This window comes from Convolutriloba macropyga, chromosome 12 (assembly GCF_964194025.1).
Source record: "Convolutriloba macropyga chromosome 12, txConMacr16.3, whole genome shotgun sequence".
Lineage (NCBI taxonomy): Eukaryota > Metazoa > Xenacoelomorpha > Acoela > Convolutidae > Convolutriloba > Convolutriloba macropyga.
In genome coordinates, this window is record NC_134479.1 from 29,460,165 (window position 1) to 29,604,343 (window position 144,179).

The following is a 144,179-nucleotide window of genomic DNA, read 5'->3' on the forward strand; positions in this document are numbered from 1 at the left end:
ATAGATAGATTAGATAGATTAGATAGATAGATAGATAGATAGATAGATAGATAGATAGATAGATAGATAGATAGATAGATAGATAGATTAGATAGATTAGATAGATAGATAGATAGATAGATAGATAGATAGATAGATAGATAGGTAGATAGATAGATAGATTAGATAGATAGATAGATAGATAGATAGATAGATAGATAGATAGATAGATAGATAGATAGATAGATAGATAGATAGATAGATAGATAGATAGATAGATAGATAGATAGATAGATAGATAGATAGATAGATAGATAGATAGATAGATAGATAGATAGATAGATAGATAGATAGATAGATAGATAGATAGATAGATAGATAGATAGATAGATAGATAGATAGATAGATAGATAGATAGATAGATAGATAGATAGATAGATAGATAGATAGATAGATAGATAGATAGATAGATAGATAGATAGATAGATAGATAGATAGATAGATAGATAGATAGATAGATAGATAGATAGATAGATAGCTGGATAGATAGATATATAGATAGATAGATAGATAGCTATGTTTGTCTTTTCTATCTGCCAATTATATTTGCTTTTTCAATCTAAAAACTTATCATAATGAAAAGTCCTCTGAATTTTCAAAATATTTTGCCCCATTTTTTGTTTTTCCCCAGATCCGATGTCTGATAATTGGCGATTCAAACCTCAGAGATGCCCAACCACATCTTGAACGGGATCCCCTATTAGCAGCATATTGGTAAAACATATGCTATTTTAATTTCATCAGCGTAACTACTTTAATTTCATCAATGTAACTATTAACTTTTTTTGCAGTCCGGTCTATGACGGCAAAGGAGGGCGCCGCTGTCATGATCTGATGAGTCTTGTAGCACAAACGAGAGGCTACACACATGCTTTTGTTATTGTTGGGGATAACGATGTCAAAAACTTGAATGTTAATCTAATTTGCCAGAAGTTTAAAGAGTTTAGTCGGAGTGTGTGGCCAACTGAAGTAAAGTTTGCCGGCCATATGAGACGGAAAGATCTGCCCGTCCATCTAGTTGCTTACAATAATATGTTTTTGCGTAACAAGTTGGGCCCCCAATTAAAAAGTAGTAGGCTTATAAGACGAGAAGACTTTGACGACAATTGTAAGTTCCATTTCGATAAATTTGGAGAGGGCTATCGGCATATGGGTGCACTTATACTGTCGGTGCTACGTGAATTCTGCGAACAATCTGTGAATTCTGCAATTCCAGCTTAATATTATGAGGCTTAATATTTCCGGCTTAATACGTGAATTCTGCGAATAATCTGTGAATTCTGCGTTTCCAGCTTAATATTATGAGGCTTAATATTTCCGGCTTAATACGTGAATTCTGCGAATAATCTGTGAATTCTGCGTTTCCGGCTTAATATTATGAGGCGTCGTCCTCATCCTGCTCTGAATTGAATATTCAAATCATTTCATGATTCAAATTATTCTTTTGTTCTCATGTGGTTTAATATTAACTTGTCCCCTTTTACAAGTTTTAGATTTCGCTGCTTCTCTCCTTTTTATGCTTCAGATCAATGAGATTTCAGTAGTTCTTTATTCTTCCGGCCATTGTGTGCAATCTGACGTTCAAGAAATTTCCTGACACGTTGTGCTCTTTGGGGGGGTCTGGTGTGTTGTTGGTTGGAGGTCGGAGGTGCTGCTGCTGATGAAGGTGGACGTGGGCCGACCTCGTCTGGCCTGGAATGTCAGCTGGACACACCTGGAACGCTGCTGTCGTGTTCGTCAGCGTGTGCACGTGTAGCGGAGGTCGATATCACGAGGTCAAACAGCAATTATTCCCAATGTTGGCAGAGTGAACAGAGCAGAGTGAACAGAACGTTTCCCAATGTTGGCAGAGTGAACAGAACGGTGGCCGCCGTATTGGCCGACAGGGCGTTTAGCCGAGATAGATCAGAGTGAACAGAACAGATCAGAGTGAACCTATAAACTGAACAGAACACCTATAAACAGAACAGAACACTATAAACAGACATTTATTTATTATTTCATTGATTAATTGTTCTTTTCCTTTATTAAATGTTTTATTTATATTTATTTCATTTTAATTCAAAGTAATGCATGTGTTTTGAGTTTTTCAATAGTTTACATCGGGCATGAAATGCCTGATTTAGGAATTCAGATAAGGGATCTTAATTGTTTGGACAATTTAAGATGAGAGACAACAATTGATCGAGAAATGGCGGGTAATTAGCCTGCTCAGATAGAGATAAGAGAAATGGCGGGTAATTAGCCTGCTCAGATAGAGAAATGGCGGGTAATTAGCCTGCTCAGATAGAGTGAATACGGATAATTAGCAATGCTCAGCTTGAGGACATTCGGTTAGTGAAGCTTCACAGAGAACGCTAATAATAACAAAATAATGCGTAGGATAAATCACTATAATTTTCTCTGCAGAACATGCTGTAAATTGCAAAGTGGGGCATGTTCAGAAAGCTGGCCTGGCTAAAATCCAGGCTGTAAAAATTAATGTTCCAGCTCTGATTTTAACTGACTAACAGATCCGGGAGGTAAATTTTACCTAATTACAAACCAGTGAAGAAAAGTTTTTAGAATAGTGTCTCTTCAATCCACATTTGATGTTATACCTGCGAACTTTTGCAAAATGTTATATTGTAAAGTGATTGCGGTTTCCTACGACCCAAGTGTTGCCATTGGACAAGTTATCTGCTCGATAATGTCTTTGATGGGTTACACGTTTAATAATGGGATCAGGAAAACAATGAGAACGTTTTTTTTTCTCGTTGATTTCGCATTAGGTGCACACTTCACTTCTTTTCGAATATTGCCTTGGACTTTTTTTTTAAAGAAGTCGACGGTAGGTTCGCTAACTTAATTCCAATCTTATCAAGACAAAACAGCAAGTAGGTGCTCGGACGGTAGAACTGATTTTGAAATTAATTGGAGCGAATTAAGATACATCAAAACGGCGATGGTTGAATAGAGCCGAATTCATCATTTAAATCGTTCCAATGTGTCCACCAGAATTGAGCAAAAAAAATTGAAAATTTGAAAATTTTGTTTTTTGTAAATGAAAATGTAGTCATAACGCACAGGGTTGGGGAGGCGGATCGAACCAATGAAAACATCTAGTATTGCCAGCAAGAAACTCATTTTTTAAAAATCATAGATTTGTTTCAGATATATTAACTACGAAATCATTTGTTGAATTCTGCTCTTGGAATTCCTTCATTGATAATCAATAATGGAGAGCTATTTGACAACATTTTCGTTTGTGATCAGATCTATTCCAGGTCAATGGGCAGCGTGAAATAAGATCCAGATGCCGTAATCTGATTAAATAAAAACATGTCACAGCACCAGGTGTGACAGCATTGCCAGTTACTACAATAAGAGCGATGCTATTTGTTACTACAGTTACTACAGCGATTCTGATGGGATGCTATTCGGACGGACTATCAAAATGATGCCATTCTGATATGGAACTTGTGATATGGTAATAAAGGTGTAACAACTAATCAAACTTTTATGCGTTTTGTGTTCATTGAATACATTTGGCATGAATCTTAACTCAGCATTTTTTGCAATTTTGTGGTAATTCCATTGTTGGAAAATTCAGTGTTTTTTGGATGAAACACAAGACGTGTGAAGAGTCGAAACCGTCTTTTTTAAATGTACTTGAGTGCATCGAGTAGTAAGTTTGCGTATCAATTGCAGTGAAAAAAAAACATTGTGTCAAAAACCACCTTTGACTATTCAATGCTGCTCATTTCGTCATCCTGATTAAAAGAGCAGATTTTTCCTCGGAATTTTTTTTTGGGTCTCCTATATAATGCCATTAACAGAACACTTGGGAGACAAAAATAGAAGGTAATTATCCGGGTCTCAACCAACTTTTCGAAAACTTTTATTATGAATATGAGTTCTTAGTAGTATTTTTCATTTTTTCTCATTGGAATACTAGAAACTCTTTAAGTGGTTGGCTTTTTTATCTTTTGTCATAACTAATATACTATGTACTGTTAACACTATGTGTACTGTTAACACAATTGAAGACACTAACGTTAGAGTCATTCAAGCAAGTGAATTTTCATTCACTTTTCTGATTAATTCTCGTGAACTTAAGTCAAATTCGGCCTGCAATGGCTTCAATTTGCTTTTCGTTAGAGATAATGGTTGCTAACCTTGAATCCAGAACCATACAAATGAGATTCAAATGAGATGAGATTCACGGCAGCAGTTTGTAGTTTGCCTGCATAGACTTCATTCATACACATACAACTTATTAGTCTTGTTTACGAATTGAGGTGTTTGCATATATATATATATATATATATATATATATATATATATATATAAATATATATAAATTGAGATATAAATATATATATATATATATATATATTTATATACATATAGGTTTATATATATATATATATATATATACATTTATATATATATATATATATATATATATATATATATATATATATATATAAGCATATATATATATATATATATATATATATATATATACTTTTTGTTGTGTCATTGAGCCTGTGTGTGTATATGTGTTGTGTAAAATTTTTCATATATCTTCACTAATTTTTTTTTTTAGGTTTCACTTCAATCTTTGCTCATTGGAATACTAGAAACTCTTTTAGTGGTGGGCTTCTTTATCTTTTGTCATAATTATTATACAATGTATTGTTAACACTGAAGACACTAATGTTATTGTCATTCAATCATATGAATTTATTGCTTTTGGTAAGTTTCAATCACTTTTGTGATTAAATCTTTTGAAATGAGTCAAATACGGCCTGCAAGAGCTCAAAAAATCTGATTATTTTGTTTTTTGTCTGAGATAATGGTTGCTAACCTTGAATTCAAAACCAACCCAATGAGATTCAAATGAGATAAGATTCACGGCAGCAATTCTTTGTAGTTTTCCTGCTAACAGTTTGTGCTTTATTAGTCGAGTTTGGTGTTGGCATATATATATATATATATATATATATATATATATATATATATATATATGTATATATATATATATATATATATATATATATATATAAACACACACACACACACACACATGTATATATATATATATATATATATATATATATAATATATATTATATATATACATATATATATATATATATATATATATATATAAATATACATTGTGTAAAATTTTTCATTAAAGAGAAAAAAATGGGACTGCATATAGTTAGTTGAACCTTCAATCCTTGAACGTGTAGCAAAAATAAGGTAACAGACTTTTCAAAAGTGTAGAAGATATTCTGTGACGTTGTCAAAAAGAATGAATCAGTTCTTACCAAGTTCTTAATGAATCAAAATATCAGAAAAATTATTAAATCCCATAAGACAACATGAGTTTGTCCAAGTTTTTGATCTTGTGTGATCTTTGATGAGGTTTTTTAATCTTACAATCTCCGATTAGACAAATTGCCTCCAGCCTGTTACAACAAAAAATTTTTGTTTTCTTTTTAAGTATTGCACAAATTTTTGTTAGTTCTTCTTTCATAATGTCTGATTTCAAAATTTGTTACTCGTTCTTCGACAAATTTTTATCTTCTGCTGTGATTTTACATTTTTCTGTTACAGTTACGTTGTCTAAAATGTCAACTTCAAATTTGGAGATTTGGAGAACAATTTTTACACATAGTAGAAAGTGATAGTAAATTGTCAAACTAACAAAACAGAAAATCGAAAAAAAATAAATCGACGAATGATCAAAACGTTGATTAACAACTGCCGTTCTGCTCAGCACAACTGATCCAAATTTACCTGAACTGTTTTGAAAAAGAACGGAAATAGTAATAAAAAAGAATTGATCAAAAACGAAATTGAGATTTTTTCATGCATATTTTTGATTGGTAATATAAAAATTTTTCATTATATTCGCGCTGTTGTGAAGCATTTTGCTCACTTTTTCAAAGGTGAGTAATTGTTCGATTGTTTACACCTGCTTACAAAACTGATCAGCATTTTTAATTGTTCCTATAATTGCCAATTAATAAATAATTAAACAGCAAATTAACCACTATGGCTCTGTGTTTAAGCACCATTCATGATAATAAGGTTCATTATGAAAGCACCTTTTCAAAAACAAAAATATCTCAGCACGCAACTTTTGACAGCTAATAATAGAAACGTTTAAAATTAGTTTTATATGATCAAAATTAAGTTGGAGCATTGATTATTCTATACAAAAGCTATCATTGTAGTTACCATACTAATTGTCGAGAAGTATTGCATGATAGTTCATTTAAAACTCTTGTTAAAAGCTCAACTTGTTAGTAATTTGGTTTTATTACAAAAATACTTGACTGATATTGTAAAACTCAAACATTGGGCGGTTGAGTTATTATATCTATATTTTGAAAACATGTATACACATGTACATATAGACAATGAATAAATGCCTCGGTGAGTTTGTTTTTGATTAGGCGCTGGTTTTAACCACGTGAAAAGTTTTACACGCTGGGAAAATTATTTCCATTTGAAGATTAACTTTTGTGTTTACCAGTTATAACTTATGGTGCCGTGGATACACTCTTGTTATTACTGGACAAAACATTGTGATCAAACGGAGAGGGGACTTAAATTGCTGGTGCTAAAAATATTAGGGTTAGTAAATTTATTTTTATAATTCCCAATTGCAGACAGGTTTTTGGAGGCGTGGGTTTCTATATGAAGGTAAAGTGCTGGTCAGCCGCGTTGGGCAACCAAGTTGAACGCCTAAGCTTAGATTTCCAGGTTTTATAGAAATTTTGCTGTATACATCGGTTGCTGCACTTCATAAGGAAAGTGTTGCTCACAAGAACGTGCAAGAAAAGCTATGTGTTGCAGGATTCTTGCATCACGTGCAAGAAATCCAAACTTTTTCCGCGTTTATGAACAGACTATCAAAAACACGCACATCTGTTTTTATGACACGCACGGTAGCTTTTTACAATCTCCCCCATTTGGTACGTAGATAAGACTCTCATATATTTACTTAAAAAACACATAATTGGCCTGCAGCTCGAATAAACTGTAATTACTATAGCGGGATAGCGGAGAACTGTAAACGACCGTGCCTCAAGCGCTGTGGGATGTAATCTGGAAATCACAGGAAAGCGCGAATTTGGAATTCTTTTCGAGTTTACATCTCTATTCGACTACTTTCCATAGCAACTTGTTATGCGCATGCATGGAATTAATATTAATAAACTCTCGTTGCTCTTAATTGTTGCATAATTTTTGAATTTTTTTTTTAGAATAAATAAGTTTTTTTCGCCCCATGAACACTACAAAGATCTGAAACCGTACCAAAACTCTGCTGCGGTATTAGTTTTTCCACCACTCTTCTTTCGCCGGTGGCGGTCAATTAAGCCGAAAAATTTTGGGATACCCGTATTTCAAGTTATTCTTGGAGGGCCGGCGGGCGCGTTTCGGGCGCCTCGCGGCTTCGCCGCGATAACCAGCCCGCTGTTTCGGGATTACATCCCACAGCAGATAAGAGGCATGGCCATGGGCAGTGGTCTGCTGAGGCCCGTACCCACCAGATGTCTAAAAACTGACTTATTTTTGTTTGTTTGGTGCTTTGGAATACATTATGTACTCTAATACAATGTGCAGTGTTGATTGTAACGGTTAACAATGTATTATTTCAGATAGATTACATAACTATTGTATAATTTTCGGCTCGCTTTTATGTTGGCATACTTTTACTTCGGCCTAATTTGCGTTCACTTTTCTCGCCACTGTTGCTACATGCAGAATGGTGAGATAAGAGTTGTGAGAAAAGAAAATCTGAACACTAACAGTATAGTGTAAGTTTTGCAATTGTTGTAAAAGCATGATTGAAGAGTTTATTGAAAACATTACCACATGGTTGCTATCGTCCTCTCGCAGTTTTTGAACAACACGGCTTTGCCTCGGAGTTTGACAATCTCTCTATGGCAATGGCCATCTTGTGCTAATATTCATTACCACACGTTTGTAATCATCATTGAGAAGTAATCAAAATTTAAGGCAAAACCGAGTAGCTCAATAATAGTCCGATAGGAAGATATCAACATCCCTATGGTAAAATTTTAAATTAAAACTCTTTTTTCGCCAATCTTTATGTACCATAATGCTGAGAAAAGCATGTCAAAAACTATGGTCTTAAACCAGAGCTGAGTTTTGCCACTTTTCTAGAGTTTTGCCGTATTCATTGGGCTATAGCAAGTCGTTTCATCAGAAATCATGCAGTTGTTCGTAAGTTGCAACAACAGTTTAATGAAGTCAATTTTATTCTCATATCTGTCAATTACTTGTTCGCCTGAGGTTTTTTGATTAATCTTTTTTTTGCTAAAAGGGGATTGTGGCAAAGATCACAATCCTCTTGTCAAAATTTGTCCAAAGGTGACATCAAGAGTGACTCTTTCCTAGATTAGTCTGATCAACACAAGATAACGTCTGCTAATGAAAGAAGTTTTGTTCTGGTCTTAAACGAGCTAAATGCGTCCTGGTTCCGCATGTAACAAAACTTCTCTTAATACTATAATAATAGTAAATCAAGCAAGATTGGGGCAAATTTCCATTTATCAAAAAATATCAGCGTCTTTATTTTACTTTCTAAACCATTACTATTGCGTCTACTATGGAATCTGATCGTCTGTATTTGTTTATTACAACATTAATATACAAAAACTAAGGAATGGCTTCATATCTTATCAGGCTATATGATAAATTATCAATGACTTTGTTAACACAGACTAATGAAAACAACGCATTTGCTCAACAAAACTGTTAACTCTGAAAAAAAAGAAGTTCCTAAGGTTGTCAGTACAAATTCAAGAACATTATGGATATACCTGAAGCTCATTGTCAGTCTACCTATTTGTGTGAGAGAGAGAAGGATCGTTCCAAAACAGTTTTTGCACATATTAAGTTGGTCTGGAAGAAAAAGTAATACGACTTTATCACTGCAAAATTGGCAGCAATCAAAAATTGCGTGAACTAAAAATGCAAACATGGAATAGTTAGTCATCGACTTGGATTTTTTGGTCTTATCTTATAACATAATGAGTAACAAGTCCAAAAGGATTTTTTTCTCATCGTGTTTTTGGAATTTCCCTTTTTCTGGTTGAATCACGTTTCAATAGGGCTAGGACATCAAGCGTTAGAGCTACTAAACATTTTTGAGAAAAAAACTGATTGGCCTGGTCGTTTTCGTCGCAAAACCAGAGATTGGTTCCTTTGTGACATGATTTTATTTCACAAGTACCACGCTCTTAGATTAATGTGATGCTAGCTGGCTAGGGCCTTAAATGACCTATAGTTGAAGTTTTTGGGTACCAAATTGTTCAAATGAACTATTATGTAATTTTGAATAAAGTCTAAAGACCTTTGACTGCGTCACTTAAAACGGTGAGAAATGGTATTCTCATAAAAGTACCAATCAAAATTAAGCGGCCGTATCCTAAGAATAACGGTCGAAAACGCTCAAAAATCTCAAAAGCATACATTAAACGGTTCTGGCGGGTCTTTTCAGTAATTAGGACAAAGTTATTGCTCATTTTACTTTTTTCAAAAATACCGAAACTTATAACGACTGTAGTATCGAAGCGCATTAAAACATGAACCACCACGAATGCCTTAAAATTGATATTAACCATTTGAACAGTATTCACAGGGCTCTTTCTGATAACTAACGCATAACTTTTGACACAAATCAAATAACCAAACAAACTTATGAGATCAAGAGCGCCAATTTAACGGGGCTCAGTTTACCCAAGTCAGGTTCTAGACAACCCTTTTATGATATTAACGATTTGATAACTGATCAGACCCGATAGTTTCATCAAAGTTGGTCCTCAAAATAGACACCGTAATCACTTTCAAACGTGATCTGTATTGAATAGGGCTTCGTTTACGTTTACATCAACTTTTATCAATCGATATTCGCAGAATTGTCAACGGAGAATTGAGGAACCAATCAAGGTAATTGTATTAACCTAACGACTTAATAATTAATTTCTTATAACACAATTGTAAGGTTTTCTTATGTAGATGTCACGTCCTTGAAAGCTACCAAACAAGGTTGTTAACTGAAAAAAATCAGACCAGAAATTATTATTGGTCATAATTTTTCAGATGCAAGTTTTAAAATTAATGCTACAATACCAAAAAATGAGTAAAACACACGTTTGTTTGTTCGGTCAAAATCATCAAGTGGCAGAATCCGATGCACTGGAAAAACTGATGATATTAATTTTAACATTATAGCTGGTATTATACGTTCATTTGTTTCTTCTTCCCATTCAAAATTATTATGTAACGGCTGCTCTCCTATCAAAGTCAAGGAAAACTTTACACCGCCCAGTTCGTTTCAGCGGTTTCAAATCTGTCCGGATATTGTGTTTTTGCAGTTAACTTTTGTGAACTGTATTATCCGCTATACTGTAGATTACCGTTGCATTACTTGTTGCAAAATTACTCTTGATAACTAATTGCTCAGCTTTGTTGTATAACAAACTTGTTTCTCTCAGAATAACAAAATAATTCACATTGAAACAATCAATTTTTTGTTGATTTTTTGTTAATAACTCAACTTATAATTCGAATATAGGAATTTCCGTTCGTACAAATTGTAGCCCTATAGCTTGGCTATAACTATGCAAAGTGTCAACCTGCTGCAGTAAGCAGTTGTAAAACAGGATATCTTACCAGTTGCAAATCTGATAATAATATTTTTCAAAAATCAGAATTAGCAAGTCTCTCTATTGGTTTCAATAACACCAATGTTGAACTAGAGTAGGCTTCGTTAAGCCAGTAAGAGAAACTGACTTTATGGTTTGCACAAAGTTTCTCTTACTTAGGAACTTCGTTCCTCAGAAAGAAAGTTTTGAGAATATCAAAGTTAATTCTCGTTTCACAAGTCAAAGTAAAGTTAAAACTGTACAATCACTAATATGATCTACAGAAACAAGACACGATAACAAATAATTTACCGCTCAAGAAAGTGTGCTTCAATACGCACTGTATGTCAGTTTAATATGACCAAAATTAACAAATTTCAACTGATTTTTGGTAGTTTTTCAAGCTCCTTTTATGCTGCTAGTCTCGTGGATTTACATGTCAAATTCAACTGTTGATTGGTTGTAGATAATGATGTCGACAGAATGTGAACACTTTTCCATAACGTCACTTTTTCAGTGTTAATTTGATGTCATGGGAAATCTGTTAACCATGTAGAAGTTTTGTCGAATATTCTGTATCAATAACAGGTCGATTCGCAATCCAATCGCAAAGAATCTGATGCAATACTGTTAAGTCGTAGTATTGTTTTGCTGGTGGTTGAGGTAGTTCGAGTTTGAGTTATAGTTTGACTTCATGAATGACGATTGTGTACTAATAAAAGTTGCTAAATATAAATGTTGAACAAAGTGAACAAATCCGTTTGGCTTCGATAGAATGTAACATTAAATTTCGCTTGTCACGCTTTTCTAGCTTTAAGGCTTGAAATGGCCTTGAAGCGCTATTCACTTTGATTTCTGAGTTGTTAAGCTCAGCCGCAATATCGCCGGCCCTGTTTTCCATCGCGAAAACATCTTTTCCGGGTAGTACTGGGGCGAGCTTCACTACTGGTCTCTTGTACACTCCGTCGTTCGTTCGAACTATAGCTGATCGAATCACACCGTCAGTCCCATCGATGGTCTCCGTAACTCGACCTAGATTGTAATATCCACCCTTATCACTATCTTCGATCAACCAAACGAGATCGCTTTCTTTAAGGGTTTCGTTCGCTGTAGATCGCCATTTTTGCCGATTATTCAGAGTTGGCAGATACTCTTTACGAAATCTGTCCCATATGAGATTTGCATAGGCTTGAGTTTGTCAAAATAGCTTTCGATGATCAACAAATTTTTCTGCGCATGGTAGATAGGGTAAGCCAACGTTCCTGTTGCCAAGCAAGAAGTGATTGGGAGTCAATGCTTCTAAGTCATTAACATCTGAATTGACTGGAGTCAAAGGTCTCGCATTCAAAGTCTGCTCAACGATGCACATCGTTGTTGAAAGAACGTCCTCGGTGACTGATCTGTTCCCCAACACTGCATACATTGCTTTCTTGCAACTTCTCACCAACCTTTCCCATACTCCTCCGAAGTGAGGTGCTGCGGGTGGATTGGACTTCCATCTGATTCCTCGTTGAATTAGATGTTCTTGGATCCCTTCTTTGTTCCATGCCGCAACGTACTCTGCAAACTCTATTTCAGCTCCAACAAAGTTTGTTCTGTTGTCACTGATGATTGTACTTGGTTTGCCTCTTCGAGCAATAAGTCTCATTATTGCATTGAGACAACTGTCTGTGTCCAACTTGGGTACAACTTCTATATGCACCGCCCTCATAGTTAGACATGTGAAGAGAAAACACCATCGCTTTTCACTTCTTCGCCCAATCTTCACAATGAAAGGGCCAAAGTAGTCAACTCCAACATTTGTAAAGGATGCTGAAGCATCTAACTGCTCTTCGGGTAGATCTGCCATGACTGGTGCTATCGTTTGCGCTCTGCCTTTTCTGCCGGTAACGCACTTGTTCTTGATTGATCTTAAGGCGTTCCGTATGCCTAGGATCGAAATCTTCTGCTGAACAATGTTTCTTACATGATCAGTGCCCTCGTGTTGATTGTCCTTGTGCTGGTTTCGCAAGAATAATTCAACCGCACGATGTTTCCAATGTAACAGTATTGAATGCTTTGCATTGAAATCCAACTGACTTTTGCCTATTCTGCCTTTGGCTCGAATAAGTCCTTCTTCATCTAGGAAGGGAGAGAATTGTAGAACTTTGCTGACTTTTGGAATTTCCTTTTCAGCTTTGAGAGATTTCATCTCTTCACAAAACTGTTCTTGTTGTAGTAGCTTGAAGATTGTTGCTTTTGCTTTTGCTCTTTTTTCGATGCTTACTATGAGTGTTGCTGGTCTGTGTTTGTTCAATGCTCGCTGTACGTATGCCACTGTATTTACTAGTCTGTTGAAGTTACTGAATCGTTCCCACTTGATAACAGCTTTCTTCTCTTCAGCCTGTATCATGAATACTGATGAGGGTATATTCTCTTCATCTGATGCAAAGATTAGGTTCACCTGCTCTGGCCACTCGCTTTCGGGTCGTTTTAACCAGGCCGGCCCAGTAAGCCACTCATTCCTCTTGAGTTCCACAATGTTGATTGCTCTGGTGCCAATGTCCGCTGGGTTGTTGATACCGCTGACATGTTTCCACTGTGAAACATCAGTTGTATCTAGTATCTCAGCTACTCGATTGGCCACAAACACTTGTTGTTTGCGATGGGAACTGTGTATCCACTGCAATACCGTAGTTGAGTCTGACCAAAAACTGCAACTATTTATCCTCATTTCATGTTCCTTGACTATCTGTTCTTTCAACCTCACTGCCATGACTGCTGCTTGCAACTCCAATCGTGGTATTGAAAGATGCCTCATCGGTGCCACTCTGCATTTTCCAATGACAAATGCTAAGTCAGCTGAGTATTCTTCTGGTTGTGAACGTAGATAGGCCACTGCACACATCGTGTCTTCAGATGCGTCAGCAAACACATGAAGTTCGGTTTTATCCCTCTCTCTGTTGAAGTATCTTCTATCGATGCTGGTTTCAGCCACTATTGGAAGTTGTTCTTTCCATCTCAGGAATTCTTCTTCTTCACTAGGCTCCACTTCGTTGTCCCAAAGTTGTCCATTCTTAGTCCAGATGCCTTTCGGAAGTCGTCTCATATGAACACTGAACGGAGCAAACAATCCGATCGGGTCGAATACTGAAGATACCAGTGACAGAATCTTCCTCTGGGTTATAGGTGCTTCAACTTCCTTGTTTGTACCTCTGCATACTTGAAGACTGGCATCAGTAACGGTCCATTGTAGTCCTAGCACTGAGGGTCCCTCCGTATTGGGTTCCACTTCGACTTGCTTTTTGTTGCTGATTGACTTCAAGTCTTCTGGGATTGCTTTGGTAACTTCATCGTTGTTGCTTATCCACTTCTTCATTTCAAATCCATGTCGTGAGAGAAGAGGTTGTAGTTGATTGAAGACTTCAATTGCTTCTTCCGGGTTTTTTACTGATTTGATGAAATCGTCCATGTAGAAGTTGTTTTGTATTGCCCTTGCTGCAATCGGATACTCTTTTTCGTTGTCCAGTCCCACTCGCTTGGGAGCATAGTTTGCACAAGTTGGAGAACTCTTAGCTCCAAGTACGTGACGCTGATATTCGTATATCTGAACAGGTTTGTTAGTTCTTGGACGCCATAAAAACCTCAAGCAACTTCTATCCTGTTCGGGAACTTGCACTTGTAGAAACATCGATTCGATGTCGACTGTTAGGGCTATTGGTCCTTCACGGAATCTGAATATTGTTCCAATCAAGCCGTGTAGCAGATCAGGTCCAGCTAGTAGCTTATCATTTAGGCATATGTCTTTGTACTTTGATGCGGCATTGCAAACACGTCTTACTTTGCCAGGCTTGTTCGGGTTTAGCACTGGATGGTGGGGCAAATACCAGTCTTTCCCGAAGGTGCCTTTCACTTCGAACTCGTCCAATATCTTTACGAATCCCTTTTCTACATCTGTATCTACTGACTGTCGATACAAACTCTTCAAGTTTGGGTCCCTTTGGAATCTTCGCTCCAGTGAGTAAAGCTGACCCAGGGCTGAGCTGTAGTTGTTCGGTAGGTTTGGCTCTGGTTCACTCCACAGCATTCCTACTTCGTACAGCTCGCCTGTGAACTTCGTCGTGCTCTCTAGCATCTTCTGTGCCTGCAGTTCCTTCTTTGACTGACTGACGACGTTGATTTTGGAAGCATAGGTTTCTATGTCCCAACAGGTTTGGATATTCTCAGCCACTTTCACATCTTCTGTGAAGGCGAAATGACAAACATTTTGTCTTCTTTGGCCCGTCATGAGTCCACTGGCTACCCATCCTAGCTCTGTTGGAACGGCGAAAGGTTCACTTCGTGTTCCTATCTTGTAGTCCAATGGTCGTTGTAGCTCATAAGCATCTTGACCAAGGATGATGCCAACTTCCATCAAGCTGAAGCTTTTGTTGGGTAAAACACTCAAGTGGTTGAAGCTTTGCTTCAGCTTATTGTAGTTGTAGTTTGTGTTTCCCGAGGCGATTGACGGATGTGCGAACGTTTCGATTGAATGCACCTTTGAATGTACTGCCTTTATTTTTAGAGGAACCTTTTCTGTCTTCTGATCCTTCGTTCCGTGTATGCCAGCTATGTTGAGCGTCACATCGGTGCCTTGGGATCGTAACCTCTCTTGCACACTTTGATCGATGAATGAAACCGTTGATCCACTATCGAGGAAAGCATATGTGTTCAGCCTGTTGCCACCGCTCTGTATTGAGACGGGAACTATCTGAAGAAAGCTAGTAACTTCGTTACTCTGGTTTATTGTTGCTGCGCTTACGTTGACTGCGTGATTGCCCACGTCCATTTGGTTTTCTGAGTGCAGCAATGGGTTGTGCTTCTTGATGCATCCATTGATGCCGCATGCATTGACTTTACAATCTTTGATTGCATGCCCTTTGCCTAGACATCCGTAACATAAGCGTTGCTTCCTCACTGCTGCGTACCGATCATTCACACTCATGTTTCTGAATAGTGGACAGTTCCATATTTTATGAGTGCCATCAGCTGGTGGACAGTGATCACTTTGCGTTTGCTTCGTTTCTTTCACGTTGGAACTTGCACTGAAGTTCGACGTTTTCGAGAACCATTTGTCTCTATTTGTGCTTCTTCGGTCTTCTTCTCTTCGCTCTCCCTTGAAAGCTGAAAACCCTTCGTGCACAAATGCTATCCTAGATAGCCACTTTTCAAACATAATCAGATCAGGCCAATCTTCATCTTTATCATCAACATAGAACCACCACTTCTCTTTGAGAACTTGGGGTAGTTTATCTACTGCCATATAGAGTGTCGAGCTTGATTGCAGATCACCAATCTGCTTGTACTCTTTGAGCACATTCACAAAGTTCGAAACAAAAACTGAGAAACTGATCAGACCTGTTGAGTCGTGAGGTTTCACCTGACTTGCTTTGCGGAGACTCTCCAGTTGTGCATCAATGATCACATGAGGCCTTCCAAATTTCTTCTCCAGAATGCTCCATGCAGCACCATAGAACTGTCCAGAATAGCCCATTCCAGAGATTGCTGACCTTGCCTTGCCTGTCAGTAGAGTCTTCAGATGGCTCATCTTCTCTGAGTCTGGTATTGGTCGTTGATCCACTGTAGCAATGAACATACTAGACCACTCCGGCCATTCGAGAGGGTTCCCGTCGAAGTTGTTCAACTTCAGCTTTGGTAGGCTACTACTATTTGAATATCCAGTGTTGTATCGTAATAGACCAGCTCTGGGGGAAACGTCTCGGTCTTCAACACTTGAGGATCGGTCTCGTGAACTGCGATATCGTGAGAAGTGACTTTGCCTGTTCAGTTCAGGGGTTACTTCGAAGCGAGCTGTTGATCGATCTGGTGTTAGAAGATTGTCGATTCTGCTGGCCCAGTCAGAGACATCTCTTTTCTTGGGGGTCAAGTTGAAAGGCGATTTGTCTCGAGCACCAGTTGATTGGGAACGAGCATCATTGTTCTCTAATGCGGTTCTCTTCACTTTGCGCTCTAGCTCACGCTCTTCCTCCAGCAGTTGATGCTTGGTTTCCAGTTCCTTCATTTGCATTTCCAGCTCTAGCTTCCTCCGCTTGAACCGTGCTTGTTCCAGTCGCATCTTAGTTTTGAATTCGATATCGAATTTCTTCATCCTTTCCTCTCGCCTTTGCTTTGCTGAAGATGTTTCCGAAACATTCTCCGTGTCTTGGCCACTTGCTGTTGCTCCATTTTGCACTGTTTGAGCAACTGGGCTGTCCGTTGGGTAGTTGTTGTGGCTCTCGCTGTCATTCACAGCTTGGGTTGCGTTGTTTTGCTCTGCATTCATTTCTGGTTGCGTGCCTTTGCTTATATATGAAAGCCAATGATAGTCCAAACTTGCTTTGCACTTCCTTGCTTCTTTCAGATGTTCTTCAACGAAATTTGCTTGATAGGGCACAAGCTTGTTTCGACGCTGCAGTTGCTTGGGTATTTCTTCCTCTAGGTGGTGGACAGTCTGTTGATAGAGGACCTTTAATTTGTTGGGTCGATCTGAATCTTCAATTATTTTGTAGCCAAGTGTTGACTTCCTTTAGTGTTGACTTCTTCCACTAAGTCTCGGAATCTCTTGTCGTACCTGTGAGCTGTTGATTGAAGCTCCTCTCTGCTGGTTGTGCTCGAATTGTCTGGTTGCTGTTTGCTTTGCTTGTTCCGTTTAAAAGAGGTCAATTCTTCAACGTGTTTTGTGAATTGCACTCTTCTGTTCGCCTCACTAGCCTGTTGCTGTTGATTTGTTTGATTCTCTTTTGGGGTTGCCTTCGGCGATCTCTTCATTAGGTTGGACAGCAGTTTGCCTTCCACTGTCCGGGCCGGCGGACCAAATGTAACGGCTGCTCTCCTATCAAAGTCAAGGAAAACTTTACACCACCCAGTTCGTTTCAGCGGTTTCAAATCTGTCCGGATATTGTGTTTTTGCAGTTAACTTTTGTGAACTGTATTATCCGCTATACTGTAGATTATCGTTTCATTACTTGTTGCACAATTACTCTTGATAACTAATTGCTCAGCTTTGCTGTATAACAAACTTAGTTCTCTCAGAATAACAAAATAATTCAAATTGAAACAATCAATTTTTTGTTGAGTTTTTGTTAATAACTCAACTTATAATTCGAATATAGGAATTTCCGTTCGTACAAATTGTAGCCCTATAGCTTGGCTATAACTATGCAAAGTGTCAACCTGCTGCAGTAAGCAGTTGTAAAACAGGATATCTTACCAGTTGCAAATCTGATAATAATATTTTTCAAAAATCAGAATTAGCAAGTCTCTCTATTGGTTTCAATAACACCAATGTTGAACTAGAGTAGGCTTCGTTAAGCCAGTAAGAGAAACTGACTTTATGGTTTGCACAAAGTTTCTCTTACTTAGGAACTTCGTTCCTCAGAAAGAAAGTTTTGAGAATAACAAAGTTAATTCTCGTTTCACAAGTCAAAGTAAAGTTAAAACTGTACAATCACTAATATGATCTACAGAAACAAGACACGATAACAAGTAATTTACCGCTCAAGAAAGTGTGCTTCAATACGCACTGTATGTCAGTTTAATATGACCAAAATTAACAAATTTCAACAACTGATTTTTGGTAGTTTTTCAAGCTCCTTTTATGCTGCTAGTCACGTGGATTTACATGTCAAATACAACTGTTGATTGGTTGTAGATAATGATGTCGACAGAATGTGAACACTTTTCCATAACGTCACTTTTTCAGTGTAAATTTGATGTCATGGGAAATCTGTTAACCATGTAGAAGTTTTGTCGAATTTTCTGTATCAATAACAGGTTGATTCGCAATCCAATCGCAAAGAATCTGATGCAATACTGTTAAGTCGTAGTATTGTTTTGCTGGTGGTTGAGGTAGTTCGAGTTTGAGTTATAGTTTGACTTCATGAATGACGATTGTGTACTAATAATAGTTGCTAAATATAAATGTTGAACAAAGTGAACAAATCCGTTTGGCTTCGATAGAATGTAACATTAAATTTCGCTTGTCACGCTATTCTAGCTTTAAGGCTTGAAATGGCCTTGAAGCGCTATTCACTTTGATTTCTGAGTTGTTAAGCTCAGCCGCAATATATTACCTTCAAAAAAAAGAAATTTCGCAAAAATTAGCGGAGAAATCTTTGAGTTGCTGCATGACAAATATTTTTAAAATCAATTTTACACACTACCTTTAAATTTTTTCTTTAGTTTCCACTATTTTTTCTTATTTTTGATTTTTGAAGCAACAAAATTTGATTAGTTTTTTGTTCTTAATAAAATGAACAAAGATCCAGCAAGAGGTCCAAAATATATCCAAAATATTCTTCAATAACAGTTTTTCAGATAAGTCAAAATCAGACCTTGATGATTCTGCTGATTAATACAAAAAAAATTTTATTTCTATTACTGTTCTGTTTTTCCTATCTCTTTTTTCTTTATCGCAGTTGCAGCGATACGTTGTAATAAATGCAGCCTAAGGTAAAGGTGTTCGTTGAAATTTATTCCCATAAACCCTGATTTTGGCCGATTCGAGAAATTATGAGTAAATGCCAACTTTTTGTTGTTTTAATTTTGTGAGCTATGCAATGACTTAAAGTGAATCATTGATCTCTACTTGACTTTGTTTGCGTAAAAAATAATAGAAATTTTTTTTGTGTATTGAAATTAACAAGAGGTTCTGGTTCACTTTAATTCTTGGCTGAAGTGTTAATACATGCCACACAATCATTTTGTCTCTTTTGATTTTGCAAACACGTCACCAGGAAATCAAATCTTTTAAATATCTATAATGAAAGTGCTTCCATTTTTATGGTCCGCAGCACCCAACGCCCAAAAAGAATCCCAACTGAATTGGATGATAGGCTCCTCATGGAGCTTGGCTTCCAAGTTTGGTTGAAGATTGTGTCCAAAATTTTCTCTCGCGTAGCATAATGCGACATACTTTGACCTTGAGGGCTTAAGATCAGTTGGATTTCTTTTATCATGATGCGATAACGTTTTCTGGAAAGCGCACGCAATCTATAATCCTAATGGCCCAAAGTATTTCAGTCGTTGTTTGTAGCACGTCTACAGCTTGTTTTAATGTGGCCATTGGAAGCTTTTTTTCTCGGTTATTGTCCTATTAAATGCTGATTTGATGTCAGAAAATGAAGCGCGTTGTCAAAATATGTCTTTAAAAAGGGTTTAGAGCTTCCTTTACAGATTTTTTTCAGCTTCCAAAGTTTTTTGCTGATTTTGCTATTTCATAAGACAATTATAATTTTTTTCTGCTTGCTGAAGGAGCTGTCAAAAGATCAAGCAGGAGGTCCAAAATGTTTCCAAAAGAGTTTTTTAAATAATTGTTAATATTTTTAATAGCTGCAAAACGATAGCTGGCGCTGTTAATAGCCTTCTATTGTTTTTTTAAACAATTCAAGGAATTTGAATTTTTTGGAGCGCTGTCTTTTTTAAAGAGCTGTTCACACAATTTCATGATTTTTTAAGTCAAATTTTTTTGCTCTAACTATAAAGTAGAGTGAGAAAATAGTGTTTGAATAAACTTTCGCTTTCTTTTTGTTTTTTTCACATCCGGCATTTTGACATTGATACTGACTGTTTTTTAAATACTTATTTGAATTTTCTCTAAATGGTTTTCCAAATCCATTAAAAGTCAGCTCTAGGTCTAGTTTCTTTTGTTTAGTTAAAAAATTTCTCTGAATTCTTTCAGGACTTGTCTTCTTATGTTTTTTTTCTATTTCGTCGACAAAATTTTTGTTACAAACATTTAACGTAACAATCACTGCAAATCTGCCTTTTCTTCAATTGTTAGTGCAAGTTCAATTGAATTGCGGGCTTGACGTCATTTTTCGCTCATATTGGATAGAGTTTTTTTACAATTGAAAGAGTTTGAATTGTATTGGGGCTTTGTCTTTTTTTGAATTCGGATTGGAGTAGTGATTGGGGCTACGCTGAAACAGATATTGGAGTGAAAAAGCAAGTGGTTTTCCGGCGTAAAAATTTTTTGCAAATATGCGGCATTTTGACTTTGAGTTCTTCTCGATTTTTGGACCTGTTTTGATTCTAATTTGTTTTTCATAATCCTTTCATAGTCCGTTCTATTTCTAGTTTTTTATTTATTCAATAAAAATTGTTTGAAATGTATGTCCGGACTTTTCATGCTATGCTTTGTTCATTTGCGTGATTAAATTTTTGGTCACACGTGACTTACCTCTCTCTCAAAAGTGACTTCCTCACTCTCAATATACTTTTCTATAATTCAAAGAGATGAGTGTCAAGCAAGCATGTGTGTCACTCTAATAAGCAGCAATAAGTTATGCAGATTCTTTATCACAAATACTAACATAACTGCATCAAAGGAAAAGAAACACTTTTGGTCTGTTTTTTTTTATCTTTTTGAGACTGCAGATCAACAAAGCTATCGCGGCTTTTTTCTGACAATCTCGTCAGCTATGATTTACATCAATCTGTTTTTGTTTCGATTGTAACCATTGTACTATGTGTTGTCGAACTAAAGTTGCAAAAAACCTGTTTTCATAGTTTTGATTGCACGAAAAGTTGTTCCTTGTTTTGGATCGAGTTGTCGAAGGATTAAAAGCAATTATTTGATAACATTCTTTTTCAGTTTCTGCGTTCTGAAGTTCCAAGATAAGCGGGATGGCAGGTCTGGTTAGAGCTTGATGTGCAAACGCACACGGATATCCTACTCGTTTGTTTTTTATTGCTTTGCATTTGCTAAGCAACTGACGTCTATTTTTCTCTGACCTTGAATGTCATATCAAGTTGATTTATGATCATAATGCGACAATTTTTTTCTTGCAAGCTGACATTTTATAAACCTAATGGCCAAAAAATCGTTCAAACGGCGTTTGTATTACGTCTAGAGCGCATATTATGAGAGTTGTAAGCCTTTTTGATCAAAAGGCGCCTTTTGAAATGCTGATTTGAGATCAAAAAGAGACGCATCTTCAAAGATACTTTATACAGACTCCAATTTCACATTATCTGTATCACTTGGCCGACGCGTCAGTAAATTGATTGCCGGTTTAGAAAACTGTTGAAAAGTGCGGTTTCAATAAAGTGAAAGTTCAGCTAAATTTGTTTCCAAGCTAGCTAGCTGATGTTACTAATCTTTTCAATTTTTGTTCTTTTCTAATGCGACTTTTGGAAAATACGGGTTAAATCCAAGGGTTAAAGTCGACTTTGAGGAAACTTTGTAGCAAAAAAAAAACGAATAATTTTTTTTCTCTCACGGTTAAACGAGAGTTATTTTCGGCCCAGCTGAATTTTCTAATGGCTGTATCTTTTCTCAAAAAAGACTCACTCTTTCACTCTTTTTCTCAGAAAATAAGAAAGTCCCCCAGTGTTTTTCATGACCCCCCCCCCCCCCCCCAGATAAAAAATACTTGTTGCTATATAGCCTTTATTTGTTTGTATGTACGTTACATCCAAAAAAAAACATTAAATAGGCTAAGTAGCATTTAGGTTAAAAGGTGCACTCAACTTGAACTTCAAAGGAAGTGCCTGTGTGACCATTTTATGCTTTTTGCTCAACGTGTTTTTGATCAAGCGCTCTATTTGTAGTTTCAATTTGAGACCACCGATTTCCATTTTATGCATATTTATATTCACCTGCAGCATATAACTGGTCAAAAAGTTACGTTAGGTTATGACTACCGTCTTGTTTATATTATAGTCAATTAACTGATAGGCCATTTACCTTTATTATACGCTGTTATCAAACTTCAGTATTTTCTTATGCAATTTATCGACCAAATGCACCCCGAAAAGCTTTATTTACATCAGATGAGACGCCGGCGTGCTCTGATGAAGCTTGATATTATCTCAAAATTTTTGTTACCATAATGAAAATTTTTTCATATTCAACCATTTTCATACCATTTTACTTTTAAAAACCCTCAAGGCATGAGTCTGCTCATGGGTAATTATTGCTGCGAGCATTAGCAAAATTGTTAACTGATGGTGATTCATATTAGCAAGGGTTTTATGGGACCCTGATAACACTTTTCAGACCCCAGACTTGCTGCCATACACTGTCGCTGAGTCGCGCCTTAATTACCACTTTATGTGCGAACCTGTGTTTTGAGCTATCACGAGGCCATTAGGCTATCGCATCAAAATGTTTTTCTATGGTATGAAATTTGAAATTGTTGCTCCTTTGGTGCAAAAAACAAATGGAGCAAAGGATTCAATTTTTTCACTATAGACGACAAGTTTATTGTAATGGCTAACCTGCATCACTAACGCCATTGTCTTCAGTATTATTTTTGACTGATCAGACAAAAATAAAAAAAAATGTTGATAGGTGTCTTCTACAAATTGAAGCTGCGATTCGCTGCTGAGGTTGTCGTGTAGGCGAATAGGGTTTGGAATCAACATCTTGTTTCGCTATTTTGATATCAAATTTATTTTGAAATTAAATCTTATACATATGTTCCAAGCTAAATAAAAGACATAGCAGGACAAGTCCTTACGTACAATTCAAAGAATTTTCATTGACTAAACAGAAAACTAGACCTAGAAAGGACTATTAATGGATTGGAAAAACCATTTAGAAAAAAATCCAACCCAAAAAATCGAAAAAACAGAAAAAATCAAAGTGAAATTGCCGCATGTCAACAAAAAACCACTAGCGAGAAAGCGAATTTTTGTTCAAACACTGTTTTCTCACTCTATTTTAAATTTAGAGCGAAAAAATTTCACGCCGCAAAACCACTCGCTTTTTCGCTCCACTTCCTGTTTCGGCGTGACCAAAATCACTACTCCAATTTGACTTCAAAAATCGTGAAAATGTGTGAACAGATCTTTAAAAAAAGACAGTGCCCCAATACAATTCAAATTCTTTGAATTGTAATAAAAATGCTGCAGTTGCTGTAAACATCGCGAGAGATAATGCAGCATCTACTACAAAACTAAATTCATGAAATTGCCTAATTTTAAAAATAATTGAACTGTTTTTTTATACTTGATGATAAATTGTAAATTCTTTTGAGGTTACTCTCCCGCATTAACACTTGAAGCGTACATTTGTTATCAAACATTTCACTCTGCTAGAAAACAATATATTGTCTTTAGAATTCATCTCAAAACTTTCCTTAAGACGAAAAATTAAAAGCAGTAACAAAAACAATTATAAGAATACATAAAAGTTTATATATAAAAATTTCTACCGAGCCATTCCCTGCTCTGAAATTAGTGTTTCTCTAAAACAAAGCAATGTTCAAACACAAAAAACAGTAATGGGATGCTTTTTTAAATAAAAAATGGTCTTCACTTAGAAGTTTTTTTGTCGTCAAACGCTGCAAATTGAAGCGCCAACGGTTTCATACCTTAAAACAACTATAGCCGTCGGAGTCTATCGAGAAATGAGTTATTTTGTCCTCTTATATGAAAGGTATTGGACGAAATTTCAAAATATTTTTGAGAACACTGCAAAATTAAATTGCAATTCTTTTTTATTATTATTGATCTCCGCAATCATGCTTAAAATACTACTAATAAAAATAACTTGATAAATTTATTTATTTTCATGACTCAGTGATCTTCTATGAGATCTTTTTCAAAAATCCTTAAAAAATGATAATGTTTTTGCTCTTATATTTGCCTTATTTTCCCCCTTTTAGTAGTTAAAAATCGTAAGACTGTCCTCATCAATCTAGTGATTCCTGTGAAAGGGATTCGTCCATATTTTAATTTTCAGAACTCGACTGCGGAAAAAATACTTTTATCTTGGCAAAAGCCGTAGTACCTATTACTGAACCTCAGCTAGTTATTCTAGTTCTAATAGAGTTGTAAATAACGGAAATTTACATCCAGAAGTAAACATTAGAGCCTGCACATGATTGACTAATCGCCCTAAACCTCACATTCTTCACTAAGATTAAGAGAATGATTACATTCTTTCGATTAAGAGAATGATATTTTCAAAACGGCCCGCAAAATCTGAATTGTTTGTAAACGTTTTTTCTCATTTTTGTGTTATTATAGAAAAATCTCTATAATAAATGTTTGTTGACGTTCTTTATCTCATTTTCGTGTTATCATAGAAAAATTTGAGGTTGACAATTTTAAAAATTTCACTTTTTTGCTTGCTGGTTGAAAGTTTAAACTTAATTACAAAAACAGATCCTTTTACAATATGGAATGCGTTTCTTTTATATCATATTGTAAGTAGTTAGAAAATTATTGTACATAGTTAGAAACAAAAAATCGATAAATAACACATTTAAAGAAAAAAATTGAGAGAAAAATAGTCTAAAATCTCTTGTACAGTTTATTAAAAACTTTTTTTTCAGCAGAATGTTTCTGACCAACAAAAAATTTATATGAATTGTTTTGTAGTTATGATTGTATGCTTTCAGTTATGTTATCGGGTTTTTTCATAAAAAGAGAAAGCTATATTCTAACTGAACTGCTGTCAAGTTCCTGGTACCGACAATTTTCTTTTTCATTTTACTTTAATCATGCTACTGTTGAATTGATAGCAAAACATTGACTTTTGAGGCGAATGAAATGTTAATGCGAAATATTCAAACTGCTTTGTTTTTTTGCCTCAAGTCGCATTTAAGGCGCTAGTCTAATTTAAGTGAGTAATAATTCAATTCATTGAAGCTGATCTAATTTCTTTAACTCCTTATTAATTGACCTTTGTTTTTATAAATTAATCTTGACCTTATAAATAAGGTATTTTGATGTTAAATTGATTCAATATATCCACTGCTACATCGAAGATTTAGGGATGTTTTAATAAGAACTTTGCGCTTTTTTGTAACTTTGCTCGCAAAGAGCAAACCTTTTTTTATTCTGTACATAGGCTGTACATAGGATTGAAAAATCAAGCCTTTTCTGTTGACTGGATTCAAATTTTGAAGGCACAGAAACTTTTTTAAATTGAAAATTATTTAGTATGAAAACTACTTGGAATATAGTTTTATAGTTTTTAGTAGAAAAGTGAATTTCTGTGTCTTCGGAAATGAAGACAGTTTAACAGAAATGTTCATTTGTTATCCTAAGCACAGGCTGACCGGCTGACGGGTTGGAACAATATATCCAAATTAATATTTTGGATCCTTGTTAGCTTAAAATTGCTAACGATCCGTAACTTTCGTCAAAACTCGACTTAATATCTATTGATTTATTTTTGCTTTAATCAGCCTTTCTTTTCAACTTCAATTTTCACAATTTTAATTGCTTCAATAAATAATATTATATCATTATTTCTGTCACACTGAAGTTCAAATTCTCTATTAAGAGTTCCGTCAATTAACGCTTTAAAGCTTTCAGAGACATGCACGAATTGTTATTTATGACTATAATGAATTTAGTTATAATAAATGTGTGAGCATGTTTCAATTGTTAGCCCGGATCTGAGTGTCATAATAATTCAGTACTGAATCATGAAAATTCCATTCTGATTTTTTCTATTTCAAGAATTCTTGACAGGGAATTTTATAGCCTGATAATTGTAAATTTCAGAAACCGTTTCTGATTTTATTCTTCTCAGACTGAAAAATAGACTGGGTTTGGTCTGCGCAGAATGAAATTTTGATGAGTCATGCACTGAATTTTTTCTGGACAGCCTAAAATTCAGACTGATTTTTTTCTGCACATTAAGACGTTCAGATGATGTAAAATTAGGTCCTAAAAAATCTGGCATTGCATAGATCTGGCATTTTAAAACTTGAACGTACATTTTCAAGGAACGATCTTAAAACGTCACCTGCAATTCCAGGGCTTAAGTCTGCGCTATATTTTCTATTTATACACTAATATTAGAAACATTTAAAAACCAACAACGACACAATTTAGGTCTAAACTGTTTGATTTGGATTTGGCTTACAGTGGGCTAATTTAGTTGATAATCGGGCAATAATTTCTTCATCTGAAGACTGGCCACTTGATTGGTCATCCAATTTGGCAGTGGTGGAAAATATGCAGCTTTGTAAATCCCTGCTTACAACAACCCCCGCCCCACCCCCCCCCCCCCCCCCGTTTCAACAAGAGTCAAGAGTTTAAGGTTTCCGGTACGATTTTACTTGTTATTTTGCCTGATCGTGCGACACGTTTGCCAAAATTTTCGATTTTCGAAAATTTCATTTTTACTATGATTTTACTCTGATCAGAAAAAATGATAAACTAAGACTGTCCAGTGACTATTCATGAAAAAAATGTTTCTGGGTTTTGTCTGCACATAATGCGAGGTAAATTTACCCTTAGGTCACTCTGATTCAGGACTGATTTAACGCTTTACCATTGGATTGTAATGAATCTGTACTGAAAGGCTCTGACACTCGGGTCCGGGAGGTGTATTTACTTTTGTTACTGCGTCATCACTGGAAAATTACATCACTGGAACATGAGCGGATATTCATTTTTATTCAAATGTTGGGGTTATTGTTCATCATACAACCCGGGCAAATTTTCAGCATGTAATAAAAAGCATGCTTAATTTTTCCTACTTGAATGTGGGGGGTATTTGTAAGTTGGAAATTGACCCATTTTTACGAGCGGTTGTAATTGATAATGAAATAAGTTATCCGATAACAATACTAGCGAATCTGTAGTTAATTACAGGTCAACGAACGCAATCAATCACCGCAATTTTTACGATTGAGGAGGGAACTTTTCTCTATAGTTTCATGCTTGTTATTTTTCTGATGTTGAATGGCGCCGAACAACCTTCACTTTCATTACATATAATTTATAATGCGCAACAAATTTAGTGGAGTTGAAACTTGGAAAAGAGATAACTAAAAAAATGAATTGCCTGAATAAAAAGTTCTCCATTCTTCTATTGCAGGTTCAAAAAATTAACTGCGTACCTGAGTAACGGGAAAAATGGGTTCATAAAATGAACAGTTTCATCTAAATTTACTTTAGAAAGAAAAATCAAAATGAGCACAGCCTACCTTTTTTTAATATCTTAAATAACCGTGTTTTTAGTGGTTCATTTTTTGGCTTCGAAGTTTTTTCGGTATCCATTTTGTGAAGTTTTTGAAATATCACAACACTAATTTGACAACTAAAAAAGAATCTCGCAATTTAGCAGTTTCAGCAGATTTTTGCGACTAGAAATTCTGCGAGAATCTTTTCCATCAAAAATTATCTTACAAATCGCGCTTTTGATTTTAAATAATGGAAACACGTTTAGCCGAGCGTGAAGAAACCAAATTAATTTTAAGAAATCTAAAAATCGGCAACTCGAACTGATGTTTTTCATCCAATTTGTGTTTCATACAATTAGGTAGCCAATGTACCAAAGTAAATAATTGTGGGGCTTTGAGTATCACACACCTTCTCTAGTGCTGTGCTTTTATTAATCAAAACATTAGAATACACTTAAAATTGTTGTGAATGGAACTCTAAAGTTCTTGTGTTTATTCTACACTATTTATACTCTATGTTTCTCTATTTTGGAGTTAACCCATTTTACTAGCACATTCTAAGTTATACCCACAGAAGTTAATTTGAAAAGGTTCATTTTTTCATTTACTCAATTGAAGTCTGGGTGGATCTTAAACCATAAAATTGCTCTTCTTCCCGTAGAAGCAGGGTGAAAAAAGTTCTAGAGTATTCCGCGTGACTAAAATCCGTTTATGTTTGGTCAAAATTTATTTCAAGAAAATATTTATGTCTTTCATGTAGTTTTTGCTAACTTGCTCTTGCTTCATTCAAATCAGGTACAGTATTAACAATTTTACTTACTCTGCAAACTGTTTTAAAAAATGACATATTATAAATTGCAGCTAAATTCTTTTGTGTTTTTTTTTAGTTTTTTCTGATTCCATTGTTTACTTTTTTAGGAAAAACAAAATTGCATGTTGCTACTTTTACTTTGCACTGATATTTTGGCTAGCTCTTTTTAGGTATACATAATTATTCCATACCGGGTTTCTTTGATTTATCACCTAAACTCAAAGCAGCTTGAATCCGAAATACAAACGCTGAAACTAAAAAAAAGGAAAAAAATTAGAATTTTTTTCCAGTTCTTTCACTTTACATCGTCTACATTAATTACCTCTATCTATTTTTGTCTTTAAACCGCTATGGTCAAGAATGGATTAATATCTTGTGGCAATTGGGCAGGATGCCTATAAGTAGAAGCATCTTCTGGCGGATAATTGACTGCCAAATTGCTGGAAGATAACCAATTTTCTGACAGAGTCATATAAGATAACTATTTTCTGGAAGGTTTCTTGAAAGTAACACTTTTCCTACCAATTTCCTCGAAGACAACTATTTTAGTGGCAATTTTCTACAAGATATCCGTTTTTCTGATAGTTTCCTGTAACATTTTTTTTTCTGTCAGTTTCTTAGAGGATAAGCATTTTTCTTGAAGTTTTCTAGAGATAACATATTTTGCCAGATTGCTAGAAAATGAGTTTTACTGCTAAACATTTTTCTGCCAAATTCCTGCAACAAATTTTCTGCCGGATTCCTGGAAGGTTCTTTCTCTGCGAGATTTTTTCTTGATAATTTTGTCGCCAAAAAACTAAGAGGATAACAGTTTTTCTGCCAGATTTAATGCATTTTTTTTCTTGTCAGCTTCTTTTATTATGATACTTTTCTGCTTGATTCCCACATTTTTTTCTGTCAGAATTCACGATACAATTTACTACCAATTTTTTCGAAGAAAAATATTTTTCCGCCAGATGCCTAAAATATACATATACGTTTTGTCAGATTTCTAGAGGGTAAACATTTTTCAGCGAGATTCCTAGATTATAAATTTTTCCCGCCAGATTCTTTGATAATAACCATTTTTTCCGGGCTTTTAGAAGATAGCTATTTATCTGGCAGATTCCTAAAAGATAACCATTTTTCAGTCAGATTCGATAATAAAATCATTTAAGAGTCAGATTCCTGTACTGTAAGTTGAAATTTGGTTTTTCCTATTGTTTTGACTTGTTTACTGCAAGAAAACGTCTTTTCAAGAATATAACAACAAAAGAAACCCTCGAAGAAAATTTTTGTTTTCGTCTCTTCTTGAACTGACAGACTCACGCAAGAATTTGGTTTTCTAAATCTATCACTCCAAGCATCAGTAAAAAATATTAGAAAAATACAGAAAAATTAAATTAATCTTTTAATCACTACAGAGGAGTTTCACCTCACCTCTTTAAATTCACACGAGTAATGTCTTTTATTTATAAGAAATGACGGAAAACTCCTACTTTTGTTAGAAAACCGGTTTTTATGCTAGATCATACATTTTTTAACCATGAACAACCTACAACGCCAGATGTAAAAAATTTTCATGCGTTAATTTTAGTACCATCCCAACGCCTTGAAACTGGTTTTTTTTTCGCCGGAACTCGAAGCAGCCAGAGATTTTGAGCCCAACGTCTTTAAGACTTAAAGTAATATAAATTTGAGGTTTTTGTTTGTTTTTACTGCAATTTGCGTGTTCACTCAAAGTTTTCCCTAAAACAAAGAATTGTGTAGATTTCTGGTTATTTAATAAAGAGATACAGTGACCATGTTTCAATCCGAAATAGAAACGGAGAAACTAATAACAGAGAAACAATTCTCTGAAATTTTTTTCAGTTATTTCAATTTTGATCCCCTTCATTAATTGCTTCTATCTATTATTGTCTTTAAAGAGTCATAGTCAAGAATGGGTTATTATCCTGTGGCAACTTGGCATGATGCTTTCAAGTAGAGGCATTTTCTGGCAGATTTTTGGCTGCTAAATTGCTGGAAGATAACCAATTTCCTTCCAGATTTACAGAAGATAACTTTTTTCTGCAAGGTTCCTAGCAAGTAACAGTTTTCCTACCAATATCCTCGACGACAACTATTTTAGTGGCCATTTTCCACAGAATATCCATTTTTCTGATATTTCCCTAGAACATATATTTTTAGCTGTCAGATTCTTAGAGGATAACTTATTTTTCAAGTTTTCTTGAAGATAACAAATTGTCCCAGGTTCCTAGAAAATGACCTTTTTCTGATAAACATTTTTCTGCCAAATTCCTGCAATAATTTTTCTGCCAGATTCCTGGAAGGTTCCTTCTCTGCGAGATTTTTTGTAGATAATTCTTTCCGCCCAAGATTTAGAGGATAACAATTTTTCTTCCAGATTCAATACACATTTTTTTGTCAGCTCTATTAAAATAACCCTTTTTCTGCTTGATTTCCACTAATTAATTCTATTCTGTCATATTTCACAATATAACTCTTTTTTACCAATTTCTTCGAAGACAAATATTTTTCTGCCAGATTCCTTCAATATAACAACTAGAGGGGAACCATTTGTCAGATTTCTAGAGGGGAACCATTTTTCAGCGAGATTCCGTGATTATAAATTTTTTCCCGCCACTTGCTTTGATGGTATTTATTTTTTCTTCCAGTTTCCTAGAAGAAAACTATTTTCTGCCAGATTCCTAAAAGATAACCATTTTTCAGCCATATTTGAAAATAAAACCATTTTGAAGTCAGATTCCTGTAAGATAAAATTTTGTTTTTCTTATTGTTTTGATTTGTTTGCTGCATGAAAACTTCTTCTCAAATGTATATCAGCAAAGGAAATCTTTGAAGAAAATTTTTGTTTTAGTGTTCTCTTGAACTGACAGTCTCACGTAAAAATTTGTTTTTCTATATCTATCATGCCAAGCAACAGTCCAAATTACTAGAAAAATACATGCGCCGCTTTGCATTGCTTCGTTTTACTCTTGCTTCAACAATTTTTCATCTCAATTTGACTCTTTTTTTTTTACTTCAGAACAATCAATATTGATGCCTCGAACAGCTATTTGAATAATTTAATGTTCAACATACTTTCTACTGTGATATCTTTGATCTTTTCCGAAAATACAGAGGGTTTGGTCAATGAATGTTTTCTTTAAGTTTCCACCAGGCCCTCAATTCGAGTGTTCAATTGTCAACAATTGAAATCGTAATAATAGGTTAATTTTATAACTCACATTACGCAACAAAATGTTAGACAATCGGTTATAAATTATTCATTCAATCACTACAAAGAACTTTCACGTCTATAAATTCAAATGACTAATATCATTTACGTTTAAAAAATGACGGAAAATTGCGACTTCTGTTAAAAAACCGGTTTTTATGTTAGATCATGCATTTATTAAACATGAACAACCTACTACACCAGATGTATAAAAATCTTCATGCGTTAATTTTAGTACCATCTTAACGCAAATAAAATTCAAGTACGCTCGCTTTGAACAACAAATGCTTAATAATGTTATATTTTGTTACATTTGATGCAAAAAAACTGTAAGTGTATTGGTTCTAAAAATCAGACTAAATTTATTTTTGCTTTAACTGAGAATTTATCGAGATGAATCTCGCTGTTTCAATAAACAATTCATACGTCTTTCAATTATATTCACAGTTTTTGTTCATATTTTGTTTTTGTTTTCAGCGAATAAAAGAATTGAATAGAGTTGAAGAAAGTGGATAAAATAAACAAACAAATAGATGGAGTATATCTCCCGTATTTTATCTTATCAGCTTGGGAAAAAATGGGAAAGCAGTCAAGGAAGCTGTAGCTGTGTTATTTTGTCTGTTTTTCCACGTAGATAGATGCACAGCAAATAAAAAAAAATACAAACATAAAATACACAAACGCAAAATCATAGGACATAATTTTGACGTTGAAAAAAGATGGCAAATAAATAAGGAAAAATGAAGTAAAATGATATTTCTGAGTTTATGTTAGAAAATTTTATACCTTAAAATAGTTAAAGTTACTTAATATTTGACTTGTTTTCCTTGTCATTTCAACTCCAATTATCCATTTTTCCTCAATTTTTCCCAAATTTCCCGGATTGAATTTCCCTCGTGTCGAATTTCCCCTCCCTCTTTTGGCTGATTGATGGAATTATTGTTTTGTTCACGTTGTTTACGACAAACAATTCCGTTGTTTACAATTTACGGGTAATTGATTTATTTGAAATAATTAACACGTCGACGAGTTACAATAAAAGTAAGTTTTTTTGCTTTACATTTTAAAAAGAAATTGGAGCTTTTCTCCCTCTATCTTCTTGTAAATAGTTTCTTTTCTTGTTTAATTTTTTTTCCGAAGTAAGTTTTGCTTTGAAGTGGCTATAATTAACCAAATTTAACAACGCACAGTTCAACAAACTCATATCAAATTAAAAAACAACTTGTTCTTTGTTATTTCATCTAAGAGATAATGGCTCTACATAAAATAATTGCGTAAATATCAATATTTTTTTCTCTTTGTGACATAGACTGCATTTTGTTCACATATAAAATTCAATCAATTGTAAGACTTGAGATTTTAATTATTTATTCAACATCAGAAAAACAATATATGTAGAGTTTGCTTTAATTCTTTTTTCAAGTTAGTATGCACCGCCTGATACTTTTCATGGAGAATGTAATCACCCACGATGTTTTATTCGAGATGAAATCAACATTGCTCCTATATATCATTGAGAACAAATGAAATAAATTTTTAGTTACAATTTCAATTGAGCTGTTTTGATGTCTTCTTATAATTGGGATGAAATCGTTTTCTTCCGATTCCAATTTTAGATTTCTCCTTAGTCTAATACTTTACTGCAGTTGATAAATTTGTCGGGGAAAATTTTAGAAACTATATCCAAGATTACAGACGTCTCCTAGATACCATATTTAAGATGCTTTTTGGGATGCTCCATTTTTACATTCAATTTTTGACGCCTTCAATTTTTTTGCTTCTAAGATAGGACGTAGTATAAGATAGGACCTAGGATTGGGCTCATTCGGGTTTTTTAGTACTTTTTTACTTAGTTCTAATTATTTTTTTCGTCCAAAAAAGTTAGTTTTGCAAGAAAAAGTTAATCTAGCAAGATCGTGCATGATATTTTAAAATTAACTTTTGTTTTCAACGAAGGACCACAAAACACAAAACTGAAAATTTTATTGTAAAATTTTGGAATATATAGCAAAGGCTTTTGTGGCATTCTGAAAACCGTAGCAAGAAAATACAAGAAGTTTTGCTTAACGTGAATGGTACCGCATATAGTCCCTGACATGGTATGAAAATGAGTCAACCACAAGAATCTCCGTTTCCAAAGGACCTTACGTTTTCTGAGGTTTTGGTATCATTTTTTTTTCATTTCATTTTTTAAAACACCCTAAATGCCTTATTGCATTATGATGCAATTTTTCTCAAATTGAAATCAATAGATTTTAATTTGTTTATTTGAATTTGTTTATTTGCAAACTACGTCAATTTCGGCCTCACTTTTTTGGAACTTTAACTCTGAATATGGATCTTAAAAACTTATTTTTTGAGGTATTGTGTGTCTCGTTAGTTTCAATTTCTTGTTTTAACTTTTTAAGTTCAAACTATGTCACTCCAATTATGAACACATCCCTCACTGTAATCATGTTTCAAAACGGGTATGGCAACAAAAAATGCGTACAACATGATGCCTGCTTTAGAAAGTGTTTGCGCAGTGTAATGTTTTCCAGCTTCTAACATGCAAACTTTTGAAGCAACGGTTACAAATGCAGACATTTTTTGGGATAAATTAGAAAAAAGTGAAAATTTGGAACGGGAATGCCTCGGACGTTTTTTGAAACTTTTAATAAAACTATAACACCCGCCTACTAGACAATTGATAAGCCAAGGTTGTAATGACACCACAATATCGGACAACCTATTTGACATCACAATGTTATTTTCTTTGCTGTTTTGGAAAATTTAAAGAAGTCTTCAATTGTTCAATTGAAGGTAGCTTTTTGGTACTGTCGTGTATACCTCACACGAATTCAAGTGGTCGTCCTGTAATCTTTTGTCGATTTGCTGACTAATTTGAGATGCGTCTTTTTCCAGTAAGTATCCTGCTTTTCCATCTTGTGATGTTTTCACCCAAAACAGTTTTTTTTTGTTGAGTGTTTTTTTGAAGGCTCATGTTTAGTTTCTATTGGTCAATCTCTCGGACAACAATTGGCATTTCAGTTTCATTTTTATTTCAAAGTTCGAGTTGTACGAAAAATTTTTTGCCCTGAATTGCTTTTATATAGAGGCTTTGGCTTCCTCGGAGTTGAACTGAAACACTTGATTTCAAAACAATTTGTTTGTTAAAACTTGGATGCTTCAAATCAACTTATTTTATGATCATTTAGTCTTTCATCATTTATTGATGCAATTGTTGAGAAAGAGAAAAATGCAGCAGGCTCTACAACTTAAATCTACAGGAATAGGGATATCTTTAGCAAATTCACTGGTTGTGGTTTAGCCACCTATCAGAAAAGTGGTGGGAGAAAAAATATAAACAATAGTCATCTTCACAAATTTTGTTTGAAACCAGCAAGTTTGGAGACTTTTGGAAAAATTTTCGGCTGAAAGATACATCCGGATCATTGTATGATAGAAATGAAACAAAATGGTAGTTTTGAAGTACCCGAAACATTTCTCTGAATAATGAAAGGGAGCACTCACAATTCGGCTGCAAACAACCATCTCAAAACCTATGGTTGGAAAATCAACAAACTTTTCAAGGAAATTTATTTCAAAAAAGAAGATATTGAAAATTTAGGCTTTCACCGTACTCATACGGAGAAAAACACAAACAACTGACTATTCTAAAGATCTGGTTCTAAAGATCTGTTAAATACTTTTTGGCAGGTGGGGCCAGCTGACAACAGTAACAATTATTTTGATGTTGTGTGTCCGCTAAATGGAATGTTTTTTAAATCAAATCTGTGATTAAATTTATTTTTGATAATTATTAAAGTTGAAGTCTTTAAACAATAATGGCATTTTTTGATCGGGCAATAGAGAAGTGAATGAAAAACGTGAAAACGATTTTTCAACAAGAATTATCAATCATGATTTCCAGAAATTTTTTAAGCTTCCTGTCAAAGCTGTTGCAGTGCTCTTTAACTCCTATTATCTCAAATTATAAAAACCAGGAGAGCACATTATTATCCTTTTTGAATAAAAAACTCTCAAGTAGCAATTGTATTGGGGTCAAGATAATTCCACGAGATCCATAAACAACGCCAATATTTTTTTTTCGAATTTCATCCACACAATCAACAAACACTGTTAATTTCAAGTAATACAACAGAATTTTGCTTACAGAAGCACTACAGCTCTGATACATGACTCTTCTTGGGGCTCTAAAAGTTTTCCATAATTTTTTAACACATTTAAAAGATTCCTCATGTTTTTTTTTCAATTTGAAACAAAAGTTTTTGTAAGAGAGTAGTTTTAAAGAAATACATTTGTGTCTTAGATATTACGGAAATCATGTGTTATGGTCTCTTTGTTGCAATGGCCTTTGATAATTGATCATCTGTGTGCGTGGAAAGGAATGCTGAACTTCAGTTTTCAAAATTTTGTTTTTCCCATTTGTTTTCAGAATTCAAGCATGCCACTTACACGTTTTGAGAAAAACGATTATGAACATTTGCTCTAAAAAACACTTGGAACGCTGACACAAAGCCATTGAACAGCAGTGTATTTCTCGGCATTATTTGCAAACGAAATTCAAATCTACGTTTTCTCAAATTTTTTTGCTTTCTTAAAATGAAACTTTACAATCATATTTTTACTAACGACTTTAACAAATCATTTTAAATTGTAAATTAAGCTCAGCCAAGATTTTTTAAATCAAATTTTTAATGGCTCTTTCTGCTTTCAGCCAGCTATGTTCATTATTATCAGAAAAGAGAATCTAATTGCAGGCATCCATCACACAACCGTTTTGAGGTATATATTTTTCAATTCTTTTCGGTAATTTTTTTTCGAAAACGCTCATTTTGATATCTTATGCGTTCTGTTATAATTGGCTCGATGATGCAAATTAGAAATTATTTTCAGTTTTGAACTAATTTTTTAATTTTTTAGTTTAAATTCAAGTAGAAGAAAAGTTTGCAAAAAACTTGCTTTTGAGACCAACAAAAAAATTTAAACTATGGAAGGTGTTTCTTCTTTCCTTTCATTTCCGGTTTGTAGTTTGTTCAGTCTTGAACGTTCGTCATTTTAAAATGTCTGTTCTTAAAGGAACTTTTTTATTCGCCTAAAAGCGAACTCAATGAACGACTTCAATGCATTTTTTATTTATTTGTTGATTTGTTTATTTGCAAAAAGTACACAGCTTTGCTGTGCTGCAACTGCTGAAAGGGAAATTTTCCTTTTTCTGTGCGAAGCAATTCCTTTTTTTCAAGTAGCTTGTTTGTATACACACAAACTTTTTGAAATACTCATTAAGGCTAAATAATAAATTGAGCCCACAAAATGGAGAGCAATTTTGTCAGAAAAGCCTCTTTCTCAGAGAAATTTAACGCTTTAATGACTTTCTCTGCCTAACGTAATTAGCCGTACCCTTTGGGAAATAAACTCTCTTTTTCTCCTCTTCAAAATTGGACAAATTTCAATCCATTTTTCAAACTAATTTGCTGTAAAAAATAAAACGCATTGAATTTCGTTTTCTCTCCTTTTTAATCTTTTTTTTCGCTTATAAGGAAGATCAGCTGAAAAATTTTCACTTTGAAAAAAATGTCACCGTATTATAACAGTTAGTTTGAATGTTGCATAATTGCATTTTTGTATTCTCACTCTTTTATTTGCAATCAAATTATTACCCATTATTTCAACACCATTCCTTGGAAACGCTCTTCGTAACCACTCCCCCCCCCCCAAGGCTGATTTGATTGGGTTGCGTGTGTTGGTGATTGGTACATACGTTGTTTATTACTATACTGAAGTACACAAAATATTGGAAATTATATTTCTGAACGGTGTTGCAAATTTTTGACAGGCATTTTTGCTGTTTTCATTACCACTGTTTTTCGTGTTGAAAACTAAAATATAGTCTATTGTAGCCCGCTACCTTTTTCAATATTTTCAGCTACATTTTGAGCTTTTTTTCAACTGGTGGTCTATTGTTGATACATAAGAATGAGCTCACATAGATGAAAATTAGCCAACTGTCATTTAGCAGAAAAAAAATATAATTGAGCATGAAAAATCTGTCAAAATTTATCTTTGTTTATTAATTATCAAATATAAAATTGAATTAAGCAGATAATTTTTATTTTTGTATTGCTTTTGCAAATTTCTTATATTTCGTAGATTTTATCGTATATTCAAAGTTAGCTTTAGAAAATTTAATTTTCGGCTTTGAGGTTTGTTCGGTTAGATGAACGGGGCATCAGGTGTAAAGCAGTGTCTTATATTTCCTCTCAAAATTACAAAATTCCAACAGTGGAAAATACGTGGAAATTATTTGATGGTAAAATTAGCATCTGATTTGAGAGTGGAAAAGTGAAGAAAGAAAAGTGGGAAAAATTGGGAAAAATAGTGAAGGAATTGAACAAAAGTGGGAAAAACGTGACAACATTTCCCAAAAATCTACAAAATCTACCTTTTCACTTGTTTCTGTAATCAGTCACGTATTAAGGCGCTGAGATCTATTCTGTTATGTTGTGCTTACTTATATCTCAAGTAAAAATTGTATTTTTTCCCATTTTTTCAATCTTTCCACTTTTTACCAGTCTGCCGGGCGCGCTATTGTTCTAGTCTATTAGCCCCGAGTCATAATATACAATATGGGATGCCACAAAGTGTATAGTGCTTGGTACACGTACAAATTTGAGCACGGTAAGTGAATGGTTCGTTAAGCTTTACTGTAATTTGGCTCGACAATTTCGTATGTTGTTAAATTCCAAAGTTGACAGTTTTTCATTGATTCTTACTTCACGTTTTGACACTTTGCGAACTGAAACGCAGTTGATCTTCCTCAGCAGACATTGTAAATTTGATTAACTTGGGATTAAAATTCCCTTTTTCAATTTTTCCGTCTCTTGAAAAATAATTCACATCTTGAAAAATGTAATTGTTGGCCTGCTATTTGGGTCTTTTTAAATTGTGTGCTTTCATTTTGAGTACCTGAAATATTGCACAATTTCAAAGATCAAAATATTGTAAAGCGGTGAAAAATAGCGGGTGATTTAATCCAGCATAACGCTTACCCTACCAGTGTCTTGAATGAAAAGAACCCGTTCTTTTTTTTTCATTTTTTTCACATTATTCTAAGGAGGAAAACATGTTCACCGCCTTCAGGCTATTCTGGCATTGTACGCGTACATTTAGGTTCCGTCGTTTTGTCTGCCGATCGCAATTAATTTTTAACAATTTCTTTCCTTTTTATGGAGCCTTTTGTTACCTTCGCTTTTCCTCAAATGTCAAAACAAAGACACCATACTCACTGGGAATTTTATTTTTGTGAAAACGTTACAAGCCTAATTGCTAAACCACGTTCTGTTCTCGTTCAAATCAAATAGAATGGCTTTAAATAGTTAAGTTGTTCAACTATTTTCCTTAATTTTTTCGTCCTGGAGTTTTTCTGAATATTTTTACCGTTTTTATGGAGAGCAGTTTTTCCGAAAAACAGAGTTTCGCGAAAGCCTTATTGGCGGCATAATGGCGTTTTATGTTATCAAGAAATATTCCAAAATTGATGATTTTCAAGGCTAAGAAAAACAATTTTTTGTGAACATGTCCTATGGTAGTTTAAAAATGTGGATTAAGAATTGTGACGGTTTTTGGAGCAAAAATTTTTTTCTCGATAAGATTGCAAAAACATGCCTAGACTTTTAATTTTCTTCCTATTTGTTCAAAGAACTTAAGATTTGTACAATTAGAAATCGAACCAAACACTAGCGGAAAAACCAAACGGCGGTTCAACAAGATCCACTATTTTTCCGCAATCCAGTCAAAGCTTTACCGGTCAGTTCTCTTCAAATATCACAAAATCTAACGAAATGGATAAAATTTTACGTTTTCTCATTTAAAAAGTTTTTAATTTGAGAAATTTTTAATATTTTACGTTTGTTTTCTTTTTCAATATCATAAGTAAGTAAAAGTCAACTAATTTAGTGAAGAACGTGAGAACAAAATTCACGGTTTAAACTTTTTTTACTCGCAGTTTTAAGATTCCTGAGCGAGACTGAGAGAAGGCAAAGCCGTGATGCGTGCTTATTTTTATTGCCACTTGATTCCAATCAACAGGCCTCCTTATAATTTGGAGTTATTTAGGAAAGTTGTTAGCAGGATTACGAACACTGTAGTGCAACAACAGATGAGGCGGGACGAGTTCTGGCAAGTTAGAGATTGAAGCTCTTTAAGCTCAAAAGATATTAGAGAGAATAAGATAAGTTAATTTTAGGAGATTCAAAAGAGAAGACGAAAAAGTGAAGATTTAAACAAAAATCAGTCGTATATATAGTCTGAAATTTAAATATAACCTTTACAGTGTACATTTGTTAGAACGTTAATGTATCAAAATTCAGGCGATTTTTGGGCGTCTGAGTGGGCGTCATTTCCTTATTACATGCAAAACTTTAGTTCACTTGAGATTGTTCACAAAGTTATATTTGCAATTCAATATTAGTAGATAAATATCAATATTTGACAACTATACAGATCTAAATTGATTTACAGTCATTTTCTAAAAACTTAGCTGCAATTGTCGTTATATATCTGGTAAGTTTGTTGTCTTTCAGTGTTAATTAACATAAGTTAAGTTTCTAAGCTCTATGATAATTTGTAAGTTCTTTTCTGTGCTCCAATACCACCACTCAGATTGTTGCCGCTAGGTGAGAATCCGGACTCGCCCAATAGTTGTTCTCGATGTTGTTCTACTTTCTGCTGTGACAAAGATGTTGTCAGAAGATCAGCTGCCATTTCATATGTTGGCGCGTAGATCAATTTGATTGAGTTGTCATCAACTCGTTCGCGAATGAAATGATATTTCGTGTCGATGTGCTTTGATCGTTTGTGAAGCACCGGGTTAGTTGCAAGCTTTATGCAACACTGGTTGTCCTCTCCTATGGTTGTGGGCTCACGCTGTTCGTACCGCAGTTCTTTAAGAAGACCACGCAAGAAGTTGGCTTCTTGAACTGCGGCAGCTAAACCCTGGTATACTGCCTCATAGGATGAGAGTGACACTGTCGGTTGCTTCTTGACTTGCCAACTGACAGATCCCCCACTGTTTCCCAGCTTGAAATATTATCCTGTGGTCGATCGTCTATCATTTACGTCTCCACTCCAGTCTGCATCTGTTTCGCCAACTAGAGTGCTGTTGCTGATTGATGGGAAAAACAGTTTAAGAGATTTGGTATGTTGTGGGTATCTCAACACGCGCTTTCCAGCATTGAAATGCTCAACAGTTGGTTCATTCATGAAGCGTGATAAGACATTTGTGATCCCCATGATAGCCTGTCCAGTTTCCTTAGCTAGGTAAATTAGTGAACCTACTAGACATCTAAACTCATGTGAATCTACTCTTAATGAATCTTCTTGAGCTGTTTCAAGTTTTAGGTTATTTTCGGCTTGTGTTTTGCTTGGTTTGCAGTTTTGCATATTGAACTGTTCTAAAATGTTTTGAGTGTACTTTTCTTGATCTAAAGTTATTCCTTCTTCTGTTTGTAGAATTCGCATTCCAAGAAACCATTCAAGATCTCTTCTGTCGTCCATTTTAAACTTTGATTCTAGTAAACTTTTCAATTTGTTGATCTCTGTTTGACTATTTCCTGCTATGACCAAGTCATCAACCCAAGTTAGAACAAATAGTTTTTCATCTTCTTTGTTTTTCAGAATAAAACAGTAATTGTGTTTACTTCTCTCACAGCTTTGCTGAATTAGAAAAGTTGAAAGCTCTTGATACCAATTTTTGGCTGCTGGCTTCAGTCCAAATATTGATTTTTTAAGCTCTAAACTAACTTGTTGCCATTGCTGTCTAATTTTCAAAACCTTTTGGTTGCTCTAGATAGACTTGTTTGTCTATTTTAGGATGCAAATAAGCTGCTTTTACATCCATTTGTTTTAAATAGAAGTTTTCGATAGCTGATAAAGCTAGTAGAATTTAAAAGGTTTTAGGTTTGCCTGTGGGAACAAAAGTATCCGAATATTCAATTCCCTCAATTTGTTTGAAATTTTTTGCTACAAACCGAGCTTTAAACTTATCGATATTTCCGTTTGAGTCAAGTTTCGTTTTGTGCACCCATCGGGCAGGAATAATCTTTTGTCTTTTTTCTTCTGGAACTAAATCCCAAGTTTCTGTTTCAATTAAACTTTTTATCCCTGTTTTCATTGCTTCAAGCCATTTTTCTTTTTGTTCCGAAATAATAGCGTTTTCAAAGTTTTCAGGCTCGATGAAATTTTTTGTTTTTGTCAGCATAAAAATTGTTTTTGTCTTTGAACAGAATAAAAATAGCTTTGACCAAAGCGTTCCGCAGCTGCTCTGGACCTATCACTTCGCTTAAGTTCTCTATCTTGTGTTGCTTCCTTCCTCAATCTTGTCATTTCATCATACTCTGACCAAAGTTGGAAAATTTTTTGGTCTCCTGAAGGTATTGCTATTTGACCTAGTGTACCTATCATTTAAAGTCTTGAGGTTGGTTTTGTTTTTTTCTGTTGTGAGTTTTTGAAAGGTACTGGAATTTTTGAAGGCTTTCTTTCTATGTTCTCCACTGCGACCTTTGGATTAAACTTTACCTTATTTTTGGATTTTGGTTTGACACTAGGAGTTGGTCTCTGTTGTTTGATTTCTCGTTCAACTTCAGTTTCTGAATTGTTTTCACTTTCCTCAACTCTCTCTGTTTCAGATGACTCAACCTCTGAACTTAAATCACTTAAGTTGTTTGTATCCTGAAGTTCTTCTCCTACTTCGTTTATGTCTAGATATAGAAAGCTGTCTTCTATATCTTCGGTTTCCTTATTAAAACCTGGTAGATTGTTTTCATTGAACCTAACGTTTCTAGAAGTGAAAATTAGCCTAGTTTTTATGTGATGCAACAAATAAGCTGTTGTTTTATCATTGTAACCAATGAATAGGCATTTAGTTCTTCTGGATAGAACTTTTATTTTTTACTGGCATCACGATTTTTTGAATAGGCTACACAACCAAATAGTTTCAAATGGTCGCTTCTCGATTTTCTGCCGAAAAATTTTTCAAAGGCTGATTTTGTGTTTTTGTCTTTGACTACTAAATTTCTAGCATAACATGCTGTATCTACAGCTCGAACCCAAAAGCTTTTTGGCAATTTTGAATCTATAAGAAGGCATCTTGCAGCCTCCACTACGGTTCTATGAAAACGTTCTGCAACACCATTTTGCTTGGGTGTTCCAGGAACTGTGTATTCACGAGATATTTCTTTGCTTATGTAAAAATTTTTAAAGGCTTTGTTTTTGCATTCTGTCTCATTATCAGTTCGCAAAATTTTTGGTTGGCGATATTGTGCGTCATACTCCTTGAAAGTTTGCAAAGTCTTGCGTTTTCTATTTCACAAATTTTACTACTGCGTAGCCACTGAATTCATTTATGAAATTAATTGCATATCTGTTGCCACCTATACTTGATGGACTCATGGTCCAATAACGTCAGAGTAAACTCTTTCTAGTTTTTGAGTTGCTTTGTTATCGCTCACTTTTGGAACAGGCTTTTTTGAAATTTTTCCAAAAGCACAAGTTTCACAAAACTCTGAAGCTTGGGAAACCTTATTGTATTTGCTACATCTTTAAAGTTCAAATGCCCAAGTCTTTTGTGCCAAATATTTGCTTGACATGTGACCCCACTTAAGTATGAAAAGTGGTGCTTGTTTTCTTTTCTGTATGGTAAGAAGAGCAATTTGCCTGTTCTTATCAGTCTGAAGCTTTCCTTGCTTCTGAGTTTTAGCACTGACTTAGCTTTTGTGTGACATAATTGGTGTTGCTTTTGAACTCAACTTAAAACTAACTGAAAATAAATTTGTTTTGTACTCTGGCACATGCAGAACTATTTCAAAAGTCAACTTATGTAGCACACATATAGTGTCTCGTGCCTCCACATCTACATCTCCTATTCCTTCAACTTTTGTTTTCCCTCTGATTGTTAACTGTCGTTTCAAGTTTTTGATAATTTTTAAACCAAGTTTTTTCTATCAACATGTAATCAGTGCTCCTTGAATCTACTACTGAATCAGTTTTTGAAACTTCAAATGAGCTTTCAGTGCTTAAACTTGATGCTAAGCCTTTATGAGGACTTTTTGTTGATGTTTACATGCACTTGCGAGGTGGCCTTTAGCCCTGCATACACTGCATAAAGCGTTGTCCTTTTTGTAACAACTAGCTGCTAAATGACCAGGTTTGTAACATACAAAACACAATCTAGTGCTTCTGGAACTACTAGGCTGAGAAAAAGTCTTCCTAGGATGTGATTTGAATGAAGAGTGTATACCAATTTGATGAGAAGCGTTCTTTGCTGACATGGCGACGTGCTGATCCTCCTCCACATCATCTCTCTGTCTGCGGCTCTCTTCGAAGTTGGTGAGACGCTTCGTCAGTTCCATAAAAAAAATCTCTGCAAGGTTGAAGTTCTCCTGCACCACAAAATGCTCGTACCGTTGTGGAAGACCGTTCAATACCATTGCATTAAACAGCGTCTCAGAAATCTTCTCACCAGCATGATTAAAGTGGTTCACAAGTTCTTGCGCTCTGATGAAGTACTGGTGGATGGCTTCGTCCTCTCGAAGTTGTAGTTTGGCCAACTGTCTCATCAGACTTATGACTGTGTTTGTTTCGTCGCTTCTGAAGCGTTTCTGGAGAAGTTGCCACGCTTTCTGAACATCTCCGATACCCATGCTGTTCACGCAGTCATGCCGAAGGAGCATGAGGCCGCTGGCGTCTATTGTCATCATCAGGTAGCACCAGATCTGATTTTGCGGCTCTCATCTTCTTGTACAGCTGTAGCTCTAGCTTGAGTCTGTGCCTCGTGTTCTCGCGTTTGCGCATCCTTGACATGTTCCCTCAGTGGGTTGGCCTGTCAGGTAGCTCATCTGTGTCTCTGAGCGTTTCGAGGAGGCCCTTGTTTTGTGCAAAAGCAGAGAAACGAGTGCTCCATGTTGGGTAGTCCTCTGCCAACACACTAAACGTCATCCACTTCAAACTATTGTTTGATGGATCCAATATGACGTTTTGAACTTCGACTTTTATATCACAAAATCTAATTTAGCATTTAATTATGAGGGAAATCTCCAACTTTTATCTTAAAACTCTCTTCAATCTAGAAGAGCAAAAACTGCCAACACTGACACTACAATCTCAACCAAAACTCTATTAGCGTATCAACGGTCTGGTGGCTGGGCCCATAACCTGTTAGCAGGATCACGAACACTGTAGCGCAACAACCCCGATGAGGCGGGACGAGTTTTGGCAAGTTAGAGGTTGAAACTGTTTAAGCTCAAAAGATGTTAGAGAGAATAAGATAAATTAATTTTAGGAGATTCAAATTAGAAGAAGAAAAAGTGGAGATTTTAACAAAAATCAGTCGTATACATAGTCTGAAAAATAAATATAACATTTACAGTGTACATTTCTTAAAAGGTTAATGTATCAAAATCATGCGACTTTTGGGGCGTATGAGTGGGCGTCATTTCATTATTACATACAAAAATTTAGTTCATTTGAGATTGTTCACAAAGTTGCATTTCCCATTCAATATTAGTAGATAAATATCAATATTTGACAAACATACAGATCTAAACTGATTCACATTCATTTTCTAAAATCTTAGCTGCAGTTGTTGTTATAAATGTTGTAAGTTTGTTTTCTTTCTGAGTTTATTAAAAATAAGTTAAGTTTCGAAGCTCTAAGATATTTTCTAAGTTCTTCTCTGTGAACAGCATCAGAAATATCTAACTTTTTATACAAACTATGAAGAACAATTTTTGTGTTTTGTTTCAGTTTAAACAAAATTTTTTTGATAGTTATTACTGATCCCAAGACAATATTAGGCAGCTTTTTATCTTGAAAATTTTAATACTCGATGTGAAAAGAAGTAATGCCCAGAAATTTTTAACACTAAGAGCCTTATTACACCTAGAAATAGATGTTTTGTTGAATGAAAATTAATTCAAAACGAAATAGTGCGCAAATCTTTCACGAAAAATTCATCAAGTAGGCATTCATTTCGGATTATTTTGGTAGATATCTATTTTTTATCGTGATCCCTGTAAAGTGTTTTTTGCTTTTGGCCATGTTTTTTGTTAGTGTTTACCGATAAAAGACTATAAAAGTTCGTCTTTTTTCATCAATAACTAAAAAGAGTATTTTGTTGAAGGACTGTAGATCATCTCTTTTTTATTCCCTTAACAAAATAACTTAGCATCGTACCGAAAACAATTAGATCATTCGGTACTATTTTTGGATAGATATCAGTTTCCAGGTTTCTACTTAGAGCTACAAGCTAATAATTTAAACTGAGTTTTGAATTTTGACATGTGGGATCTAAGATTTTAAATACTTGTTGGGTGCAAATTGAATTTTGGATAATCTGGTAAATAATTTTCGGAACCACCACATCTAAAGATTGAATTGCTACGTTTGCTCACAAACCAATGCTTTGATCTGTCGAAATTCTTTTGTTAAAGATAAATTTAAAGATGAAGTGAGGTGTCGCAAGCCAGCAATTAAAAAAGTCTAGCGTCTAACTGATTCGGAATCGGAAGAATTGTCAGCCAGAATTGCAACACAAATATGATTAAGTCTGTGACAACATGAAGCAATTTTGTTTACAACCAGGTAGATGCTTTATATCAGTTTATTATTTATAAATAAACACAGATCACTTCAGGCGCTGCTTATGATCAAACAGATTTTCTCATTATCGTATTATTTGCATCCATATTTAACCTATCTGACCCGAGGTATAACTAGTTATAACTTATACCGACAATCATAACTGGGTGATCTAGAACAGGTTAGTCAACTTTTGAGCTATTTGTTTCGTTCTCATAATTCTGTCGATTTCTATCGTTGTATCGCCTAATATTAAAGGGATTAGACTTGGTTAAAACTGCACGGGAAAAGTACTCAATTTAGAAGATTAATATTTAGATAAAGTCAAGCAAAAGTCACCAGCAAATCCAAGATCAATATTTGTACATTATAGTTTCCACTCCAGTTTAATTGCTTGCGTAGGTGGTTTTATGCCTGCTAGATTGGCAAGCTTTCGTCGTTAAATTTTATCAAAACCTTAACTCGAACCGGACGTATTTGCGGGTCGTCATAGCTTCATTAACCAAAGCTTCAAATGGCTATTAAGTTTCAACAGTATCAAATTTATTCCGGTTATCGATATTTATATTTTCTTTGATTCTGGAAGTTTTGAGACATAACGGCTAGGGGAAACCCGGTTCAATGAGAACTAGTTAAATTCAAATATTTGATAGTGTTTCAAATAGTATAATTTAGTTTTCTACACCTAAATTTGTTGGAGAAACTATGTTAGTGACTTGCCAATTTACATAAAAGGGGTGTAAAAAGTGTACTCCCGTAAAGATACATTATTAAAAGCTTATTGGGAACACTCTACTCTAGTTCAAAAATGCAATTACAACTTTTTCAATTCTTGTCACAATTATTCATTTTCCAACATCGACCCGCAAACTGGTTAGTGTAATCTAAAACATATTTTTCAAAAAAGTTGAATATCATGAGTAATGTTATAGTGATAAATAAATTTGTTAAAACTTTGACGCGGAACAAATTTTTTCATCCGCACTGAACTGTGAATTGTTCCCATCACACGGTGTTATATCGTAACACTATTTTGACAATTGCTTTGATGCGGTCATGTTTCAATCAACCGAAACACTCAAACTCAAAGTTCTACTTGAAGTTTGAAAGAACCTGCAATTAACAAAAGCGATTATGAATTAAAATTTAATACATAACTTGTTTAGTAAAAAAAATCAGGGGCAAAGTTTACGCATTCAGCATTGAACATCAATAAATCTAAAAGTTGTATGGATTAACGTTGAAAAATCAACAAACGAATTAAAAAAATGAGACCACTTATAAGAGAATTGCAATTGAGTTTAACTGATTACAGGTTACATGTCAAAAAATTGAAGTACCTCTCAAATTTTATAAACTAGAATTGCGTTTTCATTTACACCATACCCTTGTACCAATAAGTTGTCTTGACTTAAAGTCAGTTAGGTCAGCACGTAAAATGGTAATTGAATTCACACACAAAAAATTTTGTCTGCCAATAAATTTTAATAAAGTGAATTGATTAACAAACGATTTTACTGTCAGAGTCAGAAAATTATATTGCAATGAAATCAACTATTGAAGCTGTTTAAGATATGAATGATCTATGATCTACGATAAGGATTAACTTACAAACACATATTGGTACGGAAACTCAAACATATATTGGTACAGAATCCATTTCTCATGTCGCTCATGTAGCCGGTCAATATTTTTTTTTACCGTGGAGAGTCTTGAGTGCTACCATTATAGAGCGGGTCAAGCGTACCATATATTTATTCGAAGGCATTGGAATTGCATCCTTTTCGAGGAGCCATTGAAGTTTAATCTTTGGGAACAATGGCTGATTTTCGCTAATTGTGGTCAATTTTCCCATACTCTTTGTTCACACTTTCCTTTTTTGCTGAATTCCATTAATATGAGCTCGTTGACGTTATTTCCGCCAATTTATCAAAATAAGACACAGGGTCACATAATTTTAGTCTGACTAACTATGCAAAATTATGGCTGATTTTTGGATAATTTTGCTTTTTGATAAAAACTAGCACCATTTCAGTAATTATTTCTTTAAAAAACATTTATTCTCACAGGCACCAACCTCATAATTATTCGAAAAATTTTGTAGACTGCAGCAATTTAACGTACTTTTGTTCAATTTAAGCGTCATTTTTGGTCTATTTTGAATGTTTTGTGTACAATTATAATCCTAAATGAAAAAAATGACGTGTTTTCAATAACGGTGGAATGGTGGTGACCCCACTATTGATCTCAATGTAATTTTCTACAATACGAAGAAACATAATTCTTTTGGAGCTCTTTTTTAATAGATCTGGTCACACTTTTTTGATGTCAGTAAGAAAGCGCACTTGAGTTGTTTTTCAGTCAAACTAAATTAGTAAAGGATGATCAAGCAGTCGGATGAAGAGTTTCAAACCGTGAACTTTGTTGTAACTTGTTTAGAAGAAAAACCAGAAAATGTTGTTTAAGGAACCTCTCGGCTTTTGAGAAAATTTAATTTTGGTGAGGCAATTTGACGTCTGTTTTTACTGATTCAATATCTCCACAAATGCCATAAAAAGCAATAAGTGCGTTCTAATGTAATTGCATGTTTCGAAACAATCTATGGGTAACCGATAAATTATATGACTTTAATGCTAATTGTCATCAAAATAAATTAAAATTTTTAAACTATTTTTCTCATTTTTGTCCCACTTTTAGTTTTTTTACATGTTTTAAACTACAGGCAAGTCTCATCTGTTTGCTGGAAAAGCTTTGGTTAATCTATTTTAATTTTTTAGTTGATATCTAAAGTTATATTATGACTTTGAAATTATTTGCAATAAAAGTTATGTAACTTGTTATTATTCTTTGTTTTTGAATGAATTCCAACTGAGCTTCGTTACTAATAGTTACAAATCAATCTGTTTCAATGTGAAAAGTATGCAATTCCATTCGCATTCGCGCTTTTTTAGTAACTTCAATGCCAATATTTTTTAAAAACGTTTTGAGTTCTGACAAATGTCCTTTTTTGTCGTTTTTGTTGCTTTGTTTCGCAATGTTTTTTCGCAAAATTGTTGTATGAGTTGTATAGAAAAATAAGGTAAAAAAGGGAATGAGAGTCGTGAGAACATTATATGCGAACGCAATTACGGATCATAAGTAACATATAAACTTTGAATAAGCATGTAAACAATGCAAACGATAAGATTGACAAACCTTATCTTGAACCTCTACTTGCTCAGTGTATACTTGGCTATACGAAAACTCAAGGCTCAAAAAAGAACAATAGATTGGGTTACAAGAGATGCTCAAGTTTAGGTTTTCAAGACTAGCTAGTGTACTTGTTAGCACACTAGGCTTTTAAGTAAGAGATGCTGGTTTGGGTTCAGTACTGGTCCATTTTCACTGCAGTTGCGCCCGCTTAGACACCGTAAGACGTCGAGTTAGCAGGATGAAAAAAGGTACAAAGAAGAGGATACCAATATAGAATAGGTCTTCAACAATATTTTGGCAAGACTGTAAGGAAGTATTGAACTTTTGTAAAAGCTAGTAAAATTCCAAATAAACCAAACAGTTATTAGGGGCCTAGTACTTCTATCGGTTCTGATGGCTCTTTTCTACCTAAAAATTTAGTTGTTTTTCCGAGAGATGCATATTTTTTTATGTTAGCATGATTTTCGTATGACTGATACGAAATCATGCGTATAATATGACCTCGTTCAATTACAGAAAAAAAATTAAATGTATTTGAACAATAATCATATTAGATTTAGTGACTTGGGGCATAAAAATATTAGAAGCAAATGTAAAAAAAAATTGTTATCCTTGAATGACCGTAAGATTTCATATACATCATACATGACAATACTTCAAAACTACAAATTATATATGACTTAGTTGACTGAAAATTAAACTTTGATTGACTATTTTGATTGCAATTAGTTTGCGACTTCCCAGGTTGAGATGCCAGATGGAAGCGACTTCTGATCAGACCCAAATCCAACGCACATGGTGTGTTTGATGTGTCTCCAGAACAAAATTACAGGGTCTGGGATTTCGTTCGAACGCACAATAGTGTGATCAGAGGTCACTTCGATCTGGAGCTGGTATGATCAGAGGTCACTTCCGGGTGGATATGGTCTGATCAGAGGTCATTTCCGTCTTGGTTGGTCTGATCAGAGGCGGATTCAAGCGCACATTGGTGTGGTCAAAGAAGATTTCGAGCGCAAATGGGTCTGATCAGAGATGATTTTCAGAGCGCTTTATTTCTTTCGCTTTTTGTATTTTTTTAACAGAAAGATGTTGGCTCTGCAAAGAGGCATTAAAAAAGCAGCATTCTTATCACAGACACATCTAGATTTTGATGGCTCTGATCAGAAACAGAGGGATCCAGCTGATAGCAAAAGCCGGTCCCCTTAAGAGGAAATTTTGATTAATATTAGACTACGGTGTCTCTTATGAAAAGTTGCCTAAGTTCATTGATTCAGAAAAATGCACTAAATGTATACTACATAATTTTTATTCCCAACAGTTGGGTTTTACTTTCATTAGCAATACTTTTAGAATTGGCTTTTCCTTAGATGAAATTATTACTGCAAACATCAATTTTTATGAAATGAATATATTATAGCCAAATTGAAGATCCGTTCATAGTGACAACCATACTTTGATCAGACTATTTTGAGCGCAATTGAGTCTAATCAAAGGCGATTTCGAGCGCACAATAGTCTGATCAGGAGTGACTCTCGAGCGCGTAATAGTCTGATCAGAAGTAATTTTGGGCGCACAATCGTCTGGACACTGGTCTGGGTTTGGGACAATGGTCTAATTTCGGTCTGATCAGAGGTAATTTCCGTCTGGCAAGTTCTGATCAGAGACAGCTTCGAGCGCATTCCGAGCACACACGGTGTTTCGAACGCACTTCAGTCTGATCAGTGTCCGGGGTGGTCTGATCAGAGATTACTTCCGGATGGCACTTCAACCTTGGTTTCTACCATGCTACAGTAAAATTCAATTTCATTTTTGATTAAAAAAACCAGTGAAAACTTTGAAAAGAAAGGAAACGTTTCCATCTGAATCAAGTATTCAACAGAAACTATCCAAAAGCTACCTAACATATACGCTTCTTTGAAAGAGTAATTACCTCTGAAATATTTCCGATTAACTCCAATCGCTAAAATCACGTCTTCTTTGCTCTGAATTTTTAACTTACGAGTGGAAAAACTGCATTCATTTTTCTTTCTTTTTCCTTGTTTTAATGGTCAACCAGGTTGGCGGTCATTTTCATTTCACCTGAACGCCTTTCAGCCTTTCTTTTCACCCGTGAAGCGTTTTGATTAACTTTACCAAGTCGGTTAAAAATTATTGATAGTAGGAGTGGTTATAACTGTCTGCAAGGCGAACAGGTACATGATCAAATTTCACCCTTTTAAGGGTACAAATTCCATGTATTTAACAGCCCAATAAACTTAAACCGGGTCGCTTAAGCTTCAATCCTGCTATATATAAAGTACATACTTAATTATGTCTTTATTCCACCCACGGCAAAAATACAACCTTGAATTGAGAATTGGCATGAAATAATACTCTTCGGATAACTTATTATAACTGTTCCTTGTTATAACTTATTCGAGGAAATTGTTTCCAACTCACAAATGTGGATAACACTTCAATCAAACTTGTCCAGTCGGAAATTGGGCTTGGGAACTTTTCCTGCTTTAACTCCCAGAGTTGTTTAAAACCCTTTTTTGTTTACACAATGTGGCAAACTAATTGCTATCCATAGTCCATCAAAATTTCATTCTTGCTCGCACATTTACGTCAAACATTTCGTTCAAATTTGGGTTAGATAACCACGAAGCCGAATAAGCGCCATGTCGAAAACGAAAAATCGCTGTTATTAAAACAAACCCTGAAACATTTCCACTACTCTTATCTTGTGAGTAAGTTTACATGCAACTTATTCGAATTAACTCAGCAATAAACGTGATTGTTTAATTCTAAGAACTGTAGCAAAAATAAATTTCTGGTTTTTCGGCTGGGTGTGTAGTCGATTAATTAAAGCTTTCTTTGAATTTTTAAATCAAACATGGCTGTTCAAACAACTCTCATCACATTAAGCTTACTTTGCATTATCTCCGTTCTCTGATTGGTCAGTTGCTCTTTTAGAATAACAAACTTTGAACTATTTCCATATTGCGTTGGGTAACACGTTGGATGTTATTTGTTAAATGTATAATAGATTCAGCGGTCGTTAGGATGATACTGGGACCCTATTTCTGAACCCATGGGAAAATATGGAACATTATATAAAAAATTATAAACAAATACTTTATAATTGTTACACATGGTTTTCGGAAATCAAATAAGAATTTACTGTAACTTTAATTATCAACGTGTACTCCATTAAAACAGCACCCGCCTGTCGGACAATTTGACCTATTTTTTGCCCAAATTTATTTCGAACAATCGGTTCGAGTTGTTCAGAAACACACAAATCCATGAAAGTTTTTATTGAACGGTTAGCTGAAGAAAAAAGATCTAAACAAACAATAATTTCTCTGGTAGTTGGAAATTTGTAATAAATTACTGTCTCGCCTTTTGTGTAAAGGGGAAAGCTAGAGCCCACAACATTATTCACTTCAGAGTTAAGCATTGTTGAGTTTCTTAGAAGTCTACTTGACTTCAAACCATAAACCATTATAAGCAACTAAATTAATCGGGTTCACACGAGAGCAAACATTTCACAAACTAACAATTTAGTACTTTAATTCAACGTTTCTAGAATTTGCGTAGACATTTCAAACAAATTTTCCGCATTAAGTAATTTGCGTAAAATTTGTTTGTAACCATGTTTAACTCCAAAACCGGGTTTTAAAATCAAGTTTTGGTGTTATTTTATGGGAGCTGGTTTTGTTGAAATAAGGTTTGCTGTGATTTGTTTGCTTAGGAATTATTTTCTCCGCTTTTTAATGGCTCGGTGGCTATTAAATGTAACTTCTACAATAGCTAAATTTTCTTGTAAATATAAAACGGTATTATTTAAGTCTGAAACGTAATTCCATTATGCATAATGTAATGCTTCGCTGAATGCTTAACATTAATTTTACAACTAAAATCGACATGAAAAAAATCTAGCGCAAACATTTGGTGCTATTGTCTCTTGAAATTTCCAACAATAATAATGATGATAAAAACCAATTTTAAAGCGTTTTATGCATCAATAAATCGAACTAGCAATGCTAATAAGCGCTTATTTATTTTATTGCTACAAATTTTCCTTTTGTGTTTTAGCTTCCGATATACATTTGTGTAGACGTTTTCGATTGGCAAATTCAATTTCATGGCGTCTTATTATGATTGCAAAAAACAAGTGGATGGATTTTTATCGCCCCTCCCTCCCCCTTTACGACTCTAAATGGGCTATTTTATCAAAACCCGGGAAATCAAACCCCTCAATAAACTGGTTTTAATTCATTTTGTACTTAGTTTGTCTTCGATTCGCCATTTATTGAAGCCCTGTTGACTAAATTAACTTCCTTCAAATTAAAATTCCTTAGTTCAAAGACTAGTTCCTTTGCGGTTTAAATCCGGTATTACAAATTTACGTTTTAGTTTAAAAATTATTTCATGGTGTAATTTGGTTCATGAAAATTTTGCAATTTATTTTCATAAAATGTTCGTAATTATCAATTTATTACAAATTTTTGTAATAACTAGCTTAGTTAGTACCTCAACGTGCAATCTAGTTAACGACCAACCTATAACTCAATATTCAAATTCGAAAACAGGCAATCAACAGTTCTTTCACCTGGACAGTGGCGATCATTATCGGCCAAATGAAATTCCGGGCTTGGATCAAATTGTTTACTGGAAAGAATTTATTTATCTCACTGCCAAAGATAACATCTTCAAAATTTACAGAAATTCTTCAAATTATTACAAATTTATCTACTCCATATCGTTACCACAGTCTGGGAACTGTTCTGTTTCCCGATCTCAGCCGGAAGTTTGCCAGCGTAGAGTACAGTTTCTGTTACCCTACGAAAAGAATTCTTTACTGGGTTGCTATTCTTACAACTTGCAGCCGCATTTTTTCAAGCTTGATGGCACAGATTTTACGTCCTTGGAGCCCTCAGATGTTCTTGTGAATGCACTGCGCATTTTCTGCTCGGTGGACCCGAAGGTTGACAGTTTAACTTTTGGTGGTGGTCCGCAAAGTGACACATTTTTTCTTGCAAAAGGTCAGTTAGTTGATTCAATATCTCATTAATTACCCAGCTTGTGTACTTCTTTGCCTTATAATTCCGGCCAACTAATGATTTTTACTTGTTCTAAGATAAAGTTTTACAAAGTTGGTCTAATCCTTTGGACTTTTTAGGTTTGGTTTTTATGCAGACTTTTTGATTTATTTTAAAATTGTTTTTCCGAACAAAGTTTGTCGCAATTATTTAGGTCTCATTGAGCTTTTAATATTTTTTTGCTTTATTCTTTTTTGTATGACCTGTTTGACTTTTAATTGCTGCCAAACGAAGTTTATGGCCAATTTAGTAGCCTTTTCATTCTTTTGCAATGCAATTTTTTGTCCGGCAATTTTTCGCCAGAGTGTTTTTCATCAGACCGCTTTTCAATGTCTTTTTCACGCTTGACTTCTTTATTTTTGCGTACCTTGACCCTAGTGCCATAGTATATCAGTATTGAAACATTATATTCCATTCTCGATTGCTCTCGTTCAGAGTTTATGGCAGCTTAACCTAAATGGCTCCAATTTACTACTAAATTTGTAACGGAAGATACGCTGAAACTGATTTCATTTTAATTGCTCAGGAACAAAGTTTGAAGCAATTTATGTAGTAGTGTGTATCTTTTTGTTTGACAGTTTTGAGTGACTTTTACGACGACTGTCTTTTTTGTTTGGCTTTTCAGTTTTTGAGAAGTCGTGTTCAATTGGCGCGCAATTTACTACAAAAGGTCGGATGAATTGTGCTCAGAAATTGGTTTCATTTTTCAAATGTTAATAGTGGTCGACAATAACCTCTAATGACGTACTTAGAACAACATTCATTTAAGCTAATTGACTCAGAGGCATTTTTTAATTCTTTTAATACATCCCTAAGGCTGTTGGGAGAAGTATTTTGCCAGAGTTAATTATTTATGAATAGTGTTTATAAAGTGAATTATCGATTTTTTCGGATCTGAATTAACGATTTTTTCGCTTTTTGATAGCTGCTCAAAATTTGTACCAATTAGTGTTTTAGTTGACGATTGAGCAAATTTTATAAAAGTACTATTAGTTTGTTTTCTCTGGCGATTTTGGTCGGAATGAACCCTTTTTTTACAAAGCTTGAGTAAGTTTCAGTTCTGGACAGATGTTATGTTTTCCCTAAAACTTCTCAGTTTGCCCAAACCCGGAAAACTTGGTACGGCCGTAGTACGGCACCGTATAAGTCTTGAATGAAAACCGTACTAAGATCTTGTAGAGTTGACTACAGTCTGTAGTGCGGCCGTAATAAGTTTTCTAAGTTACCGTAATAAGGCCCTATCAAGATCAATAAGGTGCCGTACCAAGTTTATTTAGGCATCGTTGGTAATATATATTAGCCAGGCAGCTGTCGCAAAACTCTCTAGTCAAGTTAACAACCGACTACTTGGGAGTTTTCCAGTTTACTTTTTGTGGTTTTCTTTTCATTCCGGGCTAGGGATCAGCAGTGGCGGAGTTACTTAAATAACTATAGGAGTACTGATATACTACGGTAAAAAAAACCGAACCCACACAGTTCTCCGAAGCAAGCAGAAAAAACGGTTCTAAAAACTCCTGAGTCTTAGCAAGGACATGTACTAGAATGTCTCGACTCTAATTACACAAAAATCTCAATTTTTGTACATAAAAAGTCGTAGGAACAGTTGTTCTTGGAATAACCTAAAAAAGCATTGGGAAACTCTTTAATACAATCAATTTCTATAAGAAATTTTATTTGAAACTTTCATTAAATAACCTTACCACGCATTTTGGCAATCAATTTTTACTTTCCTGCTGATTTGAATTTCAATATGAACTACCGACTTAATAAGTTGCTGACCAATAAAGTTGGAACACATTAAACCACATTTTAGAAACATATTTTTTGACTATGCTATATATTTTTGACTAAAGTAAAAAAACTCTGATCTGAAAGTGCGTACGATAATTATTTGTGACTTTCTTGTCAATCAGTTCTGCTACAGAAAGTCAACACGATGTCCATTGATATTAAAAATATGCAATCTTAAGCGATCACTGTATAATGATGGATTTTTGGATTGACGCAATAGATTTTCGATACCAATAACAATAAAATTGACAGTTAAAAAGTCTCAAAAGTCTTGACTCTTAACAAAGACATAGTTTTTTTGACTTTCTATTAGGTTATTGAGCTTTTCTTGGGAGAAGATACTGCAAATTAAAAAAATTGGAAAACTTGATAGGTTATTATGCGAAGGCGTACTAAAAATTGTAATTTTTTCTGAGTTTTGAATCTCTTGGCCAGCGATGAAAAGCATTCAAAAGCAGTTTAAATTCGCTAATGTTTTGATTTAACATCATTTTTAGCACCTTAAAATTGAGAAACCAGGCATTAGAGTTATTTTGTGCGGTGCCGTGCAAAACTTGATACGGCCGTATATCATGCGGTACTAAGTTTCGTAATTTTTCTACGGCTGCGTATAAGTCCCTGTAAGTTTTCGAAGTTTTGTCTAAGGTGGGCAACCTGGGTTATCTGTTTTCGATAGAATTTCCTGTCAGTTCTGTAAGCGAATAATTATGATCGCGTTGTGTTTTGATTTGCAGGTTATAAGATTTTCGTTACGTTCAAGAAACGTTTTGCCTGAGAAATTTTTTTTCTACCTCGATCATGTGATTATTGCAATTAATGTCTATCTTAAATACATGTATTGCAACAAAATAACATCTCATCAATAATCGTGCTAAAATAACAAACACACCTCAAAATTTCGATCTTTAACTAGGTTTGCTGTTCTTATTATTTAATGGCTGCTACAATAGCTTTTCTTTTAGAATATTTTGCTCTCATCATTTTTCTGTCTAGGATACTTAAAAGAAAGGTTCTCTTAAACTTGGTTAGTTTTGAGAATTTTTCTGACCACGTTTTTTGTTTGTCATCGTGCTCATTGTTCCTTTCAAACTTCAATTTAAAAATAGACAGATGTGCAAGTTTGCTCCCGGCATTTTGTCAACATTGATTTTATCTTTAGATAAATATTTGATAATGCAAGCAAGTAGATTTTGAAGTTTTTCCTGTTACACTCAGAATTTTGCAGCTGTTTGCAGTTGCATTAATTCTGCGTCTGTTTTTTGACAATTCTAAATCCCTAGTTTCACTCGAAATTGCTTTCGTCATATATCATTTGATTTCTGAATATCATTGAAGATTTCTTTATTTCCTTAGGAAATGTTCAAAAGACGTTAACATAACTTTCTTAATTTTTCACCCCAGTAACACGTTAGTGCCAAGCTCATAAGGCGCATAGCCTGGTTCAAAATGCTATCGTAAATATTAAGATTGAACTCTTAGAAACTGCTCGCATTCTCAGAAAAGGGCTTTTGAGGGTTGATTATAGTTGATTTTATCTTCTCAACCGTTCTCAATTTTGTTATTTTGCTCCTGGTTATTTTGTCTGTTCCTCAAAGGCGAGCAGAGACGAGAAAGAATCTAGCAAAGACTTTTAGGGAATGCGTTTTAGATTCGGGAATAAATCAAAGCCGAATTTGTTTCTACCAAATTTCTATATCAGTTAAGCATGTGAAATTATGTCTAATCTGAAGTGAACTGATGGCCGACAATTTTCGACAACATAATTTTGAAGATCAGTTTTGGTTTCTGCATTGCTGCAGAGAATCAATTTAGGACATGTACTTTCAAAAGTTTATGAGTGAAGAAGAATTAGAGGTATATTGCAGAATTTTACTTGCATTCTTAAGGCTTTTAAAATGTTAAACAGTTTAGATTTGCGATCAATCTCAAAAATGTTTTGTTATTTCCTTCCGTTTTAAGACGTTCTGAAGCGTTTGTCATTGAACTCTTGTTTACTCTAAAAGCTACATTCAAAGTTTGAAGTAAAAATATTTTTTGTCTAAAAATGTCTTTAATTCTTTGGCAGTGCAAATTTAAGCAAAGCTTTAAAAAAATGAACAGACGTAACCGCACACTGCTATAGTACAAACAGATTTCGAATCCACTTTGTAAATGTCTTCATTTTCTTTTTGACCATACATTGGTCCATTTGGTTACACCAGCGGTGCATGGTTTGACAGCGCACTGTGATGCTGCGGTAGAATCCAACTTTCAATTTTTAACATTCAGTTCAAGTAAATTCTAAAAGTTCCACACTGAAAAAACTAGCTGGTGCAGCGATTGATTTAGCGGCGTCATGTGTTATGAAATTCAGCTTCAGAGCAGTCTAGGATTATAAAAAACTGTGAACAATAAATTGATGAACAGTCTAAAATGTTTTACGCTCTGTCAAGTTTATGTCGTAATTTAGACGATCAGTGACATTTTCTGATATATGCATTTATTTCAGGAACGAGGGCTGGATTTGAGCTGGAGATGATGAGAATCGAACCTCCTTCCGCATTGGATAAAATCAGAAACGCTGACGAGTCAGAAACGACGCAATCAGACATGTTCTCTCTCGACCCTGGAGTCAAAACACATTTGAAAACCCAAAATTTATTAGACATTACTCGAATTGGGAAAGGCTACCCGGTTACCCAGTTCAATTTTGGGCAAATGACTTTTGTTACGTTCAGAGAGCGGGCGGTCGAGTTCAAGGGGGTTGAAGATTTCAAAAACACGTTGTTCAGCAGAATTGCAAAAGTTTGTGACGTTGACCAAGGAGGGCGAAAGTTGTCATCATTCGACCCCGTTAGTTACTGGACGAGTTTTGCCAAAACCCGGCTTATTTGTTCGGTTCCAGGAACTCCAGAATTCCATTTTAACGAAATTCAGGACACTGCATTCTTCGAATCCGGTAACGGGTTTATGTTCGGGATATTCGACACACCGTACACCGAAATGAGAACATCTGCAATTTGCATGTACGGCATTGAAAGTAAGTTGTGCAATTTTTTAGCAATTCTTTTCCGGCTTGTAATTTGTTGACATTTTTTGCAATGCTGTGTGTTTTTTCATCACCGCCATGTTGTTTTTTATCCGTAATTCTAGTCTAGAATCGCGTTGTGATCAACATTGTATCAGCCAAGGGATCTTTTCCGCTAGCGCCCCCTCCCAGTCCTATATAGCTGAAATTTAGGCACCCCCCAAAAATTATTGTTTTGCTCCCATCTGAAAATGTTATTTATTTTCATACTATCGTTCCTGCTATAATACATCAACAACCATTTTTGTAACAATTTTCAAGAAATTAATAGTGGTAGAGCCCTTTACAGAGCTCGTAATTACTAAAAATGCAATAAGAACAACTATTTGGTTGATGCTTACATTATATGAAGTGATTTATTACTTTACACTTATTATTTTCAAACTTCCCCTCTAGTAGTATTTTCTAATTGCCTATTCACGCGTATGCATACGCAATAGCTCAAATGAATAAATAATGTTTAAACATATACAAATGGGGGCCTAATTTACTGTTGGCGCTAGCGGAAAAGATCCCAGGCACGCTATAAAAATTGTTTTCGTATTATCTTCCGAACGGATCATAATTTTTTTTACCTTTAAAGCGTTCTCGGCAATTTTTAAGGTTTTCTTGTCTACTCGTCTAGTTTGCAAACAAAACCTATCACTATTCAGGCTGGAACGTTTAAATATATATTTATTTTTCGAATTGTGGCGTTTTCTTGCTTTAAGTGACTTGAAAACTACAGACAATTTTGGTAGTTTTGCATACCCGTTTTCATTATTTATTGTTGCTCTTTATTTTCCGTTTATCGTTGTTCATTATTTTTGGCACTAAATGCTCGTACTTTAACATTTTTGAATTTTTCTCGCCAAAACTTATGGGGTTACATTAAACCTAGAAGGATGGTAATTAATTTGAAGAAGTAGGCAAAGAAGTTCTATGATAAACCTTTTTCGTTTTTTTTTGTTTTTGCGGTTGAGATAATAAGAGAATTTGTCCATGTTTCTGAAAGAGTATAATATGTTATTAGCTCAGTTGCATCGCCTGCTTTTTTGAGTTTTTTAAGAAATCTTTTTTAAAAGTTTTATTTAAATTTTTTGTAGGCGTGCAATAGCTGAAAAATTGAGTCAGTTTTTTTTCATGCATAAATAAAAAACCGTTCTGCATGTTACACAACTGTTCAACTTTATAAAACTGTAAAAAAATTTCTCAGCATTCATTTTTTTTTCATTTATCTGCAAGGTTAGCCTTTTGTGCATGCTTTTAGATCTTTCCGTGATCTAAGCCATCACTGAAGTTAAAGTGTGTCAAAGTACGATAATTAGTTTGAAAAATTTCATACAATAGGGTCATTGTTTTCAGACATTATTTTTCAGACATTTTTAGTTAAATTTGCTGTCCGACGAGTGATTTTAAAGCCTAGATAGCTTCATTTTTATGAAAGTTCTTATTTAATTATTTAATTGTGAGGACCTGCAGTATATGAAAAATGGAGCAAGTTATCACATTTTTTTCACTGATTTTTTTTAAATCATCAATTGCTTTTCTTCTCCTTTTTTTTTATTTCGAAACGAATTTCGGGCGTTCAAACTGTTCATCTGTTGATCTGTTGAGGGAGAACAATATTATGGGCGAGGTTGCACATGCTTCTATCGCATTCTGTCAGTTCTTAGTGTCTGCTAATGTCCTAGTTGGAATCTAATTCTCATTTAAGACTAAGTTTGTATTAAAGTGATTTCAAAACTGCCAGGGTTTTTCGTCCGATCAATCCTCTTCTTTTTTTAAAATTGCTCTTGAAAAAGTGTAGAGTAATTATGCTATACGCATGTGTCTTTTTATGCTAATTTTTTGTGTGGCTTTTTTGCGTGTTTGTTCTGGAACATTCTTTTGCTGTCTAGAGTCTTTTTCACGATTGACTTCTTTATTTTTCCGTGATCTGAATTGCTTCCAAAATTTAGCCTAATATAAAGTCGATTGTAATTGTGATAGAATAGACGGTAGCTCTGAGTTGTAAAGTTTCAAACTCTCGACTGAGAGATCGCTACTTTTTTGTACCCATAGTTATCTAGGCTTCACACTCCCCCTCAATTGAATTACCCATTGGCCCGCCTGTTGTTCGAGAGCAGTCTGTCCGACGTTAGTGGGTTTATGTTTTAATACCTCAATCGAATTGGTTGGTAAAGTTTTTTATATCAAATCTCGATTCGCAATGATCAAAATGTTGGTCTCGCGCCCTTTTCCCGCGACACAAGAAGTGGGACAAAAATGTCATCTGAATGCAATTTTTGTAATGATTTTTTGAATAATTAGCGGCAGAAATTAGTTGTCTACAATATTCGCCTATATCAAAAGAGCAGAGAAACTGGTTTGCATTTAGTTTATTGTTTTTTATTCATTTAAATCGGAAAGTTTCCTCGTCTCTTTTTTGAAGTTTCTCACAGAAAACTTTGTATTTAAACAATTGCAGTAAAGAATTCAAGGATTTATACGAAAATTTGGGCGTTTTGATTTCTTTCATATGAGGAAAAGCTTTCACAAGAATGAAGATTTTTTAAGGTCACCAAGAACATTTTAAGTCGTCCGTCCTCTGTCCATTCATATTTTTGTTAAACTAACTTTTCTACTCTAGCTCTTCTCATTATTACATTGCTGTTATATCAATTATATAGCGCAGCTATTTCCCGGCAATCTGCCGTCTCCACCTTATAGTTTATAATACTTGGAGTTCTCCAGTTAAGTCTTCAGTTAATAACTGTATGTTCAAATTATGCCCCAAGTGAAATAGGGTCTTTAAGTTGGATAAACCTTGGCGACTATACAGCGCCCCGTGATTCAAATAATGCGACCTAAATTCCATAACGGTTGAAAAGTTTTAACTGGGAATTTTGTGACAGGTGTTCTGGACTCATTTGGTGGCGACCATTACAATGCGGAGTTATTCAAAGCCCCGTTCCAGAAACATCCAGACATAATTAAGGACTACAGGCCCAACCAGTAAGTAGCAGGCCCAGCCAGAGCCGTATATTTAAATTAAATGTCCCTGTTCGTCAAGACGACCCAAAATTTAACCGAAATGTGACATATTTCCCTTAATATATCCTTGCTTTTCATACCTCAAAAATAGTTTATATAATTCGTAATGGGCTAAGAGTTAGAAGCTAGCAATACTAAATTGAGCACTGCACCCAATCAATGGGGAATTTTCATCGTGGAAGATTTGATCAGACGAACGTTCGCTTCATGAGTTATTTATCTAAGAAGATCTTATAAGATAATTATAAGCAATAAGCCTCCTTGTTTTGAAAAAGGTTAATCTCCTACAATCTTATAGGATAAACGAATATCTGGGAAAAACGTATAAATGGAATGACTCTAGCATAGGCAGTTTGGCCTCAAATTTGATTTATAGCCAAAACTTAATTCATATTTTAATAATCAACATTTTGGATCATCAAAATTAATGGTACAAATCACATCGTTACGGGAAAATGAAAGGTAATTAGAACAGATATAATAGAACAACCATGCTTTCGGTCAGTCAAAATTATGTAGTGCCTCATGCTCAGCTGAACTCTTTTTTATGCAACCGCTTTGACCGTATAACTAAGATCGTATAAGTTAAAAGTTAAACAAATATTTAGTAATTTTAATTGTTTTGATCAAGTTGTGTCGCTATCCGTAAGTATTTTTTGACCTAATCAATTTTCGGATAAGATGTCATCGACTAGAGTTTACCGAGTGCTCTCCTCAGTTTTGATCATTCAAATTGTTTCGGGACTTCGAAATAGTATTTTGATTTTCCATCCTTGTTAAGAAGAATAGTGGCACGCAATTCATCTAACGAAGACATGCGAAATCCTCTCGAACGGAGTTTGAAGTAATTATTGTAATCGTGTATCTTTTTACGCAAAATTTTTTGCTTGACCGTTTTTGCGCTTTTGTTCTGGAACATTCTTTGGAGTGACCTTTCACGCTTGACTACTTGAATTTTACGTTTTCTAAATAGCTCTTATCCAGAAATTAAGTCTGTTGCTAAAACAAAACATATTGTGAGACAGGAAAGTATAGGGCCGTGATAGTCAAATGGTTGTTGCTTATGTCTATGACTCAGGCAATTTTGGGTGTGAAGCCCTCCCTAGTCGGATTTTTTGCATCCATGAAAATTTATGAAAACTAGCGTCCCCTATGAATTAAATTGCCGCACCTGCCATGTAGAGCACTTTTTCCGATGTTTGTTGTATTATGTTTTAAAACTCTTTTGAAAATAAAAATAGACACTAATAAGCTCGTAGTTTTCACTTTTCATACGTAGATACTCGTTTTTTTATATATTAACTAATTGTTGCGATATTTTTGATGTGAGGGATACATTAAAAGTTGATTGTAATTGCATGTTAAATTCTATTAAAATGTTGAGGTGCTCCGGTGCTTAGTTCTACAAGAGGCAGAGCGTTGCATATACAAAACAATGAATTTTTGCATGAATTCGCGGTTTGTTTTGTAGGAATCACAATTGTCGTTCAGACAGAAATTAATTGATCAAACTTAATTATTTTTCTAAATAAAAGTTTCATTTTTTTTTGTTTTTACTTCTCAGTCTCTAAAGTTCAGCAAGATACAATAGATTGTCAATTTGTTGCCCGAAAGTTTTTTATGACAGCTCATAAAATTTATTTTTGCTCGATGGTCAAGTCATATGATTTTTTTTATTGAAGCACGTTGACATCGTGTTTCTATTGTGTTAAAGAATTTAGTCATTTGATAATAAGATGAATTGTCACAATATTCTTGGTGCACGATGAATTGATAGCCTAATGTGAAAATTCTGATTTCTTTTTAATCTGGTAGAAATAGTTTTTATTGATGTTTTAAAACAGTCGTGCAAAATTGTAACTGTGAAATTGAAAAATAAAAATGCTATTGATAGAAATCGCCGATCAAACTCAATCAAATTCAATCAAGATATACATTTATGAAAAGTTTTAGTGTCAACTTGTAATTTTTTACTCAAATTCTGATTTTACCGTTTTTTGCTGTTTTTGATTAGCAAGGTTATCAATCAATATAATGCTTGCGCTAGACAGTTTTCATTTATATTTTTGCAAGAATTTATTAAAAAATATTTTAAAAAATGATTTTTTTGAAAGATTTTAACCATATTCATTTTTCAAATGCATTTGGGTCACTTTGAGCTTAGGCGTAAGGGGCACGGGATATTAAGGGAAATCGATTATGCAAGCCCAATTTTGGTAGCCTATTGGCGAAAATCTTCGACTAACTTTTTTTTAAAATTAGCCCGAAACCAAATAAATTAAAAAAAATTAGAGATGGTACTTCAAAGTCCACGTGACGCTTTCAAGTGCTTGCAAGTGTCCCTAACAGTTGTGTTAAAACTCAATTGTCGTGTCAAAACCCTAAGAGTTGTGTCATAGTAAAAACTCACAAAAACATAGTCAACGGTTTTTTTTTTAATTTTTAGCACACTGTTGTGTGTGTGAATGAATGAATCGACGAATTAAAAAAACATTTATTTCAGAGTCAACATTAGGGTCAGGATTTACGTTCAGTACACAAAATTTCGATATAAAGCTATATTACCAGATACCTCGGCCAGGTACTTCAGCAACGTATAAAATTAAACCAAACCTAACTTTCAGAAGTGATGTTTGCTCTGTTTAGATGTACAAATCGTACGACAGACATCGACAGTGAGCTGGTTGCATTCTTGCAAGAGAACCCCTTGATGGAAGAGCCAGTCAGGCCAGTTTCAGGAGAGCCAGTATTCAGAGTAGCTGGTGCATCTTTTAGACTCACTTCTATTGTGGGAGAGAATGCGCAGTGGCTGAATACTGACGCATCTACACATTTCGTATTATATACAGGTAATTTATTAATAAAATTGAAATGCAAGAACGCAAATAGCGCTCAAATTCAAGATTATGTTGTACTAAAACTGAATAGCACATGACTATTTATCGATTTATCATTTGACGTGTGCATGGGTGGTGGGGGGGGGGGGGGGCTGTTATAGGGGTGAAGAGACATGAAAGATAAATATAAATCTAGGGCGTAAGAACAGAATAAAACCCAGTCATTTAATAACAAATGCTGGTACCCTCTGTCTCCTCATATTGACACTCCATTTCTGGTCTAAATGGCGCATGAAGGTCACTTGTATCTCAATTGGGTATGAAAAGTCTTTTGACGCAGATGAAGAACTATACGCCGATCAAAAAAGCTTTCAGTAATTCAGGGTTCGTCAATATATGATAATGATAATTTGCTCGACCGGTATCTCTGCAATCAAACATAAATGCTGTTCGACTAAAGGTTAAATCTTGTTCAGAGGCTCGTTTTCAGCCTTATGTTCATTATTTTTCATTTTTTTGATTTCATCAGATAATCTTTTTTGAATTATTTAATTTGATCTTAGGAACGAGTGATGGCAGAGTTCTGAAACTCCTTATCAACATGACCTCAATTTCACCCCAAACATCATCATCGTCAACAACCAAAACCAGAAGAACGACTTCTTCCTCAACTCAACAAACAATTCTCAACACCACTTGGGTCACCGAGTGGCAAGTCTTTTCCCAGTCTGCAGAGGTCAAAAAGGTTCAAATTGATCCGGGAAGCAGACAACTAATAGTGACGTCAGAGTCGGAAGTAATTGTTCTGCCTAAAAGTCGGTGTGAGTCAAGGAAGGCACCGCCTGCTAAAAATAAATGCAGGTAAACATATTCATAATCATAGTGTTTATCATTTTCGATGGTTTTGTGTACTTTTACATGAGGGAATTCATTGAGAGACTTTGAACTCGTTATGTTAAGTTAAAACTGTCTGACATCAGTCTTGTATCAAACTTTGTAAAAGTTTCTCTATGATTTTTTTTTTCAATTTTTGTTCTTTAGTTATTTGTCTCTGCTTTCTCGCTATGTTTTGAGTATAAATTAAATAGTTTCATTTTTTTCCGAATGCCTATAGACCTTCTAGTTTTTTGTCAATATAGTTCAAATTTTTTGGCAACAAAAATTCCCGAAGCTTTAATAAATTACTTTACAGTTAATAGATTTATCTCTAATAACTCTAAAAAGATTTATAGCTAATCAGAATTTCCTGGGGCATTTTTATCGCATAAAATTTGAACAGATTGTTGATTATCTTTGTTTCAGGGACTGTTTGATCACTCGAGACCCGCATTGCTTCTGGGACATTGTTACGACGTCTTGTGTCTATTACCCAGGGTAAGTTACTGAATCTCAAATGCCTGAAAAATGCTTCGAAAAGCCCGAAAAATAAATCAAATTTACTTGGGTTTGCCTCAAACGTAAAACAAATTTACGTGGAAAGAATAATTGTCCTCAAGCTGAAAATATAATGCTTATTAGAGTAAAAATTATGGCGGCAGGATTTCTGTCGTTGAAGGTCTGCTTCTGTTGATTGTTCTCTTTTACTTATCTTGTGCCTTCATATAGAAATGTGATTGAAGTTGCTCAACTGATGTGGGCTATATATTTGAAAAAGAAATAAATTTTACTTGGACCCCAAGCTAATTTATGCAGTTTTATATTTACTATAGCCGCGCAGTTGCAAGCTGAGCGTAGCCTTAACGCGGTACTTTTGGTTTTTGCTTCGCCGTCTGACCCCTTTTTTTATTACAATTCAAAGAATTTGAATTGTATTGGGGCGCTGTCTTTTTTTTAAGATCTGTTCACACATTTTCATGATTTTTGAAGTCAAATTGGAGTAGTGATTTTGGTCACGCCGAAACAGGAAATGGAGCGAAAAAGCGAGTGGTTTTGCGGCGTGAAATTTTTTCGCTCTAAATTTAAAGTAGAGTGAGAAAACGGTGTTTGAACAAAAGTTCGCTTTCTCGCTAGTGGTTTTTTGTTCACATGCGGCAATTTCACTTTGATTTTTACTGTTTTTTCAGTTTTTTGGATCGGATTTTCTAAATTGTTTTTCCAATCCATTCATAGTCCGTTTTAGGTGTAGTTTTTTTAGTCAATGAAAATTCTTTGAATTGTACGTCAGGACTTGTGCTGCTATGTTTTTGAATTGCTGTGAAACGAAGTTTGAAGCAATTATCGCAAACGCGTGTCTTTTTTCAGGCGAATTTTTGTTCTAGAACATTTTCTGACTTCTTGAGTGACTTTTTCACGTTTGAGTCTTTCATTTTCGAGTGATCTAAGTTGCTCTCCTTCGGAAATAAAATCTGTTGCTAATATAAAAGTGATTATGAGCAAAAGAGATTGAGCGAAAGAGATAGTGTAAGGGCTATGATGTTATACTGAAGTCTTATAGAAGTACGGCCGGTATCGTTTTTTGCACCTATAAAACATTTCTAAGCTACGCGCCCTATATGTTTAATTGCCCCGGCTGTCGTTCGAGAGCAATTCATCCAGCTATAGGTGGTTTATATTTCACATTTTTTTCACGCCAGAAATATGAAAAGATTTTGTTAATATTTTTTTCTAACTGTTTGACGTCATCTGTTACTCTCAATGGCATTGATTGCCTTGGGTGATGAAGTTTCGATCGAAAATGACCTGCTCACTAATTGTCTTTTAGCACTAAAATTGAGATCAATCAATGTTACCCTCGACTCATACAACGCCAATAATAGACTCCTTAATAACTTTATAGTCGAGGCCGTTAAAAACAACGCATCGTAGCAAAAAGAATTTAAATACGACGAATGGGCAAATCCATCGACTCAGATTCATAACTGTTTCTATCTATATTGTACGGGGGAGGCAGTCTAGGTTGCAGCTATATTGGGCAGTTTGGGTCTATATTTTTAATAGCCGCCCTCATCTTCTCAGCAGGCTATTATTGCGCTCGTATTTTTTACAATTCAAAGAATTTGAATTGTATTGGGGCGCTGTCTTTTTTTTTAAGATCTGTTCACACATTTTCATGATTTTTGAAGTCAAATTGGAGTAGTGATTTTGGTCACGCCGAAACAGTAAATGGAGCGAAAAAGCGAGTGGTTTTGCGGCGTGAATTTTTTTCGCTCTAATTTTAAAGTAGAGTGCGAAAATGGTGTTTGAACAAAAATTCGGATTCTCGGTAGTGGTTTTTTGTTCACATGCGGCAATTTCACTCTGATTTTTACTGTTTTTTCGATTTTTTGGATCGGATTTTTTTCTAACTGGTTTTCCCAATCCATTCACAGCTCATTCTAGGCCTAGTTTTTTTGTTTGAATTAAATTTTCATTTCTCGCTAGTGGTTTTTTTGTTCACATGCGGCACTTTGACATTGTTTTTTTTGTTTTTTTTTTCTTATTTTTTGATCTGATTTTTTTAAAATAGTTTTCTCAATTCACTCATAGTCCATTCTAGGTCTAGTTTTTCTGTTTAGTCAATGAAAATTCTTTGAATTGTACGTCAGGACTTGTCCTGCTATGTTTTTTTACTTCGTCAAACTTTTTTTCGCTTTACCATTTTGCCGCTTTTTCGACATTTTGCGTGAAATCTTTTTGACTTCTCTAGGCTAGTTTCTCTCTTCTCTCATTCTGCTAAAAGTGAATTTGAACATCAGTTGCTAAGCAAAGCAATTCAAAATGAACAGAGTCGGTATAAAAAATTGAAGTCAGAAATAGAAACGGGATAAACCCATAAAGCCCAATTTTAGATGCCCGCTATTTCAACGTCGTTCCTATAAGTCTTAGTTACCACCTCTAATGCTTATTGGTGTTGATAGTAACCCCTGTAGCCTCTCGCTAAGAAACAGAAGTATGTTCAACTACGAAATGCCATCAAAATAAATCGGACTTAAAAAATATTTTTGTACAAAAATTTTTTTTTTCAATATATTCTATTCGTTCAATCCCAATCATGCTTAGTGGAATCAACGGCGGCTATTTTCCGGCAATCTGCCGGGTATGTTTAATAGCCGCCCTCATCTTCTCAGCCGGCTATTATTGCGCTCGTTTTTTTTTTTTTTACTTCGTCAAACTTTTTTTCGCTTTACCATTTTGCCGCTTTTTCGACATTTTGCGTGAAATCTTTTTGACTTCTCTAGGCTAGTTTCTCTCTTCTCTCATTCTGCTAAAAGTGAATTTGAACATGAGTTGCTAAGCAAAGCAATTCAAAATGAACAGAGTTGGTATAAAAAATTGAAGTCAGAAATAGAAACGGGATAAACTCATAAAGCCCAATTTTAGATGCCCGCTATTTGAACATCGTTCCTATAGGTCTTAGTTACCATCTCTAATGCTTATTGGTATTGATAATAGCCCCTGTAGCCTCTCTCTAAGAAACAGAAGTATAATCAACTACGAAATGCCATCAAAATAAATCGGACTTAAAAAATATTTTTGTACAAAAATTTTTTTTTTCAATATATTCTATTCGTTCAATCCCAATCATGCTTAGTGGAATCAACGGCGGCTATTTTCCGGCAATCTGCCGGGTATGTTTAATAGCCGCCCTCATCTTCTCAGCCGGCTATTATTGCGCTCGTTTTTTTTTTTACTTCGTCAAACTTTTTTTCGCTTTACCATTTTGCCGCTTTTTCGACATTTTGCGTGAAATCTTTTTGACTTCTCTAGGCTAGTTTCTCTCTTCTCTCATTCTGCTAAAAGTGAATTTGAACATCAGTTGCTAAGCAAAGCAATTCAAAATGAACAGAGTCGGTATAAAAAATTGAAGTCAGAAATAGAAACGGGATAAACCCATAAAGCCCAATTTTAGATGCCCGCTATTTCAACGTCGTTCCTATAAGTCTTAGTTACCACCTCTAATGCTTATTGGTGTTGATAGTAACCCCTGTAGCCTCTCGCTAAGAAACAGAAGTATGTTCAACTACGAAATGCCATCAAAATAAATCGGACTTAAAAAATATTTTTGTACAAAAATTTTTTTTTCAATATATTCTATTCGTTCAATCCCAATCATGCTTAGTGGAATCAACGGCGGCTATTTTCCGGCAATCTGCCGGGTATGTTTAATAGCCGCCCTCATCTTCTCAGCCGGCTATTATTGCGCTCGTTTTTTTTTTTTTTACTTCGTCAAACTTTTTTTCGCTTTACCATTTTGCCGCTTTTTCGACATTTTGCGTGAAATCTTTTTGACTTCTCTAGGCTAGTTTCTCTCTTCTCTCATTCTGCTAAAAGTGAATTTGAACATGAGTTGCTAAGCAAAGCAATTCAAAATGAACAGAGTTGGTATAAAAAATTGAAGTCAGAAATAGAAACGGGATAAACTCATAAAGCCCAATTTTAGATGCCCGCTATTTGAACATCGTTCCTATAGGTCTTAGTTACCATCTCTAATGCTTATTGGTATTGATAATAGCCCCTGTAGCCTCTCTCTAAGAAACAGAAGTATAATCAACTACGAAATGCCATCAAAATAAATCGGACTTAAAAAATATTTTTGTACAAAAATTTTTTTTTTCAATATATTCTATTCGTTCAATCCCAATCATGCTTAGTGGAATCAACGGCGGCTATTTTCCGGCAATCTGCCGGGTATGTTTAATAGCCGCCCTCATCTTCTCAGCCGGCTATTATTGCGCTCGTTTTTTTTTTTACTTCGTCAAACTTTTTTTCGCTTTACCATTTTGCCGCTTTTTCGACATTTTGCGTGAAATCTTTTTGACTTCTCTAGGCTAGTTTCTCTCTTCTCTCATTCTGCTAAAAGTGAATTTGAACATCAGTTGCTAAGCAAAGCAATTCAAAATGAACAGAGTTGGTATAAAAAATTGAAGTCAGAAATAGAAACGGGATAAACTCATAAAGCCCAATTTTAGATGCCCGCTATTTGAACATCGTTCCTATAGGTCTTAGTTACCATCTCTAATGCTTATTGGTATTGATAATAGCCCCTGTAGCCTCTCTCTAGGAAACAGAAGTATAATCAACTACGAAATGCCATCAAAATAAATCGGACTTAAAAAATATTTTTGTACAAAAATCTTTTTTTTTCAATATATTCTATTCGTTCAATCCTTATCATGCTTATTGGAATCAACGGCGGCTATTTTCCGGCAATCTGCCGGGTATGTTTAAAATTTATATCGGTCCATGTTATCAAAAGGCAGCGTAGTATTTTATCAATGGATTTGAATTGGCGGGTATAGTATTCACAATTTGTAGATTTTTAGAGTCGTTCAAAATTGAAATGATAGTCACCCTAAAGAAAATGGTTATCATATTTTGCCAATTGCACATTCTTGCGCTAAGAAAGTGAATTTCTGCGCGCCGCAATCCCGCATCGGTTTTCAAACCGGTCACGAATAAAAATTCGAGCCGTTTTGGTTGTAATTTCTGTCGCAGCAGTTTTAAAGTAGGATGGGTAAGATATTTTTGTTTGGAGAATTTTTGTTTGTGTTGTTAATATGCTTATATGTGAATCCTGTATTCTAAATTCGGTTGAGTTTTTCAGCAAAATGTTGAGAAATTGTTTCCTAAGAAAGGCTTAAAATATTGACTGTTTAATTATTAAAATAATATTTCTTCTTGTTTACTTTGTGTTTAATCAAAATTTTTATTTGGAGGGAAATGGAAACCGGAATTGCAGCTTCTAAAAAACCTGGAGTGATTTGGTTGCAGAAATGTTATAGAATAGTGAAATACGAGAAGAAATTTTGTTTATACAGAACTTTTGAGAAAATTCAGGTTGGTGGAATAATCAGATTTTTTCCCTTCTTCTGAAATTTTTTCTCTCGGAAAATTTTTAAAAAGATTTTGGCAGTGTTTTTGCGTCTTTGATTTCAAAAGATTTATTGCTTGATTTCAAACTTTTGGGCAAATCTGTCGATCAGTGCATTAATGCAAAAATACGCATTAGTGTGTTTGTGCATACTTTTGAAAAGAGCAAATCTGTTCGAGGAGAAAAGAAATAGATCTGATCAGCTTTTCATCCAGTAATCAAGCTGAATTGTTTCCGGTTTAATTTACACATATGCTATAAAAACAGTTGTGAACAATTTTATCACATTTTTTTCCAACTAAACAACCATTTTGTTTGCTTTTGAATCCTGTCCTGATCAAAATGCAAGCAATACCTAGACTCGTTCGGCTTGCTCTTTAAATAGAAGATTTTTAAATAATAAATAGAAGATTTCTTTTTGTCTACAAAAAATATAGACATTGAATATGAAAGCATTAAATGTGAATGCTTGAAAACTGAAACTATATAGAGAATGTTGCAAATAAAACGCGGTCTTCTTTCGCCATATTCCCACTGATTTCAACAGAGTCATAAAACCTACGTTTTCAAATCTAACAATTGTTGCGTTTCGTTAACATATCTCGTGTTCTTATCGGCATGATTTTGCACATGTGGCCTTCCTTCATCACTACGATTTTCACAACATGTAGTATATTTTTCGCAGCATGCAAAAACCATTGACCTCATATTCAAAATGACTTGCTCTTAGAATAACTTAAAGTTGTATTAGGCATCTTCGACTACTTTTGAAGGTTAATTCTCGGCTGTGTTTTTTTTCTGTTTTATTTTCTCGTTTCTTGAAGTTAAACGTAGTTTCTATAAATCACAAACTAAGACGACTTTTACCACATTCAGTGGATTTTTTGACCCGTTTTAGAACTTAGCAGTGTTTTTGTAAACCTGATTTCATTTCTGGCGTTTCATAATTTCTACGTCACCATTAGTCATTAAACTCACTCCAAGGTGTTAACCGTTACTGTACCTATATTTAAACTATAACTAGGTTTACTTGCAATTTATAAACCAGTTTTTGCTGTAGTTTAACTACCATCTTAGTCAAACGTATAATCTTCATGGCTTTTTTCCGGGTCTGTTAATGATGCAACAATGCATAACTACAAAGTCTAATTCTATTAAGCTGGTGCGAAAATTTTGTTTGTTGTAAACAAGTTGTTTCGGTACAAAAAAAATCTGAAGTTTATTTTTGGCTCGAATGGTCGCCTTTTGCACCTCGAAAAATAATAGATTTATGCATGGTTCCTTTCATAAATAGTCAAATGACCGTTTTCGTAACTAGTTTTGTGTATTTTAAACAAAAATTTCTTAGATGTCTCAATGTGTTTCATATAGCTAAGTTATCAATTTTTCATCGCTTTTTTCAGCGTTAGCCAAATGAAAGCAGTCCACGACTAGCCAAATGGAAAGTTGTTCATATCTAGTCAAATATATGTGTAGCACACTAGACTAACTTTTCATTGAGCTTTCGTTGACATAGCTTCAAACATAAGTCCAATTGATCTTTAGCCCTCCGCCATACCCCATAAAAAATAGGCGCCAATGAACTGCTTTTGAAAACTGCGTATGTAAATTTTCTCACTAAAAATTTGGTAACAGATTTTTGCCATTTTCCGCTTCACTTAAGCGAGACTAAACCCCCGATTTGAAATAGAAACTAATTGGCCGCGAAAAAGGGTAACTGGAGCTAGATACTCTAGCTTTGATTGCTTTATTTTGCCCTTTTTTCCATTTATTTCTGACATTTTAAGCTTTGAGGGATCGCTGTTTTCAGTTTCAAACTGGGATTATAGCTGGGAATGGGTAATGTGTTGATGATTTGGCTAATCAGCTTTCTTCAGTTCACTATTGTCCCAAATAAAGGCCATATAGCACAATTTCAACACTTTTCTCAGCTAGCCGAAACTTTTTAGAAACAAATTTTTCACTAATGCTATACGAATGCGACTAATTTTTACATTTTGTTTTCTTATTTCAGATTTTTTAAGTTTTTATATCTACTAAAATGAAAAGAAATCAAAACCTTTTTGTGTTCATTAGTTACGATTATTGTGAAAGTCGAAATACTCGATTTTGTTAGCTTTTAAGGAGGCCAGTAGGGTCGTGGGTTTTCCAACTTTTTCAAATCGAGTACAAACTTAAGGAATGTTGTGACGTCCCAGCAACAAATCTTGGAGTAAGTTTTTCTCGGGACAAAATTTTTCTGCTTTATGAGCAGTTGACTTCAGTGACGTAACATATCTGTTCACGTCTTAATAGAACAGTGGTTTAATATGAAAGAAATTCCCTTTTAATGAACTCTTGATCCCTAAATATCATTCACAGTCCTTCCTCAATTATCACCGCAGTGGCCTCAAAATTAGAGGCAAAAGTGGAAAACTAGGAAAAGTCGGAGACTCTTTGGAGGAATAGTCCACTTTCGAAGGTTTCTAGTACCCAAATCAAAGGAATAAATGTAGGTTTATGACTATTTTAGTCGCCACGCCGCCAAGCCGAACATAACCAAACCGAAAATAAAGCTGATTGTTTATTTCAATCTACTTTTTACTATATTTACCTGGGGTGAATAATACAAAATGATCTTACCAACCATGCAAAGTTGTGTATGATTCGTAGAAAACATACCTAGATCACAAATAAAATCTAGAACATAACCAAACCGAAAATAAAGCTGATTGTTTATTTCAATCTACTTTTTACTATATTTACCTGGGGTGAATAGTACAAAATGATCTTACCAACCATGCAAAGTTGTGTATGACTCGTAGAAAACATACCTAGATCACAAATAAAATTTTGCTTAACATGAAAAAGGTCATTATCAGAAATCTAAAAGTAGGAAAATAAAAATTTTCAACGTATTTTTTTGTACAAAATCGGTGTCGAAGGTTTGTCGTAAATATCGACAAAAACCCTATTAACAACGAATAATTTATTGCAGTAGACTCATCGTTAGTTTTTTTTTGAAGAAACATGATTTTCAGAGACCGTGGGACCGAGGACCGTTTCTTTTCAATTTTTTTTAGCGATTCTCAAATAACTTTCCTGAAAATTGATTAGAGTTCTTTTTAAATAGTTTATAATGCTACCTTTTCTGTGGTGTGATATCTCAAGAAATAAACAAAATGCTCGAAAACAGGTTCGATTTTTTGATCGGTCTGTTAAGTGACAATTCTGACCAAAGTTTGTAGCCCAAAACTTCTGAAGCTGTAAACCCTGAAGCTTATCCAAAATTGGGACTCCTACCTATCGCTTACAGTTTAGATAACTGACTGTTTTCTTGACGTTTCGCTTGTTTTCACTTCAGATTTTATCAATAAACAAAGCAGGAGAAATCCCCCCGTACAGATTGTCAAAATAGTTGTTTACTCCAATAGCCATAAATAATTCTTCATAAATAACCCCTAGTAATACTTTGTATATTTTTTCCAGGAAAACTACCTATAAAGTTTATGGCTAGTATTAACTTTTTAGTTATTACTAGTTATTACAACAAAATGTCATAAAGTACTTCAGAAGTTCACTCACTTTTAGTCTGCAACATAGCTGTCGACTTTATTTTAGTCGTGTCAAAAAACGACTCTTCGCCAACATATTTTAAAATTTTTTATTGGTTAATTTTTGACAGCCAATTTTAAAAAGTCTCAAAGTTGATCAATAATTGTAATTTAACTGAAATTAACGCATATTATGAATCTGCCATGTATGTTAAAATTGCTCAAAACTGACAGCTGAGGTTTTTAAATCTCTTTATGAGCTGAAAAGAACAAAAACGCAGCTGAGTAGTTCGCTCAGTAAACTAAGTAATAATAATTACAAATAATTGACATCTGTTAATTATAGTTTCGTCAAATTCTGAGCCACATTCAAATGAAGTTTTTTCAGTCATTAACGAAACTTCAAGTTGTGTTTATTGGTGTCATAATTTTTGTTTAATTAAGCAACAGATCGCTAAAATCGTTAACAAAATTCTGTTAATTAAGTGAAAAGTAGAAGCAAAAAAGTTCATGATTACGCGTGAAAGATTTTTATTTGACAATTATAGTAAAAAAAAAGACTTTGGTTCGTTCAACTTATAATACTCTTTTTCGTGATCATGTTTTGCCAGTGCTAATTATTATTATTATTATTGGCTCTTAAAAAAGTTTGTAGCAATCATTTGGGTCCTGTTGTTGTTTTTATGCTGTATTTTGCTTGATTATATTTTCTGACCGATTTCGCTTTTTGTCCTCAAAAACGAATAAAGTGGTAAAGTACGGGGTAGACTCCTGCTTCAGTTCTCTGAGCTTTACTATATGTCTCTAAGTTTAAGTACATTTCAGCGAAACGGCTCAGCAAGCAGTAACTAAAGGGGCTATTTTGGGGTCTAAATTGGCTATTTGGTTCCACCCTGTACCCGCTTTTACCAAGAACCACTCTAGCCAACCTTTTTTAAATCTCCTCTGCGCACTGAGGCTATTTACTTCATTGAACAGTGAGCTAGCTATAACCAACCAAAGTCAATCTTATCAGTCATTTGAGATCGATTCCTCCGATGATAAATTTTTTATTGCTTTTGTGATTATCAAAGCCTGAATAAAAGAAGGATAACCAAAGGTTTTTCATTTAACATATAACGTGGGAGTTGCCGGACATCCAATTTCAATCCATTTATAGTCCATTCTAGGTCTAGTTTTTTGTTTAGTCAATGAAAATTCTTTGAATTGTGTCAGAACTTATCCTGCTATATTTTTTTTATGTCGTCAAGATTTTTGTTACCATCCGATAAAATCACAATCACTTCAAATCTCCTTTTTGTTCATTTGTTCATGAAATTTAACTGAATTGCGTGCGTGACGTCATTCTTCGCTCTTTGTGGAGAGTGTTTTTTGTTCACTCGTGTGATTAAGTTTTTGGTCACACCTGACTTACTTCCTTCTCAAAAATGAATCCCTCACTCTGAAATTGAGTTTTCTTTACATTAATTCAAAAAGATAATGAATGTTATTTGAGCGCGGGGCATTGTAGATGAAGGATATCTGAGGACAGCTAATAGAATTAACGGATCTTTTCCGTTTGTGCACCCCCCCCCCCCCCCCCCCCAGCTTAGTGGGCGCATATTATTTGCACCCCTCAGACGCACGGGCCATATTTTTACATAATGATTTACTATGTAATGGCACGTGCTCTGTAACTGGGGGCGCATAACGTACTGAGGGGACACAAACGGAAAAGATCCGAATTAACAATAAGGTAATCAGATTCTTAATCAAAGTGTAACATCTCAGCGTTTAATAAGAGGATTTTTCTTTGGTCTGTTTCTCCAACTATCTTTTCGAGACTGCAGAACTACGAAGCTATTACTGCTTTTTATCTGGCATTCTGCCGGGTATGTTCTTCATCTTGTGATTTCTGACTTTTTGATCTCTTCTGCAACTGAAGTGTATGTTCATTGACACTTCACTTAATCAAATCATAGGCCTAACGATAGAAAGATCCAAAAAATTTACGGCCTCTGAATATTTATACTAAGATTTTTTTTGGCAGTCCGAGTAAGTGTGATTCCGTTGCAATTGGTTTGCATATATCGTACGTAGAAGAGACTATGACTGTTTATGTATGATTTATGATTCCTGTGGTCATGTGATCATCATTTATGTTCACTATTATGACTGCAGATAACGCTGAACCTAGTCAAGGGTACGAGTCTAGGCTTTTGTCTATAATAAAAACTTGTCAAGCTATTTCCGTTTTCTTTCAAACTGTAGTATTATTAAACAGATGACTGATATATGCTGTTTTCTCTGACAAATTTTGATTGAATTTCAATTAAATCTCTCTCAAAAGACGTTTGAAGCAATTGTTTGTTATATTTACCTTTTTAGTACGCGTTTTTGTCTGATTTTTTTGCTCTGATTCATTCAATGTTTCGTCGACTGTAGAGGCAAAAACCAATTATAAATCCGAGGACCTAAAAGAGGGTGCATTTTTTAAGAGGTCTACTTGTCTCTGAAATGCCTTGCGTACTGAAATATCTAGGGAACCCTACTCTCATTAGAGAACTATTTTTGTTCACGTATTACATAACGTATAGTTTTCAGAGCCCTCTCAATTTTTGAAATTTGACCTTGCATTTGTCTGTAGTGAGGCTAATTGTTCCGACCCCACTTGTGGGGGAAGGAACTATATACTCAAATGGGTTTTTTTTTTTTTTGTTCAGTGAATTTTGGCCGATCGATATATTCGTCGTAGAGAAATGTGAGTGGTATCATTAAAAAGCTGGTCCAGCGTAGAATTCAAAAGTAAAAAGATTTTTTTGAATTTCGTTTTTTTCGAGGAGTTATCGAGGATTGAAGTTTTGTGTGAACAATGGGATCTTTAGCATGATTGTTCACTTTTAGTACAATTTTCTTCAAACTAAGATCTTTTTTACGAAAACATTAATTCAAATTTCTATAAAAAGAATAAATTTTGAGTTCGTAAAAGTTGAATGCAAGGCGATAGAAAGACTAGTTCTGGTCTCATAGGGAAGTTCACTATCAAAAAAAAATCGAACTCTAATTGAGAGCCCTTTTTTTAATAAAACTTTTCTCTTTTTTGCTTTTTTAAGTCACCTAGAGACAAGTCACATTTTATATCGACGTTCTATTAATGACAAAACTCCTTTATAGTCGAATGAAGCGCAATGAACAAAAAACGTCGTTTTCAAGGAATTGCTCATGTTTTTTTTTGGCTTCGATTCTGAGTTTTCGTAATTTTGAATGAAATTTTGAATTTCTTTTTGAAGTTTTACTATTTTTTTTGGAGTCCTATGGTAGGGATTCATTGACTAACAGTGCAATATGTTCCATAATGAGCATTAAGTGAACATGTCTATTTCATTGAGGGGGCGGCTAATGGCTGTTAAGACTTAAAAAATAATTTTTCGAATTTTTTTTTGAATATTAAAGAATCATAATCTTATTATAGTGAATTGTAAGTCAGTCCAGGGGTGAGAGCACCCTCTTCCTTCCTACTGCAACCAAAATTAAACTGGTTAGCGGTTTTATCTTCTATCTATTGGTTATATGACTTCAATGACAAAAAATTTCAATTTTTTAAAATTTTTTTTGGATTTTTACGTATTATTGGTTACTTTTGAAATCTTATCACATTATCCAAATATTGACAGTTCCCATTAGCTTAAAAACGATGTTCTGTGGATGACCAATAAAAATTTTAAACAAAAATTTATGGTTTAAATGGCTTCGACACGTTCTTCTTGCACTTTTCTACCGATTTTTTGGTTTTCTCCTGTTTTTTTTTGTTGTTTTAATAGTCATTATACTTACTGTGATCTCATAATGAATACCTATGCATGACAAACATAAATGTACTGCCACCGGGGCATCTTTGAGCGTTTTTATTGACTTCCGTTGAAAGCTATTGAATTTAATGTCTGTTAAAATAAAAATCATTTTTCGAAAATTTTATTTGAACAATAACAATTCCTAAATTTTTCTTGAACTGTTAGTGAGTTTCAGTATTGACTGGACCCACTTGCTTTTTACTGCGACTAAAAATATTCTGTTTAGCTGTTTTATCTTCTAGCTATTGGTTATATGACTTCAATGACAAAGATTTCAATTTTTTTAAATTTTTTTTTTGGATTTTTTGAATTATTGGTCACTTTTGAACTCTTTATCACTTATCCAAAGATTATTGTAATCCAATTGGCTTAGAGAGGACGTTCAGTGGATCACAGAGAAAGTTTTCAGAGAATAGCTAATGGTTTAATTGTCTTCGACACTTTCTTCTCGCATTTTTCTACTGAATTTTAGTTTTTGCTGTTTTTGTTATTGTTTTCTGTCATAAGACTTATTGTGATGTCTTTTTAACTATCTATGCATGACAGACATCATTTTCCTCCCTATGGGTTATATCTGAGCATCGTCATTGAGCTCCGATGAAAGATTGAGTTTACTGGCTGTTAAGGGTTTAAAAATAATTTTTCGAAACTTTTTTGAAATTCAACCATTCCTAATTTTTTTTCGTGAATACTCTTGGTCATTGTTGGTTCTAACAGAATCCATTTCCGTTCTACTATAGCCAAAATTAATCTGGTTAGCGGTTTTATCTTCTACCTATTAGTTTTAAAACATCAATGCCACGAGAATTCATATTTTTTTTGGGTACTTTATTTTGTTTTTCGATCCTTTTGAAATCTTATCACATCATCTTACTGCTGAGAGTCCCTATTGGTTTAGGGAAGAAGTTCAACGGATCATAAATAAAGTTTTCATGGAAGAGCTTATGATTTGAGTTGCTTCGACATTTTCTTCAGGCACTTTTCTACTGAATTTGTGGTTTTTGCCTCTCTCTGTTGTTGTTTTCATAGTCATTAACTTGTTGTAAGGTCTTATTGATGAAATACGATTGGCAAAAAAACTTATTGTCCCCTCGAGGCATCATTTATTGTATATAATGGCTTCCGTTGAAGGCTAATGAATTTAATGGCGTTGATAATACGCGTTTTCCCGCAATTTTCGTGCGTCTAATGTATTTGTTTATATTTGTTGATTTTTTGAAATTATATTGATAAAAAAGGTTTTCCCATTGCTCCTGAAAAATTAATTTAAAATTGAAGAGTGTTTAGTGAAAAGTTCATTTTTTTAATGCCTTCGACCCTTTTGTCGCTCAATTTTTTTTCCTGAATTCGCTGTTTTTGTTCTTTAGGTAGCCGTAAATTGCTCACAGATCTCATAGGCTTGTAATTGAGGACTGAATGAATGATGTTGCTCGAAACATTCAGTATATAGCGAATAGGTTCCTTTCGTCAAATTTAACTTCTATTCATCAATCAGATGTCCCATCGAATTTCGTGTATTTCAAGAAATAACATATATATTGATATTATGTGCCACTGTTGTTTCGTTTTTCTGAACGTTTATTGAATGGCCATTTTTTGCGTTTCTTTTTCTCTTCCTTCAGAACAATCGCGTAATAACAGATCCCAATGGTTTTTAAATGTGGCCCAAGTAAACTTATTTAATCTTTCAGTATAAATCCTTCAACTGAAATAGCAGAAATAACAACTGAATTAAAAATACATATTCAGATGATAGCTATTGATTTTAATGGTAGCAAAGGTTTGTGTTTTCGCAAATCGTTTGTAATTTTTTGAGTTTCTCTTTAGTTTGTTTCTATGGCATAGTCTGACCACAGACGGGTGCTTTTGGTTTTGTAATGACTTTTTAGTAATTTATCAAGGATTTTTTTATTAAAAACCAATGTTTTTTAAGATTTTTGAATTTTCTTGGTGCAAAAAATGTTGATTAATTTTTAAGTTTCGCCTCACTGTTCGTTCTTTTTGTCGGCTTGTTACCTAGTCTCGTTAAGAAAACTTTTCATCTGCTGTATAGTTAGTAAAAGGTAAACTTGTGTAGTTAAGGTTTTATCTGACTGCATTTTGACGTTGTTACCAGGTGCTTTTAAATTTAGATATTCATTTTTTGCCGCCAAAATTTTGTTGGTGCTATTTTTTTTCTAGTCTCTTCAATGTCAGGTCACGTTGGTGCTGTAATGAAGCATGGCATTAGTAATTCAATTAGTAGATAGAATGTGTAACGATTGTTTTAAACTCAAACATCTATTTTTGTTATCTCTTGATTTGGTTGACATTTTAGTCAAAAATGTAGATGAGCTCGGGTCGGAACATCATGTGCGAACGCACATTAACGAGCCGCCTTGTTTCCCTTAGCGAGCACTTTTGATGAACCAACGATTATCTATCATCATCATTATAAGTGATTAAGTGCTCTTTGATTTCGTAAGATTCGTCATTGCTTTCACCTGGAGGCTAGTCTACCTAACCGAACCGAACGCTGGCTATTATCAACTCCTCTTTTATGCTTCTTTTGAGAGAAATTTGTCCGATGTCAGTATCTTATGGTTGTTCAATGAACCCAAAGAATCAGGACTTAGATATTACTTTTTTAGGCAATCGCCGAACGTCTCGTACAATGCGTACTCGAAATACCCAAACATGGAGGAGCTATGTACCCCGTTTGATCACATCAACATTCCACCAGTTGTGCTCGTGGAAACAGGGACGACGCCAGGTGTGAAAGAAGGGGGTGATCTTGGGAGTGACGTCACTAAAGGATCAGGTCAGTGATATTCTTATATACTATCAGAAGGGGTTGCGTGCTCGAACAAATGTCAAGTTCAGGTATCTAATCCCATTTTCGCTCTCCGAAATGTGCCTGCACACATACTGTTTTAGTCTGATTTTTGAACAATTAACAGCACTGTATTTTCTCGTTTGATGCAATTCACAATAGTTCTCAAAAAAAAACTTTGGAAATTTTATTGCTTTTCGATTTTTAGTTCATTGCAGTTTTTTTATCATACTTTGTTCATCCTTCCAATGAACCATAACCGACAAATTAATTTTGATCTTGGGTACTCTTTCAATTTACAGAAATTGTGATAAAACATGCAAAAATGCAACAAATTTGCAGCCTTCGTCGTGGATTTTAATAAAGTGAAGGATAAATTTAATAACTAAACTAACTAAAGGCGTGTTATAACTCATAAACCATACCCCCATTAATGTCTCCAGGGAGGCATGGCTAATTAATCTAACACCGGGGATCGAGTTTCTTCAGTTTTCCCCAAAATTTGGCCTTTCTGAACTCGCCCGACGGAATTTGTTTAGCTCATTTACATGACAATATTAGTTCTCCCTATTTTCCCAGTTTTCTCCCATTTTGTTCACGTCCCTCGGGAGTTTTGATGGTGCAAATGGTATTTTAATGGTGATAGTGAAAACAAAAATTTCTTTGCTTGCATTACTGAAAGCATGCTACTTTTTGTTTTCTTTTTGCTAATAATAATAGCAACTTTGTTTTGATACAAAGTTAGCAAAATGATTATTTATATTTGAAAAGAATAGGAATGCAAGCGTTGGTATTTGACTCTGCTGATTTATATAATAATTGAAATTTTCTCTGTTGTTTGTTGGTAACTTCTACAATTGTTTAATTTGTTTTTCGAGTATTCTTAGAAGTCGTGAAAAGCCTTTAAAATGAAAAGTGATTACTGTGGTTCATTATACAACTCTTTTAATTACATAAAGTATCTTGAATTTCAAAATTGAACGCTTAATTGCTCTCGAACGAAGTTTTAAGCAATTATTGTAGACGTGTGTGTCTTGTTGATACAAAATTTTCGTTTTTGTTCTAGAACATTCTTTCGCTCTCTTGAGCAATTTGACTTTTCAAGTGACTTTTTCACGCTTGAATTTTTGATTTTTGCCACTTAGTGACTTTTATCCCCCCGGTATTAAAGTGAGCTCCCAGCAATTGTTCGAGAGCAATCAAATCATCCGATATTAATCGGTTTATGTTTCTTAATGGATTTTTAGGCTCCCTATTTGGTTTTTTGCTTATTTTTTTCAGAAATTTTTCAAAATAGTTCACGTGACTTCCTTCAAAATAAAGAAATTATAGCCGGAAACGTTGCAGTTGCAAATGTGACAAATACTTCAAAACAAAACTTTGAAATAATGAAGAAGCTACATTGAAAGGCCCCGGCTATTTTGGTCCTGCTTACTTTTACTGTACATTTTCTTTTTGTTGACTTCACAGTTTCCGGAGGTAGTATAATTGGCTTTGGCCTAATAACTAAAAACATCAATCAATAATAATTTCAGAAACTTTTCTCTAGAAGTTTTCCAACTTCTTTCGAAATAGTTCAAAACAGAAAATTTGCCAACTTTAAGAGTCCTCTTCAAATCTTAAAAAGCCAAGCAGGGACAAACAGACGAGACAATATTATTCAAAAATTTGTTGAAGCATCTTTCTTGTCTTTTTGGTTTGGTTGTATTGGAAATTGGAAAATTGATTGCGTGTAAACAGAAATAAAACCTACAAGCTAAATGAGTTGAAAATTCACAAACAATAACTGACATGTTAATTTTTGGTGTTAATATTTTCAAAAGCGATATTTTGCGATCAAATTCTGCAAAACGGAGGATTTGAGGCTAATTGAAAACTTTCTTGAGCTTAAATAGCCACCCGGAGATTGGTGGCTTAGCAAATCAGCGCGGAATCAGTCTAAAATCATTGTTTTTTTGTTCATGGCCATTACTCTGTTCTTGTCCCAATTTACACTGGCCAGTATTAGTTTTTGTGTAACATTTCATACATGAAAAATAGTATGTTCAGCTTAACTCTCACCTACAAGGTTTGGTTTATCTGAAATTTAAATTTCCGCGTGTGTATTTTAAAATTTTATTGCGTAGCGAGTTGTAACAACTACGCGAAGTAGGCTTTGTGGTAATTAACCAACAAACTAGCTCACAAGTAGAAAGAGCGTGTATACTACGGCAGTAATTACCAATTATAATTTACAAAAGCATTGCATTATGGTGCTCAGAATTAATTTCGGTGTGTGAGTAAATTTTCAGACTACAGTATAAACTTAGTCTGGGCTAACTCATTGAACCAATTTTTTTTATCATAATGAGGATAAACTTCATAATGAGCATAAATAAACTTAAATTAAAACACACTTGATATTCAATGTTCCAGAACTGAATTTCGCTTTCAGTTTTCTCTGAAATTCTCTGAGACTCAAGTCCGGGCAGGCAGGAACATAATTCTTTAGGAATTAGAGTGGAATGGGATATGGAAAATGGGCAAAATATGCGTATTAAATTTCATCTGCCTAAATATATTCATCTTACTTTTTTATTAAAAGATCAATATCCTTCGTCTCTGCTCCTTCAATTTTTGTTCACAAGAACTTGCGGTAAAGGTTTCTCTGATTGTTAAAAAGAGCCGCTACACAATCAAATTTTTGAATTTTAAAAATGGTCAGCGCCGCAATGCAATTCGCATTCTTTTTTTCGTGGTGTAACTGTGGGTTGCTGATGATATAGTGGGTGACTCGGAGTTTTGTTATTTTTAATTCTAATTGAAACCCGAACTGTCGATATTCAGTGCGATTCATAGAGTAATTTGAGATTCATGTTTTTTCGTTTTATTGTCTCCTGCTTGCCAATTGAATGTCTTTTGTGCTAGTTTTTAAAACTACATGTTCTCTGTTAACCAATATTCTCTCCTTCAGCATAATGATGAACGTATTAGCTTTTGCTATCAAAAGCAAGCCTTAATAAATATGTTCCGTTTCTATTTGTCATTGTCAAATTTATGCTTTTCTTTTGTCCAATATACGAAAAATAATTGATGTAACAGCACGTTGACCTTTCGCTTTTAATACGGGTTTCAGTGTTTATCAAACATAATAGTAATGTTTTACTGCAAAATTTCAACAACGATTTTCCTTCTTTTTTCAACTGAAGTAATTGCCGTAAAATTTTGTCGCTTAAGTGACACACAATTACGTATTTTTCAAGCGTTTAAAAATTTATGGTCTGGAAACAAAAACGAAATCTTCATTTTCATCTTGAATGACTAATTCTTTATATACGTTTTGTGAGCTTTAGCTTCATGTTTATTTTAGTGGGGGATTGTTACATTGTTGAGCACCGCGGTGTTTAATGCATTTTTGAGACTGATTAATTTTTAAGCGCAATTTTCAGACAAAAATGTCTGTTTTGAGAGCAAACACGTGCAATGATTACTGTTCACAAATCCTGGCCACTTAACCATGACAAAAGACCGTGTGACAAAATCGGATCACATTGAATAGGATAATTAAAATTTGCTAAAAAAGAGTTTAATTCATGGGCTTTTACCGTAATTTCTTTCATGGGGAGGGGTGGGTGGGGTTGGGTCTAAAAAACCTGTTTATCCTTGATTAATTTGCTGAAATTTTTAAAACATGTATTATATTTGTATTCTCAAAATGATGCTTTTTATGATGGCCGAAGTTAACCTCTAAATTAGATAAATTACAGTTGTCATGATTTTGATTTTAATGTGATCTTGAATCTTTTGTTTATGAGCAGTTCCGCAAATTAAGCCTTTATAAAAGATCGATTGTTTTTCATTACTACAAATTGTTTATAGATGGCTGTTTATTTTTTCAGAGTATTAAACACACAGATTAGGAAAACGGAATGAAAAGCTTTTTAATGTCAGCTGCGTAGCGTACAGTGCAACAAAATTAGAAAAATTTGGTTCCGTAGACCGTTACTAATCGGTAGCTATATATATTTTTTTCGTTGTTATAATATCTATTTCATGAGCTCAAATTAGTAGCATTGTAGCGGCAGGGAAAATTAATAAGTGCGTCATTTCCAAAGTATCATTCCAGTTCCTTTCAGCCATAAAAATAATGACGTTGTTTCAAAGGTCAACTTAATTCATGCATTTCTTCTTTTTGTAAGGTTTATTTAACATTACTACTTTGTTAATCTTGATTGATGGGAGCTAACATAGATTTAATCCGATATTAACAACCCATATTTTTGACAAATGATGATTTTGAACTAACGCATATGCATGATGGCCAAATTCATTCCGGTATTAATTTAGCCGAATAATGTTCCTGTGAACAATTTTAAACAACCAAACCATTTCCCTAATTTCTATTCCATGGTCATATCCAAAATGCCAATCAGGAAACAGTTGAACTCTTGGTGAAACTCAAAATTGAACAAAGCTACAAATACACCCCCCCCCCCCGCCCCATTACCGTAAATGTCCCATAATAGGGAAGGCATAATTTCGTGGGCGTGGGACTATAATAAACAGCGGGTTCGAGGGGGGCGTGGGGGGTGGGGCTATGCTATATGCTATGAGAAAGACCCTGTCATTGTCATCGTCATTTATTATTGACTGTGATTACTGACCAAAGTCACTCGCGTAAATTGGGTACCAATTTAATCTAAAAATAATTTAAATAAATTGAAAGCTTTGATCTCGAGCTCACGGTTTTTCTGCTGAATAAACATCGGGTTCGAGTAACACTATTGCTACCATTCTCAAATTCAAAGATGCCTTTTTGATTCATAATCTTTCAAATCTGAATATATTTAACGTTCACTGTATCAACTTTGACATCTATGCGGCTAAAAATTTCCCCATACGCTTTAACCAACTGCATAAAATGCGGGTTAAAATATGAGAAATTTAATTCCCTAAACTCATGGGGAAAATTTGAGAAGGACAAAATTTCATGGGTAGCACATTATGCATGCAATGTGACATTGATGTGTTATAAGTGCCACCATCATAGCACTGAACGATGAATGGCATTTGAATTTTCCATTTTTAACCCCCCCCCCCGCTCAAGTTTAGCGGATGCATATTATTTACAACCTCCGAAGGCCTCCTCAATAAAATACACACTGATTTGATTGGTTATGTAGATATACATGTAAAAGCGAATGATAAAAAAAATTCTATCATTTCTTTTTAAAAAAAGAGTTGAGATTTTCCGGTGAAAATCCGAGAAAGGGTCAAGAAATCACAGTGCGGGGGGGGGGGGAGGACTCTTTAAAAAATCGAGGAATCAAATTGATGAGAACTTGTGAAAAGTTGAGAAAGGGTTAAAAAAAATCAGTGAAGAGATAAAGACTCAAGTTGCTTTTTGCACTTGATGCGTAAAATGTTGTGAAAAGGCAGAGGCAGACTTGTTGAGCGGCTTGTAAATTGATTTTCATCAGGGGAAAATTTAACATGCTGAGTGCGTAAGTGGGTCAGATTAGCCAAAACTTTTGTAATTCGAAAGCGTATTAGATTTCCACCAATTCTCAGAAAATTTCAGGAAATCACGTCAATAAATAACGCAAGCATTAGTATCATTTTTCTGATAAACAAAGAAAGCATCAGTAAAAATTTTTTCGGTGAAAAAACGATCCAGCTGTTTAGATTATTGTTGCAAATCTGTTTTTTTTCTAAGATTTACTAATGTGAGAAAATTTGTGGGTAAATTGTTTAAAAATACCTCTTAAATCTCGTCCAGATTTATTCGAACAGAGCCGCTAATTTATTTTTTAGTGTTTATGGCAAATTTATCGCGACTATAGAACAGTTATCGAGTGGATATTTTCAGTACCTGCTACCAGCTAAGTTTAAAATTTTGAAATTTTTGTAAAAAAGAACTTTGAATTGTTGACACAACTGTTGCTGTACGTAATCCATTTTACTACAAAATATTGACAGTGAAGGTAGTATAACATATTGTGAGCTAAATGTTTTATTTTTGCATCTAGCTCAAGTTAAATTCTGCCCAGTGTTAATCGGTTAGAGGAACTTTCCCTATTTTTGTAGGAAGTAAATTTACTGTCACTTCTTTCAGCGCCTCATTTTGTCCTGATGGTTGACTATAATCGATTTGAGGCTCCTTTTCAGTTGCCTCTCTCGCCTACTCCGTTTGAAGTGAATTGATGAAGCGTTCTGAAATTGACAGTATAATGCAGTGTACCATCATTTGCGACGCTCGCTTCAATTGTGTAAATAAGAGTTGTTGTTTTTCCCCCGCTTTTTGTTTACTTTAAGTGCCTACAGACAAGTAAGGAAAATTCGCGATACGTGAATGAAATTGTTTGTGTTTATGTGTTGGTGAATTTTATATAGCTAATTTTAGCTGTTGGGAAAAGTGTTTGGAATACATGTACTGGTCTTATGTTTCTAAATTTGAACCATGATTAGTGATTGAATGTGCATTATGGTTCCGAAAAATTACAAACTTTAATCGTTTTCTGTTTCCTGTTAATGAAAATAAAAATTGTAGTTAAAAATTTGAGGCATTTTTTTCCTGTAGAGAACTGTGTTGTTAATTTGTCTAATTTCAAACGTTTTTACGTTCGTGTAACGGAAGTGCGGAATTATTTTGAGAAAATTATTTTGTAATCGTTGGCAGGACAGTCTGTCTAAAATCAACGTACATAATTACTCATGTTTTGTGGTTTAAACTGTTCTTTCTTAATCACCATTCATGTAATCATTCTTTGAACATATATTCGAGCCAAGCTTAAAATCATGGATTCTTGAGCTACATTTTTTGACATTTCGTAAACTGTTTTTTAACAGGACGAAATGCTCAATTATTGAAAAAAATTAGGATTGATCTTTTCAAAATTTCCTTAAAACCGAACCCATAGCGGTCTCTAATGTCCCACAGTACAGCACGATAGGCAATCGTTAAGGTGAATTTGAAAAAGTTCAAGATCTAGAAGTTGTCTGATTTTGTACTTAATTTTGAAGTTGTATTTCCTGTTCCCAAAAAAACTTAACATTCCCAATTTTGAAGTCATTCACTCTTTGTTCACCCTTCCTTCAAATAGAGAGTCTAATAGAGAGCTCTACAAATCTGTTTTCATTGACGTTATGGTATACGTACAATGACCGATGAAAATTTGACTACTGACTACGTTCAGTCGTACCACATACCCTTAGGTACAAGAGTTTACAATAAACAGGTTCAATGGATAAAGTGCCGCACCAATTGGCGCCATTAGGACTGAAACACATAAAATTTTAAAAATAATCGAATTTAATGTGCTTAATAGTAAAATAACTTTCCTCCAAATGTGTTTTTTTAGAGTTTCAGAATGCTTTAGTCCAAAATACAATTCGCCTTTTCCCTGGTGCCTAAGATCGAGTGCGCTGCACCTTAAGTGCTTTTGAGAACAGCTTGATCATTCCTTCTATTGTTAAAATCTTAAAATGTAAATTAAAAAAACACCTTTTGGTCGATGTCACGTAAAAAAAATTATAATTAAACATTATTACTTTAAATGAGAACCTTTTTGTAAAAATAATTCTCCATCTTTGTGCAATGTCAATTTAAACATTGTAATCGGTGCTATGTATTGCCCTACTTTGGTCGGCTGCAGAAACGTGACCCTAATTAAGTCCTCCTATTTGGAGTTTTGAATAGTTCATGCTTGTTTCAATTCCATCCCCCCTTCCAACTAACTTCCCAGTTGTGAGACTGAAATTTCAACTTCAATCGGGAATTTTCCCATGAACCTCCCCGTGTGACATCAAAGAAAGCGTTGCTTCCTGGTGTAAGTATTAATTACGGAACACATCAAGAGCTATAATGTATTATTCACTACCGGTGTCTGACTAATAAGGCTTTTAAATTTTTTAAAAATTGTGAATAAATTATGCATTTTTCGTGTTGTTTGATTTTTAACACGGCCAAAAGTTGTTACACGTGCTACTTGAAATCACTAGTTGTTTCCTTTTTGTAAACATAATGTGCCGAAGCTTTAATTGAGCTAAAACAATCTTGTAAAAAATTTTCACATGCAAAACAGATGATTTTATGCGAAAAAATATTTCTAGGTGAAAATTATAAGTTGAATTTGTCTTTAAACCTGTGTTTGAAATAATCATTAACTAGGGGCCTTTTACAGAATAAGATTTAAGAAAAAAATAATTTTCTTGTTTGCATGGGATACTTTTCAGAAAATAGAAATTAATTTCTCAACATGAGTCCCATAGTTGCCCCACTTACTTAAGATAACATTTTTGACTCCTTCTTAGCAAATGAGTAAGTTCATCACTCCTTTTAATAAATTGTCAAATTCTGATGAGAGCTCTTTAATTTTTTATCTGCTTGTAATTGGCTATGACTCATTTTACACTCGAACTAGATTAAGTTTTCAGACACGCCTATTTCCTCCCCCCTCTCACGTTCACGATCTCAATCCACGCGTGCACAACTTCCGTTAATGAAGTTTAGAGCTCAATTGTCATTTGGGGATTAAATTGTGACCTCTTCTATAATGAACGACTAGACAAATGATATGCTTGACTCATTTTCTTTAAATTACGTGAGTCTAATTCGTTTTGCTAGCAGATGATGAGATTGAGCTGACCTTTAATTTTTCTCTGAAATGGGCGACCAATAAAATCAAAATTTCCAACTCTACAAACGCATAGTGTTACTGACTTAAGATTAACAGAATATAGCGCAGCTTAGCTGACAGTTTAGTTGGCTTTTGCTTAAAAAAACAATTATAATTTTACGGATCTGCTTTTTTAAACAATTTTTCTTTTTAATAATTAAAAAAAATTCTACCATCTTTCCAATTCTAAGTCTTTCCCAGGTCCTACAAATGTGTATAATTAGTATTTTTTATTCTTCTTTTTCAAACTAAACTCGATTCGGCCGAAAGGTTCAACCGATTTACGGCTCTGAAAAGGTAAATTTGTGCGTTACGTAATCAAATTTTGGGAGAACAATAAAAAATAATGAAATTGCAGTTTGAAACAAATTTTTTCTATCAGATAAGCAAATGCTTCCTAGAGTGATTAAATTTGTTGGCACGAATTTGTAAATTGAAAATATTTCCCCCATTTAATAGCGACGGAGCATAGCAGTGGCAAAAAAAATAAGTAAAGTTAGGAAAATTCTCTTAAATTGGCAAAATTTAAAAGGTAATTAAATATGAAAATTGTTGTTTTTATTGCGTTGAATTGGCTTTGCTTCGGTGATTTCTCATTTTCCATTTTTGCTTTTTCAACTTTCCAATTCACCTAATGTACTGCTTAAATTTGCCATAAATAACAAACATAAATAGCAAAATGAAGAAAGTCACTTTTTCGGTTTTTCATGTTAGCAAAAAGTAATGACGTGTTTACTTTATCTTTGCTGCAGCAAAAAGCGCTGGGTTGCAACAGTTCAATTTTCCGTTACTACTTGTAAACATAAATAAATAAACACGCCTTTAAACCCGAGGAAAGTTATAAAATTCAAAATCATTACCCTTTATGTTGGTTCAATAAAGTTCAATGTTATAAGTCTGCAAGTTCTAAGAATGAAAATAATTATCGGTTTTTTTATAACAACCCCCCTCCCCAGCGCATATCGGCTTAAAGTAATTAGAGATTATCTAAAGTAATATACTTTTTTAATTTTTGAGGTTTTAATTTGAAATCTGGGCTCTAATTTGCGAAATAATTTTGCGGCAATAGAAACCGCAATGTGATTAATTAACTCTCAACGCATCAAGGCGCTTAAAAATAATCTTTTTACAAAGAAAAAAGATGAAGCATTATCCAAAATATTTACTTCATCTGCCTAAATTCACTACATGTGAAATTTTATGACGTCATAAATTGACGTATGAATACAGACTTGTTGTCATGGAATCAATTTGAAGGCGTTAAAATTGAAGTGGTATATTGAAGCGTTTTTATCAGTTCTTGCGTCAATCTGGTGATTATAGTTCACGTATAAACTTTCAGGGGAAGGGTAGAAAAGTCGATGAAATGGGAAAGGTGAGAAAATTGCAGACAAATTGAAGGCGAAGACAATACTAGGAAAATTGCCCGCTTTTGGGCAATTAGGAAAATCTGTCTCTGATTGCTCATCAACCCCATTTCATAGAGACGGGAACATGGGTCGGTTTTTAGTTTATTGTTTTCTGAAGGAAAGCGTATATCGGATATCGTGTATTTTAGTTGAAAGTGCAGAAAATTTTTATGGACGTGATGTAGTTGTTCCTGATCTCATATTAATTGTTGTCCCATATATCAAAGGAGGGGGATTAGGCTTTCATTATCAACAACGATGAAAACTATCTGGTCTGAATCTCACATATTAATGTTATATTAATTAACAACCATTTCCCTATCAAGTTTTTCTTCAACTTAATAGTAAAATCGAGTAACTCGGCATTGGTATATTGCTCTTTCAAGCTGTGAATGTAATTATAACCCTAGAAACAAATGAAGTTGCGACCTTGAGTCCCATTTGCTACGTTATAAAACCACTTCTCAAAGGATTCTATCTATAACTTCGATATGGTAAAAATAATGTGTTAATGTTTCTTTTTCGCCGCAGTACCAGTTTTATTTTTTTCGCGTTTTCTACTAATTTTGAGCAAAATGAATGTCGTTATTCAAGCTTGATATACAGCCCTCAATCAGGTTTTGACTTTCACACCATCGAAATAGCCGTGTATCTTATAAAAACAACCGATAATCTCAAACGCATTTGTGATTAAAAAATAGATCAAAAGACCAATTTCGTATCACAAAAAGTTTCAGAAGAAGCGTAAATCACACTTTATCCCCCAATTCTGCATAAAATGTAAGAAAACACTGTCTCTAAGATATATATTTCTTTTCTTCAACCTTATGCAGAATTGTTACCCAAAGTGTGAAGTTGTGTTGCCTCTCATTTTTTTTGTTTCTTTAGAAAAGTTTCTACGTTACAGACGTGTTTCTCTATATATTTAGTTCGCTCGAAGATTCGCTAAATAACGTGTAATACGATAACGGCCTTGACAACTACTAAAGGTTGCTATAACATTAAAATCATTCTAGCTTCAAAAAGAAACTGTATTTTTTTTTTGCTACTGCAGTCCGTCAGCTACTGTTTTCTGATAATGAAAATAATCCATCCCTCAAAAAAATTTTTTTTTGCTTAAGTACCGCGACATTTTGTCAAGAAAATTTCCATGTAAGAAACTGATTTTTTGATTGTTGTAGTTTCGTTCTGGCACATTTGTCCTTTATGTGATCACCTATTTTTTGCTGCTCAATGAGCAATTTTATAGAAAGTTTTGAAATTTTTTGCTCATAAAAGGAGTTTGCATCAATTTTTTTAGGCCTGTTGGTCTTTTTAGGGCATTTGTTTTGTCTTTGCGCTTATTTGAGTGTTCGATTGTTTTTCTTTCTGGAGATTGAACCAAAATAAACCCCATAAAACCCAATGACATTAAATTTTGTTGTCATCTTTTGGAAAATTTACTACTATCTGAACTGCTCAGTTCACAGAATTTGTTGGGATGGTGTAACGTCCTAAAGTACGGTTTTTATTTTAACGGATATATTTTCTCTTTTTTGCTGATCCTTTCCAAGGCCATATATCGACTTGATTTTTTTTTACCTTATTAAGATGAGAAAGTGAATTTTTATTTTATTGATATCCTGTAAACTTTCTCAAAACTCCCATTTATATTTAAAATAGAATTCCCTTAGTTAACTTTTGTGTATTCGATTTATTCATACTAGAGGAATTTATGGCAGTGCTAATCGGTTTTTATATTTACATTGTACACTTTTCTATGTTCAATTTAATTTTCCGGCATGTGCCAGCACGCTCCAGAAGTGTTATTTTTTGAATTAATCTTGATGTATTTGTTCTATGATCACTCAAATGTAAATACAACCCCGGTTCTTGAAAAGTATTATGTTCATGAGGACACAACCAAAATTGTCGAGCGGACAATCGTTAACCAGAAATTCAAAATTCAGTCTAAGATTGAAATCTCTTTTAAAGAGAAGTCTTAAATAGCTTTTGGCCCTCCTCCGACATAATGCTCTATCCGCTCAGGTCCTGTACAACAAAACATTGAAAGTAATTATTTATGTGACATAAGAAACCTCGTTTTTAGTTAATTAATTTGACGAGAAACGTTATTTCAAAAAAATATTTAAAATAACAATATCACTAGCCTTAAAGTCACATTACAGATGGCATAAATTGGTGGCGTAGGAGTCAATAGAAATTTTTTTGAATGACAACACCACTTTTTAGTTGTTTTTTTTTGAAATTTTTCTGGGATTCATTTTTGTTTAGCACTTGGTCAGCTTCTTTGAATCTACTTTTAACTCTAGACCGTGGAGAGAAAATCATCGCACGCTGGGTGGTTTGTCATAACAAACGTCGCAACTTCTGTTTCAGCAGTGTCAATGAAAATTTATGTTTAAATTGTAAGGCCTTTACTTGCGCTGAATCGTTAAGGCTTTTCTTTATTTCCTTGAATTTTGCCAGAGTGTCATGATTGTAGCTGTCAATTACGATCAAATGTCTTAATTTTGGATAAAATATTTTTAATTCGCTATTTACTTCTATTCAAGTTATTGATGTTTAATTATGTGCGAGGAAATAACTGACTCTTAGTAATTGGTTCTTTACCAGGAACCTTCGGGGGTCGCTGTTCAAAATTTGCCTATACTAATAATTGACATGCACAAATGTATGTTCTTATTTTTCAGTGTTCACTTTTCTCATATCATAGACTTCTAATTAATTTTGTTGATTCCATAATTTGCTATCGATAACTTAATAACTGTAAGGCAACGCGTGCATGAAGTTTCAATTTTCGGTACAATTTACACAGTGTAAAAGAGTTTTCATCTGTCCAGGAGACAAATTTTTAAAACTGTTTCGATTTTATTTTGATGTCTGTTATACCTGCTGGGGGGAAGACGCCATGGTTTTTTACTTCTTTGTTTTCACAAGACAAAGCTATTTAATTTGTTTTTGTTTGTTATTCTTTGTTTAGCGGTATTTTGTTTATTGAAAATGTTTTGTTGAAATGAAACAAAACTTTTGTGCATTATGTTCCACATGAATAGTTTCTTTAGACTTTTTGAAAGTTTTGTTTTTGGCTAATTAACTTTTTGTATTGATGCTAATAAAACGATTGTCTATATTTTTGTTTTTTGATTGCATTTTTTGCCTGTTTAATAATTTTCCTTTGGGCTATGGCGTCTCATCAGCTACCTTGTATAGATTTTTCTGTTTTGACGTTAAAAGGTAACCCACCGGAATAATAGAATTTTGAATGAGGTTTTGAAGTTCCGAAGTGGCACAGAAAATTGATATATGTCTAACTTTAATATACAAAAGGCACTTATATTTTGTTTAAAAATATCTTTTTTTTCTTCAGGACTATAACCGCAATGTTTAAAAAAAATGATGAGTTTGTTTCGTTTCCTGCACACATGCATTTGCATAATTTTGGCATAACTTTTGTATTTCAGAGCATATTGCACGTATATTATTTAATTCACATTTTATTTACATGCATGCGCGAAACTGGCGAACTTCAAAATGTTGCGACAGAAATTAGTTATAAAAATAAAGAATGTCGGATTATTAAAATTGATGATTTTGATTACCGCTTGATCGAAATTGATTTGTGACTGTCATTTTTTCGACTGTCTCCTTTGGGTGCAAACAAACAATTGACAGGGAACTGAACAAGCCGTTTGGGGGCACAGAATACTCCTACACATACAATGCATCGTATCAATGCATTTTGTAGGCTATGCTATTGCAGATACGATTGCATTCCTAATTTTTTTTTGCGTGAGCAGGCGGTAAAAGATGTTAATTTCTACTGGCCTTAGTAACTTTTGGGGAACAGATGCACAAAGAGGTGGTTATCACAGTTATGACCTAATTCTCTTCTAAATCACGAAGATATAGAAAACTTTCAAAAATTTACATTTTGTTGGAATGTAACTGCTGTATAAAATGATAGATTCTAACTCAAACCAATCAAGGAATTATGTAATACTGTATTAGATGGCCGATGATATGTGCCATTAACGAGTCTACGAGATAAGACAAGCCACAAAATCAAATGACAAAAACAAACATTAATTACGACCCAAACTCAATGTCTGTGTTTGAAAACTAATAACAAAGTAGAAATAGCGTCACGTAAAAACCAAATAGCTTATCCTTCACTAATTAATATATAAGGCTTTTCCTGAGGTAAAAAGTACACTAAAAAGAGCAAAAGGGCAAAGTTAAAAGAACACGTTCACATTTTTTGAATAATTAATTTCCAAGTCATGAAAACCATCAGCTATCAAGTTAAATGATTAAATAGGTTAGTTTATACCTCCATGGGAAATCCTTGAGAAATGTCATTAATCAGAATAAGTTATTTAACTACAAAGAAAACCACAGATACAGGAAAAAGTTCAAAAAGTCAATTACACAAACACAGTATTGAATCCACGAAAACCACAAGCTTTTCACTGAAATTATGTTATGTTCATTGGGCCTCATTTTCAGGTTTTTCTCATCTGTAAATAATTCAGCCTCTATTTGAAATCTTTCCAGTCTTTAGTTAACATTAAAAACAATTGCTTCAAAAAAAGACATCACCCCAATACAGTCGAATAAAATCTTGATTGTAAAATCCACGATTAGACCAAATCTAGCCTTACTATTGCTTCCCGTTCATTACGCGTAATTGTTTCCAGATTCAAGTGAGATAGATGAATTGACAAAAAGTCATTATTTTAAAGAAATAAATGAAGATTTTTGTATAATTATTGTGTTAAATTAACTAAAAACAGGCAACGTTTTTGAAAACTCTTTTTAATTCAGCAACAATAATGAAAATCGACAAAGAAGCAATCCTATGTTTGACAGGGTTTATTGTTGCCAATTTCACAAAAGTGACAACTTTTTCCTACGTGAAGTTGATTAGGTCCCAAGCAAAAAGATCTTTCCCCAGAAGATTAAAAGATGAAATTTCTTTCAGACATTGATTTTTCTCATGTTCGGACCGAACAAAAAGCTATATCGCTTAACTGTATCACTTAGGCATCTGACGTACGAGGTGCAATACCATAAGTGAAATGCTCTCAAACAAAATTTTGTAACAAAGATATGGGTCCTGTTAATTTTGCGTTTTTTTTGCGTGAGCTTTTTTGGCCTGACTGATTTGTTTTTTTTCTTGGTTGTTAATTTTTCAAAGTTGACTTCTTCATGTATGCACAATAAAAATTTCTTGAGATGAAACCTGCACCATACTTATCCTTCGATTTTTGCTTTTCCCTATAAGTTGTAATTGAGAATGCAAACTTTAATTGAGTTTCAATTAAATGCCCGTGATCTGAGCTATACATCTTTTTGCTATATTCACTTTTTTTATTTACAGGTCGCAACGCAACATATTGTTTCAAAACTATATCGGACAGAATATGTGTGGGATTCGATTTTTTGAAATCTGTGAATATAGCAGATTTTTATTTACAGGTCGCAACAATGTGTTTCAAAGCTATATCGGGCAGAAAATGTGTGGGATTCAATTTTTTGAAAAAAGATTTTTCGTTAAGTCTAATCAGATAGTCAAGCATATATCAGCAAGGTTAAAAACTATTATTATTTAAATTCTTTTCCGTAATTTTTTTCTGTTTATGCTTTCAATTATCATGTGCCATCAAAAATTATTTTGAGTTTTTATAAAATTAAAAGATTTAAAACAATGATAGTATTAATAATCACACATTTTAAAACGAATTATATTAATATTACTGTAATGAATGATATTTTAATTTTTCAGCAGACGGAGGGGCAGCTGTTAATGGAATCTCGGATATCGACACAGCTCACAAACCAGGAAATTTGCCCAATGATGGGAAAGGAAATCAAGGTATTGAATTTTCGTTACACCTTTTTTGGAAACTTTTCAACTTTCATCTGTTCACTATTGTTTTTCTTGCTTTACCTAAAATCCGAGTTGCCTGCTACAAAGCTGCATAATGTTGTTTCCTTGGAACTAAGTCAATGAATTTGGTAACAAGAATCTTTATACCAATCTAGCCGAGCGATTGAAAAATTGTATAACAATGTTTCCAATTGCTTTATTGCATCGACTATGATGGTAACATTTTTTGGTTGCATCAATTATTTTTATATTTAAACAGTACAACCTTTTTGGAAAACTTTTTAGGAAGTTAATTTTTATTTCATTTTTCCATTGAAGCTAGTGAGTTAACATCATTTCTAATGCACACCATTGTGAGTCAAAATTGATCCTCAAACTCGTTTCTTATTTGAAAAAAAAATAGAAAAGAACGAATTTTGTGCTTTTTCTCAGAAGTCTCAGACGACCCTATCGCGGCGACTGTTGCACCAGGATCAGACCCAGACGCAGCCGTGAAACCCAACACGTTGCAACAGGGAATCGAAGTGACAAACATTGAACCCAAAAACAAAGACAAAAAGCTCCTGACAATAACTCTGGTCACAGCAGTACCATGTGTTATTTTGGGAGTTCTGGCTGGAATGGGGCTGCTGTATTGCTACGCATTTTACAAAGCAAATAAACACTCTCGAGTGTCAAAATCGTCCCCGAATGAATTGATTTATGCTCCGATTGCAATTGGAAAGTCGCCCTCGGGTTCAAGCGAGACACAGCATCCTGACAATAGTTACATGTATCAACAGGTAACGTTGAAATTTACAAACATATTTTGAGGATTTGTCCAGAGAAAACTGAATTGTCCAGTTAAGGTTGAGACGCTATGATGCCTATAAGTTAGATACAGAGAATTTTTTGTTTAAAAATGAGTAGTGCATTCTCACCGACAATTGAAAGGTAATGCTGATCATTAACTCAAAAAATTGTGTCTTAAGTTCATATGTTTCTCGGTTGTATCTGAATATTTTATGTTTGAAGTTTTTCAGATGAACAATGCGATATATCTTATGTTAACAAAGTTTTATCAATTAGAAATTGTTGAATTTTAATTTTCAAATCCTGTTCTAAACCTTTAAATGTCCTGCAAGGTTTTACAGATATGTTACCCTAGCTCGTATAATATTTAGTGCTTCCTATATAAAGCTATATGCCAACAAGGAGGCTCGGTAATGCGCGTTTGCACATAAATGTCAGACCCCGCTGATCCACATTTTTGGCTTAGATATATACCAAATGAGGAACAGATAGAAAACCCCCAAAAATTCCAGTGTTTCAAAAAAAATGTGTATGAGCAAAAAGATGGCCTCCAACGCAAATAACTCAGTGGAGTAAAAAGTACCGCATTAGATTGATGAGATCGGCCATTGTTAAGAAAGCAAGTCAAGACTAACAACAATGACAATTAACATTAATTACATCCAAAACTTTGTGTCAATTTTTTCAAAAGAAAACTTATTAACAAAGTCAAAATAGCGTCCGATAAATTCGAAACTAAACAAAATAATTTGTACTTCAATAGAAAATATATGTGACCAATCCATAATAAGGCTCGGTAACAATTAGACATAAAAGAACAGAAAAACAGCAAAAACAAAAAAGTTGGCTTATATTTCAAAAAAAAATATATTTTCAAAGTAATGAAAATCATTAGATAGCAATTGAAAACATCCAACCTGTTTATGATAAAACACACCTCTATGTGAGGACATTGAAACTTTTCATTATTCAATTTCCTATGTGGTTACCAAAAGAACAACAAATGGAGAAAACAAACAAAAATTCAATTAAAAATTTGAGAAAACGCTGTCAAAGCCGTAAAACCAAATTTTGCCCCTGAAAATTTGTTTACTCTATGATTATTAAAAAAACGCAGCATTTGTTTTGGATCTTTTGACTAACGAATTATCTAGATCTATTACATTCAAAATAATTGAGTATTCCTAATGGACCAACAGCAATAGCAAGGCTGGTTTTGGTTCAATGTTGGACTGTTACTCTCCAAAAGTAATTCGGATTGTAATCAGTCGGTCTTGTTTTAAAAAAGAATTTGATCTTTTATATGTTAATCAAAGAATCGAACAATTCAAATTAAAACTCACTGTTGATAGGTCCAATTGGTTTCCTAAGCAGTTCCAAACTAATGTATCTAGTTTCTTTACTCGAAAGATTTTTTTGTCGTTTTGACTTTGATTTTTGAATGTTTGATTTTTAAATAAGCAATGGCTGATTGAACTTTGCCACTATTTTCCAGTACAAAGAATAGGAATAAGAAGCCTTCTTTTCTGTTCTGACACTAACCTACAAGTTCACCAATTTAAGACGAAAATAGTTTCAAAGTTCAATAAGTCATTGTTTATTTAGAAATCAAACCTTTTTAAAAGTCAAAACGACCAAAATCTTTCGAGCAAAGAAATTAGATACATTAATTTGGAACCGCTTAGGAAGCCAATTGAACTTATCAACAATGAGCTGTGATTTGAGTTGTTCGGTTTTTTAATCGAATTTTTTAAAAAATGACCTGATTACAATCCGAATTATTTTTGGATTGTAACAGTCCGAGATTAGACCAAAAACATGCTTGCTGTTGCTGTTTGTCCATTCAGAACATTTTTCTGAATGTTATAGATCTAGATGACTTGTTAGTTAATAGATCAAAAATAAATGCTGCGTTTTTTATAATCATAGAGTAAAGTTGGCGAAAAGCGACAAAATTTTAATTTCAGACTACTCGCAATGGAAGTAGGACTGCTCCCTTTGTAGTTTCCAGCGATGGTGTTAGTTATTTTTGGGTGTGTATTTGCGGCAAATTTAGTCAAAGTTGACTAAAAAAATTAAATCAAATAAGTCAAAAATGCTTTTTTGTCTTTAAAAATAAAGTCAACAGTACTATTGTTAAGAATTTTTACATATTTTAGCGAAATTGACGGCACTTTTTGCAAAAACTCCAGAAAATGCGAATAAAATAACGCAAATCGGTCTGATATTCACAAAAGTTCAAACCACGATGTCTCGCTCTAGAAAGCGAAAGTAAAAATTAAATCTTTTTGATTCCATATACTACGCTGGATAGGCTTTTTTGATCACAGGAAAATTTTGATCACTGAAGGAAGAGGCAATAACTCAAAACTTTGGTTCCAGGTGTACGCCCAGTACTTGCAAATTGATCCTCAACAAGAAGAAAAGCATTACTCAACTATCGGTTCAACTCCTCGACCTGGGTCAGAGTTGCACGCGTCGTGTAATAACCTCGTAATGAGCAGTCAATTCGGAGTACACACTCAGCCGAATATTGCAGGAGGGGGGACTATCGGGCGCAACGGGGTTTCAAGTGGGGGAGCAGGAGGGGGCCTGACGGGCTATCCAAGTATGCGGGCAACTGTGAATCACGCAGCAGCATTGCAAGGTACGTTTGAGAACCAGAGGTATCAGAAATTTACCCTTGCGAAAAAAACTGCATGATTAATATTAAATGTGATTTTTTATTTCAAAATCTAGCCAAATCTTTGCGTTATTCGGATTGATCCGAAATACAAGTATAACTACCAGAACTTTAAGTTAATTTTTTTAGCTGTTACTTTCAATTATTATAGCTGCGAAGCTGTAAGCTGAGCGTAGCTATATTGCGGTGCTCTTGGTTTTTTACGACTCGAAGAGGAGTATTGGTTTTCTCTCGGTCTTTTTACGACTCGAAGAGGAGTATTGGTTTTCTCTCGGTCTTTTTTTTTTACAGGAAGTAGATTTGTTCACGCGGCATTTTGACCTAAAAGCGAAAGTGAGAAAAGCTGTCTTGGTGAACAGATTTTCGCTAAGCGAGAGAAGTTTTTTGATCATGCGCTGCGTTTAGTGAATGACTTTTTGACTTTGAAAAGTAGTTTTTGACTGAATGGCACAAAGATAACCGTTTTTAGCCGTTTTTTGGTCTAAGTGGCCCAATTTTTTTGCTTTTAATTTGGTTTCTTGTAGCAATAAATTGTGTTCGATACTATATTGAAATGTCAACCTCGGAAATTGATTCCACAGTGTTTTGCAGAGCCCGAAAATAAGTTTCAAGTTGAAAATTGGCACATATTTCTTTATTTTTTAGTTAATTTTTGGCTTTTTTTCTATTAAATTCTTCTTTTTTGGATCTTTTAACAGTCTTTTTGTCAAAAATCAGTTGATATGGCAACTTCTCTTTGATAATTCATATACCAAACGCCTCTTTCTACCTCGATGTATTTTTGTTGTTTAAAATTGTACATATGCTAATCCGATTTTGGTAGTTTTTTTCCGATTTTCGTCAGTTTTTTCGTTTGTATTTTGGTTGTAAATGCTAGAAATAGTCTTTTTGTGCAACATGAGGGACTTCAATTTCGTTTCAATATAAATTCAATCATTTTTTGGCGTTAAATTTTTGAAAAACAGTTTCATAAATGCAGTCTTAAAAATTTTTTGACCATTTTTTTTTGCAAAATATTTCATTGTTTCATTTTTATGAATTCTACTTTTTCCTTTTTTTTGTTCTCTTCAGGAGGATAGATCTTTGTATTGGATGACTAGTTATCTTTTCTGTTTCTTGAATGCTGAACAATGAAGTGTATTCGTTTTTCTTGAATTTTTGAAATTGATTTTTAACTTTCACTGACAACTTTTCACAACTTGAATGTCTTTTTGTTGCGGTGTTCCTTACATTGTGCCCATATTCTTTACATTATAGTTAGTATCATTCTAGTTTTGTTCTGTTACCTACATTTATTTTCGGTATATTGATTTTTTCAGTTGTTAAAAATGAATGATTTCCTCGTTTTCTTAGATTTTCGTCATTTCTTTGGTTTGCAGTTGATTTCATTCAACATAAGGCAGTACTGACAGTTTGGTGTTTAGTTTTTTCTATAATTTTCACTTAGGAATATTTACTGCAACTTCTGGCCTTGGTTTTATTTTAAATGATTTTTTGCCTTTGAATATTCTTCTGCTGCTTATGTCTTTTCTATGATCAATTTAATTTCTGAATTAGTATGAAATCTTGTTGTCCAGCATATGAACAACAAGGAACAAGTGTGTGTTGTTTTTTGTCTTAAGTGCAGTGATTAGAAGTGTAATTATATGTGTTTTCTGATTCTTAAATTTGAGCTTTCTTTTTTGAAAAGATTTAACTTAGTTTCTAAGATTATTATCTGCCGTTTGCTTTCGTGATCTTCTTCAGATTGGAATCATGAGTTATTCGAGGGCAATTGATAACCTTGCCAGGTTCTTCAGACTATCAGTACTTTGGCCATTTTAATTGTTTCGGATTTTTTAACGTTACCAAACGTTTTCAATAATATAAAATTTTGCTGCATTTTGTTTCTCTTGGTGACAGTTTTTAGACAATTTTAACCAATTTTTAGAACAGACCTGGAGAGGTAGTGAGCTAATGGTTGAATACAAAAGTTAGTGGCTTCTGCTGCAATTACGGTTTTGTTAGTGAAGTTTTGACGCTTCGAGTTGCTTCCGGAATTCTTCCGGCTATGTTTTTTTACAGGAAGTAGATTTGTTCACGCGGCATTTTGACCTAAAAGCGAAAGTGAGAAAAGTTGTCTTGGTGAACAGATTTTTGCTAAGCGAGAGAAGTTTTTTGATCATGCGCTGCGTTTAGTGAATGACTTTTTGACTTTGAAAAGTAGTTATTGACTATGGCACATAGAGATAATCGTTTTTAGCCGTTTTTTCGTCTAAGTGGCCCATTCTTTTTTGCTTTTAGTTTGGTTTCTTGTAGAAATAAATTTTATTCGATACTATATTGAAATGTCAACCTCGGAAATTGACAACACAATGTTTTGCAGAGCCTGAAAATGCGTTTCAAGTTTAAAATTGGCAAATATTTCTCGATTTTTTAGTTATTTTTGGGCTTTTTTTCTATTAATTTCTTCATTTTTGGATCTTTTATCCGTCTTTTTGTCAAAATATCAGTTAATATGGCAACTTCTTTTTGATAATTCATATACTCAACGACTCTTTCTAACTCGATGTAATTTTGTTTTATAAAATTGTACATATGCTAATCCGATTTTGGTAGTTTTTTTCCGATTTTTGTCAGTTTTTTGTTTGTATTTTGGTTGTAATTGCTAGAAATAGTCTTTTTTTTGCAACATGAGGGACTTCAATTTCGTTTCAATAAAAATTCAATCATTTTTTGGCGTAAAGTTTTTGAAAAACAGTTAAAACTTTTTCATAAATGCAGGCTTAAAAGTTTTTTGACCATTTTTTTGGAAAATGTTTTAACTTTTCATGTTTATGAATTCTGCTTTTTACTATTTTTTGTTCTCTTCAGGAGGATAGACCTTTGTTTTGGATGACTAGATATCTTTTCCAAGTCTTGAGTGAGGAACAATGAAATGTATTCATTTTTCTTGAAATTTTTAAATTGATTTTTAACTTTCAAAAATCATGAATGTCTTTTTGTTACGATGTTCCTTACATTGTGCCCATTTTCTTGAAATTCTAGTCAGTATCATTCTGGCTTTGTCCTGGCACCTACATTTATTTTCGGTATATTGATTTTTTCAGTTGTTAAAAATGAATGATTTTAGCTTTTTCTTAGATTTTCGTCCTTTCTTTGGTTTGCAATTGGTTTCATTCAACATAAGGCAGTTCTGAGAGTTTGATAGTAAACCTTTCCCAAAATTTCCACATATGACTATTCACTGCAAAATCTGGCCTTGGTTTTAATTTAGACGATTTTTTGCCATTGACTATTCTTCTGCTGCTTATGTCTTTTCTATGATCAATTTAATTTTTGAATTAGTATAAAATCATGTTGTCTAGCATAAGTACAACAAGGAACAAGTGTTTGTTGTCTTTTTTGTCTTAATTGCAGTGATTAGAAGTGTAATTATAGGTGTTTTTTCATTCTTAAATTTGAACTTTCTTTTTTGAAAAGATTTAACTTAGTTTCTAAGATTATTATCTGCTGTTTGCTTTCGCGATCTTTTTCAAATTAGAATCGTGTATTATTTGAGGGCAATTGATGACCTTGCCATGTTTTTAATAGCCGCCCTCATCTTCTCGGCCGGCTATTATAGCGCTCCTATTTTTTTTACTTGTCGAACAAAAAAATGTTTCGCTTTACCTCATTTTGCCGCTTTTTCTACATTTTGCCTGAAATCTTTTTGACTTCTCTAGAATAGTTTCTCTCTTCTCTTATTCTGCTAAAAGTGATTTGAACTTCAGTTGCTTAGCATGGTAATTCAAAATGAACAGAGTCAGTTTAAAAAAATGAAGTCAGAAACAGAAACGGGATAAACCCATGAAGCACATTTTTAGATGCCCGCTATTTGAACGTCGTTCCTATAAGTCTTAGTTACCATCTCTAATGCCTATTGGTATTGAGAGTAGGCTCTCTCTAGGAAACAGGAGTATATTCAACTACAAACTGCCAACAAAATAAATCGGACCTAAAAAATTTTTTTGTGCAAGTTGAATATTATCAGGTTGTGTATCAGTTTTTGTCAAATACTTTTCTCATATTTTCCTGTTGTTTCAAAATGCTTAGTATAATTAGGTGGATTATGCATTAGGTCAGTGAGGATGGTCACTTTTCTACTTCGAGTCGTTTCCGGAATTCTTCCGGCTATGTTTTTTTGTTTCGTCGTCTGACGCTCTTTTTTCGTTTTACATTTGTTCACACAGCAAAGCTGAAAAAATCAAATTTTCTGAATGACTTCTTCCTCTCACTAACGGCATTTGCGCGCGTGACGTCATTTCTCACTCGCTTTAGCAAAAGTTTTTAGGTTATTTGCGTGATTAGATTTTGATCATACGTGGCTTACCTCACTCAATAAAATGACTTTTGCACTTTAAAACTTAAGTTTAATTTGAATTTGTTTAAGGTCAAAGAAACTCATTTGTGCAGTAAAGGTCCCCAATAAGAGGCTTCTGAGGAATGAATTTTAATAAGCTTTATTAATTTATCGCTGAATGTTTTTTACCTAGTTTTTTTTGAGCGGCGTTTTTTTTTCAATTTAGATCTGTATCTGTTTCTATCTCTATTATATGGCACAAAGGTCAATTCTTTCGCAGCTATTCCGGCAATCTGCCGGCTATGTTTCTTAAATTATTCTCAAATATCTTTTAAATTTTGAGCAAAGTTATGAGTTCAAGGTTTTCTAAAAAATGCTCTAAGCATTGGAGAAAATACTGACCAACGCATTGTTTGATGTCAAAAGTTTCATTTTTGTTCCATTTAAAATCAAAAACTCAGCATCTGTTTATAATTTAATGCTTATTTTGCCCAGCAAACAACGATAACATGTTAACAACCTCTGGCATGTACAATGGTGGTGCATCAAATGGACTCTCATCGTCTCAACTAGCCGAATCTCAGTTCTCAAACAATCGAAACCCTTTGGGTTTGGACAGATTGAACCCTGGATTGGACAATGGAGCACCCATTTCAGTGTTGGGTGCGAGCAGTTTGTCTAGATTGAACTCTGCGAGTGTGTACAACATGCCCAATCAAAGCAATCATATCCAGCCAGCAGAAGGCCGAAATGTAAATCAAGGTAAGGCAAACGTTTGAAATTTAGGTGCATGATCTAATTATTTTACCCACAAAACGGTAGTTATTTGTGGCTTATCTGGCTGGCCAGTTTTTACGGACCAAGTTTTAGTCGCTATTTTTTTCCGGCTCGGAACTGTTGTTTATTTTGAATTTTTGATCAGTATTATTGTCTGAAAGTTCAGGTAATTTTACATAAACCGTGTTCAGGCAATCGGAAGTTCAGGTGAATTTCAGGTGTACATTTTGGCTGCAATGTTCAAACTCTATAGTGTCGCTGAGTTTTTTGTGTAGTTCTGTTTTGAAAACTTTCAAATCATTGTTGAGGTTTTGTATGGAACTGTGTTTTGAAATGACATGAATAGCCGTATCCTGGCTATTATCTTGCCTCGTCAGCTAATTCAACGGCCTTTATTTAGGCATTAGTCTTATTCTCTCTAATTATCTCAACCTTCTGGTGTTGCATCACTCGCTGTTGCACCTGGGTTTAGTTTCGCATTTGCGCACCATTTAATTTTTTTCATAATTACTAAAAGTGGTCAAGTTCAAAAAACAGTTTTTTAGCTTTAAATTTAGAAGACGCAGTTAACGTAATGAATTGCCCTAACTCCATCCTTCTTTTCCGGTGAGAACATTTTTGATGCTTTGAAAAAATGAGCTGGCAGTTTCTGTCGACTTTTTGTTTTTCTTTTTGGCTGTTCCGACCCCAATGAGATTGGGGGCGGGGTCATTTGTGTCACTATCTGTCACTATGTGAGCTATCTTTTGTGGATTAGCTCATTTAGTTTTATCTCTCAAAAATTGCATTACTACTTAAGTCACCCGGAAAATGACTGTTGACATTTTATTTGCCAAACAAAATTTGTAGCATACTTTTTAGTCCTGTCGGTTTTAAAGCATTTTTTTGCACGACTGATTTTTCCGAAGGTTTCCAATTTTGAGCCGCAGGAGAATAAGTTTCTGAGCAGTTCTCGAAGAGCCTTACTAGTCTTCAAGTTTGTGATTAGTCGAAACGGTTGAGGTGTCATAATTTCATTGTGTGAATAAGGATTCGTTTTGGACTTGATTTCTGCTTGAAGGAAACAAAATTTGATGATATTCAGCCTCTGCCAATTTTTCGAAGACAATTTATTTGGCTAATTGCACCCGAGACAAACTTCCGAAATCAACTGCGAGACAGTCAAGTTCACAAATATTTTTGTCTATTTGGAAATCGGATTTTCAGCCTCTAATTACTTGCTCTTGGACGCGTTTTTTGGTATTCATTTAGGCCTTGCTGGTCTTCGTTGTAATTCTTTTTCCCACTTGATCGATTTTTTTTCCACTGACGGTTTGACCTTTCAAATTACTTACATAACCCTTGACTTCTTTATTTTTTTGCGATCCAAATTCCTCATATCGAAGATTTCGTTACCGCAGGTCCACAGCATGATTGCAGCTGGTAGTTTTTCTGCAATCTATTCTACTTTTTTATCCGCTCAAGAGCTAAAAACCACGTCTAGTTTCTCTGAAATTACTGATTATGGTAATCTTTGTAAAGTGAAATGAGGCGTCTGAAGGAATTGCTTGTTTATCTTGAAGGCTTTCAAAAATTTGGAGCCTCTATTTGAACATGGAATGTGAAATCGTTTTCAGCAAACTTGGATCTGAACGCGAAGTTTCCTCAGCATCACACGGTAGCACCTACTAGCAGTCATCTTATCCCCAACAATCCAAGAGCTCCCCTCACATCTCGTAATCAACAGCCACAACTCCATAGTCAACAACACCAGCAACCCCACATACCCGTCACGTCTGCTTACGGGGCTGGGGCGGGGGCTGTTTCAGGAGCAGCGGCATACAATCTGCCCCAGAGTCACAGCATGCTGAACTATTCACACTCTCAACTGTAAGTTCTCTCGACTCTTTCAATATTTGAATTTCTCAGAAAGAACGAAAGAATAGTGTTATCTGAGTCATAACTCATTTAGGTTCTTATGAATTATGACAAATGATAATAAGTGATTCACGGTGTTTTTTTTCTGCATTAAATAGTAACCTTCAGATTTTCTGGTAAAAATTTTACTATCCTGGCTTCAAAAGTACTTTCTTATGTATAGAAGTACACGTTTGAAGAATAAGTTTGTGAAACAAAAGGGACAAATTTGTTGTTTTTAGAGATTTGAGAACAAATTTTGATGAACTGAATTTGCTTCACTGCCCCCATTTTCAAAACAAACGTTACAGAAGTTTAAAATGTCATAAATTAGTCGCCATTATCTAGAACAATAAGATATGTTGTTATTGTTTCCCATTAAAGCCTCCCCCCCCCCCCCCCCCCCCCCCCAGCTTAGTGGTCAGATAACCTATAGCCCCCCCATCATGGTAAATATACCATAATGGGGGGCTATAATTTCATAGGGGGGCTATAATGGGAAAGACCCCAAAATTAATTGATGTAAATGTAATTCCATAATTACTGGTAGGCTTCTAATATGAAGACAATAATGCCTGTGTGGCTTTTATAACTATCAGTACATGAAAACAGTATTATTTTCATCTTTCAGGAACAGCCCGGGCAACCTCCTCCGAGACAGTACCCAGTTGTTGGGTAAAGTGAACGGGTCCAACTACGCTGCAAGTGACCGAGGATCCAACAGCATGCAACCACAACAACAACAACAACAGCAGCAGTACAGATCAGATACCAAATTGTTCCAGCCCATTCCAAGTGCAAATGGGATGCGACCAGCTGTCAACAATACATATGGTTAGATTAGATCAGACAATACATATGGTTAGGTTAGGTTAGATCTGATTTTTCGAAGGCTGTATTAAATTATGTAAGACATCAGTACATACAGAGCATAAAAGATATATTCAATATGTGAAAGACAATGCAGGAAATGTCGTCGACATCTCTTAAAAAAGAAAATTGAACCAAATGAAGATAAGTAGCGACAGCCTTGTAAATATAATGTTGATAATGTTTTTGTTGAACAGGTATGGATAATCTATAACCCGGTGATAGGAAAATTGGCCGACAGGGCGTTTAGCCGACAAGGAATAAATGAGAAATTTAGCCGACAGTTTTGTCATAATTGGCCAAAAAAGTCTCATTGGTCGATAAATCAGTAGTTCGGTAAACCATTATCTTTGGTGTGCGGTCAGGTGGCGCTCCACTCGGCCTCTCCGTGGCCGCAATCTCCTGACGGGGGTGGGGGGGGGGTTGCAACCACAGATAGACCCCCGTTACGCTAGTGATAAAAAGCTTCGGTATATTTGTCCGCTGACAAAATTGTTTTCAATTGGCCAATCACAGCTTCAGAATAAATTTTATCGCTCATTTTATTGTCCTAAATTGTCGGCTAAATTTCTTATTTTTGGTTGTAGGCTAAAAGCCCTGTCGGACAATACGGCGGCCACCCTATAACCCTGGGGTTAAAATTCATAAATTTACAAACACTATTTGCTGACATTTGAAATCAAAACTTATAGGCTCCGTGATTTCTTTTAATCTTTGTTTCTTAATATACTATAAGATACACTCGGTTTTATAAGATCTCATAAAATATTAACTATAGGTAAGACTCTTATAGGATCTGCTTTGTTGAATTACTAGTGTATAGCAACATTTTTTTCTGGCAATTTTTTTTGGAACATTGTCTTATTCTTGAACTGGAATCTGTAGCAATGTAATTTACCACTATTGGAGAGAATTTTTTGTAGAAAATTTTAATAAAAATTAAAATTATAGGGGTATTAATAATAATAATAAAAATCAATTCAAACCAAACATGGTTTCCACCATCTTGGGTTTGCCCCACTTAGGGGAGGTTCAATTTTGATTGAGGTTTTCTAATGGATCCCATCCAGAAGGATAACAGTAGTATCTGAATTCATATGCTGCTGCTGCCTCAAAGAATTTTTGTCATTTCTCTTTGGAATGTTTTGGGATTCATCAGAGTCGTATACCAGGGAAGACTGTAGGTGAATAGTTGAAGAAGTGAATCAATGTTTTCAATATCATTTGGATTGTTTAAGGTGAAGACGCAATCAGCTCCAAAGTTCTCCTGTTCTCAACGAACCAAAGCCGGAACACGCCCACGCAGCAAAACGGGTCCATAATCTCAAGCAGTTTGGGCAGCAGTCAAAATATCCCAATGATACGAAAGCCAACTTCGGTGAAATACAACAAGAAATCTGGAAAGCCAAACACCACATCTGTAGCTGACCCGCAGATTTTGAACATGCAACCCCATCGAGGGAGATCAGACTCAATGCACAATCAACTAAACTCATCAATTAATCAAAACAATCAACAATCTGTTTACCGATCGGACTACGAGTTAAGTTCACCTGAGCGACTAAGTAGTTATAACAACCAGAGTAGTAGCCAGCCCTCGCAGAGTGGGGGTGGGTACAGAGGCAACATGGGTGGCGGAGTTGCATCCGGGAGGTTTGCGCCCGTTGATGAGAGTCGACTTGCTCTGCAATATGGTGGGGTGCAAACTAGCGAGAATCCTCTTTATGGAGCGCCCGATTATCAGTCGCAGGTACGTCGTGAAAAAATATTTATTTTAAGTCCCGATTTTTAAAAGGAAATATAAAGGAAATTATTATCCGATTATGTACGGAAAATTACGGTAATGGATTTTTTTTAGTGTGAAAGGTTATGTTCGAAGGTTATGTTTGAAGCATTTGGAAAAAATTCCCCAAAACTATTGCATGTGAGTATCGTCAAAAGTCACCTTAGGTTATTAATTGAACTTAACCAATATTTTGCTACCCAAAAAAGTGATTCAATGTTGCATGTCACTTTTCATATGTAATTTTGACGTAGTTTTATTCGCACAGAGTGAATGCTGAAAGGTAATTATCACTTTTAGCTGTCATTTAATCTTTTAGCATCGACATTCGCCTCAGTTTTGTTAGTGTTGAGTTGGTTGTGCCTTTTTGTTGTTGTTTATATATCCTGATGAATGTCTTTCGCGCATCCAGCGGTAACATAATTTTTTTAACTGCTCTCAAACAAAATTTGTAGCAATTAGTTGGTTCGTGTTGGCATTTTTTTTAATGCAATAAAATGGGAAACCCGACGGGCATTAAATTGGGCCTTCGAAGTTAAAACTATAGCTTATTTTTCAACTGTCTTTATGGCTGGCGAACCCATTAAAAGGAAAACCGAAATGCTATGGGTGAAGTAAGTGTTACATTAGTCATTTGTATTTTTTATTATACTTGATTATTTGAAGTTATGTCCTCTTTGATGTGGTAATGTGGAAGTTTTGTTTAAACATTTTAATTTTTGAGGTATGACGAAACTCTTTTTTAATTGCTTTCAAACGTATTTGAAGTTGATTTTTATGCCCTTTTGCTCTTTTCCAGGCAATTTTATTTTACCTGACCCTTCTGACTTTTTCAATGGACGTTTGCACGCCCGATCTACAGATCTTTTTGTAAACTGAATCAATCTGACTCACAGTTTTAACCAATTGAACTCAATCAATACGAAGCGGCAGTATGCCACAAAAAGTCTGATCAGAAAAAGTTTCAATTGCTCCAAAAATTGGTATCAAATAATGACGAGCCGACTTTTGTGTTCAAGATGTTCATTTGTTTTTGCTTTCAATTACTTGTTTTCATGGAAAAATCAAGAGAACTTTTGTAAATACTTTTCTATAATTTTTTTTCAGTGCCCATTTTGTTTGCTTTTAGAGTCAGTATTATTTTTAGATCTTTCTATAATCAAATAGAGGTCGAAAACCCACTTACGCAGCAGAACTAGTTCAACGTAGCTACAGTGGATTGACTGTTTTGTAGCTTGTTTTGATGCTTAAAAACATGTATGAGAAGCTGGTTCCGATTGAACTGAAAAGAACTAATTTGCAAATGTACCGCTTCCCTTGTAGAAAGCTGAATAAAATTATTGGTGACACTTTTTATTGACAAGATGTTGGTGATCATAATTGCTAATAACAACAAAGCCTTATCGTTATTGGCAGGGCCATTTCCCCCTTTTGAACACACCTTAAGTGCCTTTTCCCAATCATGTGTGAATAGATTTTTCAACTAATTCATGTGGAAAAACTGTTCTTTTGGGGGCAGTTGTTGAAATGATAAAAAGGTTTATTGTTGTCGCTTTGTTTCCGATTGTAAAGGTGTTCAATGCTCGCTATTTCAATGAATGAACGCTCAAATTTAATCCTGAAATTACATAAGAAAGCATGCTGATGGAAATGGTTGTTCATGACAGGAGGAATTTCAAAATTTGTTTCTACTATTTCTAGAAATAAGTAATGTCGATTACACGTTTGTTTTTTTAAAAAAATCATAGTCAAAGTTTTAAATTTCAAAACTAGATCTAATTTGTTTGACCGTGAAAGTTTTATGCGAAGTTTTAATGTTCGCCAGTTTTTTTGTGACAAATGAATGAGTTCTTAAAAACTTTTTGTGCGTTTGCTGCACTCATATATCCTCAATATTTTTGAATTTATGCTAATTTTCAATGTTTCTTTGTTGTGTTTTGGTATTAGCTTTGGTTCTTGTTTATAGATTGTTTAAAATAGATATTTGATACACTATAACATAAAACGGAAAACAGTTCACAGAAATCTGATACGGAACTTTAATATGCGTGAATTCTTATTTAGCGCTGATTTTGATTCCATTTGAAACTCAAGTATTAAATTAACAAAAAGGCAACCTTGCGGTCAACCCTACCGGTTAAAAAGTTAAAATAGGTTTAAAATCGCCGCTTTCAAATGAACTTTTTAATAACTTCATTTGAAAATAACTTTTTTTGAAATAACTTCATTTCAATAACTTTTTAATAAATCGCCGCTTTCAAATGAAACTTATAAGTTTCATGACTCTGGCAAAGTCACGGAGGAACAAGTGACCGTTATCGAGAACCGCTTAGCGATTCATGTTGATATAAGTAAGAATTTTGAAGTAATTTTTAGCAGAGAGACGCAACCTTTGTTGAAACACGTACTTCGAAAATTTTCAAAATGACAGCTGTGTTAAAATCGGGCACTCTTTATAGGAAAATTTGCAGTCTGGAATCTGGCACTGCATAGATCTGGCATTTTAAAGCTTGCGCGTTCTTCAATTGAATTTAAGCGTCGATGAGTTTAAGAAAAGATGTTGAACTCAACGTTCACGCTGTTGAAAAGATTTCTATCGTAAAATGAATATTCCGTAACACTCAGTACGAAATTGACAAAATCAGATGTCTTAATTTAAAGTTTATTATAAATCATATAAATTTGTTGCGAGAGATAATAATGACTGGATGCCCTTGAACCGCCGTAATCGCAAAAATGTGGACAAACTTTTCGAAAAAAATCTAATGCAGGAAAAGTCGGCCCAGAATATGAATGTTGCATAACCTAATTTGAATTGATTAAGTCTAAAAGATTTTGCTGTGTTGATATAAACTTGAACCACGCTCGTGAAAGTTTTAAAATGCCAGATCTTAACAGTGCCAGATTTTACAATGCCAGATCTTCCGTTATACAGTACCAGATCTTAAAGTACTCCAACATGTAAAAACGTGCTTTTCATTCAAAATTGAATATACAGTTGTTATATACAGCCCCACTAAATGAGCACATGTTGATCAATGTTCCATAGAATTGGGGATCCTATCTTTTTTTTTCACATCAATCAATCTTCTCCAGAGGTTTTCTAACCATTGAAGTTTTTCACGTCATTTTTGCCAGTGTTGTATCCGCGTCTGCCATCTTTTTGTGAGGAAAATTAACTCTTTCTTTTTGAAAAAATAAAACAAAGACAATTGGATAAAATGCAATATATACATATAGCAGAAATGGGAGCTTTTCCGTTTGCCCCCCCCCCCCCCCACCTCGGGTACGACATGCTCCCCGAGTTGCAGAGCATGTGCTATTATATGGTAAATCATTATGTAGAAAAATGGCACGTGCCTCGGGGGGTTGCTATTAACATGCACCCGCTATGCTTGGGGGTGTGGGCAAATACTGAAAAGATCCCAAAAATAATTTAAAAAAAATCAAAAGTGGTTCATCAAAAGAGTTTCGTCAGGAAAAGAAAAGGGCTGATTGTGTGCAAAAGTGAGCTTCCTGTTTTTTTTTGCAAAAAAAGAATTTACTCGGTTACCCAAATCACCTGAGACCTAACCTCCAAATTGGTGATCACCGTGCTGGCACGATAGTGCAATTTTAGTATGTGGGTGTAACTATATGCACTAATTGGATGAGGGTATAGATCCTGAAAGTTATATTCTTTTCGCAATCAAAAATTGTAATCACTTTTGCAAGTAAAATGTTTTTGATTGAACTTGCACAACCCGTGTTTCAAATTTGGTGACGTGACTCTGCTTTGCGGTTCTCGATCAACGTCAGGCTTTCTCAGTGACTTCATCAGAGTCACCTAACCAATATTGAAGTGTCAAAATAAAGCTTTCATGATAAATCCCTATGATCTGAGAATAACTATCTCGAAGGATCCCATGAATTTGATAAACTTATTTGATAAAAATGCACGATTAATGAATCATAAACATGCAAAATCTAATAGAAAAATTAGGTCGTTCCCATTATTGCAACCCCCGCCACCTCCCCTCTAACAGCCAGCTTAGGGGTCATATAATTAACCCCCCCCCCCCACCAGCCAGCTTATTGGTAATAAAGCTTATAGCCGCTCCACGCCCCCTACAGTTTAGGGGAGGGGTCTATGATGGGACAGACCAGAAAGACTTAGGAGAGGTTATCAGATAGTATGTGCAAATGTTGTTTTCGGTTATTATTTGTTTCTTGTCACGACTTACCCAGTTAAAAATTGTTTTGCTTTTGTCGTTGCACGCTATGGTACTTGTCCTGCTAAAAGTGTTCATTGGTGGTTGTGGTGTTTGTAATTCCTGCATGATTGGTCTTTCATTCCCTCGTGTGCATGTTTTAGCCTGCAATATATCGCAGAAATACGTCACTGTCTTCAAATTATGAACATGATAACGACGCAACTCTCAACCAATCAAATTTGAGACAATCTGGGTTTACCAAAATTTACCAACCACCAACTTACAGACCTGCTGCTACGTCTTTTGTTTCTGACCAATCAGATCATCCCGGAATTATCATTGGTGCACAGCTTCGCCAACCAGCCAATCAAATAATTTCGCAGTCTAATTACGCAATAAATGTACCCAGAGTTGAGCAAAAGCCGGAGTTTTATAAAATGACCCCGGAAGAGTATAGTGCAATGCGTGGTGGTGTACCGCAGAGACGGATGCCTTTAACTGGAACAAGGAGAAGAGGATCTTCAGCTGATAGAGGGTTCGGTTCCGGGTCACACCGACATACTGTTTTCTGGGATGGACTTGCATGAGTAGTGTGTGTTTTTAGTTTTATTTGTATTCACATAAAAAGTGGGATCTATTCTACTCCTGGGACATGTAATATCTATTTAGTGGTGTGCGTGTGGGTGGGGGGGGGGGGTTGGGGGGGCAGAACAGATTCAAGTAATCTACACGTTTAAGTTGCCCCTAAGATTGATTTATTTAGTTTTCTGCAACTGTTTGCATAGTGTTATTTAAGTTTTTTAAATCATAATTGGCTTGAAAATCATTATTGATTTAAGACAAAATTTGATATCGTGGTCGAATTGTGTTCACAATTGAACTGAATAAGATCAATAGTTTGTTTTATATCATTTGTAATTATGCATGCCACGTGTTTAGTTTACTTCAGATTTCGCACCCTGAATCTAAAATTTGAATCCCTATTTTCTGAATATCAATAATCGCTCTGAAACAAAATTTGCTGCAACTGATTAGTTCCTTTCATTCTTTTTTTGGAGGTTTTGGCTTCATCCTTCTTTGTCTGATCGATTTGACTTTTTCTGGTTACTCTTATCACGCACGACTGCTTTATTTTTGCTTGGCAGTTGACTATGAATGGTAAAATGATTAGTGTGCTGCAATTGGTTACTTTGTTAGCTTCAAACTTGGTAGCGATGCAAAATAAGCTCCATTAACATTAAAAGCGGTTTTTAGTGAAGCCGCCTCCTACCCTGATGAAACAGGCGACAGTTAACTAACCCCGCCCCGCCTATCGTTTCGGAGCCGCATACAATGTCAGACGGTTATGCGGTTACATGACAATTTACCCAATTCCATTTTACCCAATGCCATTTCTCCTACGCTATTTTACCCAATTCCATTTTACCAAATACAATTTTATCCAATACCAACTTACCCAATGCCCTTTGATCTCTTGGTTCAATTATCCGATTACAATTTAGTAGTCGTTATTACAAGGATGATTTAAAGTCTTTGTGGACAATATAATCCCTTGTTCGGTTGTGATAGTTTCATATCAAGTCCCACGGGCCATTTAATTATATAGTCGGCTAATCCCATGTTCGGCTGTGATAGTTTCATATCAAGTCCCACGGGCCATTTATTTTATAGTCGGCTAAATAGTCGTTCTGGTTAATTTAGCGATAGGGTAAATTGGGTAAGTTGGCATTGGGTAAAATGGCATTAGGTAAAATGGCCGGTTGGGTAAAATGGTATTGGGTATAATGGCATTGGGTAAATTGGAATTGGGTAAAATTTCCTGACACTGGTTATGCATACCTATTCCGACTGCTTTTGTATATGTGCACTTTTGTCAAAAAAATCGAAAACAGCAATTATAGCATTCTGTCTGTTCACAGTTCAAAGAAAGCCTTTGCTTTTTTGTCCCTGCTCAAATTAATTTCTTCATTTTTGAAGTAGTTTATTTTTCATTTTTTATTTTTAATTGCTCTCAAACGAAGTTTGTAGCAATTATATTAGTCCTGTAGGTCTTTTTTTTTTAATGCGATTTTTCGCTTGACCAATTTTTCGTCTGACGCTTTTGACTTTTCGTCCTCAAAAACGGGATAAACAGGTAGCGCCCAGCGGGCATTATGTGCTCTTAGAGCCTTTCAGGTCTGTTTCAGCTCAAACTGTCTTGGAGACTTAAACTTATACTTATGGTGTGAGGGGCGGTTCTTAGAGGTTGACACCCCCCCCCCCTTTGTTGACCCCCCACCCCCACTATTGGCTCCACCCCGCCCCCACCGCGCTTTTGCCCCCCCCCCACCCAGTGCTGCCCCCATCAGCCCCGGTGCAACCCCCCCACCCCCCCCCCCCCCCCGTGGCTAGCTACTGACCAAGCCAACCGCTCGCGGGTCGTTTGAGAGCAATTCGCCCGACGTTAGTCGGTTATGTTTGTCTAATTTGCCTATAAACTTGTTTGCCTTTTTATTACAAAGTGTTTACGTCACTGAAGATTATTTGCTTTCCATCATTCGGGGGCTGAATGGACACCTAGGATGTCAAAATCGATTTATGTTGCGTTTTGATCGTTGTTCTTAAGACTGATTACGTCGACGACATACTCTGTATCTTAAACTCTTGACATCAATTTTATAGCTAGCTGTTTCCTTTTTATTTTGAGTTTTTTGAACTTCTTGTTCCAAAAAACTACTACAACTGCCATCTCTAAAAGTATCTTTTCTCTAATCTATCTCTAATCTACCAGCTATTTTTTGGCTGTGATATTTAAAATTAATTGTATAAGCGCTCTGTCCTTTTGTCCCCTTGTTGAATGCTGGATAGTTTTAGCTAGAGGGCTCAAGTTCGTTGATTTGCTTTTGCTTTCATGTTTTTTTAATTTTCAAAATGTTGAAAGAGTTTAGTCATTTTATTCAATGACTACTCTAGATTTTGATTTCAGTTGAATGGTTGTTTTTTTAAGACGATCTTTTTGCGTAAATTTTGTCCATTCCTTCTTTCAAAATTATTGTCCAAGTTCTTTATTTATTTATTTATTTATTTCGTCCTTTTAACTAAAAGTTCAGTCTATTTTGTGCAAATTTGGTTACATTCACAGCTGTTGTTGGCTCCGGTGCTTGTTTGACCAATGCAAGATTTCACTGCCCTCTGTGGACAAGTTTGAACGTCTTAAAGTGTTGGTTTTGTTCTTTTTTCAGTTCATGACTTATTATTCTTGTTGGATGCTAGGTATATATGGTGGTTTTTGGAGCGAGTTTCTTGATGATTTGTGTATGTAATGAATTTTGCTCAAAATTTTGAGGTTTTCATCCGGTAGTCTTTGGGTCAGTCAGACAAAAAAAATTCTGTTGGACTTTTTTATAGGGCAAATCTTCTAGAGCTTCGTATCTTAATATAAAGAAAATGTATTTTTTTCATCCGATCAATTTCTATGAATCTGTAATTTTGATAATGAATTTCTATAGAAAAATATTAACTGGTTTTAGGCTCTCTTTCGGTTGAAACTTTTTTTATTGGTTGAATTATGTCTTGCAAATTTAATTCGGACTGTTAAATGAAGATACTTGTTTAAACTGTCATTTTGACCTAACTATGTTCATAAAGTCTTAAAATTGGTCTTTTTCAAACGAAAATTGCATTTTATCATTTAAAACTTTAGAATATTCATCTATTTGTCCAATTTTGTTGCCTTTTGTTATTTTAAGCTGCTCGACAATACAATATATTGTGACATTACATACTGTTTGTCTTCCATATTTTAAGTTAGTTTTATTCTGAATAAACGGAAGTTAATTTCTGTTCAATTAAAGTGAGAATCATGCAAAATTGGACGCCAAAGAGTCTTAAACGTCCACACTTTTGTGTTATAGGTCGCTCATCGATTAGCCCGCAATGGAAGCCCAACTTTGCCCAATTCTCCCAAACTGCCGAAGAAAGCTACGAAACAACAACTCCCCCCAGCTAGCCAATTGCTCAAACAGCAGAACAACAGATCCACTCCTCCAAGTAACAGCAGCGGAAGTCAATTCGGCTATCCGAACTCCCTTCAAAATTCGGCCACGGGTAAATTCTACCCGACTAATGCCAACTCGGGCTCAAATCCAATCAGTCCAAGATTGTCGCCAGAAGCCGAATACATGGATTTGGAGGAGTTTTCAGTTGCTAGTGGAAATAACAGCGAAATATTGGACCACGATCAGCTTACGATCGATATTTGACATTTCAGTGACCTCCCGGATGAAGAATTTTAGCAATTATGTGTTTTCCTAGCCGATAGTTTAGAAAGCCGACAATTATCCGTCCCATATTAAGCAGCAAATTAGCGTTTATGTATTTTTTTGTTTGGTCATTATGGAAGAGAGATCGGCCAGTTTGTTATTGCGCGCAAAACTGAACTAAACTCAATCATTTTTGGAATTAAAATCAAGCAAACTAAAATCATTTCTTCGTTCTATATCAGTTTATCCTATTTTCAGCTTTAATACATGTCGTGATCAATGTCTATATTCCAATGTTTAAATTGATTGATAGTTCAATTACCGAATTGACGTCTTTTATGTATGCGATTAATGTAAGAGTTTTGTAAGCAACTTTCCCTTTGGTTTTCATCGATGTTAGAGTTTAGTTTTAATTTGACTGCTTTTTAGCCTTGACAAAAAAGTTCTAGTGATCGAGAGATCTAGTGAAAAAGGGCCATGATCGAGAGATAAACTCTATTGCCGTTGCAATTTTGCGAGCTCTATGTACACAAAAAGCGACGGACAAAAGTTATGGCTGATGTACAACTATTCGAGGGCTCAAATTTAAAGTAATCTTTCACGTATCGGAAATCAAGATTAAATAGTTCGTTAATTAATAGAACGCGTTTTTTTTCTCCAATTAAACAAGGAGGCTCAGTAAGGTGCGTTTGCACATAATGTTCCGACCCCGCTCATCCGCATTTTTGACTTAATGTTCTACCAAATGATGAGGTAGAAAACATTCAAAAAGTCACTCATTGTTCAACAAACCACTAAATAAAGTAATGCCGAATTAGGTGCGTGAAACCTGCAAATAAAGAGACTACGGGACAAGACAAAAGTCAAATGAAAACAAACAATAACTACACTGAAATCTCAATGTCTATGTTAAAAAGAAAACAATGTCAAATTCAAATGGCACTAAATAACACCTAAACTAAACAAAATAACTAGTGCATTAACAAAAAGATGTGAGTACTGTCCTTAGTGAGACTCCGTAGTAAATCTAAAAATAACAGCAAAATTCAGAGTGACCAAAACCATTAGGTATCAAGTGAAATTATTAAAAGAAATCATTTAAACTTCTTGATGTATACTTGATGAAGCAACTGAAAACTGTTGATTTTTTTTTAAGGAAGCAATTCAGAACTTTCATTATGCAGATTTTCATTCGACTACAAAAAGAGCAACGGAAACTTAAAAAATTGCTCTAAAAGTTAGAAAGTTTAGCAGGAATACAGTGTCCCAGCCCCTAAAACAGAAATATATTCACTGAGAATATTATTGGTTCAAATGAGCAATCTTCCAACGCCAATGGGTTGTCCCCTTTAGTTTGCTATTGTGAAAAGAAACAAAAACAACCTCAAAAACTGGTAGATATCCAAAATCGCTTCTTTAAATAGAAAATGCGTGGAAGTGGAAAGAAAATAGAAATCGAAGCGCAGAAAACACAAAACGGTTGAAAACAAAATGGTTATAAATTTTCAATTTTGGCTTTTTAGGAAAATGATACGGCCTGTCTTTACAGAGACTGAGTTATTTATTGACAGAAAGAAGATAAAAAGTGACGAAGCTTTAAAATTCACTGACATTTGAATTGCAACTCCATTGGAATTGATTTTAGCTTGTTGTTAGGGAGACTAAGTCTTATTATTACAAAAAAACTAAACAGAGACAGAACAAAAATAATAAAAAAACTAATTTCCGAAACTACAGAGTTGAAGCCATTAAAAAAATGAGATTTTAAAACCAATTATAAGTAATGATCAACTGTAAAAATTTATTTCTCATTTGATTATAATCCTTCATTTGAATCGTTGTTTGATTTAGGACTCATTTTATTATTATTTGGTCCCTTCTGCAAAGGCTCTATCTGAAAAATACAGTGGAAAAATGTATAGGTTCAAAAATCATTCTATTTTTTGAAAATAATTTATCTGAAGCATACTAAAACAGTTAGCTATAAAATCAAATTATTCAATTGATTCATGTATGTATCCAGAAAAATGAATTGAGCTTTTGTGAAATCTAGAGCACTTTGAACGAATACAGAAAGAACAACACAGGTAAAGATAAAAACTGTGTCGGAGCCGTTAAAATCATAAGATATTCAAAAGGAACAAAAAATGTGCTCAACTGTGCATTTTTCAGACGTTAATTGTACCTGTAGTTAATGTCATGATTTGACAAGCAAACAAAAATGAACCTCAAAAAAAGGCAAAATGGCTAAAATCACAACATTTTTTGGGAATTCGTATTACCAAAGGCAAAAACCATTATTTAAAATTGAAAGCATAAAATGTTTTAAAGTATTTGACTTGGAAACAAAAGATCGAGCTGTTTCTCCCGAGAGGAAGCAAAAGGTTGACTTTGGTATGCTACAAAAATGGCCTAAGTCAAAAGTTGACTGATTCTTTTTTTTAAAAAAAACAACTATAAACATAGTCAAAAGGGCAAATAAATATGACCTGATAACACGTTGTATATCTATTTGTACCTTTCAAAGAAACCAGGTTAATTTTTCATTACCGCGGCAAGGTCATGAGACTGCAAAAAAAACAAAATATGCAGGCAAAACACAAAAATTCAGTTTCAGTTTTATTACTTTGTCATAGCCTTAAAAATCCTGATCTCATACTCAACAATTAATATAATATGTCCACTGAAGCTCAGTGTCATATAAAAGTGACTTGCATCAATTGAACATGGTTTTGAATTTATATTAGTAATTATTAAACTTAAAAAAATTGCGAGATCATTTCGAAAAAAGCCTCAATACAATCTGACAATTTTTGATTAAAAGAGTCCACGAAGAGAACTAAATAAAATTTAAAGAGCGGTTCATTTTGGTGAAGTTTTTTGGATACATCTCCAGTTATATTAGCAAAAACGGTCAATATTTTAATTCGAAGAAGACTATTATAGACAGCTAAAATTAAACCTCTTTTTGAGAGGGCTAGTTAGGTTTGAGCTTTCTTTAAGAGTGTTCTTCGAATTAAAGTATTGCCCGTTTCTCGCTAGTTTAACTCGACATACATCCAAAATGCATCACAAACCTGTACCACTTTTTAAAAGATTTTTTAAGCAGTATTAGCACTCGACTTCTGGCAAACTTAAACAAAGTGGGCTAAAGAAGCAAATTTGGCAACATTTTTGGTGCGAAGGTCTGAAACTTGAAAAAAACTCGAATCAAGTCATTCAGCAACCCTCCCCTATCTTCATAGGTAAAACCAATAGCATTGTTGGCAACTTATACAAATTTTAGTAAAGTTAACTAAAAGTTTGGGTTGAAGTTACGAAAAATTTGAACAAACACAACGGAAATCGGTCTACTTTTCACAAAACTTTAAACCTCGACAAATCACCGGAAAAACGAATATCAAAAAAATCTCTTTCATTCTATATTTTACTTTGGACTGGCGTGTTTTTGATTCCACTCACAACTCTCTACGATGAATATATCGATCAGCGAAAATTGTATGAACGAAAAAACCCGTTTGAGTATATAATCCCCCCACCCGAAGTGGTGTCGGAAGAAAGACTCTAACAGGCTGCCTGAAAAGTCCTGAACGATTCAATCATAGTATCACGATCCACCGTTATTTAAGCAGTCCTGGTGTTTTTTTGTGAATAATGCCATTTTCTCCGAAATGTAAAAAAATCGGTATTGGTTTTGAGCTTTTAGTTAGAGATTTAGTGTGAACTTTCGAAAGAATTACTACTGTTTACAATTAGGGGATTATTTACACAATGGGGGGAGTGACGATTTATTTAACAAATCAAGAAACTTAACATCACCGAACAGAAATATTGGACTGACACTATAAAGAGAAGACCAAATTGATTGTTTAATAATGCGATGTACGTCAAGGTAACGAATAATAGCGGGAACCTATTTTAATTAAGGCAGACACTGAAAGTTTTTTTTTTGCTGTTTTCCCATTTATTTGTTTATTCAGGCAACAAATTAACCAAAAAATGCAAGTTATGCTATAGAATGGTGGCACCAACCACCTTCCAGAAACTATTTGGTGACAAGGAAGACGAAATTATCAGTATCCTGAACAAAATCAAACCGGCTTGAATTTTTTTGGTCTACTGAGCATCAGTAGAATAGGAGGAGAAAAGCAAACAAACAGAACTACTATATAACGCCGACTAAATCCAAAAATAACAAAATACGAAAATGTATGTATTTTTTTGGGTTTCACCGACAATTATGTGAAAGAATCTTCCCGAAAAATCAGGAGAATATGAGCTCATTAATTAACTTGATTTACTATGTCTCTGTTATAATTTCTTGCGTTAAGATAAAGCATTTAGAAACCTGCTTTTCTTCTACCAAAACTTTTTTTTAAATCATCAAAATATGTAGCTGCATTTTCGTGAACAAGTCCGCAGCTAGTTTTGCATAATTAGAAAGAAGTTAGTTTTTCAATTACGAATTTTATAGGAACAAAAAGAAACTATTGAGCCATAACTTTTGAAGATCTTAAATTTCTTACTATTTTAAAAAAGCTCAGTAAAAATTCGGGTTGAAATTCGATTTCTGTTTTCTGTATGATTACATAAAAAGCTCGAAGGTAATCAGGTGGATATTTTGTTCTGCCCAATTATCAATTCAATTTTTTTGCTTAAGAAAAAGCAAGCAAGAACTGAAAAATTGCATTTATGATTGGTCTTATCAAACTTTTTGTCAGCTTATCGATCACACAACTCTTCAAACTTAGCCTCAAAATTTGCACTCTACGATAGAGGGCAGGAACTAAGAGAATTTTGGGCGCTGTTTTTGCTGAAAAATATGCAAAAATTTGGAACGTTTTGACCAGATTTGGAATGATGTTAAAGCAAATAAAAAACACAGCTATAGATTCAGAAAACAATTTCTAGAATAGTTCAAACTGGCATGTTGCGCCGCCTCAAAGACAAAATCAATGACTTTGCAATTTACATCAAAATGTTGAAAACCATTGAAATGAGACAGCAAATTTATATTTTTGGCGCCACAAGAGTGTCTGGTAAAATATCATCATACTGATCAGAGGACACTTCAATTAATCTGGGGGACGTGTAATAACCCAATTAACTTCATTGCAACACTTGATCACCTTTAATTTGGGACTGCAAATCTGCTCAAAATGTGATGGTACTCAAAATAATATGATACCCTAACCTTTTCTTTTAAAATAGAATTTGACCTTGAAGGTGTAGTATGAGAGATCAACAGAGGGGGGGGGGGGCTGGTTTCAACCCTCATTTGTGACGAGCTCTACTATGAAACCATTGGAATTAGCAAAATTTGACAAACCTTTTCACATGAAACGCGTAAGCGAAAACTTCAAAATTCAGCAAATTGTTCGAACCTACTCTCAAATGATAATCCAATTGCTGCTATTTATCAATTTATAATTTATAAAAATCAGCGAGTGCTATCATTAGACATAAAACCAACCCGGTTCATAAAATACATCACTACAGATCTTCATTAATAATCACATTGCTGTTAGATTGTTAACAATGTGTCACTAAATGATTGGATAATTGGATTGTCCTTGTGTTTAAAGAATGTTCACTTTGTTTCATTGTTTGTATAAACACATTGCTAATGTTATTGTAATTCCATAATTATAGAAAAAAACGTTTGGTTTTGACGCAGTACGTTTGGAAATTTGGCCTTTGATTCTATGTTTATCACATTAATTGTATACAACAATTTCGTAATTTCTGTTAACTCGTTTCTTAATGCCATTAATTGTAAATATCGGGGTAGAAGCGTATCTGAACACAACAATGTTTTTCCATTCAACCGTCAGTTAGCAAATTAATTGATCCATCAGCTGTTTTGTTATATAAACGCGCTTAATTGGCATGATTTTGTCAGAAATCACTAAGTAAAAATTAAGATATCAAGACATGATTTTTTGTCAACTTTTATTTTCTCTCAAATCAAAAGAAATCTCTAGAAAAAATTAATAAACAAGAAAAAAAAACGTTAAAAAGGCAAGTATTCAGAGGCCATATCCGTTCACTTGAATTCATTTGAAGAAAAAAAGCCCTTTTCTTCAAATCAATTCAAGTATTTAGGTTTAAAGAAAAAAAAACAAGTAAAAAATCGTGTCTTTTGTTTTTAAAATCTTGATTCGGTGTTAAAAAACTATGCTTTTTTGAGGAGCAACGATTGACACAAGTGGAAACAAGAAAGATCTTTTTAAAAAAGATCTTGCAGTGAAATTTTGGTCGAGATAAGGCATCGATAATTTATATGAACGAAAAGTGCTTGTGAATTTTTTTGTCATTTCTTTTTCAGAAAATTGACTTTTGTCCTGATTTTCATAAGCAAAGGAATCTGTAAAAATTTTTGCATAAATTAAGAAAAAATCTGATCCGACACTGCACAAATTCAAATTCATAACGAGTATTAAGATTGAAAAGTACAGTTTTCAGATTTAAAGTATTTAGGGAATTCACTTTTATAATTGTCCAACTTGCGCATGCATCCCATTTTCACGAATCTATTTTAATTCCCATAGTAAGTTTACTGTGCAGATTTTTATTACACGCTCAGTTAAATTTGATCGCGACAATTTCCTTTGCAGTTTATTGTTACCTCGAAAACCGAGAGGTGGTAGCAGATGTGTTTATTATGATGGTTCATTTTTCCTGACATATTTAAGCAATAATGAGATGCGGAAAAGATCTCTTCTGAATTTCAATTCTCTGTTCAAAACAAATTTTTATTACAAAGTTTGTTCAAGTTCCTCTCCGACGCCTAGACTGTCAAAAATCTGCCTGAGGAAGAGGATTTTGATTTTCAACATGAGAGTTGATAAAAATCACCTGTTTCGAATTGATGTTGATACATCTATAAAAAATTAGTGACTGGTAGCAATTGAGAAGGTGAGTTGATTTCCTGGAAATTTGTGTGACGCGTGTTTAACTATCACTGCAACTTATCATCTACTGACAGTTACCTAAGTGATAGTTCCTGACACTTGGACTGTCAAATTTTTACCTGATGACTTTAATTGTTTTTAACGCGAAGTGAAAAGTGACTTGAGACAAATTGAAGTTAATTTAGTTTCAGCAAAATAGACTCTCAAAGGATTTAAGAGCTTACAGTTGATTTCCAGAAAGTGTTTATAGGACGTATTCAGTTTCTCTTCATACCATTGAAAAGCTTATAATAAGAGCATTTCGCACGGTCTCCATCTGATAAGTTTGAAGCAGTTTTATAGACCCAATTGGTATCTAAATAAACTTCATTTCCCGAGCAGATTATTTCCACAAAGCAAGATCAAATTGACGAAGATGTGAACTTCTGTAACTTGCCATAAACAATTCAAATTATCAAAAATAATGAGTTATCTGGAACTTTTTACTACTGCCACATTGTGGCTGTTATTGGGTAAGCAACACTTGACTTTTGTGTTAACTTGCTGTAAACTGATCGGAGAAACTGAATATCAGATTTAGAAACTTTCAGTTATCATTGCTGGATGAAATAGTCAAACAATAAAATGTATAAGGGTATCCAAAAACGCTCTTCCCGCATTAAACTTCATCCTCAGACAGCAAACCAAAAGTATCAGAATTTGAACTTGAAGAACTCCTCTTAAAAATTCATTTTTTTCAGATCTAGGGAATCGTAAGCAGCATATATTATAACAAACTAACTTTGGAATAGTCTTTGATCCTAATTCAAATCAACTAGTTGTCAATTATACAAATAAAAACATAACGTTTTAGATATTTTTGAAAAGACGTTTAAAAGTCACAGCGCTAGAAAACCTAGAAAACAAAATTTCTTAAAATAAAAGTCCAATTCTGCCGTTCGATGGTTTTCGAAACATTTGATGGAACAATTTTTCCTATTCACAAGTAAAAAATAAAAAACTCATGAATATAAATAAAAAAGGAGGCTCGGTGATGTGCGTTCGCACATAAAATTCCGACCCCGCTCATCTACATTTTTGGCATAAATATCTACCAAATGACAAACAGTATTTTTCAAAAAGAAATGTGTATGAACAAAAAGATCGCCTCCAATGCAAATAGCTCAGTGGAGTAAAAAATGCCGCATTAGATTGAGGAGATCAGCCATTTTCAAGAAAACAGGTCAAGACGAACAACAAATTTAAACTATAATAACAACAATCATTAATTACATCCAAAACTTTATGTCCATTTAAAAAAAAACTTTCTAACAAGTCGAAGTATCCTCAGATAAAATTGAAACGAAACAAACTAACTTGTACTCCACCAGATGAGATATAAATCACTTCATGCTTGGTAACAATTAGACAAAAAAGAACAAAAAAACAGTAATAAAAAAACTGGCTTAAATTTTTAAAAACAATTAATTTCAAAGTAATGAAGGCCATAGGATAGCAAATGGAAACAAACAACAAGTTTATAATCATAAACAACTCTATAGGAGGGTATTAAGAACAGTTATTATTCAATTTTTTATGCGGTCACAAAAAGAACAACAAATAGAGACAACAAACAAGAAATCCATTAAAACCTGTGAGGAAAAACGACGTCGACGCCGTAAAGCAATATTATCCCCAATCAATATATTCAATTGAGCCTTCCTCGAAAGCCAATAATGTGTTATGCGACCTCTTATTAATGAGAATAGGTTAAAGTAGACAAAAATGAGAATAACATCAAAATTAAATAATACTTTTGTATTTTCCGAAAACATTTAATTTTAAAGTCACGAAAGCCATTAGCTACAAAAAGAAATAATTAAATAAGTTAGTTGGTTTGTCCAAACAAGACGATTGAGACCTGTAATTATTCAGAATTTGTCTTACGTCTACGAAACGAATGTCAAATATAAACAAAAAAAAACAAAAATTAGTTTATTTTTTTTGAAAAATACCCGTGTCGAATCCAGTAAATTCATAACCGATTCTATACAACATTAAATTTTGTAAACTTGAACCTTCCTTTGAGGACAAAATTGTCATATGTGACCTGTAATTAACAAGGCTAGGCAACAAATTGAGTAAAAAAAGAACAAAATACGAATTTAAAAAGTCATTTTTTTTATTTTTGAAAACAATGGTTTTCGAAGTCATAACTGCCATCAGCTATCTACTCAAAATCAGAATATTGGCCCATTTTTTTCTCAATAAAATTCCAATAAGACTTGTCATTATTCAGTAAATTTCATACGACTAAAAAGACAAAGTAAAAACTACAGTTAAAGACAATTATTAAAAATTTAAATAAACTGTTCGAGAAAGGGGTGTCGAAGCCGTTAATTCAATAACCTATGCCTTTAAAAACTTTTCGTTGCTCATTTGTGTTTTTTTGAACTTCAATAGTCTAATTTGTGAACTATCAATAATGTGGTAAAGTGAAAAAAGGGGAAAAAATGTGCCAATGCCTAAAAATAAAAAAATAGCAAAATCTAGTAGTATCAAAGACAGAAAACCATAAATTAACACGTAAAACCGCAAAAAATTAAATTGTAATTCAGGAGAAACAAGAGGAAGAAGATACAGTTCTTCTTTGCTGACATTAAACTACAAGTTGACCAAATGAAAAGAAAAATAATTGAAGGGTTCAATAAGCAATTGTTTAATTAAAAAATCAAATCGACCATAATCTTTCGAATAAAGAAACTAGATATATTAAAATTAAACTGCTTAGTTTGGAACTGCTTAGTAAGGCAATTGGATCTTTCAACAGTGAGTTGTGATTTGAGTTGTTTTGTTCTTTAATTATCATAAAAAGATTGAATCTTTTTTTTAAAAATGCCGACTGATTACAATCTGAATTATTTTTGGATTGTAGCAATTCAAGATTAGACCAAAACGTGCCTTGCCGTTTCTGTTGTAGGAACAATCATTTTTTCAATTTTTTCAGATCTATGTTTATTGTTAGTTAAAGGATCGAAATTAATTGCTGCGATTTTGATAATCGTAGAGTGCAGTTAGCAAAAAACGGCAAAATTTTGATTCCAGACTAGTCTCGATGGAATTGAAGGTAGGGCTACTTCCCTTTGTAGTTTAGAAAGATTTTGTTAGTTGATTATGGGTGTGTAATTCCCTCAAATTTAATCAAAGTATTTTGAAATATTTAGACAAATTTTCAGCAAAAAAAATTAAGTCAAAATAGTCATCAAGAATTTTTGGTCTTAGAAAAAAATTAACAGTGTTATTTTTATCAATTTTTTTCATATATTAGCAAAATTTACGAAGTTTTAGGCAAAAATCACGGAAAATGTTGATCAAGATAACGCATATCGGGCTAATATTCACAAGAATTTAAAGCACGATAACTCGCTCTAGAAAACGAAATTCAAAAAAAAATTAATTCCACTTGTTACACTGGAAGGGTTTTTAGTGATAGCACTCACAACAATCTACGATGAATATATGGATCGATCAAAATCGTCAGAACAAAAACCCAATTGAGTATAGACCCTCATCAAGAGGGGTCGGAACAATTATCAAGTTCTTTAAAATATAGTGTTAACTTTGTAATTAAACACTCTGCACCAAAACACATAACGTTATCAATTAAAAAACTTAGTTTGGCATTAATTCCATCTACTTCTGATTGAATGATTAGTGAATGACGAAATTATTACCCAATATCATATTGAGCAAAAAAAAATTCTAAAAACCAACTAATAAAATATCACACGGAATACAACTATTTCAAATGATAATGAGTGAAAACGTGTTTTGCCTGCTATTTCATACTGAGAAAATAAAAATGGCCCCGAAATAAAAAGAAATTGCAAAAAAAGTACGAAAACGTACTAAATGCAATACAAGTTCTTAGTTGTGGAATATTTTTGTTGTTGACTGATTACTTTTTCTAATTGTTCACTAATTGTTAACATTTTTCAAATTTGGGAAATGAGATCAAACTTTTGTCTATTCATTACTTTGAAACAAAAGAGAAACATCATTTTGTAGCTCCTAATTCTGCTTTTTATAATGATTCTACAACTTCTATAGCTGGGTAGGGAGCAATTTAAAAGATTCGAAGGCAAACAGAAAAAAGGATAATAGGAAAAATTTGGTGTGGGTTTTCAAATTGTTATAATAAGTTCATTGGGATAAAATTTTAAATGCAATATATTAAAGCAGAGGAAAATGATCGGAAAATTTTTAAAGAGAAATTTTGGGTTCTAAAAAATTTTGAGTTTTTTTTAGCTGATTTTCGAGACACTTACGCATATTTGTATTGCCATTGTTTTGTTTTTTTTTGCATTGACTAGGATTTAAAATGGCGCAAATTTTCAAACGTTTTTGTATTCACACGGATTTTAAAATTTCAGTGTTGTAAATTGGGTTTTAGTGAAGCAGAAAGACGCACAAATGAAAAATCTAAAACTAATTTTTTGTCATTTTTGGCAGATTAATGAAATTTTTCTTCAAAAATAGTAACTTGAGAGCCAGGGATGGCTTGCCAATTAGTTTTAGAGCAAATTGATTGCTTCAACTGCATAGGAAAAACCAATTAGTGTGTTAGGTGAACTAGCATTTTAAAAAAAATTAAAGAACTTATTTTTCTTTTTTTTAGTATTTTTGGTTAGACAAGAAAATTTCCCTTTTTGACTCATTTTTGGTACTACAATTTCTAATTACTAGTTCATTGGAAAAATATTTTTCTGGAAAGAGAGGACTCTTCAATTCGTTTCCCGAACTGATCCAACTTTGTTAGTTAGTTGTACCTTTCGATCACAGTTGTCGGTTTTCATAAGTCATGACATTCACATTTAATTTCCGACTTACCAAATTCATTTTTTCTTCTCAAATATTATCAACCATCAACTCAATGAATTACGCAAAATAGAGAATACGGGCAAGATTAATGGAGCAAAATCAATAGGCCATAGTGCATCAGGTGATAAGAATTCTTTTGAGCAAATGTTAGCTCCAATTAATTACAAGCTAAAGAGCTTTTAGTTTAGAAATTGTTTTATTTTGTAACTTTAGAATCTAACAGAAATGGCACATCCAATAAAGAACTTTTTAGAGACTCGGAACAACTTCTTCACTTATTGACTGTTTTAGTTTGTTATAATTAAAACAAAATTTTGTAGTCCACAGATTACCGATGTAATCAAAACAGACCAATCATGTAGAAAATATCAAAACTGAAATCAAGAAATTTTCAAATGAAAAAAGAAAGGAAAATTTTATTTTTTTTTTCGTTTTTGTTTTGAACGCGTGAAACATTATTCGGGGAAAAAGAACAAAATAGTTAATTTCTGTGAATTTATTTGTTTGAAGTTAAATCAAAATTAACCACTGTCATACACCTGATGTTGATGCACAAAAAAAATAAATTAAACTTTTTTTAGAGGATGATGAAAAGATTAAAGAAAATAGAAAAAAAAATTTTCTGATTTCTCTGGCCTCCTGAACCAGAATTTTGTTTTAAAAAGGGCTATTAGTTTGTAGGCTTGTCCATTCAATGGAAGCAGTATCTGAAAACGTTTGAAAATTTTTTGATTAAATTCAATGATCAAAGAAAATTTTATAGAACAATGATAAATTAGGATATTTAATATTGGAGATATCAACCAAATTTTCAAAATTAATTGGATTTTATCAATTAAATAGAAAGGTCAAACAAAACTTTACGCACCTTTAATTTGGGTTCTCAACAGGGTTAAAATTTACCACTTTTTTGGTTAACTGAATATGTGAAGCAGTTATTTGGGAAAAAACTCAGGTCAGGAAAATTTTGGGAACAATAAGAAAATGTTAATCTTTTTGTGATTATTTGTTAATTTGCGCTAAGCTTTATATCCTTTCGTTTTACGTTTTGCGGTGTTTAATTTGAATTTAAAAAAAGTGGAATTGCTTCTCTAATGGTCATTCAAAAAATAGGAATAAAGAAATGACTACATGGGGAAAGAATGATAAAAAATTCTTCTTCAGATTTTTTTTACTTTAAAGTCTCCAAATTTGTTTGATGATTGCGATTTGCGGTTGGATTCTCCTTGATTAGCAGTTCTATTAGACTTTTGTCAGACGTACGACTTAATGGACTCTCCCTAGGGGTCTATCCGACGTTTTTAAGTCAAAGTAAATATGTGTTTATTAGTGAAGTAAGAAACGTTTTTTTGTTGCTGCAAAATTCTTTCCAGGATCACTTTTTTCCGCGAAAGTAAGAGCTCATTTTGTTGGAGCACTTTTGATCTCATTCCACTGATTACATAAAGAAACCTTAGAAAAGAAGGAAGATCACAAAAAATGAAATAAGAAAAAAACGGAAGTGAAAATAATATTTTTCAGCACTGCTCCGTTGCTCTCATCTGATGCTCGAATTTTTGAACATATCACCGCTTAATCAAAGATTTGATGAATCAGCATACAACAAAATCCAACAGTTAAGAAAAGAAGAAAAAACCTCGAAAAGAAGAAAATCTATTTTTTGATTCACTTCAAATTGTGAAAATCAAAATTATGCAAATGTAAGGCTCATGAATAATAGATAACTTGAATTTAAATCCCTGGCCATAAGGCAACTTCCCATATTATTCTACTGCAATTTTTGGTTTAATTTTTTTGATTAATTTAAAACTATCAATTGGTGCTCTTTGTGAACTATAAGACTCTGTGAAAATCTGTTTTTGATTGCATTTTTGCCAACGCAATTGTTTTTTCATCTGGTTTGTATTTATATTAACTTGAGGGATCTTCAGTCTTCAATTTTGCGAAATGAAAAGTCGTACTCCATGTTGCTACAGAAAAATTGAATCAGTTTCAGCCTCGAAAAATTGCCTGTCAAAAGATCTTTTCTACTCATAAGAAAGTTTTTGACACGCTTTTTGAAATATTATGTGATACACAGTCTTGATACATTTTGAACAATCTCTGAACACTCTGTTCTTGGAACATTCTTTGATACACATATTGTCAGCGGAAAAATAACTAATCAATCAGCGGAAAAATGCTTCACAACTATGAACTGGTATTCCATATAGTACATTTATTGCCATGTTTTTCACCTTCTGGGCGTTTTTTAAAGTGCAGGACATTTTTTTTACTATTGTTGTCAATTTCAATTCTGCACTAATTTTGTTGCACTGAATTCAGGAAGTTTATATGCAAATATTGTTGAATTAAAATTTCTTTCAGGTTTTTTGACTTGCCACTGCACACCAATTAACGTGACTCAAATATCGAGAACGTTGACCGCCATGAACCTAATTGTACAAAACCCCGATTTTCCAGACAATGAGGTTCGGGTGTCAATAAAGGACATCGAGTGCCAAAACAGCCATGGGACCGAAATTCCAGACTGTGCCGGAATGACTGTGAGCGAGGATTTGGCTTCTCCCGCCTACTTAAACTGGACCAACCTTGAGGGTGGAAAAAAATACGTAGTTTTAGTCAGAAAAATACAATACAAAAGTCCGGATGGAAATATCTTGGCGAAAAGTGAACCAAACACTGCGACACTTTTTTGCACTAGTGAGTTAAACAAAGTAAGATTGAATGTCGGTCGTGAAAAATATCAAATGACAAATTTAAACTTGATTCCCAACTAACAAAGATAAGATGGGGTAACTTTAGTGAATTCTTGAAAATTTCTTCACTTACTAAAATATGCTCTTGTCATTTTCTGTAGGTCTTAATTTTTTAGTTCCAGGGAGTTTTAGAGAGCATACCGTAGTTGAATTTAAAAGCCTGAATAAACATTTTCCTTAATGTTGCTTCAAATTTAATCTCATAATTAGATATCCATTTTATTCAGAGAAAAAGATGATAGCAAAGAATTAGTTTATTTAATTTTCCAATCGCAGAAAAAAAACCCGGATCCAAGCCACTTAAAAAAGTAAGATCCGAAAACCGTACGTGTTTATAGAACTGCTAACTCCATCATCAGCACATGATTAGTTACAAACAAACGAAGACAACGGATTGCGCCAGTTTTTTGATTGACGAGTTTAGTTACGGCGTCTTGAGCTTGAATTCAGAATTAATTGTTCGGATTTCTTCCGTTTATTAAATGAAAACATTATTCAAGACACCATTTTAAGCAATATTTCAGGGATTTAGAGAGCTGCTGAAGTTGAAGATTATCAAGTGCCGGATATGTTTAGTTTTTCAACACAAAATTTTTGATGTGAATTGCTCTGTCGTCTCCTGAGTTTCAATTAGGCTCAACAGTGAGAAGACTCTGTCGCCCAAAACATTTTATTCAAAAAAAAACAAAAAGCTTTTTTTTATTGGTGAAGCAAGCGCTACCTTGTTACTCTATCAAATCCCCTCTGCCTCTCTTGTATGCTCTTTCAAATTATATTGTCTCACAATTAGTTAACTCGCAATCAATTGCGTAGTTCTTAATTAAGCAATCAAAGTAGCAGAAATCTATACACTTGCACTATCGTGGAAAAAACAATTTTCAGTAAATTTTTAAAAAGAAAATTTGAAGATATCACAAACAAAATGGACCACTTCACAGAAGTAACTCAAATAAAATGCTGTCAATAACCCAAACAGACATACATTTAAAGAGTTCTTCAACAATTTAGGCTCCTCAAAGCCAATGCAACGAGTTTCGTCCGAAGTTTAACCTCGCTAAGCGTCTAAGTTCTATCTCCATCGCTCAGTTTATTCACTTTTCAAGCTTTCTGTTGTTTTTCCTGAAACAAAACTTCTCGGTTCTTTCTCACTGGTAACCGTAATTTTTCCACTGTTATTTATACGCAGCGAACACGCTCTTATCATAATCAAACAAACATGAATCTTTTGAGTAAATATTACATCTTGAATTTGAAATCTGCCAAGTTACGTTGGAGGGCTCTGTTTACCCTGCAAACAATTTCGCGTTTGATTAAAATTCAGTACAAAGCTACTGTCAACCCATGCTCAAATTTTGACTGATCTTATGTAATCAGCCTTTGGACTCTTAATTATACAAACCCAGTTAAATTTTTAACATTATGAACTTATGGTAACAATTACTGTTTACACAGTAAGCAATGCAACCTTGCTCAATACAGCTATTACCGCTCGGTTTCCAAAAAAAAGCTCTCCACAATGGAACTCTGTCAAAAATTTATTTGACAGAGTTCCATTGGTTTTATTTCATTAACCAAACCTGAACCTTCATCTTAGAGAAATTAACAAAAATTTCTTGCAGTTCCCTGTAGGTAAAAATGCCAGCAAAGCGAATTGTTTTTAAAGTCCAAAACTTGACTTCATAGTTCATTAAAAACAAACGGGTGGTATAATTTTGAATACAATTATCAACGCAAAAAAACCATCCTTAGGTGCACTTACCCTCAATTTTTCATGATCTAACTACCAATTGATCAAAATCAATGTTTGCGCACTTATCTCCTGGGCGTCCCGTCCCGCATAGGTTGAAAACTCATTGGATCATTTTTTCGGATCTACAATTATAAGTCCCTTCCGGTATATTATTCAGACACTCTAAAAAGAGGGAACCAGACGCAAGCAAAAACCAGATAAAAGTCATTTGAATTAAGACGTGTCCCGAATGTCAAATACGGGAAAGTTCGCTTCGTAAAAATTGACCAGAGTGCGTATATTGTGTCACTAACCACCTCAGTTTATCTTCTGTTTACCATTCAAAATCATTCAACCGCCTAAAATGCACAATTTATGGTTTTCGGCAATAAATGTCACCAATCGAAAGCCCATTAAAAGTAACATGAACCTCCAAAAAAGCATAAGGCTGCAGCCAATACTGCAACGTCATTTCAATCTGTTAGTCCTGCTGCACTGGCGTACTGTAGTTGCGTGGGTGTGGGCCTTCGCCTCAATAATAGTCTACCCCACATTTTAGTTCAATTCTGGTTCAAACACATGCTAACTATATGCGAAAATGCCTATTCATAGCCCATAAAAACACCCTGGCCCTTTTGCATGACCATCAAATTCTTTAATATCAACGTACACTTTTTTGCAACTGTTCTATATTTTTTTGTCGGGTTTTTGAATTTCTCTTCAAATCTCCCTACTTCCGGTGTTATTAAATCAGGAGTGAGTTTTTAGATTAGCCCAGAATATATACCAGCCCGATATGACTGTTGGGGACATATTTCAACAAAGTTTGGCTAACGTCCTATCAATATTACTAACCATGGGGAACGCGGCACAATTTCAGAGGTAGTAGTTCTTAACAACAATGAAAGAATCGGGTAATTGGAATCAGTTTCTGGTTCTCCTCAGACTCCCAAGTTCACTTCTAAAACTCGCTTGATCTCTAGAGATTGTCTAAAATTGATTTAGTCAGATCACGCATCTTGCGAAGTATTTGAGACATGTTGACAGCCAAAAATACTTTTCTCAAGTGATTATTTGTTTGGTGAAGAAATATCACTCAGCTCCCCTCTTTAACGCTTTCCAATCATTTTTGCAATATTTTAGAATGCGAAACTCATAAACATAACCGTATTTATAACAATCTAATTTAATTTCTCACTTTGTACGAGCTGAGCTCAAAGTTATGCTAATTAAATGTTCAATGAAAGTCTCTATTGAACAAGAAATCAAAGCAAGATCTTAACAACTAAGAACAAACTGTGAACAGACTCAGTCGCAATTTAGAGGATACCAGATGACATTTTTTCTTAGAATTTCTCTATGTCGCTGTTTTTAAATAACATATTGTTCTATTTTTAGCCCTATTTACGTTTTTTGATGTTGACAACTTAGCAAAAAAAGATGTTTTTTTTTGTCAGATCCTAACGTTCAAAATCAAACTCTTTATGGTATTTTTTTGTTTTTTCCAAAAATCAGGCTAATATTTTTAAAAATCCTTCCATCTTTACATTTAAGTTTATAAGTCTTTCAATAAAAGAAGCTCATCGAACACCTCGAAAGAACAGATGGGAAGTTAATTGGCAATATGGAAAATTAAAATGGATGAGTTTAAGAAATAAAGGTTTCAGTTTTGTTTTACTTTTCAGTCATTGCTTTAATTTTTCTTTTTCTTCGCTCGGTGATTTTTGCGGTTTCGAAGCAAACGCTAAAAATTTTGCAGTATAATAATTGTGAGATAACGAATCTCTTACTCTCCCAACAGAGGTTTTAAACCTTCTCTTTCTGCATGGTTTATTATTCTTATTATAAGTAATTGATCGTATACTAAAATTTTCAGAAAAAATATCAAGAAGAGTTTCTGATGTAAAAAAGCTCAACAGATCAAAAATGGATTTTACGATAAGTTTTCCCACTTGTTTTAAGTTTTCTGTTTTTGTTTATTAAGAAACAGGATCACTTTTGAAATTTGATTTAGAAATATAATTTTGGTCGGAGGATGAATTTGTACGTTTAAACATAATTAACCTTTATTCAAAATCCAAGAAGTTTAAAAGCGAAATTTTTACTAATAAATAAGTTTAAAAAATACTCCTTTTCCTCATTTTGAATTTTTTTTGAAACTATTGCAATCATTATTAGACACCAAGAGCTGCAAATTTTTGCTTTTGGTCTACGGTTAGACACAAAAAGTGGTAATTAGACGGGAGAAGGAGCTTCTGTCACATGTATAAATATACATGCGACAGAGTTTTTTTCTCCAGTCAAAATATCACTTTTTGTTCCTGCGCCGTAGGGGAATCGTTTTTTGTTATTTCCATCAACTGATTCGGAGTTTTGGTCGAATCACAAAACAAACAAAGAACAATTTTTCATTCTGATTTTGGACACTTCCAAAAATGTGTTGCTTTTTCTCCGTTCTTAAACTAGCTTCTTCTGAGTTTTTGCGGGGAGTTTGAATTGTATCTTACATGTATTTCATCCGGTTGAAACTCGGTTTGCAATGAACGTATTGCAATTTGCTGCAATTGATAACTTAGCTAATTTTGAGGGGTGTTAGAATTGTGCTATTTTTTTAACTAATTTTGTTGATTCTGTGTTTGAAATGTTTGGGATTGAAAAAGGAACTTCCGAATTCTTTTTAATCTGAAAATTGTGCATAAGTATTACAAATTTCCAAGTATACAAATATTTCATCGATTCTCTCTTTTTTTCTTCAACATATACGAACGGTTCTATATTTTTTTGTTTTTTTTTAAGTTAACGTATTATTTTTCTCAAGCAATAATTGTTGTACTCAAAATCTTTTCTCATCAAAGTTTTAAGCCATCCAGGATCTTAAATTTCTCATGCAAATTTGCAGGAACTTATTAAGATCTTGGTGAGCCTACTTTTTGCGACAAATTTTGAATGATCATGCCAATTTTTTTTTGAAAGACATGCTGAGGTCCCAGACCGAATCAAGTATTTCCAGACTGAAGATTAACACACGAGGGTGCATCGTGCGTTAAAAAACACCTAGTCTGGAAACGTGGGAAAACGCATGAAATTCTGTTCATGAATGCGCCAAAGTCTGGGCGTGAACGCACAAAATTCTGGTGGACGCACCAAATAAGTCTGGATAAAAAATCTTTCCGTCTGAACATAGACACTTTTCATCCGATACGGTCTGAACAGAGCCGTTTCCCTCTGGCACATCAACCTGGGATTAAAGTAATTTGTCAATTTGCACATACCTTGATGTTTTCTTCTCAAGAATGTATGTCAAAAATTTATCAATGCAATAAGTTTGATTTCACTTGATACCCATTTCAAATTTAAGAAAGCCGGAAATGCCAAATTTTGGATATCCTTGGCAGAATGAAATCTGATAGCATAGTCTTCGTTCTTGACAATCCGTAATTCTTCCATGCCAAAGAGATCACAAGTCGCACGATGTCTCTGCAAAGAATTGGCCTTTGGAAAAACTCTGAATCAGGCCTGTTAACATCAGCATCACCTAAGTAAAAACTATAAGAGTAAAAACTATATATTTTTCAGAGGCGAAGCGACCGGGTGAGCTCATTTCAGTCCAGCCTTCGAGTGCTGAGATGACATTAGTGGGCTTGACGCTAGAAACATCTCCTGATTTTGTCCTTGATGGAAACTTTCGCATCTCTTGGCATCAGATTAATGGTGATGAATCAGGCAAAAGACTTACAACAAAGAAAGAAAATGAAGTGGAAGTGAACAAAATGGGCGCAATTTACAAATTTGAGGTTCAATCCGATGATGAGTGCGCAAGTGAATTGTACGACTCAGAACCATCTGTCATTTATCATATGACTGGTGAGTAATTTCATGACTGCCGAAGTTCATCCCGCAGCTGTTCAACGAAGCTTCACTATCATTATAATACCAAATTTTCCTTATCTTTTTTAACCAATCAGACTGACCGAAATCTTTGTATTTACCAACAGTGGCAAAAAATTCTGAAGGAACTAAATATACACAAATATTTTATAGGTGTCAAACCATAACAAAACCAGAGCTTTCTTACCAACTATAAATTTCTTACCAACTGAGCTTTCTTACCAGCTTTGTTACCAACTTCCAATTTTCTTTTTTATTTTTTCCTGGAACATATCGACTAAAATATACTATAATCGTCATCAATTTGGTCGTGCCAAATGTCACTTTTACCTTTTTGCAAGAAGTAGTCAACGAATGAAAAAATGAAGGGTCCTAAATCTGTGACTTGAGGTACATCAAGTTTAACAAAATTCTTTTCAGACATCCAGGAGCCTATCGGAACGAAATTCAATTGTTTTTCGTAAGAAGATTGAAATAAACTAATGACAGGTGAAGAAATATTAGAACACTCCGCTTTTTTAAGGAAGATTTTGTGCGAAATTGATTTGAATGCTTTTGCAAGTCTATGAAAAATGCAATGCTGCAGTATTTGTTCCGTTTTCCTTATTTTCTATGCAACAAAGCATCTGTTGACACTCTTTTACTTTGGAATCAGAATTGCTCCCGGACATATGCATGTTTCAGAAAAAAAAATAGAAAAATTTTGTTGTGAATAAGATCAATAAAAAATTAATTGCAGATCTACACCAATTGCGTAATATCAATTTTCATAGCCCACGCATGAACAAATTGTAGACATGGTGATTTACTGTTGTCTAAGTTGACAATAGATTGGCAGATTTAACTTAAAAATAACAAAATGATCCATTATATCGAGTGGCGGATGATGCTACTCAAAAAATTATTGGAAATAATAACTGATTCAAAAATCCAGAAAATGAAAATGTTAGAGGACTTCTTTCCCAAGCTCTTTATCAATTGCTCATTTCAGTGGCCTACTAGTCTCGTTTCAGTCAATCAATAATAATCCCACAGAAATGTGAGATTTTACTTTCAGAGCCTTGGCTAATCGAAAACCAAAAGCGTTACATAAGCTCAGCATTTGAGCCCGATTCAGGGCTTGGTAAAATTGTTTTTTTTTCTCGAGTAATTTTGATTGTGAAAACACTTGAATTTCGATTGATCAAAATAGAAATTTAATTGACTATAGTAAAACTTACACTATTACATCAAAATGAATCAGCATTGCAAGCCAGCGCCCCCATCAAAGAAACAGGACCATATGGCTTATTTTTGCACTTTTAATCGAGAAAAATATTTTTTACATTTGAAAAGGCCATTAAAGTGTGGAATGTGACGATAAAGGAACGATTACACATATTACTATAAACTATTAACAGCTAAACTATTGGTTATATTAAGTTAAACTAACATAAGATGTTGTAATTGTAGTTAAAATTTACATTGCTTTTGTCTCAAATTTCCAAATAATAGCGCAATATTAATCAAAATCTATTGCTGGAAGTGCTGGTTAGTATGTATCACTGAGTACAAAGTCGATGAACAGTAGCTAATTTAAATGGTACAGGGAACTAAGTTACCGAGAAACGATTTCAAGTAAGCTAAAATTGCATTTCGATAAAATTTTGTGTCCTCAGAAAAGGGTAAATTCTTAAAAGCGATTTTCAAAAAAAGCAACTTTCTGTTACTTTTTGAAACCGAATAAATTCAGAAGACTAATGTGAGAAGTCTAACTCAGTACAATTTGCATTTTTCACAAATTTAATGTTACTTGTATTGCAGTTAAAGTTTCAGATTTTTGCTCATTCCAGGGTGTCACTGCGATCGAGTCATTCATTTGGCCCTTTGAAACTCATGTAATTTATCCGCTGCCTTTCAGTGTAATCTCCATTAACTAGAGCTTCAATATCGTAAAAAGATAATTCATTTAATCAATTCAAGCTGAGTTCCGCCGAACTTCTTCTTGAAGCCCAATGTTTAGAGAATGTCAGAAAAATAATCATTAATTATCTATTTTTTCAGGAATCTCTTCTGTATTGGGCACAGAAGTTGTCCATAGAAATGGATCAGACGAAACCCTGTGTCTTTATTTAGCCCACGAATTTATAACTACGACATTCAACTACATAAAAATGGAACTTAAGCAAGATGGTATCACTCTTGGTACCACCCAAGTATTCAAAAAGGAACCTTCGGTAAGAAAATTTAAAACATTTCTCAGTATTGCATATCACTTTTCTATAGAATGCTGTTATTGAGGCCAATGTTAAAATTTTCTGACTTTGTTTGCGAATAAGTGAGGTCCTTTTAGAGTCGTGAAAGCGATATAAAGTCGCTACTATCAACAGTTCTTAATTGGCAACTGTTATTTAAAAATTGCAATTTTTATTGACCTTGGTTTTGAAGAAATGCGGAGAAATAGTTTTGTTTAAAGGAAAATATCAAAACTCAGTACGGCAGACCGAAGAAAGGCTTTTACAGCCTTAGGGATGAGTACGAGAGAGCGACTTACTTTTTGCGCAAATTATACTTACCTAGCTAAGTAATCTTTTCACTAACCGACGTTGTCTTAGTATAAAAACATTGAATCATAACTTCGATTATAATGACACTGTAACAAGTCGCAAGGCCACATGAGAAAGGACTCATATAAATGCGCATTGTATAACTAAATATATAAGAGATCCTGAAAAATCAATATTGAGTATTAGTTGTTTATTAGCGAATAATGATTTCTTAGTGACATTTTAACTTACGAAATAGGAATTCTGGACACAATTCTTGAGAGAAAACACCCATTTACAGTTTCAAGAAAGCTCCCAGTGCAACGACCCACACTGTCCACGCCAAGTCCACGCCAGGTCTTGGCTTTCCGCAACACTTTTTTGATGTCCACGCAAGGTCTTCGATTTCCAAAGAACCACAGTACTGTTTTCAAGATCTAGAAAAGATATTGCGTGGTTTCGTAAGTCATCCGAGTTTGAGCCAAAATCGTGCAAAATTATATTCGTTTGTACTGCATTTGCGCAAAAACTTCTATTTTTACATTGGTTTCAGATTTTTGTATGCTCTCTTTTTTGATGGCGTCACAAAAAAATTAATAGTACTATTTCATGCTGTAGTGCATAGATTTCAAATTCAAGAAAAGAAAAAAGCTTGTTTAAGGGGCTTTTGAATTCGAAAAATTCAGCGACAATTCGACGTTTATGAAACTGTTCCTTAATTCTATTTTTATGGAGAGGAAATTCACAAACAAATGTACATAAACGTGACGTAGGAACCCACGTGAATCCTGAGACAACTGTTTCAAAGCAACAATATCAATATCCATTAGGCGAAAATTTTATTAGGTGTGATTGCGTGTTACTTACTAAAACTTGAGCTTGATAAAACTGACTTTATCTTTTTTATTATTTTTTCAAAGTTCAATTCTCTAAAGTTGAATGAGAAAAAATTATCGATCGGCTGATAGTTGAATTAAAATTTCAAAAGGAATACTGAATAATAAGTTGCTGTTACAGATAATGACTTTTTGCGACTCAGCACAGGTCTCTTAGAAACAAATAGAATTAAACTTTTTTAAGGCGGTCAATATCTTGAATTCAATCCTCAATGTTCTCCACTGATTGACATAGAACCATCAAATTTAAAATTTGCGAGTATGATTGTTCGCGAACTGATATACAACAAAAAAGTCTTTCGTTGGTTATTCCCAGCCAATAAAATAGTGTCAGATTATTTCCACGAGATCTGTTATCTTATTTTGTTAATAATACAAACTTTATTTCGGGATAAAAAACATTCACTAGTATTTTAAAGTTTAACACTAATGCTGACTCTAAGAGGTCCAGAAACCAAGAGGTCCAGCAACTAACATACCTCGAACTTATTTAGAAGTAGGTATGAAAAATTGTTGATAAAGCATATTTATGCAAATCTGCAACTTTTGTGTTGCAGAGCAAGAACATATATCACAAAAAAAACGACAAACCCCTGTGCTTTGGAAATTGAATTTTCCTAGAACATGTCAGTACCATTCAGCTCAACCTTTGCTAAATAACACGCCATCACACCAAATAAAATTTTTTCCCTAATGGATTGTTATGTTGTTGTCTGTAAACAATTGTCTCAGGAATCACGTAGGATTATATGTCACATTTGTGTACATCTGATTGTAAGATTTCGTCTCCTTGAATTTAAAAATATGGAAACGTTCAATAAATGTCGTATTAAATTGCTGCTATTTTCGAAAATAAACGCCC

The 144,179-nt window shown here is 34.1% G+C and overlaps 1 protein-coding gene across 10 annotated transcripts; it reads left to right on the forward strand.

Moving 5' to 3' along the window:
• The first annotated feature begins 6,357 nt into the window (after positions 1 to 6,357).
• Positions 6,358 to 120,164, forward strand: LOC142351046 (uncharacterized). Of its 10 annotated transcripts, none has more exons than XM_075403108.1 (17): positions 6,358 to 6,674; positions 53,550 to 54,499; positions 58,836 to 59,366; positions 62,291 to 62,390; positions 65,076 to 65,278; positions 65,830 to 66,127; positions 66,569 to 66,640; positions 82,050 to 82,219; positions 98,086 to 98,175; positions 98,623 to 98,972; positions 101,365 to 101,629; positions 106,482 to 106,748; positions 108,380 to 108,632; positions 109,291 to 109,493; positions 110,768 to 111,279; positions 115,667 to 116,095; positions 119,399 to 119,540. In XM_075403108.1, exons 2-16 carry the CDS (start codon positions 53,932 to 53,934, stop codon positions 116,090 to 116,092), a joined length of 4,308 nt encoding a protein of 1,435 aa, XP_075259223.1. In that variant the 5' UTR covers positions 6,358 to 6,674; positions 53,550 to 53,931; the 3' UTR covers positions 116,093 to 116,095; positions 119,399 to 119,540. The 10 variants fall into 10 exon arrangements, with proteins under 10 accessions (XP_075259223.1, XP_075259225.1, XP_075259228.1 ...); XM_075403110.1 differs by lacking the exon at positions 6,358 to 6,674 and adding an exon at positions 9,882 to 10,019; XM_075403113.1 differs by lacking the exon at positions 6,358 to 6,674 and adding an exon at positions 32,059 to 32,681 and having other exon boundaries at positions 115,667 to 116,040; positions 119,399 to 119,552.
• Positions 120,165 to 144,179: the final 24,015 nt, after the last annotated feature.

Excerpts from the sequence above, each read along its gene's own strand:
- LOC142351046 (XM_075403108.1), top strand. The coding sequence starts at position 53,932 with ATGTTCGTAATTATCAATTTATTACAAATTTTTGTAATAACTAGCTTA. Across the intron at positions 66,128-66,568 it reads CCTGCTAAAAATAAATGCAG|GGACTGTTTGATCACTCGAG; the intron begins GTAAACATATTC and ends TCTTTGTTTCAG. Across the intron at positions 111,280-115,666 it reads CGCCCGATTATCAGTCGCAG|CCTGCAATATATCGCAGAAA; the intron begins GTACGTCGTGAA and ends TGCATGTTTTAG.